Source organism: Colossoma macropomum, unplaced genomic scaffold (genome assembly GCF_904425465.1).
Source record: "Colossoma macropomum unplaced genomic scaffold, Colossoma_macropomum, whole genome shotgun sequence".
Taxonomy (NCBI): domain Eukaryota; kingdom Metazoa; phylum Chordata; class Actinopteri; order Characiformes; family Serrasalmidae; genus Colossoma; species Colossoma macropomum.
The window spans coordinates 7,381,883-7,526,061 of record NW_023494804.1 but is presented as its reverse complement, the minus strand read 5'-3'; the positions used below and the strand labels follow the sequence as shown (position 1 = coordinate 7,526,061).

The window sequence follows — 144,179 nt, the reverse complement described above, 5'->3', positions numbered from 1 at the left end:
GTCCTGTCACGTCACAGATTTCCATGAAGAAAAATTTAGGCAAAAACTCAAATTTAATTTAGGCAACCATGCAAAATTGCAAAGCTGTGCTCCAGTTCATTTTTTTTTGTTTTTCGGAATGAATTTTTAACATTTTGACTTTGAGAACACTGAGTTCTAACCTGGATCTTAAATGTTGAGTCTAACTACTTTCAGAAAGACTGAAACAAGCAGAAATATTAAGTGTGTACAAATGCAAGAGAAAGAATAATTATTAATAATAGTTTCATTTTAAATAAACTGATTTCATGTTAAGTTTGGTAGTTAAGTTAGTGGAGGATGTATTTCGTACAATAAAAATCTGTTTAAATCTGAAATGTAACTTTTAATCATTTTATAATTTAATAGTTATTTTTACAACATGTAGGTTTAATGAAGTATTTCTTCATTTATATCAAACAAAATATTTTCTGCATGTAATACTGGAAGCTGTATCATGAGAAAAATGGCTTTACAACTAAAGGACTGACCCTATATTGTCTTAAAAGAGAAAGAGTAAGTCAATCAGTCAGTGAGTCAATCAGTCAGACCCTCACATTCAGCAGGCTGAAGATTCTCCACAAGGGGGTGCTATTAGCACTCACATAAGTTCTGGTGCTTCATAAGAACAGTGCTTCAAATCAGTAAAATTGTGTCCTTGTTTTTCTGAATAAGAAAAGTTATGTACCAATATAAAAACCCGATGAGCCAAAAAATACTAATGAAACTGACCACATCTTTGAAATTGTGCTTTTTCTTCTAAAACCATAACATGACTGGACAGGCCCTAAGTGAGTTGGCACAGAATGACCCTCATGACTAAAATGCATCTGAAATCTCCAGTCATCTACTGTGAGAACTGATCCACTCAAACTGAAGGCACGAATACCACTGCAGTCCTGAAAACAAATCATATTTGACATGAATCCAGCACAAAAATAAAGCCATACACTTAACATTTACACTAGTAGAAAGTTTACAACAAAGCACAGATGACACTGAAAACAGTGAAAGGCTGTTTGCTGATCTTAGTTCGTTCCCCAAAACACCACCTGGACCCATAACACAAAGACACAAGCTGTGGGGCAGCCATCCGACTACTGCCCCTGCCCTGCCCACCTGGAACAGGCAGTGACAGACACTCCTCAGCTGTGGGGGGAATTCACTTGAGGAGCTGATAATGGCCAGGAAGAAACGGTTGGTCATCTGGAGCAGGTTGCGCTGGTTTTCCTCCAAGACTTCATTGGGCTCCAGTCTAAAGGACCAGCACAAGGAAAAATTAATAGATAAAAAAGGAATAAAAAAAAAATAAATAAAAAAAATAAAATAAAAAAAATTTTTCACCCACTGACACATCCTCACACTTTAAAGGGCAATTTTTCAAAAAATTCTGGTCTTATGTGAAATGGTTTATTGTAGGAAAAATATCTTAGAGGTAATATTTTATATGTTTTTCTTACATATAATGTTGATGGTAAAATAGTGGTAAATATGAAAAATTAGGTTTTCTTTGGGTTCTATTCTGCATACATCTCTCCCCTTTTCTGAGCTTCTAAATGCATTAAACTTTTCAGACATCTGGTTCTTATGAACACCACTGTGAACAATTCTGACTTGGCAATTTCTTCAGAACAGAGCATTTCACATCAAACCACTGAATAACTGTGTTTATATGTACCATTTAATTATGCAGAAAATCCACAACTGAACAGAGTCCAGTAAAATTTCTGTTTGAAAATGACCCGAACCGGCCCATCACCCAAAGTGTAGAACCGTTAACTACATACATTCGTTACCACATACAGACAATAACAGAATTTAGGTCTTGGACAAATGCAATAAAAAAGAAATGTAAAATATTATGATATGATAAATGAGCCGGCTGTCCAAAAGTAAATTTAACATCCTCTTTGAATTCATTGAAGACAAAGAGCTTTTGAACAACATCCCAAACATTTTTAGTCTGGATAAACTTTCCATAATGTGCTAAAATCTGAAGCTGGGAAATACAGGGTAAAATCTGTTCCAAAGCAGGGCTGTGAGAACCAGCACATGAAAACTGAGCCAGAAAGGACATCCAAAACCAAAATGAGCAGCACGGTCTTGTCGGGCTCTGCCAAATATTTTAACAACTTTTTTTTTAAAACTTAGTTCTCAATATTAAAGAACTTTTTCAGACATTTTATTATTTTTAATAGCTCTGTTCATCTAAAATCTCTTCACTTTTTACAGCATCCTATTTGAAACCTACCAAGTTGCATAGGATGAGCACATTATAATCATTTTATACACTAGACTACAACGAAACCAGTCTTAAAACACTCCATACACTTAAAACACTTTCAAACTTTTGAATGGCAGTGTAATTTAGACAGCCTATAAGCAATTTAGATTTAGGCACAAGCATGCTTACTGGCACAAGAATGCTATTAAGATTAACTAGAAATTGTTACAAAATATTAGAAATTCAGTATTGGTATGATGTGAAATGATACTCTGTAGTACTTTAGTAATTTGGTCAGTACCACAAAGGCCTATATAAGAATATTTCTTGCCCTGTGGCATTTAGGCGACCTCTGTAGTGGCGAATTTACAGGCGTGTAATGTAAACGGGGGCACTAGAGATTCTACCTGGTGGGATCAACCTCAAAACTAAGCATCTGCCACTCAGGAGCCGTGATGACACCTCGGAGGAGGGGCTCCAGCAGCTTCTGCAGATAGGTAGCACCATACACCTGGAAGAGACAGAGACAGCGATAGAGTGAAAGACTGGACAAATGGACAGAAAATGACCATGGAAAAATAAATAACCAAGACTTGTGAGAAGTGTAATCACTCAGTCAGGAAAAATGCATTATACCTTAAAGCAAAAGGTCATGATTTTACTGGCCAGGCTGTTTCCTCGGAAGAGAGTTTGCATGGAATCGGCCAGTTCTACCTCCTTAGAGAACATGTTCCACAGCAGCTGGTACAGGAGGTGCCGCGAGTCAAAGAGAGTGACCAGAACCCGCGCCAGCTCGTCCTGAGAGAGGAGATAAACATCAGCACATCTAACGGCTTCAGACGTGAATGTGTGCATCACTCCCAAAGTACAAAATCAGTACAGACCCACTGAGAACAAGGCACTACGTTGGCCAAAGCCATAGCAATGGGCAGCTCGCCCTGGTCCCCCATCATGGTGACGAGCTCAACCAGCCTCTCAAATCGATCAGCCAGTACTGTCTCAGCGAGTGTGTCGAACTCCGTGCCCTGCTGAAGGATCTTGGTCAGCACCTCCATGAAGGTGGCTCGTGTCTGCAGGTCTTTATGGTAACCAAGCCCTGGGACAGAGAATTGCATCTCAGATCTCTGGAAATATTCTGGTGCATCGTAAGCAAGGGCTGGGTGATCGGATATTGTCACTGGAAATCAGCAATGACTGACGAATAACCCAACGTTGACCCCTTACGAGCGATAAACGTCCATGCTGGTAAAGAGAACTGACAGAAAACTAGATATGATTCTAATATTAACTTCAAGCTGCGTAGTATCAGATCATTACCAATGGAGTGCATAAGGCCACTGTCCACGTTGGCATTGAGCAGGTTGGACATGGCCAACACAGTGCAGTGGCGGAGGGAGGCCAGGCGTCTGGACATCCCCCGCTTCCGGCCAGCCACCTGCTGCCCGTCGTCCTCCACCTCACTGCAGTCGTTCAGCAGGTTCATGAACAATGTGAAGTACCTGCATAAAAAAGAGGAGGGTGGTGGAGCTGCCTGATGAAGGATGAGGTTCGAGGAACACTGCTAGGCAGGGATCTGGGGCCGGATTCAGGAAAGCTTTCATAGAAAAAACTTGCAAAGGTTTTTAAGACAAAACGCCAAGACGTTCATAAGAACGTTCTTAAAAGCAATTCTCGAAAAAAACCATAAACGATGCAAGGCACATTTTGAATGTGAATTAACTGTTATTTCCGTTTTTTAATTAAATCCACTCAGAAGAGCAAAATGGGGAAAAAGAAGAAACAGCCAACAGGAACAAAATCCTCATTGAAAATTATGATAATTGTGGGGTGACAAATGAGGACGGGCAGGAGGAGAAGAGACAGTGTCCATGATAAATTTAGATGCTTACCTTATCAACTCTTACAGCCTAAGACAAGTATGAGGGTATCGTAAGGTTAAGAAAACATTTTAGAACATTATATTTTCAAGAATACCACTTGTTCCTAAAATTGTTCTTAAAAAAGTGTTTAGAAAAGAAAATAATTCTTAATAAGTTATTTGAAGAATAACAATTTCTCAAAACTTTTTTTCTTGAAAATGAAGTTAAGAAAAAACATTTAAGAAGATTTTCTTTCTTAAGACACTTTGATGAATCCGGTCCCAGATGCTGTAACTACTGTAGAGTCTTTAATGGCCTTTAAGTATTCGTGAAGCTCAGCTGAATGTGAAAAACATGCCTTGAAGGAATTATAGAAAACATCAATGTAACTAACGATGAAGGAAAAAAGCGAATGGAAAACAACTAATACTAGTGGGTTCACAGACTCAACAGTTACTGGAGAACATTTTGGAGAAACACTGTTAGGAACTCTGACATGGGACACAGCAGCGGATGTTAAAAGAAAGTGTACAGTTGTGAGGGACACAGCAGTTCCAAGTGGTCTTACTTAAGGAAGAGTTGGGACTTGGCCTCCATAAGTTCCACACCATCTCCTTCCTCTGGCTGAAGTGGCAACCCAGCTAGCAAGGACACTACTGCTTCCATACTAGCCTGGTCCAGATCCCTATAAAGCACAAGTTCGTGCTCAAATACATTTTTAGCATCGGGGGATCACGGAGGTCATAAATACAGGAATTAATGCTGCTCAATATTAATTTCACACACTAACACTAAATGTATGTCCCTCAAATGGAACCTGTGATTCTGCTGAAGTACCTGGTCAGACACTTCACATCATCGTCAGCTGCCTGGTTGGAGGTTCCCATCACCCAATCTGTTAGATACTCCACCATTTTATTCCTGAGAGACACAAACATCATGATAACTTCATAGAAGGAGGAGCTGCACACACACGAGATCTTCCAGACAGACTAAAATCCTTCTCACCTGAACTTCATCTCCTGGCAGAAGGACAGATCATCTCGGCGCTCCATCATCACCTCGACCAGCTGGCACAGCTTGGTTTTGATCTGGATGGCGTGAACCATGTTCCCCAAAATACGCACATACCTGCCAACACAACAGCATTCAGAAAGGACAAGGAAATTGACTGTGAATATAATAAAATGTGAATATAATAAAATTTTTATTAAATCAAAAAGGAATGCTAAATATAAGCATTTTCACTGGTGGTCTCTGATACTGGACCCGACTATACTGCAAGGAATATTGCAATATCAAGAAAAAAATATGGTATCTTGTTCACATCTTACAGCCCTACCAGACACACTACAGCACACATGCCTTGTGCACTGTTCATATAGGGTACATACGTAAATGGCAAACATACCTAGTCAAAAATGTACTGGTCGAATTCTTCAGTATAGAGGCTCTTACCTGACCAGGTTGAGCATCATGGTCTCGATGCTGGCCTGGCCAAGATGTTCAGAGCTGCCTTCTGTGTGGTTATCTAACAGGTTCTTCATTATAGCAATAGTCTGCTCCACAAACTGTGTGTTGGTCTCATTGATGGGTACCTACAAAAGATACGCAGCACTTTAAACCCTGAGCCCGACACAGACAAGAGGACGCAACGTCAGAAGCGTCAGCCAGATGAACCAAAGTAGCTCCCAATTCTGGCCCTGGAGTTCCTGGTCAAGCAAATTTTACAGATATTTTTGCTCCAACATGCTGATTTGATCTCAAGAAGAGCTTATTAATGAACTGATGAGATAAATCAGTTCAGAGAAAACCCCAAAATATGCAGGATAAGACCAGAATTGAGAACCGCTGGCCAGGAGTTACATGTGAACTGGTAGTTAAACTTTAAAGCCACTGACCGGGCCCTGGGCGTCGAAGAAGCGGCTGATGCTGTTCTTCAGCTTGTTGAAGAGCATGGGGTAGAGGGCCGGGCTCAGCTCCAAGCCCACAAGGTCCTTGACGTTGTTGCGGATCTGCACGCCCTTCTCGTGGCTGCACACCATGAGCGAGAGCAGCCGGTCCAGAAACTTGCTAAGAGGCGTCTCGGCATTACCTTCGCACGAGCCCATTGAGATCATGGAACCCTTGCGCTCACTTAATGGTCCCATTGGGGGGCTGTAGGTGGCTGGGCCAGGTGTGTTCCTCTGCTGCAAACAGACCCCACCCAGGGCACATAGGAAACCAGTCATGTTGATCCATTCCTGAGAGAGAGGACAAAAAGATTAACCATGTTTTTGGTACAATATTTAAGGATACAACAGCATGTTTACTCTACAGTTTCCATGATATAGAAAATAAATACTACCTGACAATCTTCCAGCTTTGTTTTTGGATGGTTAAGAATTAATTTGGTGGCATGCTCCCATTTCGCATACGTGTCTTCCCAGGCCTATAAATACATTTACAGTTACCATCAATGAAAAGGCATTCTCATAACACTACAAATCCAGATTTTATATTCCGAAACTATTACATGTATATATTTTTATTCTATTTAAACACAAGCCAACACTCTTTTGTTCATAACCACATCCTAGAATATTACTATAGTGTATTACTATATTATATACCGTTGTTAGTAATTGCACAGTCATTCGAGCAGCATTTTTTTCTGACTTCAAATCGGAATATTGTCTGGGATCTGGGAATAACTACTGCAGTACCAACAACTTCACCATAGGTTCTTTACAATGACCTCAGTGTTTTGTTTTGCAAGGCTGACAGGTTTTTGGTTTTGTTTTTTTTTCTTTTGCTCCAATAGTTCTGGCAATGACTACCAGTGTAATAGTTTAATTAATAAGAAACATTTAATATCAGACAACTGTTTAGAGGAGCTTAGTCACTGATGTATTAGAAGCTGTGCAAAAGTCAGAGACATCCATTTACTCAATTTTCAGTCAAATGGCCACTTAGTATAAGTCCTTCATTTTAAAGCATCAAGCAAAAAAAAAATCCAAAAAACACATTTAATACAAAACTACACGTAAGCCACAACAACCAAATGAAATGTCTTTTTTTTCAGTGTCCAATTTTTGCCTTACAGCTTCCACCCTTTTCAGGAGACTCTCTTTCAGTTTTTCTAATAAATCTGCAGCTACACCTCCAAAGTTCAGTCTTAGTAGTCGGTTACATTTCCTGCTTCTCATGATACAAGTAACGCTGAAAACATTCAGTGATGCTGAGGCCTGGACTCTGGGGTGGTCAGTCCACCCACAGCAGCTTCTTTGTTTGATATGCAGATTTTCTTTTGTGTTTCCTTTTTCTTTTCTCTCTAGTTTTTTTGTATTTCCTTTTCTCAGTAAGAGCTTCTTGACAGCTACACATCCTTTCAGACGCATAGAGTTGTCTTCCCACAGGTACTGTACACTTACAAATTGCGCAAACATCCACTTTAACAAGGTAGATTAATGCCAACCAAAATCAAAATCATGAAACGTGCTGCTCTATTAAAGATTTACTAAAAGTAGAGAGGGTGCAATGAAGTGGCAGAACTAAATTAACAGTAAACTGCATAATGATTTTAATCATTGCGTTCCGACATGTTTTTCTGATTGCAACCAGTGGCTTCCCAGTAAAGAAGCGGGACAGTCGGTCCTGACCTCTGTGTTACCAGGTGTGGGTTGCTCTATCCTCCTCAGCAAAGCCATTACCCTCTTCTGTAAGGCTGAGCGACCTACAGGGTACATAGAAAAACAGACAGGGAACAACTGGAGAGGTGAAAAAGGCACATACAGAGAAAGTTGCTGCTGCCCTCTTCTGGATGATGAGGACTTTAACATCCATACGAATTCACAAAGTCGAATTTATCAATAAGCTGGATACCTTAAAGCAAAAGTGAGGCTGGACTTTTGGCTTAGGTGAGCTGCCTAACTGAATAATCTTGCTTTGTGAAACATCCTAAGTAGACTTATTTTCCTATCCAGATGATTTGTTCACAATGAGTAAGACAAATAACAAAAAATAAATACCTGTTGCCATCATGTTGCTGACAGAGGCAAACTCCATGAAGGTATTGTAGTTGGGAAGGATGGTCTGCACGGGTACTTCGTCTACACCGCAGCGGATATCCGCCTCCTCGCACAGATGACGGAAGCAGGACATGGCCACCAGCACAGCCTCCATGTCCGGGCTCCACAGGAACATGTAGAGGCAAACCTCCAGCTTGGTCTGGGCCTGTCTGCAGATGGGGATCGCGCTGCCTGTCGTGGCTCGCTCCTGAAAAGACAAGAATAAGACCCAGCCTTTAACATGTGCGCCCTTAAACTTCAAGTATGAAAAACACTTAAGGATGTAAAAGAAAAGAAAGAACACCAGATGAAGACTGTAGCTCACTTTGTTCCGGAGGAGAAACTTGTTCCTGCAGATGAGGATCTCCCTCAGCCACTTCAGGATCTCTGTGCTGTTGATCAGCTGATGGCCGATGAGCTTCTTGCAGATGAAGAAAAGGACCTGCGAGCTGAAAGCAGAAAATACTATCAATAGTCAGGCATATGAGCATGAGCACAGGGAACGCTCAGAAGTTCAAGAAGCAGTTTAAATGGTTTCTGCATATATTGTAAGTTACGTTCTGGTGCTCATCCAGCAGCAAACAGCAGTTCAAAAATATTTCACCCCAGAGTCAACAAAGTAGGGCTGTCAAATGGGATAAGAAATTCAATTTGAATTTTCCTCTTGTCTGTTTGTCTTTGTAAATGCGTTATTTTTCTGCAACTGCAGTAAATGGCAGAAGTCAAATGTCATATCTCCTAAAGCCACAATGAGGCACGCAGCATAACCTATCAAGCGTCCTCAAAACCACTGTGTTTAATCCAATGATTCTCAGCCTTGGGGTCGCAACTCATAAAACAGTCATCAAAAGGTCTATACATCTCTGAGGATGACTTACCCATAAAATTCACACAGTGATACCTCCTTATCATAAGCTAAAGAGAGAGGACTCTCTGAAAGCGCGAGCACACCGATCGTAGGGAAAGAAAAAGTCGAATGTCTGCAGTAAGTGTGAAGCAGCTTAACCACGCACGTAAACTAGCAGCTCACTTCACTACCTAAATATTAGTTTACTGCCCTACAAAGCGTCCACACCTGTAGCTTTGGCTTTTCAGAAAAAATCTGGACAGATCTTATGGATAACTCACATGACAATCTATTTCCGCCTATTATCGTTATTCAGTGTATAAAGAAAAAAAAAATTATTAAGAATGTCTGAGTTAATAAAAAAAAAATTGTTTATTGTTAGCAACGCAATGTCCTTCCTTCTTATCGACAGTCATGGTTTGCGATTGTATTACTAAGGCTACGTCCACATTACCAGGCTGTAGTGGTACAAATGCAATTTTTGCCTTATTGTGACACAGATCTAATGTTTTCAGAGCAGTGGGAACATGCAAATCATATTATGGTCTATTCAAATCAGATCTGAGCTATTTTCATATGTGGTCCTAGATAAGATACATATCTGATTCAAGGCCATGCGACCTTAATGAGAACACTCAGATCGGAATCCATGTTTTTTTTCTCACTGCACATGCGGCACCATTCAGTTTTAACATAGCAGAAGCGCTGAATCTGATGTTAGTGCCAATAAACACTGCAAATGCAAAGCATCTGACAAAAGTAAAGAGCTGAAGGGCTGTTCAGAGCCAGTTATCGTTAAGGTTTATTCTGCTGATCAGTTTGTTTATTGTTCTTGATGCATGTGGTTCATTCACATGGCGTTATTAATTAGGACGTGCGCCTGCGGGTCGTTTCAGGACACAGATTTGATACATTAATGACAGATATGATTCACGTATATACATGAACTGTATCAGTGCAAAAAATCAAAACTGAGCAATGAGGATTGTAATGCAAACGTAGCCTAACTAAGCTGGGACACACTATGAGCTGCAGCAGAGATGGCTTTCAAAATTCCACATTGACGTGCATTTTTTTACAAATATTCAAATGATATTTTTTAGACAGCCTTCACTGTCAAAAACCACAAATTAAAAAGTTGTGACGCAGAGGTTCTTCATCTGTTTGTAGTGCTGCCGCAGCATATTCTGCTCAGTCCCACCGTACCTGATGTCCCAGAAGGTCTCCATAGGAGTGTCTGGATTCCACAGCTCAGTGGTCTCTGGCTGATGCAGAACTAGTAAAGCCTTCACAAGAGATCATATCTGATTAATTACTGCCACAAACATGCACAAAGAATACCCAGCAGCTTCTACTACTACAATCAAATGCAGCCTCAATGGGCCACAGTTACAAGGAACATACGAACATTCTTCAGACTCTACCTGCAATTATCACAGACAAGTAAATGAGGGTGTAAAACACTGGAGTATCCCTTCAATTAGCATATTTCAATTCTTTCTCTCTTCTCTTAAATTTAGCCACAGCAATGCACAGAATTCTCACCTCCATGGCCTCTTGGGAAATGTCCCCCATGTTGGCGAGAGGAACCAGCTGCACCAGGCCTGTGATGAGTTCTGCTGTGCTGCTCTGGATCTCTTGGCCCTGTTTCCCTGGATTCTGTTCCACACACAGACAGTATGGTCAGTACTAGTGGTGCATGATATCTCTGTGGTCAACATATTATTCACCAATGAAAGGAAAAGTGTTTCATTATTAGTATTATTATTATCGTTCTGATTTACATCCCCACATACAGAAGATCAAAGGTCCTCTTCAGTGAGACTTTTTTCACTAAAAAAATAACTGCAAGTTAATGAGGAAAAACTATTTTGTCATTGATAAAGTCAGTCCAAAACTGAGCTGACTGTAAAGAAAAATAGTTCATATAAAATAAACATAAAATTATTACAGGATGTATCTAAATTCAGCATCCTTGACAACAGACAATGGTTGGCCATCAAAGGTAATGAATTCCATTCATTTTTAAGTAATATTTATGTCAGCAACAACAGATGGTGATGGTGTACTAGCAGGGACTTTTCTTTTTGCTTCTGTTGTGCTGTTGTGTTCTGTGTACTGTGTGAGAGTTGTGTTTACAAGTATTATCAAACCTGTAGTGGAGAAGTTCTTGGGTCTTGTATCCCTTGTTAATACTCAGCATGAATAAAGACTACAAAACTGCTTGTCTAATGTCCTTCACAGAAACTGTAAAGACCTCCCCACGGTTGACATTTCCACTGTTGATCTGCTGCCACTCAAACTGTTAGAATGAGTCTGCGCTACCAGCATAAGAGAGCTAAGACAAAAAAAAGCAGCTTTTAATCACTGTTTCCGATTTTCATTACCATTATTTGAAAAGAGTTTTTGACTCTTGTTTATTTTGTGCAGTGAATATTTTTCTTTCGGCCCAAAACCAGAAATGACCACAACCAAAACATTGTGGTTGCTGAAATTTCGATGCATCACTAGTCTTAACGCCTGTAAATGACCTGATAACAAGTAAACAATGAGACATAAAGCCACAACAGTTTAATGTGTCTCAATGACTGCTTATGATGGGATTTCAAGACGGGACGAACGGTACCGCTCATACTCACTATGGCAGTCTCTTGCTTCTTTGTTGTAAGACCAAAATGTGCTCTCAACTCCTTGTTCATGTACATCTACAGGCTGCTACAAGTGTTAAGATCTTATTGTTGGGGTGTTATGGCAAAAAATCATTTCACAACACTTAAAAGCCATTTTCACGATACTTTTCACATACTATGCTGCACTAAATGCAATTAAACAGGCTTTATTATGTTCTCCATCTAATGAAACATGCTGTTTCTTTGGTCAGTGTTCCTAATGTACAAACAACTTCCATGATATGCTAAAGCGGAAGAGATGAATACGGAAACCACAGAGCTACTCACTCTTGAAATACAAGAAAGTAAAGCTGACAGTTTTTGGAATCAAGCACAGTAGTGTTCATTATCGATTATCATTATAGCTACGTTTGCATTACATGCCTCATTGCTCAAATCCGATTTTTTGCTCAAATCCGATCTCTCTGACAGGATGGTTCACATTCGTTTAGGTAAGTGATTCAAATCTGTCATTAATGTGAACAAACCGGCGTCCTGAAATGACCCTCATGAGCTCATCCTACTCAGTAATGTCACGTGAATGAATCACGATCATCATCAGCACAAACTAACGAGCAGAACGAGCTTCGCTGAGAAGATAGTTAACTCTGATCAGCTCTCAGCTTCATTATTACAGCGAGACGAAGGAGAAAAGGTGACATGTGTTTCATTTCCACTGTTTACAGGCTTTAACTTGTGTTGGTAACGCTGAATGATGGTGCACGTGCAGTGGAAAAAAAGCACATGAATTCTGATCTGAGTGTCACATTAAGGTCACATGGCCATGAATCGGATATGTATCCGGTCTAGGACCACATATGAAAGTGGCTCAGGTACACACAGCCCTGAAAACTTCAGATCACATTAGGGCAAAAAATCAGATTTGTGCCACTTCAACCTGGTAATGTGAACGTAGCCTGTGGGCCCAGAAACACCAGACTGGTTCATAAAATAGCCAATTTCATTCAAAATCTGATCATTTTCTTATCCGTCAGCCTATCCTAAAAACATCTTTAACGTAAAACATACAAAACAAAAACTCACATGTAGCATTAGTTTGGGATCAGCATGGATGAGCTTGACCAAGGCCAGCAGCAAATACTTATGACCCCTTGTGTCCAGGTCCGTTGTTTTCTCTTTGAACTTCAGGCTGGTCATCTTCTCCTTAAACGTCAGACTCTGGCACAAGAAAAGGATACCTGAGTCAGTCACAGCAATCACTTTGGTATTCATTACTATGAGAGATGGCAAAATCTAGAACCAGGAAAACCGAGGGAACAAGTCATGGGACCAGAGGAAAAAGGAGAGCGACACAAAGGCAGATCAAACTGGCAAACAAAGGTTCTCAAAGTCGTTTTGATCTGAGATGAAGGCCCACATTACACGGGTGTCACTGGCACTGTTTCATGAGGGAATGAGAAAACAGGGTCATGAAACAGAGGTCACTGATAACACAGCCTAGATGGGTGATATACTGTGTGACATTCCAAAGATGGAAGGATTCCATCATCTCTGTAGAGGGTTCGGACCCGATGTGGTTGCTTTAGTTTGTTTTCCGCTACAAGTTTATCATGATTTTAACTTAATCTCAAATCTCAGCTCCATAGGAGGAGAAAAGTTTGGGCCTTTGTCTTCATATGAAGTCCACTTTGTTCAGGCATTCATTAGGTTGGTGAAACTCACTAAGTAGAGTCCTCTTTGCTCTGAATTGGAAAGTGATTGCGTACAGCTGAGAATAATGTATGACTGTAACATACCTCCTTCTTAGGCAACTATACCAGAGATTACATCTCAGAGACCCTGTCCACTCATATCTGGATATTTCTAGAACTTTGTGACCTCCTGTGTACAAGAAAATGGCACTTTCGGTCACCGTTTTCGTTCACTGAGTATGCAGAACTTCGTCTGAAATACAGTTGACCCAGTTTGTTATTGTCTGCCCAGTAAATTGGGGTCGATCAGGTTGTTGCGCCTCACCTACTGCACTCAATTTACACAAGTCACTTTCTGCAAAACAGGCACTTTAATCTGTATACATTGTCTGCAGCTTCTGGCAGTGTCTATGGTTTTGCTGCTAAGGACTACTTTTAATTATCAGTAATTTGCACTGATGATACATGGACAGTGGTCAATGCTGCTGTCGACTGTTGCTGTAGCCCCCCCCCAAATCTAGTGTCTGTTTAATGGGTCGTCAATATGCGGCTCATTTACTGCCCTGTTGCGGCTCCACAAGTTCTGCTGATCGTTCAAACACAGTTGTAACAATAAATGGTTGTAAACGCTGGAGCTAATGTATGACTGCTCATTCACCCTTTAATCCTGATGGTTGGTGCGCAGACTGCTGGTCACCATAACGCGGACAACAGTCCTGCCTAGCTAGTAGCTAACAAATCAGCAAAGAGAAAGATTTAAGGCAAACATTGATAATTCGGAGATGAATGGACTTATTTGCAATTTCTAATCATTCTAGCTGGTTTCCTGATGTTTAATCTGCAACGAGAAACTAAGAAGTCGTGAGTCAGCTTCTCGTTTGCCCGCTTCTTGGCAAAATTTCCCGTTCCACCTTAAATGGTGCAACAGTTACATTCTGGCGCCTCAGGCACCATTTAAGGTGGAACGAGAAAATTTAAACAAGAAGCCTGCAAATGAGATGCTGATTTCAGCCTCATAAAAAGCTGAATGTTAAACATTTTACAAAAAAATTCCCTCACTTTTGAGGAAAAGTTTCCTGCTGGAGATGCGAGAAAAGCGACCGCAGCTGAGCTAAAGTCTGTGTTTTCGTTTATATTTATATTTTTCATCCTATACTAGCACATACTAAGACATATTTACAGCCAAGATGGTAAAATGAACATAAAATGTTGTGGCTCCTAAGGTGGTTTGATTTTTATTGAAAGGATAAAATGGCTCTTCTTAACATCTGGGTTCCCGACCCCTAGTCTAGCATCTAGTCCCTCCAGTCCTGTGGTTAATGGTTATAATACTTTATTGTATATTCTGTAGTAAAGTGTATATTATAGTGTTTTACTGTCCTGTATAGTGTAGTGTATAACGTACTGTTTGTACTACTAAATGTTCCACCGTGTCCTAGAGAAAAAATATTAATTCCTCACTCAACACATTTGTCGTGGAAAGGAATGACGAAGGTGACTACGAAGGCTTCACAATCGACCGCGGTCAGATCTTTTACAGTCAGACAGAGCTTAAGTTAAAGGTTTGGCACTTTGGATCATTAACCAAGGTCAAACTTGGAAAAACAGCTAGAAAAAGTGCATGGTATCCATAGCAACACAAACAATCTCACAGCAGTAGGCAGTAGATTTATTTTAGCTTGTTTAAGCTTTTATTTTCTGGCAGAACTCAAACATCGAGTTTTGGGCCAATTCTGGCTTTCCTATCTGAGTGTTAGGCATGCAGACTAGAATAGGGCCACATCCAGGACAGCTTCATACCCTTTTGCCTTTTGTATACATTTGTGGGACAATTCTGGCGTGAATATAGTGGACAACAATGTAGTTGGGCCAGATTGGGGCCAGATTTGGGCCATATCCTTTAGTTCTTCTCACTTTACAGTGTGTGGGTCAGATCTGGGCCGAGGACCCATCCAAATTCTGGGCCAGAACAAACCAAGGATGTGGCCCACAAGTGAGCCAGACAAATTTTGCTAACTGGGTTGCGTGCTCACAGTGTCCTTCTTGAGATGTTAGACATAAAAGTTCTTGAAGGACTATCACCCCTTACAATAGTGGCATTTTAAGCCCTATATTTCATCTATCTTTCCTCAAACATGATGTTTTTCACCCTGTAGCACCAAAATGGCTTTCTGCAGTAGCATTAGTGGTCCATGTGGTTTTCGAAAATATGCATTGTTCACCAAGTCAGTCTGCAGTGAGACATGCCATGTAAGCGGACTCACTTTCTCTCCCGCACTCAAACGCACACTCACTCACGCAAACAGTGGCGAGTTCGGAAGGGCTTCGAGGCAGAGCAGCTGAACACAGAAAAGGCGGAGGACGACAGGGGCTCTCTTTTCTGTGGCAGCCTTGGAGGGGTGAGGAGTGGGCAGGTCAAGGAGTGGGAGTGAGAGGAGTAAAGGGTGGGGCTGGGCACTGGAGAGTGAGGGGTGGAGGAGCCATACTTACTGCAACAGAGGCCCACTGCCATGCAAAACAGTGACTGGCTGGCATCTGGTCAAGTGAGCGACAGCCGCCATTCAACAAAACAAAGGGAGGAGATGAAAAGAAGGCAGGGAGGAAATAAAGAAGATAAAAAAGAAGCAGAGGACAAAGCACCACCAAAGTCGTTAACGTTATCAGAGAGCTGCTGCACCTGCCGTCCTCTACCGCCATGAGATGAAGCGCGCACACTCACAGATGAGCTATGAGATGACAAAGATCTCTCACACCCACAGTACCTTACTGTCTCTCATATTAACACAGATACAGTGAGAGAGTCAGAGAGATGCAGTCAGAGAGTAAAACCAAAAAGTCAGGTTTTCTGGGTTAAAACACAAAAAAGATGTCAACTGAGGCAGTACCAAAACTTTGTGGCGCTGTGTTTTGACGGTCTCAGCTCATCCACAAGGGTGTAAAATTTGCACGTTCTTTTGACCGATAACCAACAATCACGAGTCAGCGATTAATCGTTAACAAGCAAAGCCTAAACTCTACGGACACAACCCATCAAAATGATCATTTTATAATTCCATAAAAATCCAGTTCTGTTTAAACTCAGAAGCTGACAACTATAATATGTTCATGATTGTTAGACCAAAAAAGTTGACGAACTGACTGTAATATACACCGATCAGGCATAACATTAGGGGCTGCTGGAGTTTTTAAAACAGCTCAGTGTCGCTGCTGGACTGAGAATAGTCCACCAACCAAAAATATCCTGTGGGCAGCATCCTGAGACCACTGATGAAGGACTAGAGGATGACCAACACAAACTGTGCAGCAACAGATGAGCTATCGTCTCTGACTTTACATCTACAAGGTGGACTGACAAGGTAGGAGTGTCTAATAGAGTGGACAGTGAGTGGACACAGTGTTTCAAAACTCCAGCAGCACTGCTGTGTCTGATCCGCTCATACCAGCACAACACACACTAATACACCACCACCACGTCAGTGTTACTGCAGTGCTGAGAATGATCCACCACCCAAATAGTACCTGCTCTGTGAGGGTCCATGGGGGTCCTGACCACTGAAGAACAGGGTAAAAGGGGGCTAACAAAGTATCAGAGAAACAGATGGACTACAGTCTGTAACTGTAGAACTACAAAGTGCACCTATATAGTAAGTGGAGCTGATAAAATGGACAATGAGCGTAGAAACAAGGAGGTGGTCATAATGTTATGCCTGATTGGTGTACAATGTTGGGCTGCTGAAGCTTCTATATTCTCAGGTCCTCAAGTTATATTCATCATTCCCAGGCAAACATAAATGCTATGACCAAGGCTTGCTTTGGCTCAGTGTACCTCAGTTCATTCAGTTGAATATATATTATAGAAAAGGTGACCCTGCAAAGCATTTACTGTGGACCACTCGAATAAAGTGCAACCAGAATATCGAAACACTGTCTTTTGTCTGAGTGTGTGTGTGTGTCTCACCGGAGTCATGCGCAGCGGAGTGTGGGTGCCGCAGCCTTGTATGATTCGGCCAAGCGTTTCGGCGAACATAGCGCGCAGCTCGCCAGAATAACAGTACACAGCATCGATCTTAGGCCACCAGTCCAGCGGAGACTGCAGCAGGACAGAGGACTGTTAGCCTGGATTTAACAGCTGCTCAGAGACCATGTGTGTTGGAGGGAAAACTTACATTAGTGATGATTCTGTGCAGGGAGTTCACCAAGACAAAGTGGAAGGTGGGAGGTGAAGATGATGCCAGGCAGACCTGTTGAAAAGCAAAAAAAATCAACAATAAATAAAATAAATAAAAATAAATAAAAAAGGATCATCACCACAGTGACAAAAAGTAAAAGAAAGAGAAGAGTTGAGGTGTCAAAAACCACACAGGTAAGTCTATTTGAGATCCCTAAATTAGAATTTTTTAAACCTCTGCATAATTCAGTTGTTGAAAGATGAACCATGTCATACAGAGTGTTTGGAAATAAAATGGTGCATTGTAGGAAAATGTATCGTCTCAGTGAGTCGCGCTGTCTACAACACAAATATAGTCATGTTACTTCTTACATTATATTTCTTTAAAGGCCATTTTGCTTGTAAACACCCTACATACACCCCTACACCATGAATATATTAAAAAATAATGTGTTTAGGAAACAAAACAAAAAAAGTCTTGTAAATCTACCACAAAACTATATCAGACGTCTGGTTCCAATCACCACCACTGTGAATAATTCTGACTCTCTAAGTTCCTCTAAAACAAAGCATTTCCCTTCAAACCATCCTGAATAACTGTTTTTCATCTAACTGATTTTATTGCACACACATTTTGTTAGCTACATCAGCAAAAAGAGAGGAAAACGAAGGAAAGGACATTTTAGACACTAAGAATGTCTGAATGGCTGATCGGCTACTTTGCTGGTAAAGGACACAGATACGGACGAAGTCTCCTGTCTGTACTTTGCAGTACCACTGGAAATCATGGGGGGCAGTGTAGGCAATTGTAAGAAATTTCCGTCTATATGTCGCAAAGTACTCACTGGCCTCACAGACCACAACCAACTATAACACTGCTTTTTTTTGTTCTGTTCTTATAGAAGGTATTATTACAACCTCCTCCACTGTAACCATGTTTGTTGCAGTTAGAAACATTTTACTCTAGACTGCCCTCTAGTGGATGTATTGCTTAACATCCATGCAAACATAGGACCTATGGAAGTATGTGGGCAGTGATGGTTACACTGTTTAAAATGGATGTATTTATTTTCATATGAAAAGGGTGTATTAATGAGCCTTAAGGGGGAAACCATGCACATTGGTTTATTTGTTAAATTTCTGATTAACCTTTTTAACTCCGCACTGTCATATTCTTTACTTCACAGCTTCATTCAAAAGGTCGGTGTCATATGAGAGCTTTAACTGTCTTCTTTCCGGTCAAATAGATGGGTAATGTAATTTTAACACTTTATAATAAAAGAAGCTGAACTCACAAAATTTTTTTCTACTGACCGTTGACCAAATCTGAGCTATGAACTGGATCTCATTGCGTCTCTTCAGTGATCTGCTCTGTGAAAATTATTTTTATAAACAAGTACCAAGAGCGTCTAAGATTTTTTGCCTTTCAGCAGTAAATTGTAAGCATATTGCAGTATGATTATGATCTTAAAACACATTTTCTGTTAATTAGAGGGAAGCTTTTACAAAAATATATATATATATTTATTTATTTCAGGCAGTTATTGAATAATTTGCCTTACGATTTGGGAATAAATTCAGAGGGAAAAAACGAAATATACCTACAAGCATAAGAGGTTAAAGCTCTACAGCGCTATTTGGAAACCTCAGTTCAGAGATTGTAAAAGTTGTGACAGAATGAAAAACTACAGCGTCTGATGATGTGCTTTCCGTGGATGGCCATGTGAATCGGCAGTGGTTCACAGACCTTAAAGTGCTGGTTGTTGTGCGGGTTGATTCGGAAGCAGGAGACGAAGCAGTCGATCATCAGATCTACGTCCGCGCTCTGGCTGCCTGCACCACGGGAGAACGGCTTAGCTGGGTTAAATAAGAGAGCCTGGAGGAGAACAGACACAAAGTCAAATAAAAAAAAACTGTCATAACCTTATTATCTTTGTAATAATGCTGACATCACATCTGTAAATGAGTGAGTGCAACATGAATTATTTTACAGCTATAATATGTGTTTCACTCATGCCATGTCAGTGTTTGTGCCTACATCACATTCACCTTGTTTCTACAGGGAAGACTGTAGTAGCTGTATTCAACCTGACAGTGTTCTGGGTTGAAATGTTTCAATTATTTGGAAGCATTTTGAACAGTGTGCATGTATTTTTTGTAAGAATGCATAACAAGAGACTGTGGAATGCAAAGAAACAAGCAAACTAGGATCTTCTGGATTCATTTCTATGGGAAAAGTGGGAAAGTCCACAGACCTTAAGGTCCACAACAATGGACTGCACCAGGAGGAAGATGACGGAGTGGTCCTCCCAGTTGATGTAGGTGGAGGCTTTGCACAGTTTGACGCAGGCGATGGCTGCGCTCTCGGTCAGCTGCTTGCTGCCCCCATGGCCTGCCAGAGCTTTCCTCAGGTTCTCCAGAAACAGTTTCTAAACAGACAGAGCAATTATGCATTAATGGTCCAACATCTGGAACATATGAAGATAATAAAAGAAGGTTATTTGCAGAATCTATGACTAAAGCAATGTGTGCACAAAAAGATCAAAATCTGAATTATTTTCTTTTCATATGAGGAAAAAAATATAAAAAAATGACGTTTTATTTTCTTTATGTGAAATTCAGGACATACACAGTGACTGTGCATTAAACGTGCAGAAGTGTGTTCTCTGTAGAGGATAATTTAACTTATTTTTACTTAGTAAATCAACAAAACATGAATTTTGACCAGGAGTGCTCAAACTTGTGGTAGCATTTGTTTACTTATTTGGGTCTTCAAATAAGGCATAAAATTAGTAAATGTTAAACCTCCCATGTTTTATGTTTTTTGAAAAAACCTCATATGTTGTGGAAATGGGTGAGAGATGCTTTGCGTCAGTGGCAAAATGTAAATGTTACATTTAAAATGGAATAAATATGATTGGGTGACCATCAGTCTACTTTTTTTTGAGGGGCGGGAGGCAAACACAGCATATGTGTGGGGGAAACACGCCGTTGGGGGTGTGCTTTACACATACATGGCACCACTTTTATCAGAAAAGTAAAACTGTGTCTTACACACCGGCTGCTATTCTTTTTAAAACCTCTTCTAGCTACACACGGATACACAGCACTTTCTGAGGTTTGTATAAAGAACACAGTATGAACAGACAGAACCACATTGTCGTTGCAGGGTTTAGATGGGGTGTGTGTGTGTACCTTGTTAACCTTGGTCTCCTCCACTGGCTCTCGTGACAGGTCCTGTGTGATGTTGGGACAGAGGATGAGGAGGATGATCTGCAGTGGCCAGACGGCTGCTTTCCTCTTCGCGCTCTCAGCAAAACTGTCCACCAGGTCAAACAGCTTCTCCGCACAGTCTGAGACACAGAAACGTTTGCAAAGATGTGATATAGCAAAATGTACAGATGTACGCAGGAATGTCAGTTATGATTATGAGAAATAATACAGGCCAGTCTCTCACCAGCCATATCTGTCTGGGGTCGCTGGTACAGCATAGTGAACTCATCTGGATAGTTCTCCACCCAGTTCCAGAACGCCTACATACACAAACATCGACAAGGTCACTTTCCAAAAAGCATATTGACTTAAATATATAGATGTTAGTTTTTCAAATGTTTAAACAATGACATGTGATAAACTTTTATATCTTCATGAACAGATATAACATACAACGGTTCCACTTACAAGCTTTGTCAATGTCTGTAACAGTTGGAATCAACTTTTTTGTGCAGTTTGAAGTATCACTGGCCTTTATTTGGCTCTATTACTCGATACAGTAAGTGATGGTGATAGCAAGCTATAAGAGCCTACTTTGAGAAATGATTTATGATGTTTTGTTACTCAGCAATGTGACGAGCATTACTGTAACTAAACTATACCAAACTTGACTAAACTAAACTTGACCATTCTGTTCTGTTCTAAATGTCAGTTTACAACCCCAAAATTAAAGAGTATACTTTTAATATTCAGTGTTTACACATTTTCACAACATATTCACTGATGGATGCAGTGCTACCCTAAAGAGCTGGCTGTTTGTACAACATTAGCCCGTTTTTGTGCTCCTAACTTGGTTCATTACTGTCACACTTTTACTGCGAATGTTAAGGGTTCTGCATCTAACACTGTATTTTGCAAGGATGCACTCATTCTCATTTGTCATTAAAGTCCTGTTAAAACTGACACAGCGTCCTCAGCTTGAATAGCTCTTTCTTTTCTGAATCAGGTTCAAAACACATTCTCATGTACATTATTTGGCCCAAAACAGAAAACTTCAAATCTGTAAATGATTAAAATAACAGAAACTGTTTCAGTTGTTCCAAAAGAGCAGTTTTTGCCACTTGTACAGTGACATACCACTAGAATTATACAAAATGCTCTCCACCCTGTTTGATCATGAGAAGCAAGAAATGTAAACCAACTTCTAAGACTGAACTTTTGAGGTGTGGAAAAATATCCCTGCAGATTTCTTTGAAAAACTGAAAGTGAGTCTCCTGAAAAGAATGAAAGCTGTAATTAAGGTTAGGGTGGACACTAATTTTCTGTTAAATATATTTTCTGCTAAAAAAATTGCTACTTTGCCTGTACATTAAATGAATGAAGGGTGGTATCAGACTTTCATAGTATAGTGTGTAGATATATGATATATATGTGCTTAAACAGAAGTTTTTTGCCATTTCTCTCAAGCAGTTTGCTACTAGCACCATGCAAAATACACTCCTGCAACAGTTTCCACGTGTAATAAATGAAACCTCGACTGTAAAACCACAGAAACATCACTCAGTTTTGCTGGCTTCTGTTTTTAAATGAGTCTCCCTGGTAATTGTACTGGGCCTTCACTGCAGGTAAACTGCTGTGTCAGCCTTACCCGAGATTTCAACTCTGACTTTCGTTCACACTTAACCCCTTATTGTGTAACCACAGTTAACTTCCTGTGTAAAACTGTACGGGTGAAAGTGCTTTAGAAAGACAAGACAATGAAGTTGTCAATGATGCTGATAAAGAAGTTGACTGGGCCTTTAGTTGTCATGTTTACAGCCACCACTGGAGGGCAGCAGAGAGCAGTGATTTCAGCGAGGAGGCAAAACAGGAACATACCTTTTCCAGGCTGTAGATGACACTGAGCTGAGCGGGCTTTTTCAAGGCTTTAAATTTGAACACCGTCTCTGCAAGAAAGGAACATTTTTCATCCCTCATTTATCACATTCATCACACAGATTTTACATTATTTGGAAACACCAGACACCCTTTATAGTGCAAGAGCATTTCATGAATGGACCAAGGGTCCAACGGTGCAAAGCATTTACATTTTTTGGCATAAACTTGTATTACAACTGTTAATGTGACCAAAGTCATTCAGAGTGTTTTGATGTGAGAAGCTCCATTCTGGAGAAACTTGTTCACTACAATTAACCACAATGGTTCACAGTGGTGGTGACAGGAAAGAGAAGTCCAAACAGTTTAATGTCTCTAAAAATCTCTCACAGAAAGTTATAACATGATATATAATGATAACATAATACAATACTTCAGCCTGATACTGGAGACGCTGATTTACGATAGTTTAAGAGAACTTCTGTGTAGGGTGTACTTACATACATACATACATTGGTAGGGGGCAGTCACGGGCTGGAGGTTAGGGGACCAGCCCTGTGACGGGAAGGTCACCGGTTCGATCCCCTGAGCTGATAGCACATGACTGAAGTGCTCTTGAGCAAGGCAACTAACCCCCAACTTCTCCCTGTGCGCCGTGGATAAGGCTGCCCACGGCTCCGGGCAAGTGTGCTCACTGCCCCCTAGTGTGTGTGTTCTCTAGTGTGTATGTGGTGTTTCACTGCACTGACAGGTTAAATGTGGAGGTGAAATTTCACTGTTGTGGGACTAATAAAGGTCACTTATTCTCAAATTTAATCTTTTTAAAAGCGTTCATGACAGAGATGTACACAGAGAGCACTGAAGTGCAAAATAATCCCCAAAGAAAAATATCATAATGTATGGAACACCAAAATATCATGTATGTATGTAACACCAGCATTTTGCCTTCAGCAATAACGCAAATAAAAGCTCAGAAGGCATGTGAAGGTTCACTGGTGGTTTTAGACAGTGAATAAAACGGCCGTATTTGTGTTGTAAACATTGTGACATCTGGTTCCTATCACCACCACTGTAAACAAATCCGAGCTGGTACATTTCTGTACAATGAACCATTTAAAACCTTTATCTTCCAACATTAGCCGTCTCAATACGAATACTGAATCTCACTTCATGAGACGCATGATTACTGATGGAATACAGTTTAGAAGAAATCACAAACCTTGCAGGAGCCGTTTGAGTTTGGAACAGTCCACGTTAATGTACCGGATGAGCTCAATATCGTGAACATCAACAGCGTCCTCTGAGCACACCGTCAACTCCTGTAATCTGAATCAAGGACAAAGTTGTCAATTTCATGTTTCTGCACAAATTAAACTACAAACAACATCAAAATATGAGCCTCATAGTTGAAGCTATGTTTTGGCAAATCCACATAATGAGAAATCCTGATAACATCAGACTTTTGACTTCAATACTGAATGAATACTGAGTAGCACAGTGATTGATACCAAAACTATGATGAAAAGTCAACATCCAGTCTCATTCTAACACATTTTGTACTTTGTTCTTGAGTAAAAACAATATTGTTATGCAAGAAACCTACACAACACTGCTAGAAATGAAAACAAACTTTGTTCTCCGCACCACAATTGCGGTGCAAATGACGTAAATTACCCCACAGGAGGGGTTAATTGCAACAGAAAGAGGGACTAGTTGTAACAGGCACTAAAAAGTCTATAACAAAACTAACAACAAAAATCTATGCAGTAAAAAACTACTATTGAAAACAGGCTCAAACATTGGCAATTATTTTGATGACAAAGCAAAACAGAAAATATCAGCGTGATAAAATTGAAATTCGTAGTTTTGATGAATTTGTGTATATAAACTGACCAACACATGAACTGTTCTGAATGGATGTGGGTGAAATTATTTTAACTGTCGAATGTTTTGTTGTGACAAAATGTTAAACCTAACCCTGCCATGTGAAGGCCAGCACGGCAAGTTTACACTTTAAAATTATGCCGTATTACAGTCACCAAGTGGAAGATAATAATAATACAGGTGTCATTTCTGTGATTTATACACACAACTCAGTAAGTGAAAAACACTTATGAAGAAAGTTGCTTTAATGGTACAAAATCATCAAAAGTGGCTACAATGGGAATACAAAGATAAGCAAAAGCACATTTTTGAAATAGGCCTGAAAATAATTTACAGAAAATAGCTGCAATTTAAACTGTAGGTTTATTGTAATATTGGTCAGAAAAATCACAAGTGTGCATATAGTCCCCAAGTTGTTCAACTCTAGTCTCAACACACACCAGTGCTTAGCTGTGTGTTTTTCCTGTGTATGGTTACTGAGCGACAGAGATGCTTTGACAAGTCTGAAGATGTGTGCAATATTATTAACACTGTCCAATGTGTACACAACAATAACTTACAGTATCGCTTACAAGTTGACTGAACGTGCTGTGAGATGAACTGCAAACTGGAGTCAACTGAATGATTGATTGAGTTGATTAAACTACATAAAAATTCCATGTCACATTTTACCCCGTGTTAGTTTGTGCCCCACACTCCCCTCCATGCAGTTTCCAAAACAAAAAAGATTTCACACAATTATTATTCAATATCAAGTGCAAGACCTAATTCTTTTCAACCTGAATGCTCAGCAACTCAGCAAGGCCAGCAGCTACCGGAAAAAATGTCCTTTACTTACAGCAGTCTGACCTGAAAGCCTACTGGCTGAGTAAGCAAGGCGTGAGAGCTAAAAGCCAGAATGGTGAAGGTATCAAAGAGGGGTTGTGAAGATCGCTCTTTCTAAAGGCAGGGCTCATGTTTTAATCAATAACACCTCATCGTTCTTGATAAGAGCTTCTCCATCACTCAGTCACCCCACACAGGTTAACACCACACCACAGCACACACAGCAAAACAATGGAGTGTGTTGAGAATAGACTTGAACGATTTGGGGGAAATATGCAATTATGTTTTTCTAACCAATATTGTGACTGTGATTTAAATTATTATTATTTTCCATAACTTATAAAAAAAGAAAGAAAAAAAAAGAAGAGTCAAATCGGTGTATGACAGTTAAAAAGAGAATAATACAGGCCTGGGCCTCTTCAAAGTGTCTCTCATGCAAATCATGAAACATTAGAAAATATGTGGGGAAAAAACATGTAAATTTCTGCCTTTGACACATGTTGATCTTTTTAAATCCGTGGGGCTTTTAAGTGGCAGCTCACTGTTTTGTAAAATCACCAATTTTTCAATTTTCCAGGACATGCTACTCTGCAATGTTTTGTTTTGAAATAAAATGTTCATTTTTGAGTCAAACTTGGTAGAATCTAGAAAATTTGTACACAAAAATACCAAAAAACTAATCAAATATTGACTTTACTTCAATCAAAAGTTGCATCATTGTTAATCAACTGATGGCAAATCCTGGAATGCAGAGAGTGACACCTCTGCTTTTCTCATAGGAAGTAACAACCAGTCATCATTTATCATAGTTAAAACACACACTCCGAACTTCAATGTATGTAGGTCAATGTGTAAGAATTTGCTACTGAAGTGTGTAACAGAGTTATGCAGACTGTCTGATGTATACTGCACGCTAACATGATCACAGACGTCAGAATCTTATCCATCCACGCATCCCTGCACTGTTTTTATGAGCGCAGTTGTTGATAAACAAGTGTTTATCTAACTAAATGCTGGTTAGGAACACAAAAGTGACAGCTCAAGACACGGCTAAGGCTAATCGCTGGACTGAAAATCTCATTTTTAAATGTTAATCAGTAGCTTAGTTTGAAGAGAGATATCTTCACGTGTTTTCTAACTGGTACACAACTTTGCTCAAGTCTGTTTTTATTGAGGCACTGTTCTGATCTGCCTGCCCATTGCACAAAACGGTTTGTGGTTGACTGTTTTGCACGTCAAATGGCCCTTTCCTGTTAAAGTAGGAGGTTCTGGCTTATGAGGCTGTATTTCAACATAGTCTCTCACAGCTTAGAGTGGGATTGGTTTCACCTTATGTGGTAACTTCACACTAATAAAGTACTTTGAGCTTGGCACTGAGCAGAAAAACTGCTTAAGAGACCCTTCATTCACTACCAAATTGACCCCAAGTGGGTAGGGCTGAACGAAGAACGTGTGTGTACCTGGTGGAGATGCGGCTGAAGACAGCGTTGAAGTTGTTGCAGCTGAGTGAGAATAGCACCCCGGAGGCAGAATTGCGCAGTTCGGCTGCATATTGGTTCCCTTCCCTGTATGTGTGGATGAAGTGGCAGATCTCTGGCAGCAGCTGTTTAACAAGCATGGTTTCATCCAAACGCATGCAATCTTTCGGTTGCTGGAGACAAGAAAAGATAAATGGGTCAAAGTCAAGTCAGATTAATTCACAGATCACAAGTGAAACCAACAAATCTTGGCTGAGCTGCTGCAAAATAGATGACATGTAAATAACATATCAGTACGGCTAAAATAAATAAATAAATAAAAACAAAGGAGTAAAAGTTAAGGAGACACAACATCTTTGCAACGGCGGTTTGTTCATTTTCTAGGGTCCATTAATCCATTAACCAACACTCCACCATGTCCCCACCCTAGTCTCATTCAGAAAGCTTGGCTACACAGTCTTTAGCTGCGGTCACAAGTTTTTTTTAATCATAGCAAGACAGAGTGCGAGAGAGAGAGCGTGAGAAAGAAAAACGGAGGAAAAGTGAGAGAGAGTGCACAAGACAGAGACAGGAAGAGAAAGAGAGAGTAGGAAAGTGAGAGAGCAGTCAGGCTTCAGTCACAAGGTCCTACTAGTGTGCCATGAATAAAGCTGAGGGCTAAATGGCACCGTAGCATCTGAGCAGCGGCAGAAACAAACACACTGGCCCGTTTTGTTTGCTTTGGGTATTTTTAGAGGCCAAACGAGACTGTAAGGGTATTTAAAACACACGGAAAGAAAAGCCAAAGGAAGGGAAGTGAGCTCGAGGCCAAACCAGAAGGACGAGGGCACATCCAGGCACCGAGATGTTTAGCACAAGCAATAACAATAAACCACACTAGCAGTGGGTGGTACAGTAAAAAAAATTAACATAAGAGTGTAATTACAGTTTCTGAAGTTTCAGTGTGAATCTGATACACAGTGTGTGTGTGTGTGTGTGTATATATACTCTAAACGGACAAAAGTATTGGGACACCTACACATTACACCTACAGGAGCTTTTATAACATCCAATTCTAAATGATTAATATGGAGCTGGTCCCCACTTTGCAGCTATAACAGCTTCCACTCTTCTGGGAATCTTTCTACAAGATGTCGGAGAGAGTCTGTGGGAATTTTGCCTATTTATCCAGAAGAGCATTCGTGAGGTCAGACACTGATGTTGGATGAGAGGTCTGGCTCACAATCTCCGTTCTAGTTCATCCCAAAGGTGTTTGATGGGGTTGAGGTCAGGACTCTGTGAGGGCCAGTCAAGTTCTTCCACACCAAACTCACCCAGTCAGTGCCTTTATGGAGCTGCTTTGTACACTGGGGCTCAGTCATGCTGGAAAAGAAAGGGTATTTCCCCAAACTGTTCCCACAGAGGTGGTAACATAGAAGTATCCAAAATGTCTTGGTGCTGAAGCATTAAGGTTTTCCTTCACTGGAACTGAGGGTTCTAGACCAACCCCTGAAAAACAACCCCATAGCATCATCCCTTCTCCACCAAACTTTACACCTGGCACAATGTAGTCAAGCAGGCAATGTTCTCCTGGCATTCACCAAACCCAGACTCATCCATCAGACTGACAAAAAGAGAAGCGTGATTCGTCACTCCACAGAACGCGTTTCCCTCCATTTGGCATTGTGCATTTTGATCTTAGGCTTGTGTGCAGCTGCTCAGCCATGGAAACCCATGCCATGAAGCTCCTGATGCACAGTTCTTTTGCTGATGTTGCTTCCAGAGACAATTTGGAACTCTTTAATAAGGGATTCAACAGAGGACAGGCGCTGTGTGCTAAAGTCTAAACTTGGCGGCCCCGCTCTGTAAGTTTGCATGATCTACTGCTTCGTGGCTAAGCTGGTGTTGCTCCTAGGTGCTTCCATTTCACAATCATGGCACTTACAGTTGGCTGGGGCAGATCTAGCAGACTTGTGCCAAGTCACTGAGCTCATCAGTAAGACCCTCTACTGCCAGTGTTTGTCTATCGAGACTGCAAGGCTATGTGGTTAATTTGATCCACCTGTTAGGAATGGGTGTGGCTAAAACACCTGACCTCAATAATTAGGAGGAGTGTTCTTATAGAGTATATTTTTTTTCCTATAGCGTATATAAAAACACACACGCGCGCAACTACACCACCCACGTACACAAACAGAGGATGAATGAGCATCCCAAGCTTTAGTTGCACTCCTACGTCCTCTGTGTTCCAGGCTGTGGGATGCTCTGGCCAGGAGTGGCCCTTTGAAGCACAGCTTCAGCACGGGTTTACATGTGCCGCATTCCCAGCTTGAGAAGCCTTGTAAAAAATGTCGTAAATTTGGGCTGCACCAACAGTTCCAGCCCGGGATTAGTAAACAGTATCCAGCCTAATGCTTCTACCTGATGTGGATGAACACGCACGCCATGCCTGAGCCCAAACTGAAGCTTCCCTTCTGTCCCCAACACAACGGGTGAGTCACAAAACGGCAAGAACTTCGGGTCAAATAACAGCCGGCTGGAGATTAGAACAAGTTAGCAAGTCTTGATCTGGATTATCAACTACACAAAATCTAAGTCTTTGAAAATGATAAACATTTTCATTCCATCATGAGGCATCATTCTGAGGGTGCAGTGTAACTGAATAGTTTTCTAACGATCCTGTTATTTGTGACAAAGAACACTGTTATTATCAAAACAAAATATTTGGAAATATCTAGTGGAATGGTATCAGATATCCCACTAATACCAGGTTTTATAGGCACCTGAGTAATTAGGCTCGCTAAAGTTAGTATCTGCACCAGCAGATATTTGAGGATCAGGTATCGGCGCATCCATATTTGACAGACACTCGTATCATTTTTTTAGCAATGCATTTGATTATGGCACATGGATCACAGAACATATTTATGTCCAAACATCAGCAGCCGAACCAGTTTAACTCAAATATTAACCATTAGATCAAAAATCCAGAGATCAAGTAAGGTTTATTTTTATTGGTCTGACTACGAATCACAAATTTACGATTTTTCAAATTTCAACTGTTGAGATGTAAAAGTCATTCACAGTAGTTTTATGCAAATTTCTAGAGAATCTACATTTTCATTGGGTAGTATTTTGCCTCACAATACCCTACATGCATCTCTCCGCCTTGAACAGAGGTAAAAAAAAAACAGTTTCAGGTTAAAACCATAACTCAAAGCTATTGTAAAATTATTCCTTCAGACATCAAGCAGCGTATTCAAAACTTGATTTTTTAAGCTTTTAGAGGTATTAAACTCTTCAGACGGCTGGTTCCCATCACCACCACTGTGATCTATTCTGACTCTTAAGTTTCTCTAGAATGGCAGATTTTACATTAATCCACTTATTATGACGTTTACACTGTAGTTTTAATAATAATAATAATAATTATAATAACAATAATTTAGAAAGTTTGAAACTTGGGTGGAATTACCCTCCATGTGTGTCTATTTTAATACAAAATAGGAGTAGGACAATACAGCGTATACAGAGCATACAGTGATAGGCTCTAAAGGGAAATTAACAGACTGCTAGTATCCCAGCCAAATTTCTGATCAATCAACAAACACCCAGATGTGTAATCTGGTGCATTTTAGCCGCTGTATTGTGAAACTGAATGATACAGAAGAAAAATACACAACATCACTAGAACTAAAACTCCGGTTCGGACTTTAAAAAAGATGTGAAAACAGCTTAAGAGACCAGCAGTTTTAGAGCTAAATTCTCAGAAGTATCATTCGCTGAAAGACTGGCAGCCAGGCGGATATTGAGACAGCACGTCCAGTGCAGCGGTAATGCTCAGGCAGCGGGGGCAGTCCCGCTGGAGCCAAACGGCAAGACCAGGAAGCACCTGCAAAACTCATCTACTTCAGCTGGCAGATGCTGCGCATCTCCAGGCGCCGTGGAGGCTTCGGGACGAGGAGAGGGGGTCGAGAATGAGAGAAGAAATGGGGGAAAAGGCAGCTCACCCCCGCAAGGCACTTCTCCAGTGTGTCCAAGATGATGAGCTGGGAGAGATAGAGGTTCTTCTCTGCGGCCTCCCCAAATATTCTCTGCAACATAGAGAAGAGAGTTAGTTAAAGACCAGAACAGAAAGGCCTGCGCTTATGGGTAAAGTGTCACTCCGGCCAAAACGTTTCTACATCTGTTGTAAACATGCCTATTTGCCTTAAAAGCTGCTGTAGTCTCCAGAGTGAGATGTTCCAGTTTAAAGACAAGGAAAACTCACGTCTTCATGAGTGGACAAACACAAACTTTGTTCAGGATTGATCAATTGCTGAGTTATTTCATCGTTTGATACCAGTTTGTATTGGTTTATAGGGACAGTACTTAGCTTGTACAAATCAGCCAAACTGGTTAGCTAACCTCTCTGTGTCTTCCACTTTCCACTTACGCTCAGTTCCACGGCTACACTGAACAAATATGCGAGCGAGGATAAGCTAAGCTTCCTCATGCTGAGTGTCGTACAGCAGTTACGACTAGAGCCAGACAGACAAACTCAATGAACATAATGATGAACTTCATTAGATGTCATAGTTAATTTCAACTCCTTCATTTTTATTTCTAGGAATTCTCATTTTTATTATACAGCTATAAATAAAAGTTTGAACAATTATGGGGAAGTTACGTTTTGTAAATTTTCTTGAAAAATAGGTTAACACATGCTCTACATGGAATACAATTAAATATGATATTTTCTGCATAATTTAGTGCTTAGTTTTTGTTTATTTGTTGAGTTTTACATATTGTGAAAAAAATATCAAACATAAAATATAAAATGTGTCAACTTGTATGATGCATGTTTTTCCAATACGTTAAATTCAGCAAATGAAAAAAGTGCACTAAAATATGCAGAAAATACCATATTTACTGTATTTAAATTTGTAATAAATAATGCAATAAGTAATAATTCAAATGCACAGAAGTGTGTTCTCTGTAGAGGATGTGTTAACTTCTTTTCACTCAAACACGGCACCTAAACTTTTGCATACGACTGTATACTTTCAATATTACACTTACAACGCCTGGTTAAATTTCAGTGTCCATTTTCTCAAACTCAACTGAAGAGCATCGTAACAATTCCCAACGGTTGTGTGTTGTATTAGCATAATTTCTGTAAACCTGATAAGGCTGAGGGACGCAATACTGCGCTACATGACACAAATAATGTATGTGCACAGGAAAAGAAGAACCAACTCACCATATTGTTCACATTCTTCAGTATGTTTGTGAGGCCGCTGATGACCAGAGAGAACTTGTACTTAGAGATGTTTATTAGACATTCCCTGTTGTGCTCCGTGCTGACTTTGGTGTGGGTGTTCTGTTGTCCAACTTTGACCGGAAGCTGGAAAAAAAAATGGGAAAAAAGCAGGGTCATGATCTAATATGTCCAGGTATTACATGTGTTACCACATCTGATTAAAGGAATATGGCAAAAAAATCAAACTGACACAAGCTTTTTTAGTTCAGCTATGGGGTAACACGTTTAATGTGGATAACAGACTCTAGAAGTCAATAGTCACCCAAATCTTTTCTGTAAATACAGTCCCCTAAAACTTCTCTCCACCAGCTCAAATTGCATCCTGGTTTTCATTAATCACATAAAAATAAACTTCACACTGAGGGCAATCATCTGAAACCACAGGTGTGTGTTAAATGTTCATAAAGCAAAAACAAGTTTAGTTTTAATTTTTATAATTCACATTAAGTCTATACTACGTCCTACACCACATTAAGTCTGCACAACCTTAATAAAGTCCTGAATGCGGCCTGAGAAGTTTCTGGGGATGTGTTTACAGAAATGATTGACTGTTGACTTTTGGTATTTGTTAGGAACATTTGCCCTGGAGCTCCAGCTCCAGCACAACACTAGCAAAATTTGGACATCAATCACGTCTTGGCTGATCAACTACATCTGGATTAAGTGGAAAATTGAGTAAATTAATTTTTTTTTCGCCAAACTACTCCTTTAACATGGCTATTGTAGAACTTTCCGTGTACCTTGAGTACAATGCCTTTCATTTAAACCGTAAAGAAAAATAATTCACCTTATAGTGTTCATAATACAAAAGCAGTAAAAAAATATATGTTTAACTTGCGTCCACGCTTTTTCATGATGCTGCAATCTATGGCTCAGCTGATATATGGGTTGACCGATTATGCGGTCAGTAACCCACCGGCAATTAACAACTTTTCTTAAGTTGCAGCAACACCAGGATTCAAACTTCAAAGTTAAGAAATTTTTTTTTAAAAAATCAATAACTTAAATAAAATGTATGTAACATTCATGTGGAAATTACACATCGTGTCTTTTCTACTGGTTGGGAAGATTTCACGCAACATCATTGTGAAGGTCAAAGAGCCTCCAACACCTCAATATTATTAAATAACACTCGGACTGAAAAAGCTACAGAGCCCATCAAAACCTTAAACGACCCTATCAGTACAAGCAGTGTAATAGCGGAACCACCACTAATCATCCCCAGGCAGGTGCGCTATGCAAGATTTCATAACATTCTTCCAGACAAATCCAAAGGAAGGTACGCAAGAAGCCAGCAGTCACTCAAAAATGGTCGCAGGATGACCTGAAGTCAGTAGGAACAGCAGTTACACAGATAACAAATAAGTAATGAACTGCACCACAATGATCTCTGTTCCTAGACCCCTCGCAAACTCCTCTGCTGGAAAAGAAGCACAGAGATGAGTGTCTGAAGTTCACACACAAGAATTTAGACATATCAGAACTCTTTTAGGACAGTCCACTCTGGTCAGACGAAACAAAAATGGAACTCTTTGGCAAAGACGGACGTTTTAACAACATGACCACCCCAAACATACACTGTTAGACATAAAGGTGCTGTGCAGGTACATTCCTTGTTCATCAAGGTACAAACAATGTAAATGTTCCCTTAAAGGTACAACAGTGGTTTTAAGGTCTGATTGTGTACCTTAAATAAGTTTTTCCAGGTGAAAAGTTCGTATTTGTACCTTTTCATAACCGAATGTTTTAAAACAGAGCAATAAAATAAAAGCCTGGAGACGAGACGGGGTGTGTGGAGTTAATACATCTTAGAAATTACCATTTCAGTGGATTATGGTTCAGTTATGTTCCCTGACTAAAGGTACTGAGATGTACCCTTGAGGGTCCCACCCCAGTGACAGGAGGGGAACTGCCCCAGTGACAGTTTCATATCTTTTTTTCTGAGAGTGTAGAGCCAAAGTAACTCAAGACTGGCTACAACACGTCAATATAAATATTTAACACTTCCTACATTTTATTTAAATTTTAAAATGTGATCTTTGCGGAAAAATTAGGGCTGAACGATCGGGGGAAAATATCTAACTGTGATTTCTCCGATTAATATTGCGACTACGATTTAAACTGCGATTTTTTTCATAAATTGAGATTCAGGCCTGATTTATTTTGGCCAAGAAGACCAGAACATCCACCTTCTCTAGCTTGAGGCTCGACCCCTGAACGTAGTGTCCAAACTGCCAGTAAGTTGTGGTTGTGATGTCACAACAGATGGAGGTTTGGTTGCCTTTGGTCTAACTCATCTACAGGCATTTCACCAACTCATATTTAGGTTCAATTTCCCATCTTAAAACTTAAAACAACAGTTCTGCTAATGCACACACTTAAAAAAGATGGTTCTTCAAGGGTTCTTTAGTAAAGACAATGGTTCTATGTAGAACCATTAACACTCAGCGAGCCATTTGCATGTTTAAATAGCGAAACGGTTCTTTAGATTGATGGAGAATGTGCTGTATATGGTTCAATATAACACTTTTTTTTTTAAATAAAGCTCTCTATAGGACCAAAATGTTCCTCTATTGTTACAGCTTGACATTGTAACAACAGTACAACCCTTTTTGGTGCTATATAGAGCCATAAACAACACATTCTCCAATTGGAAGAACCATTTCACCATGCAAATGGGTCTGAGTATTCATGGTTCAATGTAGAACGACAGTAGATTGTTACTAAAGAACCACCTTTTTGTAAGAACCTTAAAGAACTATATTTTTTAAGAGTGTAGGCTATAATTAAAAAAAAATGGCAGCTCTTGCGATTTGAAAATTGTACCGTCTTAAATTGCGATTACGATATAAAAACAATCTTTTAGTCCTACTAACAATCATACTAACACTGTTTAACTAAAATTAATGGAATATAAAACCTAAATATAAAATACAAACATCAGCTGCTCTAGTTAACCCCTAAAATCTGAATCATATCAGTCACAAAACATTCATATTGGCTGGGCCCTACAAAAGCCTCCGGTATTGGTGGGTCACTTCCTGGGCAAAAACATAGCCGAGCCGTTGAGGCTGAGCAGCTGGCCAAGAGGACAGTCAGGTCCAGCGGAGAGGGCAAAGTCCTGGAGAAGCCTGGAGGGGCCGGCAGGACGCTCTGAAGCCCCGGACCTCATTACACACACGCACACACACACACACACACACACAACACACACACACACAACCAGGAACAAAGAAGTCTTTGGCGCAGTGCCGCACCCCTCCGGCCGCAGACGAACACCTGCAGCAGCCCAAAGACACACATACACACCCACACACAGTCCCAGACTGTGTTAAACTCAGTCATCATGCTTCTTTACCACTATGTATTCAGCTTATAATCAATTAGCCCAGGGGAGGAGTTGAGGACAGTCAACATCTGTTTTAGGCGGGAGTCCCCTTCACTTCCTCCCAGTACTGCCCCCGCTTCAGGGTTCAAGGGCAGCCCCCCAATAGCCTGCCAAGAGCAGCCTGGCTGCCAGAGGAAGATCACCAAAGCCAAAGGAAACATGGCAGAGCGGAGGGGAGTTCATCCGAGGGGAGGTGCACACAGATGTGCATAAATGATCACCTGTGCCAGTCAAGGCTTCGGACACACCTGACTGAACGCATGCAATAGTTTTAAAGACGTTTTAAGACAAATGCTTATGATTAAACCCTTGAAATTGGATTCTAAGACAAATATAGAAGTTGAATATATATATGAACTCATGTCCACTGAAACAATTATTCAACATTATCAACATCGACAAATACAAATATTTCCATTGTCGATTTTCCACTTACAACCCAGAGTGAGTTCATGACTTGGGCCCAATCCTATTTCTTATTTTTGAGAGTCACCTTGCCCATTGGAACTGAGTTACAAGAGGGAGTGGTTGAAATCTTCCCTACAAAATGAGACGACGCACAAATAAAAAAGGACATTTCTTCATTAACAGCTACTAGCGCTGCTCTGTAGGCGACCCTGCCAGTCTGCAGTGACAGCAGAGGAGGGTAAAGTTCAGCTCCTCACTGCTGGGCTTCACTTGCATTTAGGGCATCATATGGCTTCAAAGAGGGGGGACAACTCTTTATTATCGCCCACACCAATTCTTTGATGATATGAAGCTGAAGTCAGATATTCGCCAGCTTCTTGCTCGAATTTTCCTGTTCCACCTTAAATGAGGCGGCAGAATGTAACTGCTGCGCTGTTTAAGGCGGAATGTAAATGGAGGTTAGCTAGCTACCGATATATCAGCATATTACTGGCATTTTTTATGCCTGTTATCAAGAAAAGGACCATAATACAACGAAACGACAGTAAACAGTAAAGATTACAATACAATGGTTGCTGTAATTTGTAACGGAGAAAATACTCACATTTGTGGGTTCTTTGGTCGCTTGTGCAGCATCTTGCCTGTTTTTCTCTAACTTTCTCGTTTGGAGTGTCTCTGAAAAACCTCCATTTAGAGGGCCATGTAGCCCTAACACTTCACTCTACCCCGCTATCTCAACAAGAATCAGGACACCCCACCCCTAGGAGTGAACAAGCAAAATGGAGGGGTAAGGGCTAAGTGGTATGAAATGGGATTGAATGAAATGGGTGAAATGTGATTGGGCCTTAGACTGAAGAGGACAGCAAGAGGACAGTGCTGTACCTATGTGAGTAGATAGAGATGTAGTCACATATAACATACGCAGTTTGTGCTGTAAGTGATTTGTCAGAATGAGCCAACGTTCCCCTTATGAAAATCACTACAGCTGCGTTCACATTACAAGCCCCATTGCATGATTCCGATTGTTTGCTGAGATCCGATCTTTCTTACTTAATGGTTGGTAAGTGACTCAAATCTGTCATTAATGTGAAGGAACCCGTGTCCTGAAACGACCTGCCTGTGCACGTCCTAATGAACTACATTTATCATGAAGAACAAACTAACCAGCAGAACAAGCCTTCGTCACAAAGTTCATTTGCTCTGCGCAGCTCTCAGCTGTTCATTATTAGAGCAAGAATATGATGAAAAAGGGTCAGACGCTTCTGCAGTTTACTGCCACTACCTAAAGGCTAGGCACTGCTGCAACATGGACAACAGCCACATTTACATGCAGCCTAATCATCCGTTAATAAACCGACTAACAGCTCAATCGGAATAGAATATGTACATGTAAACACCTCATTCGGAAGAGTCTGGTCCAATTGAGGCCATTCGGAATACAATTTCGATCCGATTGAACGAGGTGGGTAATCCTGCAAATAATCCATTAAATGGAAGAATAATAACCGTATATACGCCTGTATCTGATTACATTCCCTATCGGACAGTTTAAGTACGTTCTGCACCTGTGCAGAGGAGACGAAGTTTATGCTCTGATCTTTAAAAGACGGCGGTGGGACGGACGTCCAGCTTATGTGTCTCAGAACACGACGTCTTCTTCTCGCCCTTCCTTAATAAGTTCATGTGGAGCACATTTTCCTGAGTCTGACATCATTTTAAAGCTCTGCTAACGGCTGCTTTTCTCACTCTGACTGGACTAATTTTAGATCGGATCACTTGTACTGTGCATGTCAACGGAGATTTTCCACTAGATTGTTGAGTCGAGTGCGTATAAACACCATATTAATCTATAATCAGAATGTATTTAATCAGACTGGCAAAAGTCTTTGCATGTAAACACAGCCACTGTTTAATGGTCCACAAGCAGTGGCATATATTAAAAAAACACTACAAGGCATGAATTCTGGTCTAACCGTTCACTTTAAGGTAACATGGCCATGAATCAAATATGTATCTGTTATAGGAAACTGTGTGAAAGTGGTTTAGATCGGATCTGGGAGAAGAAAGAAAAAGAAAAAAAAATCAGATCTGTTTTACATTAAGGCAAAAAAATCTGATTTCTACCTCCTCAGTCTGGTAATCTGAGTGTAGCCTAAAGCTCAAGTTACATTACTAATGTTAGTCACTGGAATATTCTAAGACGTATCAGTTTCTGTTAGTTAGCAGCTACTTCAAAAAACTACTGAACATTTGGCAGCTCGTCCCGTCACAACGTTACATACAACCTCGTTTCCAAAAAAGTGGGACGCTGTGCAAAATGTAAATAAAAACAGAATGCACTGATATGCAAATCATGTAAACTCTAAATGTAAATGAAAATAGTACAAAGTCAACATATCAAATGTTGAAATTTTGGGGTTTTTTTAAAGTATGTGTCCATTTTGAACCACAAATATCCAAACCCACACATTAAAAACCAAATACCTACCCAACGATCACACATTCGAATGGTCAATTATTCAGGTTCAGTCCTAAAAGGCACAGCCCTGTGTTTATGCATTAGCATCAGCAACGGCATACATGTAAATAACAATATCAGCCTACTATTAGTTCATTCTTCATAGCTTTAACCTTTATTGCTGTTACTGAATGTTATTTCAATAAAATGTTTCAGTATTTCTTTTTACGTGAAAAGAAAGCAAAGTGCCAATTCGTTGTTTGTTTTAATGTAGTATATTTACACCCACTTCATGATGGATATATGAGGGAAAATCCAAAGCTGAAAAACAGGAAAAAAAACAGAATTTATGAAAAAAGAGGGCCATAAATGTGTAAAATGGTAACAATAAAGAAAAACTCTCTGAGTGGGTGCATCCAAACTTTAACTCACACTGTACATGATGACCTCCCTGACCCCAAACAGAGAACGAGAGCGCCTAAACTCTGGGAAGAGAAAATGGAAATGAAAATCTCGGGACCGGAGGATCTAAAGCAGGAACACACGCAAACCCGCTCTCTTTCTCACACACACAGCTTGTTGACATCCATATTCATGCCAGGCCAGCAGACACAGGGGCACTTTGTTTCACAGGGGCAGTTCAAAATTCCCTTTAGGTCACAGACAAGCCCCTCTCCTTGTGAGCACTTTGGCAGAGACCACTGGGGGAACGGAGAGCAGACCAGTCGAGAGTGGATCCCTTCGCCTGGAATGCTCAAAAACACATCAGTGGCTTTGGGGGGTGGGGGGGGGGTTACCTTACACATCCAGCCCAGACACTCGGACTGTGGGGCATCTCCAGTTATTAATGAAGCACTCTTAAAAGAGCAGGGGCTTCCCTCTCGGCTGCGCTTGGTTTTCCAGGTCACAGGATTTGAGGCACAAACATGAAATCTCAATGTGAAAGTGAAAAAGGGGCTTTCTACATACAACACGGCCACAAGCATCCATGCCAAACATCAAAGTGTATCAAATGGTCAAGTGGATTTCAGAAAGCAAATAATAAAAATTAACACTTTTTTTTAACTCTTTACAAATGCTCTGGAAAGCTACTTGGACAGGGTCGGCAACCCAAACGTCAAGAGTCATTTTGACCTTTCAACAAAATCAAACCACCTTGACAACCACAATATTCCAATATTTTACCATCTTGGCTGTAAACATGTCTCAGTATGTGCTCATGTACTAGCATAGGTTAAAAAAAAACGAAAAAAAGAACGAAAATGCACTTTGCTCTGCTGTAACGAGTTCAGCTCCTCATTCACCAGCTTTTTGTTCTAATTTTCCCGTTCCTCCTTAAATGGTGCCTGAGGCGCCAGAATGTAACTGCTTCCCCATTTAAGATGGAACGGGAAAATTTCAACAAGAAGCTGGCGAATGGGAAGCTGAATTCAGCTTTGCAACTTTGTGTTTGACAGTTTCTTGTTGCAGATTAAACATATCAGCAAACCAGCTCTTATAAAAGTTCTTATAAATGTAAATAAGTCTCCAGCCTTTGTCTCCAGATTCTCTATGTTTGTCTTGAATCTTTCTCTTTGTCAGAACGAAACCTTGTATCTCCATTTTTTTGTCGTTTTTTTAGTTTTTGACATAATTTGAGAATGTCTGTTGTTCTTTACATTGTGTGTAAATTTCATGATGAATGGACCAAAAAAGTGGCCCAAAATGATGTGAAAAAGTCTGGTTCCACTGACTTACATTAAAAGTAAAGTATGTTTTTTCTTTCTCCTGTAAAGTTACTATTTGGAGATACAAGGTTTTGATCCACTACATGGATTGGTTTGACTCAGATTAAAATAAAAAAGTTCTCAAACTTAACTTTGTCCATTGCCCATCTTACAGAGAGCTCCAACAAAATAAACCCCAAAATATGGTAAGCTATGGTATGGTACGCTAGGATCTGAGTGACTTCACTACAATAGTCCAGTCATTTGAGTGTGGACCTGTGTACAGCAAAGGCCCTTTTCCTCTTCCCTCCCACTTTACTCTGACAGGATTCACCTCATCAGTGACCATGGCTTCTATGAAAGACAGTCAATGAGAGACGCCAGGAAGAGTGCGAGGAGCATTTTGGAGATACAGTTTCACATTTCAGTACCCTGTGCTGAACATTCACCTTTCCATTTTTACGATACTGTACTGAAATTGTTACACTGCCGTCCTATTGCTACGTACGTGACTACAATACAACCTTCAAAGAACTAAAAACAAAACTGAACCCTTGATGTGACATGAAAGACGGGTCTGCATTATTTTATCCAAAATGATTTACATTTGTTGAATCACATCAATGCCTTGATTTATCAAAACACCAAGAGAACACTCATCATCAGTGTTTCACACAGCCTTTTGGCAAGGAACAATAGATACCTACATACTCCTGTGTTATCACTGAAAGGGCTTGAAAAGTGTGATTTTTCAATCAGAAGAACTGTAATTTGATCTAAACGGCCTTTATGAAGTGGATTAAAATGTTTACTGTATAAAATCAAACAGCTAAAACATCAGTCGTGTTCCTGCCTGTGCAGTAGTTTTGTTAAAAATATCGATACACTGATAAGGGACAGTTTAAAACGGTACAATACTATTTATATCAAATGCGCTTTCCTGCTTGCACTTTCTTTCCCGCTATGTCTCGCTAGCGGTACAGTTTGTCATGCTAAAGTGGAAGCTGCAGTGAGTTCACAGCCTTTGCGACGAGTCCTAGTCGACGAGGACAAGACAGGAACAGGAGTGCTGTGTGGACATTGTACACCAATCAGGAATAACATCATGACCACCTCCTTGTTTCTACGCTCATTGTCCATTTTATCAGCTCCACTTACTATATAGGTGCACTTTGTAGTTCTACAGTTACAGACTGTAGTCCATCTGTTTCTCTGATACTTTGTTAGCCCCCTTTTACCCTGTTCTTCAGTGGTCAGGACCCCCATGGACCCTCACAGAGCAGGTACTATTTGGGTGGTGGATCATTCTCTGCTGCTGGAGTTTGTAAACACTGTGTCCACTCACTGTCCACTCTATTAGACACTCCTACCTTGTCAGTCCACCTTGTAGATGTAAAGTCAGAGACGATAGCTCATCTGCTGCTGCACAGTTTGTGTTGGTCATCCTCTAGTCCTTCATCAGTGGTCACAGGACGCTGTTGGCTGGATATTTTTGGTTGGTGGACTATTCTCAGTCCAGCAGTGACTCTGAGGTGTTTAAAAACTCCAGCAGCACTGCTGTGTCTGATCCACTTGCACCAGCACAACACACACTAACACACCACCACCATCAGTGTTACTTCATAGAGCACAAAACTTACCAACGCTCTGCTGATCAAACTGCAGAGCTCCAAACCTCCTCTGGCATCAACATCAGCACAAAAACTGAGGGGAGCTTCATGGCATGGGTTTCCATGGCAGAACAGCTTTATGCAAGCCTTACATCACCAATGCCAAGTATCTATTCCAGCATGACTGAGCCCCAGTGCACAAAGCTAGGTCCATAAAGGCCTGACTGGGTGAGTTTGGTGTGGAAGAACTTGACTGGCCCTCACAGAGCCCTGACCTCAACCCCATCACACACCATTGGGATGAACTAGAACGGATGTTTGTGCCAGGCCCTCTCGTCCAACATCAGTGTCTGACCTTACAAATGCTCTTCTGGATAAATGGGCAAAAATTCCCACAGACACTCTCCAACATCTTGTGAAAAGCTTCCCAGAAGAGTGGAAGCTGTTATAGCTGCAAAAGCGGGACCAACTCCATATTAATGCCAATGGATTTAGAATGGGATGTTATAAAAGCTCCTATAGGTGCAATGTGTAGGTGTCCCAATACTTTTGTCCATATAGTGTATTTTGTCAGTTTTAGCTAAACAGTGGTTTACTGACTGACATAACTGCCAGTTCTCAATTGACTCAATTCCTAAACCTAAACAGTTATTTTTTTCAATAAAACCATTTTAGATGCTTAAGAAAAACTTGTAGCTGAACAGCGGTTTATTACTCTGGCACATCCCTTCACTGTTAAACTAATTTTGTAAAATAAAATAGTAAAAACAAACCTAAGCATATACTCATAAACCTGTTGTGTGTACATAGAAGCATGCAGCGGGTCCTCTGTTCTCTGGACACAGGCGGTGCTGGATGAAAAACAGAAGCGCTGGAAGGTGCCCATACAAGCTTAAAGGTTAACCAGCTGTTCCATCCATATCCTTTCTAGTGTTCACTCCCTCAATAACAAACTGAAATATCACTAACGTTACCTCAAACCACAACCGAACACACAGTGAAAGATGAGGGACCGCTGATGTATCCCAACTCCGCCATCCAGCTAAACAGCTGCAGCATGTTGTGTACTGTTCGCACAGTACCGGAAAAAAGGTTACGACAAAATGAATACCTTAAGACAGGGGTGCACAACTCCAGTCCTGGAGGTCCAGTGTGCAGCACAGTTTGGTGATTTGCCTGCTTTAACACACCTGATTACACTTACATGTTAATTGGCAAGTTTTTTGTGTGTGTTTGAGTACGGATACCTCCAAACCGTGCTGGACACTGGCCCTCCAGGACCGGAGTCGTGCACCCTGCCTTAAGGGAAATTTGTCTGTCATGCACTACTAGCCACGACCAAAAAAGTCACTACTTATCAGCATGTTATCACCGATATTCCTGCTGTTACCAATAAAACTGCAGGTTGCCAGCGTCAACTGATATGAACGGCCAACCAACATATCGGCTGGGCACTAACCCTTTGTGGCGTGCGCCCGCCTCCGGGCCCCGATGGTGGCTGTGAGAGCCTGCCGAAAGGCGGGGCCCGAACACAGAGCGGCGCGGAACCCCGGCGAGGACGGCGGGGAGAGAGCCGTGAGTGGGTGGGGGACGGAGCGCAAAGCCCGAGCTCCGCCGAGGGACGCGAGTGACGGCGGGAGGAGGAGGACGACGGTGCCGGCCACGAGAGGCACGAGGGCAAGGAGAGAGCAGCCGCCATCGGGCCCGGGGGGCGGGCGCAAGCCACACCCTTACAGAGCACAATGAAACGATGCTTACATGAGCTGCTTACACAATTCTCTGTTCTTAATCCCATAACCACACTACACAGTCAAATTTTGGTCTAGGCTTCCTCCATGACCAAAACAGTAGATCACAAATTTTAAGCAAGAGAAGTCAACACTCTGCAACACATACATGATTTCAATTAAAGAAGTCAAAGCCACAAAAGAAAGATGTGCTATTTATTAACACTACCTGGCCATTAGTTTTCAAACTAGTAAACAATTACAGACATTCAGTTCCATCCCTACTAAGTTTTAACCAATGTTTAAACCACCTTGTTTACATAAACCTTTTAACCGGACTGTAAGCACATCTCTACTGCCCCACACACACCCACACCCACACACACACACCGCACCAGTCCTGGAAACGTGAAGGCAACTAAGAAGTTAGGGTGTCAAACATACACATGCTGGTGTCCGTTGAGTTAAGCCAACTGCACAAAATCCTATTTTGTGATTATCTGCAGCTTAAGACCAGGCTTAGCATTAAGACATGGTTCTAATCTGTCTTACACTTTCATTAAAGTTTAATGAGCCACACCCTGGCAAGGTCTAACGTCTAATACGGTCACACAAAGGTCAATCCAGTCCTCGGCCATCCAGCAACTTTTAAACGCATTCCACAGTCCAGTTCCAATGCTAATGCTAATGAGCCCAATTAAACACTGAGAAAGCTCAAACCGGTGACACAGAAAGACCAGAGATGGAAAGAGAGATGGAAATCATTACTGTTTACAGGTTTATGCAAATATGGTGGTTTAAACATTTGTTAAAAGTTAGTAGGGATGCAAATGAACATGTGTAATTGTTCACTTGTCTGCGAACTAGTATACAGGTAGGGTTAACTCACAGCACACCTTTCTTCTGTTGCTTAGACTTCTTTAAGTAATTTATAATCCAAACAGGCCGACTACGTCCACCAAAAGCTTTCCAAAACTGAAGCAGTGTTCAATCTGAAGGGTTTTTTTAATATAAAACCATGAATTTGGTCCAAGTCAACTAACATTTTAGTTTCACTTTGACATTATTTCATGAAACAGCCATGTCCCTATTATCAAGAAGGACATCCTTCTCCATCCATCTCTCTAGCGGTCGCTCCGTCAATAACAAACTGGACTAACGTTAATGTTACCTCAAACCACAACTGAATACACCGCTGGAATATCCCAACTCCAGCATCCAGCTGTTGATACAATGCATTATCTGTGTGTATTTAAGCATTTCCGTTATAAAGGTTACAACAAAATTAATACCTTAAGACAGGGGTGCACAACTCCGGCCCTGGAGGGACGGTGTCCAGCACAGTTTGGTGATTTGCCTGCTTTAACACACGATTACACTCACCTGTTAATTGCCAGGTTTAGTGGGTGTGTTTGAGTACAGAAACCTGCAAACAGTGCTATTCATTAACACTACCTGGACACTAGTTTTCAAACTAGTAAACCTTTTAACTGTAAGCACTTCCATCTATATTGCCACACACACACACACACATATACACACACACACACACACACACACACACGATGCACCGCTATTTTGTGCACTTTACACATGGTGGCCAAGACCAGACAATGCATGTCCGCTGGTCGCTTTGAAACTTTGGACTGTTTTAAAAGAAAAGATCAAAAGATTAATATCATACACATCTGATGAATTTGCAACACTGTTTATTAGGAGTGCAACAAAACAGTATTGTATCGTTCAGTAGAAGCCTCTAAATTGTACACACAGGTAGGGTTGGGTGATACGGCAAAAATATAACATTTTCAGGACATGATACGTCAAGATATTTATTATTTTGTTGGCACAGACAACAAGAGAACCAGTAGAAAGGTGTTTAAAACAATCTATCAAAAACTGTTTCACCTACTGTGTTACAGTTATAGAGGACAATTTATGCTCTCTTTGTAATGAATCATGCAATCGGTCAATGTTCAGCAAGTACTAACGATATCCACCATACGCTCAGTAGGGCATACTGTGATGTTTAGTGACGTTATCACAACAACGATTGCAATGCATTGAACAGATTGGACCTAGTTTAACACTGATTATACTATGTGAAGTATAATACACCTAAACAAGCCCCCAATCAGTGCAGACCCTCCCTCCTTTGAAAATATTACTTCATTTTTACCTTATAAGTGAAAGAAGGGATGAAAAGCACACTGCGTATTAGTGTGTATTAGCTTGAGGCTAGCACACTATTGTAAAATACTGTTTTTTTTTTAAATGTTGAACTATTTTCTAGCACATTGTTTTTCTGCTGTATAAAAAATGATCACATCAAGACACCAGCGTATCATATAGAGACAAATGATAAATTCTGTTCCATCGTTACAGCGGTCCCCTGTATGTGCGTGTAATTTTAAGAGGGAAATAAAAGAAACAAAGAAAGGAATGGTTAACGGAAGAATCAACTCCACATTTAGCGGATTAGTCAAGACATGTTTGGTGTCCAAAGCTTGCCTACTTAGTCTCGGACCGGAGCTACAAGGCTAATGCAGTCAACAAATATCGGAAAGTCTTCTTTGTTCCACAGACGTCTACTACATTAGTCTTGTGGCTCCCGAACAAAACTAAAGAGGTCAACTTCAGACACCAAACATGTCCTGGATGACCAACTATTTTTGGGTTTGTAAGTTCGGACCATGCCTTCAACATGGCGGTGGTAGTATGAGGAAAGACTGATTGAGTGTGTGTGGGGGGGGTAACTCTAAGAACCTAGGCTGGAGTTCTGGGCGGCTTCTGCCTGTAGCTAAAAGGCCAGACCCCCCTCACAGCTGTAGTAGGATTGACGCAGGACTGAGGAACAGGGAGGAGATGGGGCGGTGGGGATTGCGAACCCTTCATCACGGGAATGAGAGGCGAGGATGTGAATTTATAGGGCCCTAGTTTGGTAGAAAGAGGGGTTTCAGACGTGTTCCTCCCCCCGAACTACATTTAATGGGTGAAATTGTAGAAACGTAACTTTTCAGTGAGCCATTTCTTTACATGTTATAAAGTAACTTTATCAATACCACCCAGCACTAAGTACATTATCACCATTACTGCCATCTATTTTGACAGCAAGCATTTCTATAGTACTCTATCATTATACATTTCCTTCATCTTCACTGCATCCAACAGGCTGCCACTGGTAAACGTCATGTTCAAACATTGACTTCACCGCAGCCCAAGTAACAATATAAGTCACTGAGAAAGTGCAGGGCACAATTAGTTAAAGCAGGGTGCCTGTGACTGCCTGTACAACAGAATGATGTTCACTGCTCAGCCAAGGCATCCTTACAGTAGAATTTAACCAATGCACGGATTTTAATAAGGTGTGTTGTGACAAAACCTTATCTCGAAAACTACTGTAAAGCAACGTCTCAGACAGCAGACACTTTCAGTCAGAAACGTTCTGCGAGGTACCTTTTAGAGGCATTAAGCTCTTCGGACGTCTGGTTCCTATCACCACCACTGTGGACAATTCTTGGTAAGTTTCTCTAGAGAAGAGCAGTTCACATCCAAACACTCTGAATGACTCTGTTTACATCTCAACCATTTCATTACGTAAAAAAATTTGAAAAACCTTTACAAGTGTATAAGCTTTACATATCTCTTACTTAAAAAGACAACAGAAATCAGTGAAAACACATCTAGATGTGTCATCTCCAGTCTCCATAGAAGAACATGAAATATACACACGCAAAACTAAAACCACTCTGATCAGGACAAAAACACAAAGGTTATAAACTTCTAATAACATACTTAAAACAAGGCACTTACATCTGACCAAGAGTGACAAGCATGCTTCCTTATGTACATCAGGCTCATGTACAGCAATTTGTCATTTTCAAGGATGTCTCTGAGACAGGCTTAGGCCAAGTCCTGCAATAGAATCCAAAGCAAGGGTGTTCAAGCCTCGTCCTGGAGGGCTACCACCCTTCAACCTATCTCTAGCAAACCTGATCCAGGTAATGAAGGCCTTCAGGAACATCCAAACGTCAGAGCCAGGTGTGTTGGATTTGACCTCTCCAGGGTGGCACACCTCCAGGACCAGAACTGGGCACCTCTGGTCTACAGTATATGGTGCATTATAGTGAAAAAGCCTTTTAAGAATAAGACAAAGCTGATCATAACATTTAAAGTAAGAAGCAAAAATACTGTGGCAATGTATCAAAGCATGAGACTAAATCAGAAATTGTCAGCTTTTATTTTTGGGCAGTTTTCCATCTAACATGAAACTAAGGAAGTGTGTCATTTGTAGGGGTGTAATGATATGGTTCATAACACTGTTATTAGAGCGCTTTACCATTACAAACTAACAACGTTATAAACAAAAGCTGAGCATCATAGTGTCCAGATCTAAAACTCTAGCCACAGGGTAATGTCAGCCCTAAGTTACCACAAAGGCTGAAGGTTAACATGCTAGTCAGAAGACAACGTCTATGATATGCCGCAATACACTGATGCAATACGATACATTGTGTTGATACACAGAGCTGGGCAACATAACAATATTCATCATTATTATGAAAATTCACATCATAATATGTCACAAAATGTGTTTCTGAGCATATCGTGGGCATTGTCAGTACTTAAAAATCCCTTCCCACCTGCAAGTGAGCATAATTAGTCCTGTTTAGTTGGACGTAGTGGAGCACAGTATAAAATGTTGAGTAAAAGTAATCTGATTATATATCTGTTTTTTTTTTAGAGTATTTTTAAAGCTGTAGCATACGATTTCAATCCAAAACACTTCTTGTCAAATCCGAAGGACACAACACTATTCCAGCCAATCAGCAACAGAGGAAGTTCATGCTCAAGCACAGGACAGGAGGAAAGGGAGGGGCTACGTGCTGAACTCCACGCACTGTCAAGAAGAAAAGATGGCCGAGAAACAGCCAAAGAGGAGGCAATCTGAAGAACCAAGATTAAGAAAGAAGTTCTTAGATCAGGTAAGAGTGTTTCAGCGATGAAGAGAAAGTTTCATAGAGAGTTGAAATATATGAAAAAGGATGAGGATGTCGCTCCTGCTTGACATAACTTATTTTTGCTGTTTCACAGAACCAATAGGTTCTAATTCATCAATAAATTAATTTGGGGGGTGGAGCTTCTTAAGGCTAACTGACGGAAGGGGTGTATTTGTTTTGCTGTTAAGTTCAAATATCAACAGTCGTTCTCCAGAATCATATTCTGTGCCTTTAAAATGTGGCAAAACTTTATCTAAAAAAAAAACTGTTGAAACGTTGTGTATCTAGAGCTGGGCGATATGGCCAAAAACGTTATCACGATAAACAAAATTCATATCATTCGATATCGATACATATCACGATAAATGTCAAATCATGATTTCTTTCACGTTTGAAGGCTGATTTTGCTCCTGGGTGGTTAACTGTGGTTTTAAACTATCACTTATGGTCCGATCATGACAACCACTCGGCAAACAGTGGAACATTTCACAGATCTGTCATGGAAGAGTGGGAGAAAGTTTCTGAGCTGTTTTTATCAGCTTGAAATGCACAGCTGCAATTTTTGTAATAGTCATGATTTGAGAAAGAAAACATTATTTTCAGCTGTCTGGTGACGAGCGCTCGGCTACCCCGTTACAAATGATAAACAAGTGGCCAACAACAGCGCTAAACTCTTTAGTTTCTCAACAACGTCAACTCGGTTCGGTAGGTCACTGCGGTCACTCCTACCACATCCATGTCAGAGCAGATCACAGTATTTAGACACCAGCCAGCGACGACTGGGTTTCTCTATGCTATCGTAATAGTTTAAGGGGTGAACCGCAGTATATCTGACGTTCGCTGTGTAAAAGCATTATCTGCTGTGTGAATCTCTCACACCAGTCACAGAGTCCTCCTTTTAGCTATGTTTAAACTGAAAGCGGTGATTTTGTGTCTTGTTTGATCTACAGTATCATCAGTTCTCCGTGTTGTGCCGGAGCGCTGCTTCAAGTTAGCCAGCATGCATGGAAAGAGGTGAGTTCGCTGTAGGTCAGTACAGTTACACCACTGACCTCGTCACTCACACTCGGTCACAGGAGAACAGATCGCCGGTCGCTCCACTCAAACAGGGACTGTATAACTCCGAGTTTCAGCCGTTGCTAAAGTATATTTGGCAACCCTTTTTTTACTCGTGGCCCCCTCCCTCTCTAATCAAGTCGAAAAATTCGAAAGTGCGCCCTCTCCTGGCGACAGCAGAGTAGTGTCGCTTTCCTTGCAGTAGAAAACGCCACCAGGGCTTTCGCTAAAACGTGGAAGTGTGAGAATGGTGTATTATATCGAACATTTATCGAACCTGTCTTATCGCTCTATCGAGGAAAAGTTATATCGCGATACTTATCGTTATCATTTTATCGCCCAGCCCTATGTGTATCGCAAAAAACTTGAAGTATCATATAATATTTTGACATACTGACCAGATCCATTGTTATATTCCTAGTCATTTGATGTGTTGACACCTAAAATCTTCATTGGATGAGTGTTCATAAGTATTGGGACAAATGAAAGATTTTTTTTTCTCCACTGGCCAGATAACCTAAGATGAAAGTTGAGGACTGTTCAGTAGAATGTCTCTCAGACCTATTCCTACAGGACAGGCCTAAATTTAGATTTAAGTTATCTGGTTAAACAGTGAAATCCTGCTTTGTGAAATACCCCCAGGTGTTCCACGTTCCCTTAGATGTAAATGCATAACATAGCAGTGCATGTGCAGGGTTGGTTGAAGTCACTGGAGTTTGCATTAGGGGGGCTGGTAATGATGGAAAAGCAAGCACTTCTGAACACGAGATTAAAGCAACCACTGCATATTTTTGCTTCACTGTATACTGACCAAGTCCATCATTAAGACTTTCCATCACACTGTGCATCCTACATCTGATCTTTTAGCAGTGGTGTCTCAAACTAAGTACTTAAAAGTGAAACTAACAGTGTGTGAGACCTCAGGAGACAATGAAAGAAACACATTCAAGCAAAAAAAATCTGACTTCATCCAGCAGTAGAGCTGGGCAATATGACAATATTCATAGTTATCATGATAAGTTATAATGCAATGTCTCACAATATGCTTTTCTGAGCATATCATGCATGTATATCATCAGCACCTAAAAACACTGATTACAAAGAGAGCAAAATTAACTAGTCCTATTTAACTGGATTTAGTGCAGCCCAGTGAGTGTGCTCACATGCACACAATAATCTGATCATAATCAGATTTCTGCAGTTATCTGATTATTCAAATGGTCATGTAAACAGCATACTCCAATTTCTTAGATCGGAGTAAGGTCTAGAAATATGACTGAGAAATCTGAAAAAGAGAGCTGTATTTTTAGCTCAGAAATCAGATTTCTCAGTGCACGTGAACTCTTACTCTGATTTCTTTCGGATTTCTCAGTCTGCGCATGTGCAACAGACCATGGTACCAGTAATAAGCGAGCAGCGTTGCCTTGAAACAGCAGTAAAACACTTTTGGAGCGACGCTGAAACCAAATACATGCTTGATGAAATGAAGGATTTAATTCTTCATCTTCTAAACGATGTACGTTCATATTTTCAGGTAAAGTGGCTCAGTGTTTTAAAAAAAAAAGCCACAGAATGAAGTTTGAGTTTTGCATTATATTTACATCACGTCTTCTTCCGTGAGTTTATTGGTTTGCGAAGCAGAAATCCGATTACTGCCTGACTCATGTAAACCCGGAGTCTGCCCATTATCTGATTACTCAACTGTATGTAAACGTGTTGATTGCATTACTGACAAAATCTGATTTTCTGCAGTTATCAGATTATTAAGTGCACGTAAACAGTCTGTGAAATGTCCGTAGTTTTTGATGGTGTTTTTGAACCATGGGCTCACTTTGGCTGTTCTAACTTATCAGAGGTCAAGAAATAAATATCGTGGCATATCGTGAAGTATCGTGATATGACATTTTGCCATATCGCCCAGCTCTATCCAGCAGCCAGCCAGTCTGAGCTCCTCATCTTCCAGCACTTTAGCCGCGATGCTAACCTGCACTTCCACCAGTTTGCAGACACCACAGACCTGAGTCGACGGTCCAAACTCACCGAGCCGGACCACAACCGCTTGCCAACCAGAAGGACAGGCAAATAAAGGTGTGAGGCGACGGGGAAAGGCAGTTCATTAGCGTCAAGTGGCTATTTTGAAGCCACGCATCGAGCTAACCGGTCGTGTGGTACCGTTAACGTTAAGTTATCGATGCCTTAGTCAGCCTGGTTCCTCTCAGCCAGCGGAGGGCAAAATAAAGCTCCTCTCCAGCCTTCTGTCGTGCTGTTAGCACCCAGCAGCCAAGGTTAATAGGAATATGAGGAGGAATACGTGCTGAACTCGTCCTCAGTGTTGGCCAAAGCCAGGCTGAGCGGTGTAAACTCACTCTCCCACCCCGCTGCCTGCCTGCCTGCCTGCCTGCCTGCGATCCAGGCGGTCTCTGCTGCTCTCCGATGCGGGCTGAGCTTCCGATCCTCCCCGGGCATCACCAACCGGCCGGGCTATTAAATCACTGCGTTTAAGACCAAACCCGCCCCTAAGAGCCTTACACATAATCCGACAGCGGCTTTTTGCATGCATTACTGCGGGTTTTAGCCAAAAAGAGTCAATCGCTCTGCCGTAATCGTTAGGCTTCTTACCTGCTCGTCGAATCTGTTAATAACGGCCTGAACCCACTCGGCGGGTTTGTGCGCCGCCATAGCCGCCGAGTTTCACTCTTCTTTCTGCTAATGCCCCCCTTTTTTCTGCCTTTGGACACCCGTTAACGCTCGAAGTCCGTCTCCAGGGCCGTGAGGAGGGGGGCGGGTTGTTATTTGCTCTTTTTTTCATCCGAAACACCACCACGCCGCCATGACACTGGCGGAAGTTTGAATCCTCCTTACCAGTAATGAAGCGGCTGAGAGGGGAGAGACTGCGCACGCGCAGTGTGTGTGTGTGTGTGTGTGTGTGTGTGTGTGTGTGTAAGAGAGAGAGAGACAGAGATTGTCTTACTATCCCTGTGAGGACCAAATGTCCTCACAATGATATGACAACATGACAATCTAGCACAAGTTCCTCACTTGAGAACGCGCTGTTTTCACCACGGTTTGTTTGTGGACAAACTAAAAGAGCAGAAAGACTGAAGCAGAAAGGTTAGGGTTAGGTGGGGTTACTGAGGTTAGGGTTAGGGTTAGGTGAGGCTACTGAGGTTAAGGTTAAGTCTAGGTGTAGGCTATTGAGGTTAGGGTTAGGTGTAGGTTACTCAGGTTAAGGTTACGTTTAGTTGTATGTTACTGAGGGCTTAAATTTAAGTCTAGGTTACTGAGGTTAAGGTTAGTGTTAGTGTTAGGTTTAGGTGTGGGTTGCTGAGGTTAAGGTTATGTTTAGGTGTAGGTTACTGAGACTAAGGGTAGGGTTAGGTGTAGGTTACTGAGACTAAGGTTAGGGTTAGATGTAGGTTACTGAGGTTAAGGTCAGGTATAAGTGTAGGTTACTGAAATGAGGGTTAGGTTGAGTTAAGTTTCAGGTTAGGTTTAGGTGTGAGTTACTGAGGTCACGTTTAGGGTTATGTTCAGGTGTGAGTTACTGAGGTCACGTTTAGGGTTATGTTCAGGTGTGAGTTACTGAGGTCACGTTTAGGGTTATGTTTAGGTGTAGGTTACAAAGGTTAAGGATAGGGTTATGTTGAGGTGTAAGTTACTGAGTTTAGGGTTAGGTTTAGGTTACTGAGGTTAAGCGTAGTGTTTTTAAAGTGCGGGTTTAAGTCTAGAATACTTTCTGAAATAAAATTCCTAATTTTATTTTCTGTTTTCCAGTCAGAGGTTGGCCGTAGATGTGGTTAGTGATCCATTTTCACAAGACAAAATCTCCTTTTCACTGTTTAAGTCTTTCCTCTGAGGTCATTTACCAATCACATGCTCGAAAATGAGTTCAATTCAATAATCTGAAGAATGTCAGAAAGACAACTCAGAGGAAGAAAGGCAGACTTGTTGCTCTGTGTTTGAGACTGTATGAACAGCGGCATGGACAGAGAAACCGGACACTGCATGGTGGTCAAAGAACAGTCAGTACACTGTCCCAGTAGTCTGTCAGACATAGCCTCAATATTGCCTGAGCAAAGTAAAGGACTTAAAGGCATAGATTTTAGACCTTACAGCTTTTAATAGTGTCAGAAACCACATAAGCAAGTCTATTTGAGATTACTTAACACCTCCACACAGTTTGAAGCAAATATGATAATGTAGGCATGCAGTTTGCACGATGCTACTTAGTGGGTTATAAGCTTTCAATACTGGTTAGCTACATCAGCCTCGTAGCTCCAGTTAAAGGGTCCATATTGTGTTCCTTGTGTTCCTTTTGTGTTTTATATATTATGCATTACTGTTTCTAAACATACTGTTCCCTCCACAGTCCACATAATGCATATATGGAAACATACGCTGGAAAAACAGCCCATTTGGATTCACTGTTTTTGTGATGTCACAAAAACGGACACATTTACATATATCCACCCATTCAGCCTACAGCAGTTTAGCTCCACCCATTCGCACTGAAGTTATAAGGAGTGTTTCAGCCTTCGGTGTTGAATGAATGAGGCACAATGCAGGACAGCCAATCAGAACTTAGGTCATTTACATATATCAGTCTTAAAGGGACAGCCAGTTGAATTATAAAGGAAGCTTGTAAAATTGTCATGTAAAAATAAATTATGGCTTTTTTTGATACACAAAATCAAACAAACGGTGGACCTTAAAACAGTGGACCTCAGGAAAAAGAATTAAATAAATAAATAAATAAAAAAGAAAAAATAGAAGCATCGTGTGTTTGGAGGAGACCCAGCTAACAGGTGGAACTAGACGACTAAATTGGGGAGAAAATTGGGGGGAAAATGCCAAAAAAGGAGAAAATTGTGGGACACGGACCCCTTATGTGTGCAGTTAGGAATTAGCCTGCTTTTGCCACCAGCAAGACAGCTGCTGCTGCAGGAGGCCTAGAAAACTCATTCAGCGTGAAATGGTTTGCTTTTTGAAGGTTTAGTAAGCAACATTCTGTATTTATCAATATCAGTAGTTGATATTAAATGTAGCCGCTTTCCATCATATGACAATTACTGGGAATTTGCAAATAAAACAAATCTAACAGCTTTAAAGCAGCATGTACCCAGCAAATCCCAGCTCAATCCTGCCCCCTGGAGGTCATGGCAGTTATAAGCAAAGTGAGGAACTGAACACGTTTCCACTACCAAAATGTGGTTCACACACTCAGTGGCCACTTAGAAACCCCTTCCTTATACTTTCACTCACAGTCCACATTCCTCATATGCCCCCTGTATAGGTACACAGTTACAGACTGGACAGAAACCACAGGACGCTGTTGTTTAGATATTATTTGGGTAATTGACCATAACCATTCTCTGTTTCTGGGGTTTTAATACTGAGGTTAAGGTCTCAGCTAGGTTGAGAGTGGTTAACCACCTAAAAACATCCAGCCATCAGCAGCAGACGTTATAAAGGAGGAGACAGGTCACAAGTTAGAAAAAGAATGGGAAATCTCATAATGGTCAGTGGCGTCTGTTTACGGGGAAAGTTTCGGCCTTCAATAAAAAGAGCCAGTTGGCTTTCTGGTAAAGCAGAAAAAAATCTCAGTTAATGTGTGGAAGACCCCATTACCAAACTAGAAAAGAGCCTTTCCAAAAGAAGAATTGTTAAACCAAACATTTTGTTGAAGCTAGCATCACGTCACCGCGGCAAGTGAGTTAGCAGCCAGTCAACGCTGGAGTAGCCAGCCAACATGGGACCCCCTGAATACCAGGGGGAATTTCACACACTGTGTGGAAGTGTTGGAATAGGTAGGGTGATGACTGCATGGCTGTCAGGAACAGGCTGTAGCCTGACGTTGACACTGCGGGACATTAGCACAATTGGAATTTTAAACTTGTGTTTATTGAAGTATTTAGCCATTTAAAACAAATTACATAAATTACATAAAACACCTTACCCTTTCCCCCTCCCCCCACCTTCCTGCCATCACATAGCTTATAACATTAGTTCAAACTGACGTTACTACACAATGTACATTAGTCCCAGGCTTTACAAATGCAGAATCATAAAGCATACTGTGAAAGAAAAATAAATAAATAAATAAAATAATAATAATAAAATACATAAATAAATAAATAAAAATAACAATAACAACAATAATATTAATAAATAAATAAATGAATATGTATATATCAAATAAAGAACACATTTTTGCTTTGGAATATCAGGGTGCTGATTCAGTATCTACCTCCTCCATAAATTTCAGAAACAATTTCCATATTTTATAAAAAACAAGTTTTCCTCTTATTGTGTAAGTTATCCTTTCCAGAATTAGACAGGAAGACAACTCTTTCAGCCATGCATTCACCGAAGGTGCATATATACTTTTCCAATGCGTACTAATCAGGTGTTTAGCATATAGTAGTCCACCATTTTGCTTTCATGTTTTTTAGACAATAGGGTCTCTGGGTACAAACCTAGAATACACAGCTTTGGACAGATGGGTATTTCTTTGGAGATAATCCTGGAAATAATTGCTATTACTTGCCTCCAAAAGTTCTGTATTGCTATACATTCCCATAAACAACATTTGGAAATTTTATCTACCAAGTTGGCCAACCTACATTTTTCACAGGCCTACCAAAACATTAATTTCTGCCTACATACTGTACACCAACTATAACGTAGGGGTTTCTAATAAAGTGGCGAATGAGTGAACAATGTTTATTTCCCTTAAAGAAAACACGTTTCCTCCCGTACCATAACGCACAATATCAGAGAAGGTCTCTGAGCTTGCTGAGCATTTTCTCTCAAAGCTAGGTGGGGACGGTGGGAGGGGGAGCTGCAACATGACATTGTTGGTGAATATTATTGTTCCCTGTCTGCTGGTGCACGGTAACATAATCAAAAACAGAAAACGTTTTAGAGGCATTATGGGAAAACAATAATGTAGATGTATCAAAATTGACGAATTGCGCGAGTCTCGCAGGTCAGACATGATCTCGTAACGAGATCGTTTAGGGATAACTTTTACACTCTTTTACAATGTTGGTGGGAATGTAGACTTACTATGGTGGGAATAAATTGGGTGCGAAATTTCTAAACCAATCCAATGCTGTGGGAAGGTGGAGCTTAAAGTAGTAGGTGATGATGTGCTTGTCAACACCTTGAATGTAATGTAAGTTAGCACGGCTGAACCCCCCCCCCACAAAAAGTCAGATGAAGCATGTAGACGTGTGTGCAGAGAACATATTACATGCAGTAAAAATAAACATTACCTCTCGCAAAGGAAAAACAGCTCGTACTTTAGCTCTAGAGTATAGCAAATATCTGAGTTAAGCTGGCAGCATTCTTCAAGTGAAGGACACGGCTAAGAATGATATCTAAGTAAGTGGAAACATCTTTAACCCCCTAAAATCTCATTCTTATTACATACTTAGGCTTATTATTTAGTAACTACAGGGACTTTAATGCAAACTAGATGAGCTATTCTTAGGTAACAGAGGTGTGTAATAAAACTTTGGGCCTGCTGGCAGGTCCTGGCCATTTGAGGGGTTAAATCTAGTCAATATATCTAATATTTCTTAGTATCAGTAAACAGCGAAACATACTGAATACTACCAAACAATTGTTCAACCCCTTAAATGGCCAGGGCCCATCGGCAGGCCTAAAGTCTCATTACACACTTCTATAACCTAAGAATAGCTCAACCAGTTTGCATTGAAGTCCCTTCCCTTCCATTGTTACTGAATAATATGCCTTAGTATGTAATAAGCCTGAGATTTTCAGGGGTTAATTCGGTTTTTTGAATGCTTAATTTTAGCACTCTGAAAAAATGAAGGCCAAGGAACAAGAAAATAAACCTCTATTTTAAGTGGAGATGACTTAATACTAGTGGAGTATAAATCCACTGGTACTTACTTGTTATGCTGGTACTTGAAACAAATTGGCTGGGTATGAAACATGTAGGACTAAAGCCATTTTTAATTTAAAACTAGTCCTTAATCTCAGAGCAAACATCTTAAAACAGGAAACTGATTTTACTGAAATCACAACCACGACTGCGAGTGAAATATTCCTCAATGTTTATTGACAAATGAACAGAGAGACAGAGACAGAAAGCGAGAGGGAGGCAAAAAGAAATGACGTTGGACCACTGAAGAACAGAAAAAGGTTATAATGTTCGAACATTAAGAGAGAAAATAACATTTCTAAATGAAATAAAACTACACCGAAAAAATCCCCAGGAAAAAGGAAACTGAAATAAAACTGGATGTCCTGGCCAGGCAAGTCAGATACAGGTCAGAGCCGCTTTATGAGGAGCCTGGCCGCTTCCTATTTCCCCCATTATATCAAAAACAGGACTGCAAAACACCAGAGGGCACCCGTGAGCAAGTCCTCAATGAATGGGAGTGAATAGAGCTAAATGGCTAAAAATGAAAACTCACCTGTATGTTTCCTTTTTTCTACAGCAAATGGGTTTTGGGCAGCAGGACGCTAACATTACTGTTACTGAGTGCTGATTGGTTGGCAAGTGGAGCAGCTCATTGGCTGTTCACGCTCACAGTCGTCATGGACGTACATGAAGCACCGTTTTAAACTCCTATAACTCGAGTTTAAAAGCTCTTAAAAATATAAAAGCAGTGTTAAAATGTTTTATGCTATTCAGTGTTCAGGAAATGATTGTATTACTTTACATTAAAAATGTTTAAGCATTTATAAACTATGATTTCAATGCTCCATATCAACCCATTCATTTTGGACTCGCTCGGGAGCGCCCTCTAGCGTTTGAGCAACTTGGAAGACATTACAGAGCGGTAATTCTCCCCTCTATATGAGTTCTCTGTAGACATGCCCAACAACTATCTAACAGGCTAAAAGATAGCCAACGACCCGAACAGCTCCATCATTAATATCACAGGCTTGAATTAAATTACTGACGGTGTGATTAACTGTAAAACGGCAGTATAAAGGTCTAACAAATGTCACTTGAAATGATTACGCACTTCAAATGTCCGTGTTTCAGTCAGAAGTGAAACCCTGGGTTTGCATGAAACCCAGGCTGAACCCCAAACGGCTCCGTACTCCCTAAATAGTGTGCTGCGTAACATTAAGTTTAAAAATTCTAGCTTCTGCTGTCAAATAGTGCACTGCTTGTTGAGTATGAATGAGGATGAGACCCCAAATGACCACTTGTAGAGATATTTTGCATTGTTGGGGTGCAGGAGTCAGTATTTAAAATCCCTATGTTGTGCACTACGTAGGGAGCAGGCAGCCGTTTGAGATTCAGCCCCAGCGTAAGAAAAGTGGCGTCGTCAGACTGACAGACGACTCACTGTGGTAATTTTAGTGACCAAAAAGTACTTTATAAACAAAAAGTATTTGCATTAAACAGTGCTGTGTCACTTATGTTCACTGTTATACGAAAAAAAATTTTTAAAAAACCATGAAATGTCTGCAGTTTACAGTGACTGACGACCGAATGTTCTTCTCCTCATTCAGGGGTCAATGGTCGCTTAGCAACAATATTGTACTAGCTACATATAGGAACTAGCTACATTTCTTGGCGGAAAACTTGTTTATGTTGATTATTATTACTAACGACTTATATAATTATCTAAAACATAGTGTATTTTAATATAGTTTATGTTGGCCACCGTTTTATAAAAGCAATAAGCCACTTGAGGCAGTGTGTTACTGCGATTTTACATTGAGCTGTAATGAAATAATCTTCAACTCTCATGCTGCTTGCATGGACCACCGAATGTACTGATGAAGTAAGAACCCATTTTTTGTTTAAACTAACAGGCTAAAAGCACTGCATAAACAGCTCCATCTTTAATATCACAGGCTTGAATTGAAGTACTGACGGTTTGATTAACTGTAAAACGGCAGTATAAAGGTCTAAAAAATGTCACTTGAAATGATTACGCACTTCAAATGTTCGTGTATCAGTCAGAAGTAGCGTCAAACCCAGGCTGAGTCCCAAACGGCTTTGTACTCCCTAAATAGTGTGCTAACTAGCTATGAACGTTTAGAAATTCTAGCCTCTACAGCCAAACAGTGCATCATTCATCGAGTATGAATGTGGCTGAGTCCCAAATGACTATTTCTTAGCTGTATGTTGCACCGTTGAGGATCCAGTATTTAAATTCCTACTTAGTGCACTTTGTAGGGAGCAGGGAGCCATTTGAGATTCAGCCCCAGCATGAGAAGAGGTTCGCTGCTGGATTGGTGCTAAATAAGCCTTGTGACCAATTTGGTGACCAAAAAGTACTTATAAAGCAAAAGTTTTTGCACTGAACAGTGATATGTTCATTGTTATACAACAAAAAGTTTTTAAAAACTTATGAAATTACCGTAATATACAGCGATGGGTGACCAAATGCTCTCGATGGTTGCTTGGCAACGATACCTTACTCTAAAGGAACTACATTTCTTAGCGGGATTCTTGTTAATGTCGATTATTATTAATAATTTTCTGAAAGATTGTGTATTAAATCATATTTCATGTTGGCCGCCATTATATAAACGCAATAAGCCACTTGTGGCTGTGCGTTACTGTGATTTTATCACAGAAAGGGAGTTTTAGGCACTCTGCTTCGCGTCGTGCAGTAAATCGTGACTTATTGCTTCAGTAAACACTTAAAGAACCCTTTGCATGATTAGCTAAAGGGTTCTTTTCATTGTGAAAGCGTTCTTCAGATTGATGGAGAATGTGTTTTATATGGTTCTATATAGAACCTTTTTGACAAGGGTTCTATACAGCACTAAAAAGGGTTCTTCTATTGTTACAAGCTTGACATCATAACAATAGAATAACTCTTTTTAGTTGTCAAAAAGGTTCTATATAGAACCATCTACAGCACATTCTCCATCAATCTGAGGAACCCTTTCACCATGCAAAGAAACCATTTAATCATGCAAAGGGTTCTTTGAGTGTTTATGGTTCCATATAAACTAATCGATTATTGATAAAGAGCCAATTTTCACACAAAACATCAGCCCCTGGACGAGCATCAGACCTTACGCTGACACAGAGTTGAGGCTAACGTTGCCTTCAACCTCCAGGATGTCAATCTGCTGAAGCAGGAAATAACGGTGGTTGTAGGTGAACATCTGGATGCCGTTGACCATGATCCTGTAGCACTGAGTGTCACAGACGATGGTCACCTGAAAAGGATGGTCTAATTTTAGTAAAAGCTCACACGAACGTTTCCATGAGACACAGATATAAGGAACTATTCATGCCATGTAATCTGGGTTATCTGGCCTATGAAAATGCACTATGAGCTAATATGTGGACTGCATCATGAGAAGGTTTTGACCTTAGATCTCTGGTACACATCAGGGGACTTCTTATCATTGATGAATAGGATTACGTTTGCAGAACTGACTATATGAATGAGTGGTGTGGGGGAAAGACTCCAATTTTGAATTCCAGTAAACATCAGTGAGGCTCACTATACTATTATATATACCACATACTGTATATAAAATATGCATCATAGTCCAAGAAACGTAGGTTAATCCCCGTGCACTGCCACAGGCCTAAAGGTACAAGATTGTTCAGTGTACTGAACACGCTTTGGGCAGCTTCCAAAAAGCTGTTGAGTTGAATTTGTTCCCTCAATGAACAAAAGTGCAGACAAAATTCAGGCTTCAAAACATGCTGAAAGTCCATTCCTGGTAGAGGAATGCAGGACATGCAGGAAAAATAGTCCTGAAAGAAAACTTACAGATTTACCACTATATGGAAGCCCATTCCTGCCTGGATATAAAGGATAAAAGGATAAAAGAGGATAAAAAATTGCCTATGATTATTTTCCTGCTGTTCCTGGCAGCAGCATATCAAAAATAGTGACTTAGCTGCTTGAAATAATAACTTATTTTCTCAAAATGTTGATTAAATATAATTAAAAAATGATGTATTTTCTGAAAATATTGGCTTAGTATCAGCAATAGTTATTTTCTCATTATTTCAAGAGATTAGGTAAATATTTTGAAAAAATCAATAATTATTTCATGATATTAAGTCATTATTATGAGGAAATAAGTCATTATTTTGAGATATTAAGTCAATATTTCAAGAATTATGTTGAAAATATGCAATATTTTGAAATAATTACTTATTTTCTCAAAATGTTGAGTTAATATCTTAAGAAATCTTAAGTAATTAAGTTAATATCTTAAGAAATCTTAAGTAATTAGAAATAATTACTTTCTTGAAATTTACCTCATTATTTCAAAATATAGAAATATAAATCAATATTTAAAGAAAATAAGGGATTAAGTCAATATTTCAAGCAGTATGTCAAAAAGCCTATCTTGAAATAATTATTTTCTCAAAATTTACCCCATTATTTCAAAATATTACGTCAATTTTCCAAGAATATAAGGGATTAATTTGAGGTACTAAGTCAATATTTTGCAAAAATAGTTTATTACTTTGAGATAGTAAGTCATGTTTTAAAGAAAGTATGTTATTATTTTGAGATTTTAAGTCAACATTTCAAGAAAACAAGTAAATGCTTTGAGATATTAAGTCAATATATTTCAAAAATGTATAATTATTTCAAGATATCAGGTCAATATTTAGAAAAAAAATTATTATTTCAAGATATTCAGTCAGTATAATGAGAAAAAGTCATTATTTTGAGATATAAAGTCAATATCTTCAAGCAGAATGTCAAAATCACTTCATATCTTGAAATAATTATGTTTTTGAAATTTACCTCATTATTTCAAAGTATTAAGTCAATATTTCAGGAAAATGAATTTATTTTGAGATGTTAAGTCAACATTTCAAGAAAATAAGTAAATATTTTATGATATTAAGTCAGTATTTTGACATGCAGCTAGACAGTTTTTTCTCCTCTACTTGGCAGGAATGAGCTTCTATAATGTTACCTTTATTAACAGTACATAAAACCCAGAAGACACACATAGGTGTAGCTGGATTTGTGTTGTAGGCGTTACGACCCCTGGTTCCTATCACCACCACTGTAAAGGAATCAGCAAGTTTCTCTACAATTAACCATTTCACAGTAAAACACTCTGAATTACTTCATACCTGAACCACTGAATTCTACAGAAATTCTGAAACAGTTATGGAGTTTCCCTTTAACTAAACACGCCTTAAGCCAACTGTGTGATGATTCAGGCCTGCAGTTAGCATGATGGTGACTGGAGTGCGTAAGCTGTCAGTACATATTATCTACAGACACAGCACGGTGTGCCTGATGGACAGTGTTTAGTGGAAATTAGTGTCATTTTGATTTTTTGCCGAATTATTTTGTTAAATTGAGCTGAAGTGAACTGAACTGAAGTGAAATGGAAGATAGTTTACTGCGTCTTTCTGAGCTGGAGGGTGGTTTGTGAGTGGAGCCCATTAGCAGACAGTTTGTTTTCAGTACCGAGAAGGGCTGGCCTCTGTAGAAGGGCATGCCCCCCGTCTTCTCCTCAGGACCCCACCTATCCTGCAGCAGGCTGTTGCGCACCACTGCGTTTTCACTGAACCGCGGGTTGAAGTGGAACGCAAGGCCAGAGTTAAAGCGCAGGTTGATGCAGAACCTAAAAAGAAAGGCAGAAACTTCAGCCATTTATCCATATTATTTAGCATAGTTATTATAATTATGATGTGCATTTCAATGGTCAATTTTAAGTCTATACAAAACTTTTCTAAATAGAACCGTGAACACTCGAAGAACCCTTTGCATGATTAAAGGGTCCTTTGCACGGTGAAAGGGTTCTTTGGCTTGATGGAGAATGTGTTCTCTACAGTTCTATATAGAATCTGTTTAAAAATGGTTCTATATAGCACCAAAATGGTTCTTCTATCATCACAAGCTTGACATTGTAAAAATAGGAACCGTTTTTGGTGCTATATAGAACCATTTTTAAAAAAGACTCTATGTAGAACCACCTGCAGCACATTCTCCATCAGTCTGAAGAACCCTTTCACCATGCCAAGGACGCTCTGCATGATGATCAGTGTTCATGGTTCTATATAGAACCATTTTCTTTACTAAAGAACCATTTGAAGAACCATTTTTAAGAGCGTATATAAGCAAAAATGCACAGTACTGTGCAAAAGTCAGAGACCACCCTTTATTTATTGAACCAAAATGGCCATTAAGCACAAGTTATTCATTTTTCAGGGTTAGAAAAAAAAAACCAGGGATATTTTTCCACACCTCCGAAGTTCAGTCTTAGAAGTCGGTTGTATTTTTCTGCTTGTCATGATCCAAATAATCCCAAACTTATTCAGTGATGTTAAGGTCTGGACTCCAGGGAGGTCAGTCAATTGTTCTGAGAACACCAGCAGCTTCTTTGTTTGATGTGTCCGTCTCCTTTTCCCAGTAAGGGCTTCTTGACAGCTGCACATCCTTTCAGACCCATAGCGCTGAGTCGTCTTCTCACAGGCGAAGGATGGACAGAAACACCTGTGGATGTTTTCAGATCTGAAGCAGCTTGATTTTCTCCTCTCTCTCAAAGATGAAAGCTTTAAGTGCTGTTTATCCAATGGGGCCGTTTTGGTGTCTACCAGGTCTTCCAGGTGGTTGTTAGGAGTCTCATTTTCTTTGTAGCATTTAATCATCAACTTTAGTTCTGAAAACACGTGGACTGTCTTATATCTAGTCAGAAATAAATCCTGAAAAATGAATAACTCATATTTTGAACCATAGCTAGTAGCTATTTGCTACTTTGTAAGTCTTTGCATTGCTAATGGAATCTACTGCGAGCACCTGTCTGCATCGTGGTTGATAAAACCCTGGACGATGATCGTTTTTCCAGGGTAAAGTCCACCTTGCATGATTGTTTTGTACGGCATAGCCTGTGAATATGAAAAACAACATGACAGACATTTCCACAAATATGTTTGAATCCTTTCTACATCATTCGACACACAAAGAGTGCATGCATTACTGTATAATGTGCATAAAACAACCTAAAATACTTTCAATCTTGCAAACCAAGAAACGCTTAGCACAGCTGGAACAGCTGTTAGAGCTCTAGCTCTAGTGCACTAAGGGACATGTAGTTCTTACGTAATTTTGTGGAGGGCTGTATGGAGGAGGTGCCTGCAACGAAAGAAAACAGAGGATCTTTTTAAAGAGCCAATCAAAATAACCTACACAACTTTGACAAACGTTCTAATCCCTTAAAGGGTCCATATCCTACATTTTTCTGTATTTTGTCTTTTCCTTTTTCTCCTGACGTCCACCTATAACATTTGTGTGAATTTATGCACCAAAAACAGTCATAATTCATTTTTACTTGACCATCTTCCAACCTTTCTTCATCGCATACAAATAAAACAGGCTGTTTTTGTTACTGTGCCTTTAAGACAGATATGAAAATGAGGTCTGTTCTGATTGGCTGCTCTGTATTGTGCCTCATTCATAAAGCAGTCTGAGCTGAAACACTACTTATATCTTCAGGGTGCATGGGCGGGGCTAAACTGCTCTAGCCTTAGTTAATGAATACATGTAAATGGATTTGTTGTTGTGACATCACGAAAAGAGTGAATTTAAAGTAGCGTGTTTTTGGTAGTTTACACACCAATCAGGCATAACATTATGACCACCTCCTTGTTTCTACTCTCATTGTCCATTTTATCAGCTCCACTTACTACATAGGTGCACTTTGTAGTTCTACAGTTACAGACTGTAGTCCATCTGTTTCTCTGATACTTTGTTAGCCCCCTTTTACCCTGTTCTTCAGTGGTCAGGACCCCCATGGACCCTCACAGAGCAGGTACTATTTGGGTGGTGGATCATTCTCAGCACTGCAGTAACACTGACATGGTGGCGGTGTGTTAGTGTGTGTTGTGCTGGTCTGAGTAGATCAGACACAGCAGTGCTGCTGGAGTTTTTAAACACCTCAGAGTCACTGCTGGACTGAGAATAGTCCACCAACCAAAAATATCCAGCCAACAGCGTCCTGTGGGCAGCGTCCTGTGACCACTGATGAAGGACTAGAGGATGACCAACACAAACTGTGCAGCAGCAGATGAGCTATCGTCTCTGACTTTACATCTACAAGGTAGGCCGACAAGGTAGGAGTGTCTAATAGAGTGGACAGTGAGTGGACACAGTGTTTAAAACTCCAGCAGCACTGCTGTGTCTGATCCACTCATACCAGTGCAACACACACTAACACACCACCACCACATCAGTGTTACTGCAGTGCTGAGAATGATCCACCACCCAAATAGTACCTGCTCTGTGAGGGTCCATGGGGGTCCTGACCACTGAAGAACAGGGTAAAAGGGGGCTAACAAAGTATCAGAGAAACAGATGGACTACAGTCTGTAACTGTAGAACTACAAAGTGCACCTATATAGTAAGTGGAGCTGATAAAATGGACAATAAGCATAGAAACAGGGAGGTGGTCATAATGTTATGCCTGATCGGTGTATATACCTACTGGAAATTTGTTTTTCCATGGTACGGGCCCTTTAAACCCTAAAGGTTCCACACTCTATAACTACAGTACATGACTTGGATAGCAGTTTCATAGTAGTGCAGTTTGATGGGTTAAACCAGGGACACCACAAGCAGCAGAGACATCAAATTAAATGTATGTAAAACTTAATAAAAACTTAACTATAACTAGCTCAAGTGCAATATTTCAAAAAGGTTTGACCCTCATTAAGGGCTGTGTCATGTGAAAGTCAGCGTAGACCCACCTGGGACAGGCCTGCAAAGTGCTGCTTTTGTAGGGCCCGTGGTTTACGACCGGATGCTTTGCTTTGGCCCCTCTGCCCCTGCAAGTGAAGGTCTTTCTTGTCATGATGCCAAACTGGCCATCACATTTAAACGTATTTTTTGTTCATTTTTACCCAAATCTTCTCCTCATTTAGTTGTTGCCAGATCCCACCCGCAAGCTAGGTCTTCCCCTATTCCCTGCTGAAAATATCCATAGAAACCATTAAGTGTTTCTGTTGGTTCCTGATGGTTTTGTCATGTGTTTTGGCTTTTATGATGGGACGATATTGCAGTGTAAAGGATCCTAATGGTTTATAAGTTGAACAATGGCTGATTCTAAATGCATCTGATGGTTTCCTAATGGGATCTAAAGGTCTTCTACAGGAAACTTGTGGTCTCTATTGGAAACCATTAAGCCAATTCCCATTAAGTTTTAGTCTTAATGGCTTCTAATGGTCCTTTTTCAGCAGGGTTGACACACAATGTCACTGCAAAAGTGAAGCACCTGCACATTCGCAGAAAGATGCCGCAAACACTGACTGAGAGGCTCTAGTCCTACCCAGCTGTGGCAGTGAGCAGCCTTAAAGGCAGAGCAGCCTGTCAGTTGATATTCGTGGCACCTTCTTTCAACAGCCATGCTAAGCAGAAGGGGCTAACTACTGCCAGGGAAGTGAGACATGAGGGTGCTGAGGGTCCTGCAGCACCCCCTACTGTCAGGGGTTACTGTTAACTGCAACTGCTAAATGTCATTAAAAATATAGTACTTAAAGATCTTTAAAATGTTTTATATGTTTAAGAGCTTCTGAACTTGAGTTACAGGAGTTTAAAATGGCACCCCATGTATGTTTATGACGTCAGTGAGCACAACCAGCCAATGAGCTGCTCCGCTCGCCCACCAATCAGCACTCAGTAGCAGTAATGCCAGCATTTGCTGTAAGGAAACATACAGGTGAGTTTTCTTTGCTTTTTTAGTGAAATACATTCCTCTACTTTCTGAAATGAAAAGAAAGTTCTGTGCGAGTGATTAGGAAACTGTTTTAACTTTTCATTTTTAGCCGTTTAGTTTCATTCACCCCCGTTCATTGAGGACTCGCTCGTGGGCGCCCTCTGCTGTTTTGCAGTCATGTTTTTGATATAACGGGGGAAATAGGAAGAGGCCGCTCCTCATAAACCGGCTCTGGTGACGCAGCTAACTTAAGCTAACTTTCTGTATTTGCAACTTAGCTAACTTAAGCTAATGTTCCCATGCTGGTCTAAGGTGGTTTAAGCTATGCTGCTTAAAACTTAGAGCACAACTTAAAATCCTTCTCTTGTCACTGCTAACCGCTCATTTCTGTTCGTTAGCTCGCAATTGACCAGGATCACACTAAACTATAGAGGGACAGATAAATAAGACAATTTCTTCCCACTGAGAGAGCAGGGCAAATCATATTTTGGATTTCTGACCCTGGAATTCAAACTAGCAATCTTCTGACAGCAGGCTGCCAGTTTTAAGTACTCATTTTAAAATGTCCTCATCAACTTTGGGGAAACCCCTGCGCTGCCATCTTAACTGCTGTTCCATTACTTTAACTCCCAAAAACATAGTGGCCAATAAGCAATAGCCACAAAATACTTTGAAATACAATTTCAATACAATTACAATTTCATAAGAATAACATTCATTTTTCTAAACTGGGATTCATGTAGCAAACTATCTATTATACATGACTGCTGATACAATTTCATCATTCTGCTAACTTGCTAGTTAGCAAACTAAGGCTACACGGCTAGCAGCAACAAAAATAAAGGCCACGGTTTTAAACCAAGGCTTCTAGCTACACAAAGCAATTATTCACAAAATCTATGTTCATTTTCTTCAGATTTTCCAAAAAAACTAAGTATTACAAAGTTTGCCTGGTTAGCTGGCTAGCTGGTTAGCTCACTGAAGCCAACCTAGCTGAGGGCCAAGTGCATTCTGAGTGAATGTTCCACTCCTCGCTGTTCCCTCCTCCTCTTGTACTGTACTGGCAGTACCGTACTGCACTCCAAACTGAAACTGAATTCAAAACATGAAGTGTGCGATAATCATACAGGCCTACCTGGTATAGAAAGCCAAGTTGTGGGACACAGGAGGTCTGCTGGACACAGGAGGTCTATAGATAGGGAACATCACATTTATAGTACAGTTGTGGTTGGTGTTAACTTCAAGATTAAAGGTAAACGTTCAAGCCATAATCTCAAAACCTCCCACATATTTGCTTGGGCAGTTACTCACAGCTGGGTTCTGGAAAGCAATGGAGTCAATCTCTACACCCCCATCCACTGAGAGCGCATTCACGCGGGAAACAGGGAGACGGTGCAAGTATTCCATGAAATGGGCTCCATTTACGATTATCTGAAACAGTTTCGCAATAAAAAAAGATTCAGTTACATTGAGTGTGTTTACACGACCCAAATTACCTGATTATTCAAATGGTCACGTAAACAGCCTACTCTGATTTCTTAGATCAGAGTAAGGTCTATAAATCCGATTAAGAAATACAATGAGAGCTGGATTTTAGCACAGTAATCAGATTTCTCAGTGCATGTAAACTCTTACTCTGATTTCTTTCGGATATGTGTGTAAACAGGCCGCTGTACCGGAAATAAGTAAGCTGCGTTTAACACAGCACCCGTAAGACGGCAACAAAAAAAATTTGGAGCGATGCTGAAACCAGCTACATTAAATATCCTTCATCTTCTAGATGATGTATGTTCATATTTTCAGGTAAACTGGCGCAGTGTTTAAAAAAAACTGCAGCATTTTGAGTTTTGCGTTAAGTTTACATCATGTCTTCTTCTGTGAGTTTATTGGCTGGTTTCAGAGCAGAAATCTGATTAATGATTACCCGACTCATGTAGACCTGGAGTTTTCCCACTATCTGATTTCTCAAGTGTATGTAAACGTGTTGATCGGATTACACTCACTAATGATAGAGGAGCAATAAACGTGTATTTTACAGAAAATTACACAGAAGCCTCAACAACTAAAAATAATATCAGCTTTATTTACTCTTTCCCTTTATTACAGCTTTCATCCTTTTCAGGAGACTCAGTTTCAGTTTCTCAAAGAAATCTTTTCCACGCCTCCAAAGTTCAGTCGAAGAAGTTGGTTGCATTTTGTGCTTCTAATGATCTGAGTGAACCCAGACTCCTTCAAACATACGCTTGAGTAGAAAATATAATGTGCAAATTCATCTGAATGTCCTGAATATACATAAATGAGTAAATGGAGCTGGTCACTATGCGTTTGTAGAGAAGTAGACGCTGCTTTCTAACCGTGTAGGAGTCACGGTTGACCAGGAAGGTGAGGATGAAGCCGGACCCTCGGGGCAGCGGCATCTGGCGGCTCCGTTCCTCCGTGCCCCAGGATGAATTCTGCAGAGTGTTGCAAACCACGAATCCCGAGTTTCTGCTGTAGCGTGGGTTGAAGTGGAGGGCTATGTCGGCTGACCCCACAGTACCGCATTGAAAATTCACATGAAACCTGTCAATACAATTCAAAAATACCATTGACTTAAATATGACAGACCAGGGGTCAGTTTAACACCTTAAACATCTCCAGGCTTATTTTGCAATATTATCCAGTATGAATCACTTATTAGCTACTTTGAAACTTTTATGTATGATATATTATTATGAAAGTGATTAATAGAAGCTTGACTGGTCCTTAAAAGTTGATCTAAAATAAAAACTGACCTTTCTCTTGTTTGTTTCTCTAGTTTATGCCCCTGGTCATATTAAGCACGTTTCATCTTGTCATAGCATTTAAAAGACAAAATTATTTTTTGTGTCTTATGAGCTTTGATTATCGCTGCTGTCGGAAGAAAACCTCATATCCATTTTTTTGTCAGTTTTCAGTTTTTGACCTAATTTGAAAATGCTTGTTGCTTTTTATATTGTGTGTAAATTTAATGAAGAATGGACAAAAAAAACAGCTATCATATCCCAGGGGGTTGCTTGGTGGTTGCCAGACAGTTGCTATGATACCCCTGATGGTTGCTAGGGAGTTGCTATGTGGTTACAATGGTATCCCGGATGGTTCCTAGGTTGTTGTTAGGGGGTTACTATGGTATCCCAGGTGGTAACTAGTGTTTCCAGGTGGTTGCGATATCCCAGGTGGTTATTAGGGTGTTGATAGGTGGTTACTATGGTATCCCAGGCGTTTGCTAAAGTGTTGCTAGACAGTTGCTTTGATATCCCAGGTGGTTGCTAAGGTGCTGCTAGGCAGTTGCTATGGTATCCCAGGTATTTGCTAAAGTGTTGCTAGACAGTTGCTTTGATATCCCAGGTGGTTGCTAAGGTGTTGCTAGGCAGTTGCTATAGTATCCCAAATAAAAAGCATAATAGCATTAAACAATCACTGTATGGTCAGGACATTTGGTTCTGAACCCTGGCCCTGTAGTACCCTTCCCTGCTCTAACACGCCTAATCCAACAAACAGGCCGATTAAAGATGCAACTGCTGAGATGAGCTGCGTTTCAAAGCCTTGGCCGCAGGTAGTGCGGGGTCCTCGGTAGGACTGTCTTATGAAGACTCCCCCTTAGTAGCCTACTGGTCACACAAATGGAACAGTCCTAATGAGGCTGCGTGATGACATCACCAGAGCGACATGAAACTCGAGAGGGAACTGGTGAGAGAAAATGGAGCCTGTTGCATTGAGTTCGTTGCTTTTTCATTTCTTCACGGAAATGCAGGAGATGTTCTTATGTACTACGATAAACTACATGCATACAAATACTTCTAAATAAAATACGATATATGGATGATATACTATATGTGGACGGATGATCTTATTAATCAGTCATTTTACACTGTATAAGGTGACGAAGACAAATTCAAGTACATGAACAACATTTTAAAACAAGCTCTACTCCAACGGCTCTGTTTTCTGTCATTTTGCGTCGTTCATGCGCAGAGAACTGTGGGTAACAAAGGCCTGGAAGGATACATCTGTCCTCGAAATCACTCAGAACGTAGGCTGCATTTCTAAGCTGTATACGAAGGGTTTCACTTTGGAACGGCCTGCTATGACGTAGCGGCTGAGAAATGCGGCCTACCTCGGCTGCAGCCTAGACTTTGACAGGCAGCTGCGATAAGTTTGTGGCTAGCTAGCTAGCTATGATACTAAGGCTAGGCTACAGCCTCTCCAGTGTGCCATGCAGACACAAAACTGTCAGGCAAGCAGACACACCTCTTTCTCCAGATTCATCAGATGTTGGTCTTCCACCTCATTTGAAGGCCTGGGGCAGCCACAGGGAGGTTTTTTCCAGTCGTATGCAAACGTTTGAACACTCCCAGTCAAATGAATGGTTCTTCTGCCAACTTTAGTGCATGATTTCTATTTTTTTGCTGAGTTTAACATAAAAATAAGTGTGTTCTCTGTAGAGGATGTTTTCACTTAGAAAATAAACAAACCATGCAGGGAACATGAAATATCAGCAGAATATTGGTGAGAGTGGACAATTGAAAGGTCAAATGTTTCTAGAGGCAAAGGGCAAAAAAGTTGACAAACCCACCTTTGTGCACTGTTACCGTGGGGCTCGTATTAATGATGTTAACTTCTGAAAACATTTTATATTTCTTTTTTTATTGTTACGTCAATTATTTTTTCACTGATTTTTATGACAAAGTGCCATCACAGGTCCGCTACACACCACTGGCCCCCCTCACTATAGGTCCAAGGCCCACCAAGGGGTGCTTCGCGGCCCACTTGTGGTCCTCAGCCCAGTGGTTGAACCCGTGCTCTAATGGTTTCAAGTGAGTGGATGGCTAGTAACCGTAAGTTATACATGTTTAGCAACAGCTCAGTGTTCCATAGAAATGGCTTAGCATCACCTTAGCAACCACTCGGGATAAACAGGATATCTAGAGTTGGTTCTGACCTCCCTGGGGCTCTAAGCAAAATTCTGCAAAGGGCCCTGCTGCTGGACGTGTGAGCCATGTAAATCATTTGCAATTGCCGCTAGGGTTGCCACCTTCCCAGGATTTTCCTAGATTGTCCTGGAATTTGGTCGTCTGTCCAAAAAATGAATCCATCCCTGGACATAATGTCCTGAATTTCAAGCGTTTTCACAAGCATTTTCATTTTCTAAGGACGTTTCGACTGCTGCTTTTTATTGTTTATTTATTATTTCTGAGAATTATAATGTGAAAAAACACACTTAAAAAAGATGGTTCTTCAAGGGTTCTTTAGCAAAGAAAATGGTTCTATATAGAACCTTGAACACTCAAAGAACCCTTTGCATGATTAAATGATTCTTTGCACTGTGAAAGCCTTCTTCAGCTTGATGGAGAATGTGCTCTAGATGAAAAGGGTTCTACATAGTGCCAAAAAAGGGTACTTGTTCTGTAACAAACTTGACATTATGATAATAGCAGAACCCTTTTTGGTTCTATATAGAACCATTTTCTTTATTCACTGCATCAACAGTGCATAATATAGCTAAAAATATTCATTTGGAATTCAGCCACATCCATTTTTGACAAATACTGCACTCTTAGGCTGTAGAGGCTAGTATTTCAAAACTTACTCAGCTAGCACACTATTTAGGGAGTACGGAGCCGTTTGAGACTCAGCCTGGGTTTGATGCCAATTCTGACTGAAACTCAGACATTTGAAAAGTGTAAGCCATTCAAGTGACATTCTTTAGATTTTTCTGCCGCAGCTTTACAACGAATCAAATCTTAAGTACTTAAGTACTCAAGCCTGTGATATTAATGATGGAGTTGTTTAGGCTGTTAGCTATCTTATAGCCTGTTAGCCAGCTGACCAGCCTAGTTCTAGTTAAGAAACTAACTTGTCAGCCCCTCAGTTTAAACAAAAAACAGGTTTCTACATCATCAGTACACTCAGTGATCCATGCGAGCAGCATTACAGTCAAAGACATTAACAGCACAAGGGCTTTTTTTGTGATGTGACACAGTAATACACAGTTCAGTTGTTGTGAGGTGGTCATAGGTGTGCATACATCGCGTATTTTACATTGCCTTCAAACATTTGGCTTCTTAGACGTTCTCCTTAAATAGCTCAGCCCAGTGGTGGTAATAAAAACCAGACATGCTCCCCCACAGAAAGTTATTATCTGAAATGGTTATAAATACACTGACTGATGTCTGAGACATTGCTTTGCAGTGGTTTTGGGATAAAGTTTTGTCCTAAAATGCATGTTTTTCATGGGGGGAGGGGGACATGCAGGGTGTTCTAAGGCAAAATAGTCCCCAAAGAAAACATATTTTTCTATATCGACCACTATTTTACTATAATCGACATGAATCAGAGGACATGTGTGATTTCGCTGGTGGTTTTGGAAATAAATAAGTAAATAAAAAGGCTATTTTTGTGTTGTAGACATCGTGACTGCTGGTTCTTATCACCACCACTATCAGCAACTATGAGTCGGTGAGTATCTCCGCACATTAGACTGATCGGAATGATCTTGTTTACACCTCATTGCAGAAAGCACAAGTCTGGAAAAATGCTAATTCATAATATCTCAATATCTGAACGCTGAACATTCCAGACATCTAGCTGGGCAAATTTCCCTTTGTCATAAGGAAGGGATATCATGTTATGGTTTGCATTAAGATTTGCATACTGGCCAAGCCGGTATTGTGCAGCTCACCTCTCCGCTCCTGGGAGGACTCTGCCAGTCAGAGTGATGGTCTTCCCTTCATACAGGCCTCCCTGGATGCAGCCCGTAAAGGGGAGTCTCTAAATAGGGAGAAACAATTCAGAACGAAGTCTTAGCGTGCATGTACAAGCGTGTCCTGCACAAGAACCTTTAGGAATGTGGTCACTGTGGAGAGTCGAGCTGCTCAAGTAAGCTCATATACCACAAACCAAAACAGATCGCATCTTAAATGGAAATGGTGTATTAAAGTGCTCACCGGATGCAGGTAAGGTTGTTGGTAGGCCATCTGGATACAGTGCAGGACGGTCAAGAACAGAGAGCCACTGGTCACAAACCGCTATGGAGCTGGCTTTGTTCAAACACCTCACAGGTGCACTGTAAGTTTCGATTTACCTGGCAAACGCTGGGTGTTTCTGCAAGCCTTGTTATCATATTACAGTTGCTTGTGGAAACACACCTGTGACTCTCTGCAACCAGAGGATTGAGTTAATGATCAACACACACAACATATCCACAGCAACAGCAACGGGTCACACTTTATTTTATGGTCCCCTATAGCTTATCTAGAAATGCTCCAGCGTTTGAGTTGTGGAACCTTTACTGTATGAGGAAATCATGATTTTTTGTATTGATAATGACAATTAATAGAAAATGTAAAAGAAAATGTAAATAAAATTGCATTTTGTTGCCATGTGGCAACAGCATGTGGCAGTGGAACTGCAAACTGCAACCCACGGGAATAAACCAACGCACTAATATAGATGTGTGAATAATTACATTGATAAAATCATCAACTTGGAATGTAGAGAAGTTATGAACATTATTACTGGATCACTGTATGCATTGCAGATTGCGGCTCCAGTGTTGTAGGCTTACGAATTACGGCAACAATCAAGTTTTTTACATTTTTTATAGAACTGATAGCATCTGAGCTGGTTTCATTTATGAAGAAATGAAACCAACTTCCTACAGACCGGTTGCTGTGTACTAATATTGGATTTGACATATAGATGTGAGACCTCACCATTTGTCTAAAAACAGAAACTCACTCTGCAATTTGATGGTGTGTGATCAGAAAAATGTGTACCAGGCTTTAGTTTCCCAAAAGCAAAGAAAAAATTACGTTGTAACACAAAAAGGAAAAGAAAGTCATCAGCTGGGTTTCCATCTGCATATTATTAAGCATATTTTGACATATTGAATAAAAATGACCTGACAAAACATGACAGAAGGCAGCAGGTAGCAGTGGACCGAAGAAGAAATGGAAATGTACCTTTATCTTATCGAAGAAGAACACTTAATAGTGCTTCCACTGGTTAACAGAAGGTGCCTGAGACTGATTTTGAGACATTTTATTATGTCAGTGAGTTGACCTTTGTGCTCTAAGGGTGTGAAATACAGCCATAACATAAAGCATAACAGCATAGAGAAGTTACACAATGTTAAAGATTTATCTGTAATCTCGCTTCAGGTGTTTTTATAAAGGTGAATATAGTCTAATTTGGAAATGTAGTCTAATTTGCATATATTTTTTGAAGTTTAATTCCAACTACTAGATAAAAACCTGGCTATTGTTGCCAAATGGCAACACTATGCAGTAAAGGCTTAAATTAGCAGTACAGTATTTTTCTAAGCTCTATCTGCTGCATCTGTAGCACACGGTCAGTTAGCATGGACAATAATTGCAGCACGTTTCACTTGAAAAACAGCAGAAAATCTATCGACTTCAAATTGATGTATAATTGAAGTCAATGGGCAGATGATGAAGCAGGGTTACAATCAGGCTTTAACCTAACCTGTCCGTGTGGTTTATATACAGAAGCTAAGCTGCAAACATGGTCAGCTTTGAACTGAAGTTATGAAAACCAACATATTTACATATATCTGCCTATTCAGCCTACAGCAGTTTAGCTCCGCCCACTCACACAGGCCTTATAGGGAGTCTTTCCAGAGCCCGTTTATGAGGAGTCTGGCCACTTCTTATTTCCTCTGTTATATCAAAAAACAGGACTGCAGAACACCAGAGGGCGCCTGCGAGCGAGTCCTCAATGAATGGGAGTGAATGGAGCTCACTGACTAAAACAGAAGAGTTAAAATAGTTTCTAATCACTCGCCCAGAACTTTCCTTTAACTTTATAAAGTAGGAGGATGTATTTCACTAAAAAAGCAAAGAAAACTCACCTGTATGTGTCCCTTTTTTCTACTGCAAATGGCTTTTGGGTAGCAGGGCGCTATCATTACTGGTACTGAGAGCTGATTGGTTGGCAAGTGGAGCAGCTCATTGACTTTTCACGCTCTCAGACGTCATGAACGGACAAGAAGCGCAGTTTTAAAGAGTTTAAAAGCTCTTATAAATATATCAGCGGTATTATGTTTTATGCTATTCAGTGTTCAGGAAATCACTGTATCCTTTTACATTAAAAATGTTTAAGCATTTATAAACTATGATTTTGCCCAAATGCTCCATCTTAACCCATTCATTTTGGGCTCGCTCGGGAGCGCCCTCTAGCGTTTGAGAAACCCAGAAGACAATACAGAGTGGTAATTCTCTCTAGGAGTTCTCTGGTCTCTCAGTTCAGACTTCTTTCTGAGTGAGGCACAGGGCAGCCAATCAGAGCAAAGGTTATTTATATACACCAGTCTTAAAGGCATAGTAACAAAAACATCCGGTTTAGTTCTAAGGGAAAAAGAGCGAATTAATTAGGACCGTTTTTGGTACATAAAACCACTTAAATGTCAGGGGTAAAAATAAAATATGTGAAAAATGTAGGGTTAGTGCTGGAGTCTTTTAAAAACAGTCATTCTAATTTTATATGCTTTATTTGAACTTATGATGTGTACAAAAGTCAGATACCACCCTTTATTTATTACATTTCCAGTCAAAACAGCCATCACGCATAAGGAGATATTTCTGAGGGATCAGATATAAGATAATCTAATCGCATAAGGAAGGAGAAAGTCAAAGCAAAATAAGTGGAAAAATCCCAAACTGTTAAAAAATGATTAAAAGATACAGAGAAAATGGGGCTCCTAACAACCACCTGGAAGACCTGGTAGACACCAGAACTGTCCCCATCAGATAAACAGCACTTACAGCTTTCATTTTTGACAGAGAGGAGAAAATCAAGCTCCACTCTTGATTCAGATCTGAAAACATCCACAGTCCATCCTTCTACTGTAAGAAGAGAACTCAGCGCTATGGGTCTGAATGGATGTGTAGCTGTTCAAGAAGCTCTTACTGGGAAAAGGAGACGGACACATCAAACAAAGTAGCTGCTGGTGTTCTCAGAACAATGGACTGACCACCCCAGAGTCCAGATCCTCAACATCACTGAATAAGTTTGGGATTATTTGGATCATGAGAAGCAGAAAATGCAACCAACTTCTAAGACTGAACTTTGGAGATGTGGATTAATGAAAGGTGGCCTCTGACTTTTGTACTGTACACGATGTTCCTTCAAATCTGCTCCATCACATTCAGACCAGTTCCATTACAAATGCAGCCACAGCCACATGACAAGCTCCGTTTTATTGTTTCTCAAGGATGAAAACAGAAAACGTGTATTGTATACAGAATGGTAGCCACATGCAATACAAAAATATGAATTTGTACATGACAGAACATGTATTGACCCATTCTAAAAAATGTACAATTTTGTATGTTTTACAGCGTCTTTGTACATGAAAAAATAGAAAGATATATATACATCTGGAACAGGGGAGCAGTTACTTCTTCAAAAATGTCATGATGTACATTATATATAAAATGTTCATATAAATATTAAAAGAAGAATTATGTTCATTAGCTGTACAATAAATAAATCCGAATTTTTATACATGTATATTTTACACGTCGTCAATATTTCCGGACCACGAATACTCCAGTCGTTCACAGAATTAACCCCTACGTTTTCAAACACGTTACACCCACACGCGCACACGCACGCACATCCACACGTACACGGCAATACACACAAGCACGCACGATACGCACAAACGCACGAGAGGTAATGTTTACGGGACTCGTGATGGGACGCTGCTGTGCCGGGTCGTTCTGTTACCGGTGCAGAAGGATCTACTTGTTTATATCACTTGACGCTACTTGTGAAAGAAAAAAAAACTATTCTGAAATCCGGAACTACTTAAGCTGAGAAGACGACCGTGCTTCTCTTTGGCTCATTGTCACGCTCGGCTCGTGCTAACTCGGAGAGTTATGGTAACTCGAGTGCAGTCCTATAGGAGACACAGACAGCAAATAGCCATTCAAGAGTAGACATAATGGGGGTCACTGAACTGGACACACATTGCATTTATTTCTGTAGCTCTTTAAAGCAATAGTTTGACGGAAAACTTACACAATTTTCTTCTTACCCCAAACGATCGTCTAAGACAAGTTTGGTGTCTTAAGTTTGCTTCTTTAGTTTTGCACTGGAGCTATGAAGCTAATGTAGCTAATAAACAATGGAAGCTAACCAATTAGCCTCGTGCAAACTGCATGCCCAAATTATTGCACACACTGTGTTGAGTTGTTGAATGGGCATTTTCTCATGTTATGCACATCATTGCTGTCCCGAATTCATGATTGTATATTGTTTACATTTGTAATGTTTTCGTGTTTTAATTCATCAATGATTTCTCACTACAATACCCAGCATGCATTGCGCAAATACGTTATGTAATCACTGGGAATCCCTGTGGTGCCACCCAAGCAGCAACGCAACTCTTGCCTTGGTTATCAAACAAGATAGCTTTTTTTTAGCTACTACAAAAAGACCTGAATGTAAAATAAGATCTAGATAGTCAGTTAACTGTATCTTTTCGCTTGTGGTGCTTCTCATCTGACTAATCATATCTGTCATTTGAGTAATCCATTCTCGTCTTGATGAAAACCACAGTTAAAGATTTTCAAATTTTCAATATGATATTTGTTTATGTAGCTCAGGGGTCGGCAACCCAAATGTTATGCAGAGCCATTTTGTCCTTTCAACAAAAATCAAACCACGTTGGGAGCCACAACATTCTATGTTGATTTTAACATCTTGGCTGTAAATATGTCTCATGATGTGCTAATGTGTTAAAAATATTAATGAAAATGAAGCCGCTTTTCTCGCATCTCCAGCAGGAAACTTTTCCGCAAAAGTACAATAGTTTCTTGTAAAATGTCTCTCAATGTTCGACTTTTTATGAGGCTAAAGGCGCCACAGTGTAACTGCGGCATCATTTAAGCAAATTCAAAAAATTTAAGAAAATTCAAACAAGAAGCTGGCGAATGAGAAACTGACTTCAGCTTCGCGACTTTTTAGTGTTTGACAGTTTCTCGTTGCGGATTAAACGGAAACCAGCTGGAGTGATTATAAATCCAAAGTCCATTCATCTCCAAATTATCGATTTTTATCTTAAATCTTTCTCTTTGCCATTTCGTTAGCTATAGCTAGGTGAGACTGTTGTCTGTGTTGCTATGGTGACCAGCAGTCTGCGCACCAACCTTTAGGTTAAAAGTTGGAGAATTAGCAGTTATAAGCTACACTAACTTCTGTGTTTAAAACCATTTATTGTTAAAACTGTGTTGAACGATCTGCAGAGCTTTATTTTACTGCAAAGGAGGATTATTTTATTTTTACCTACAAATCTAGTTCTGCTGTGGAGCCGCAACAGGGCAGTAAAAGAACCGCATGTGGCTCCGGAGCCGCATGTTGCTGACCCCTGACCTAGCATTAAGGCAAGCTATTTAGCTTCATTTAGTGAGAACAATACAAAAAAACGTACAACTCCAAAGCAGCTTTAGTGTTTCAGTTCCATCCTCCTTCAACATGCATCATCAGAAGGCTGTTTTCTTAGTCTTTACACTGGAAAATCCCACTCTATTCACTACTGCAGCACCACTGTAGGATGTAAACATGTTGCGATGGATGGAACCGATGTGGGACGTTTGTCTTTCGGGTCGTATTATCCCTTTAAGTAACCTCAAACAGCCTTGCTGTGGTTTCCAACACTGTGTGAAACTGTTATTTATAAAAAATGGACAGTTTCAAGATGGATGCTACTACTGTCTTTATACAGCGTCCAAACTTTGGTCTTGACTGATTGGGGTAAGTGGACTATTGTGTAACACTGATTTTTCGGCAAACTACTCCTGTTAGACGTTTCAAGGTCGCACAGCATTTTTGTTCCCCACCTCGCTCCATTGCAGAGACACCTCAGGGTTGGAGAGTGGCACTACGCAATAACGTGGAGGGCAGACAGCAACTAATGTCAGTCCGTGCAGAGAGAGAATGTGAATCAGTGAGAGAGAGAGGAGAGCAATAGTACACGTCATTCGAGGAGCCAGAAGCACTGCACCAAGACCACAAAGGAAGAGAAGAAAAGGCAGAAAAGCTCTGAGCGTCCAGCCGCGAGGGGGGTGAGGGGGCAAGGGCGGAGTCCGTCTCGGCCCGAGCGCTTCAGAGGCCTGGCAGACGCTACATCTCAGGAGTCCAGATCCAGCCAAGACACCACAAGCCAGAGAGGAGAGAGCAAGAGGGAGGGAGAGGGAGCTGCCAGGACTGTGGACCACGGAACGGAGACAATGTGGGTCAAAGACCTTTAAGTATACGATCAGTCTATAACATTAATATCTGTTCTTCACATACATTGTTGGTGTGCATTTATTATCCTTTATTTACATTTTTCACACCAAAGATTTCAGTGTTTTGTATGTGTTTTTTCGAATTAGTCATTAAGATGTTCATCTGAAGCTACACTATGTAAAATCTGGGGATTTGGAGACCTCTCTGGTGGAAATGTGTCATTGCACGCAATATGTGCAAGTACATTTTGTAATGTGGGTTGTATGGATGTAGGAAGGATGTATGACATGGTTCGAAAAACTCCCACGAAATCTGACCCGATGCCTCTTTTTCTCCTGACTCAGTGATGCAACTTCTTTCAATTTTAACAAATAAAAAAAACATACATAGTGCAGCTTTAAGCTCATGTAATGAACTTAAAATACAGCTAACAAATAACACAAAGCATTATTTCAAATAATGATCAGGGAAATTAAAACATAAAGCGAATATGTGATTGTTAATTTATTCTTACTGTTTTCTTACTTTTTCAGCTGCCAAGACATCAAAAAACATCACTGCAAAAGAAGTGGCAGCATGTGCAAAGTCTACCCTCTGCATCAATCTACAAAGTCTTGAAGTATTTTTTTAGTTTATGCAAAAATCAAAAAGGTGCAAAAGCAAAAAGAATTGCGGAAATGTTCTGCTGTACCGACTGTTTCACGCTGCTAAACAGTGTTAGGTGTACTAAGATGAAACTGAAGATTACGTGTGTGTGTGTATATATATATATATATATATATTCTATAATACAGTGTTTTCTTTGTGCACTGGTGCAAATACAGGGAGGGAAGGGGTGGACAGGAGGGACACGTCATTCCCCAACTTTTTGAAATGACGTGAGAGTTTTTGTGGTTGTGGGATGGTTGTGGAAAAAAGTGCATAACAAAAAAGCTGCCATATGAATTACTATACAGCTGTCAGTTGCATTTTAAAGCTGTATTTCAGGGCAGAATAGATGTTCTTTCATGCTGTCAGTATTTTAGTGATGCAATAGAAAGAATGCCACTGTAAATAGCAACAAAATGTAATGACTTACTGAGTATGTCTGATATCAACATCACTTGATTTTGTGTTTTAATTCTGACAAATAAAGTATGAGATGTCAGTATAATAAGTACCTATAGGCATACTTTGCTTACCATGTATGCAAGATAGTGCCTCCTAACTTTGACAACCACCCCCCCCCAAATTGTCAGACCAAATTTGCCTAGCTGTAAAGTGGGCTCGTGGCATTCCATTCAATTCCAAAATTCTGGGTCTTGGATACACCTAAAGAAATGGGCTTTCCTTCTTTCTCGATAGCAGAACAGACTACAGTGAGTGACTGCTGTGAAACAAAAGACCCCAACTATCATAAATATGTTCCGTGGTACACAGGCAGCGCAAACTCCGAAAGGAACAATCAGGAGTAACAGAGGCTAAACTCCAGCCCCCCTCTCTCCTCCATGCACTGCTGAAGCAGTCTCCCCTCCGAGAGAGTAAGAAGAGTAAGAAGGTGGAAGATCGGGCTGCAGGTCAGTGGAAGCAGGATCGGTGTCAGGCAGAGTCAGTGCTTTTGCTTTTGCTCTTTAGTCCAGAAGAGTTAAGGATTTTCAGGACGCATGCAAGGCAGACCCAGGCTTTGTTTTGCATTGCTTTTGTGTTTCACACAGACAGCTACAACCTAAAGAAAGGGGAAAAGAAAGGACGGACAAAAGAGAGAAGAAAAGGACGCAGAGGTTAGCTTGTTAATCGACGGAAAAACAGAACAGAATGCAAGTTCATTAGGAGGAAGCACAGGTTAAAATGTTAGTGGAACTTCTGCTCGTAGAAGGAGAAGAAAAGGGGGAAATAGGAAGTGAAATGAGAACCGGATATCAAATACTCTCCAATAAGAGAGAAAAAGCAGCCAATGCATCAATTACATGTTTTAAGCAATTCGATAGTGTCATTTCTGTTCAGTTCACTCAAAATTTTATAAAATGACCACTCATCATCTGCAAGGTTTAAACAAGTCACTTCACAGCAAGGATCTAACGTAATATAAACAACTACATCTGAAAGTTTAGTTTTATAACCTGTTGAAAGGGCTTAGCAAATGTCTGAATTCATAAATACATGACTTTTAAATTACAGTGGCCATAGAGTTGGCTATTGGAGGTCACTGCATCAATCTCCAGTTTTTGCTTCTTCAAAATGTTTAAATGGAGTTGAATTTCCTTATACGGTGAATAGGACTGACCACAGTTCAGGGCTTTGTGTACAGACCTGAAATCATTCCATTGGACAAAACTGTCATATTGTGCAATGCTTCAAATTTGACAGAGATTAGAGATGCACCGAAATTTCAGCCACCAAAAATGGTCAAAGGATGAAAATTCTGACTGAAAAAACACAAAGATTAATTAGGCCTACAACAAAATCATTTTAAAGGCAATGAAAATGAGAAACAGCGATTAAATACACTGTTTCTTTCCTTCGGTGTCCTGTATCAGTCAGTGCTGATGCATTCAAACAGTTTGAGTGGCAGCAGATCAACAGTGAAAATATCAGCTATGTGAAACAGAACATTAAGGACATTGAGAGATATTAGACTAGCAATTTGTTCGCTGTTCGTGCAGAATATAAAGGCGGGAGTGACAACCGAGAACTTCTCCACTACAGGTTTGATACCACTTGAAAAGATGACATCGTACTCAATTCGGAGAACACAGCAAAAAAACAGAAGCAGAAAGTCCCTGCGAGCCTCATCTGTAGCCTCAGTTTTTGAAATGACAAAAATCCACAAATGACGGAGCTGAAGTGCAAGTATAACTAAGAAATTGAATTCATTGCTTTGGATGATGAACTGCTCTCTGTTCATGATCATTTTAACTCTTATCATCAGCTTTTTCCACTTTTTGGGTTCAGTTTTGGCCAAGAATTCCCATTTCGGTGTATCATTGATAGAGATTAACCTGAACATGGCGCTATCGCAGAATACACTACATGACTGTAGTATTTTCTCAGTTTAGGATCTAACAGCCAGTCCAGAGTGTGTTTCTCATACACCAACCATGGACCAAACGGGGACCAAAAAAGGGGAGAATCCAGTTTGGGAGTTTAGCCCAGTTGTGTGACGTTCAACATGCCTCCCAACGCCTTTGTCCTGTCTCTAGGATACATACTCTGCGGACTTCCAGAAGTGTCCAGGGTGGGACAGCCTGCGGTTGAGCTTGGGCAGCTTCTCCAGCATGTCGGCAAGCTGAGTGAACGTGGGCCGATCGCGCGGGTCGTACGACCAGCAGGCCGAAAGGATCTCCTGAGGGCAGAGTTACACAGGGGTCAGTTAGAACTGAACACTAATGCTGACCTACATAAGCATATCTAACGAGTCATAAAGGAACACTAGGTACTTCTGTCCCCTTTAATTACCCCCAATAAAATATGGGTTATTCCACACCAGCTCATCTAGAGGTTAGCAGGTCTTCATGGCTTTCAAGGCATCTAATATTTTCAATAAAAAAACAGGCCCAGCATCAGGGGGTCACTGAATAATAATAATAATAATAATAATAATAATATTAATAATAAGAAGAATATCTTTATTTATAGAGCATGTTTCATACCGGTGGCAGCTCAGAGTGCTTTATAGATAGGTCATAAAGCTTAACAGTAATAGAAGGAACTAGAGTAAGAGTATTAATTTAAAATCTAAAAGAGTATTAATGTAAATAATTTAAAACCATATACGACAATGACACAGATAAAAAGATAAATGGTAAAGAGTTGTAGGATTTTAATTTAATGCTTAGTTAATGAGATATGCTTTCAAATGTTTCTTAAAAGTGAGCACTGAGCTTGACTGTTTAATAAAAGGTGAATTGAGTTCCACAGTTTACAAGCATAATAACTGAAAGAGTCTTTCCGCGTATTTACAGATTTAAGGCCAGTATTTACAGATTTAAGATCATGTGCTGGAACATAAACAAACACTCTGTGAGGTAATCAGGAGCTTTAAGGTCATTTGGGGCAGCCAGTGCAGTTCTTTCCAAATGGCAGTGATATGTTTTTAGGATCTGTGCTGCTGCATTTTGTACGAGCTGTAAAGGACGTATTGTTTTCTTAGGAAGTCCAGTAAAAAGAGCATTACAGTGATCAACTCTGCTTGTGACAAATGCATCCAATTATGACCCACTAAACTCTCTATTTTTTAATGCTTCTGTAGTGGCAGCTGGCAAAAACAAAGTGAAACTAAACTGCTTCTTGGCACATACGCCTTATATAACTGATTAATGATTAACACAGGTTAACGATTAACACAGAAACGCTTGCGTGCATCATTCTGTATTGGCTGCATTTTAGGGATGCGCTGTGTGTCCGTTCGACAGCCACAGCGGTCAAGCCCTGAAAAATACCAACAGTAACCATTCTGTGGTTTAATTCTTGCTTTGTGTTTAGTGGGAATAAATGGCGTTTGGTGAAGTTACTTCACAGTAAGCCTGATGACCATGACTACAGCGTTATTTCAGTGAAGAATAATGTATTTGTGAATAGACTGTGTCAAATATCAGATATCAGTTCGCCTTGACGGAACAGGGAGTAAAACTAATAATAATAAAAAACTATGAGCACTAATTAAAAATCATATAAACCAATGACAGATCAAATTAAAAAGATAAATACCAAAAAGACTGAGGATTAAAGTGATATGTTTTCAAATGTTTCTTGAAATTGTGCACTGAGCTTGACTGTTTAACAGAAGGTGTAATTGATTTCCACAGTTCAGAAGCACAATAACAGAAAGAGTCTCTCCACATTTTCTGTATTTTAAAGAAGGTGTTTGCAGAAGGTCAGTATTTACAGATTTAAGATCATGTGCTGGAACATAAACAGACATTCTGTGAGGTAACTGGGAGCTTTAAGGTCTTTTGGGGCCTTCAAACTAGTAGCAGAACTTATTTGTGAATAGACTGTGTCAAATATCAGATATCAGGTCGTCTTGACAGAACTGCGTGGGCGGGCTAAAACATTTCGGCTGTGGGCGGGAGCGAGACAAATGATTCTGATTTTCTGCAGGAGCAGGCGGGAGGAGTGAGACTGAAAAAACAGTCCCGTGCAGACATGTACCGTACACTTTTAGTCTGTAATTTCTCTCACATCCTCTACAGAGAACACACAGAGAACAATGCAGTTGCTGCTTATTTGCTAAATTTAACATACTGGAAAAACAGAAGCACTTGTGGCCTGAGCTAAGTAAAGGCATATTTTATGTTTTTGTAATGTATGTTTTTGTAATGTATATTGTAAATATGTTAAACCCCAAAAAAGAAATAAATAAACAGAAATTCTACACTAAAATGTCCAGAAAATGCCATTTAGAAATATTATATATATAAGTACTACAGCCTTAGAAAATCAACAAAACATGTATTTGACCGGGTGACTATAACTGTAACTGTACAAGTAAAAGAAAAAAAAGTTTGTAAATATTTGAAGTTCCTCACCGTGACCTCTTTGCCCAAGCTGATCTCTGCTAGCACCTTCTTGATGCCCTCTCCGCTGCCCACTTGCCAGATAGTGGCCTCCACCGGCTGGTTAGTGATGGGCCAGTCTCTTGCTTGTAGCTCGTACCAAATAGTGCTGAAAGCAGAAATACTGGTACATTGGTCACTTCATCGAGCACTAGGCCAAGTTTTGGGTGCGCTTTCTTAAATATCTTTATGTTTGAACTCATTTTAGTCCCTGAGTACTTAATCATGCATTTCAATAAGCGATGTGTCATTTTTACATAACTTTTTGAATGAGCAGGCAATTTAGAACTGCAGAGACTGTGGGGACACAAGCAGCTAATATTAAAATATTAAAAATGCTCAAATTACACAGAAACGAACCGTTACTATTACGGCTGAAGCTTCAGTTTGAGCCAAGGCTAACTTCAGCCAGCGCCCGCATGAAATTTTACTAAATTTTAACAGCCATTCACATGAAAATTTTTCGCGGTACTAAATTAAACACGGACATGAGAAGCTTGTAAAAGTTTGTAACAGACATTAACATATATTTTCACTTGCGTCAGTTTTACAGTAACGTTTCAGTCCTGATGTAGAGCTGCCGCTGTTTTAATATCTGACTGAAACGCATTGGTCAGGCTACTACTCCCAGTCAGTGAGATATCTAGGACTTCCAGAACGTTTTGTCTCACAGAATTGGTCCCACTCATTGGAAATCACACTGTGTTTGGCAGATTCCACTGTCACCCTAATTATATTGCTGGTTATTCTGCTATTTAAGGCCTTCAGTTCAGCTCCTGAAGTCCTAACCAATAGGAGAGCTCGCCTGGCTGTATCTCCCCAGATACCATGGAGAAAAAAACCTGATTGGATAATTTTCCATTGGGCAGGAACTTAACCCTTTTGTTTCCAACTAAAGCTTAACAATAAATGAAGTGTAGTACTACAATTTGTGCACTTTAAATACAACTTGCAGGATGATTACATTAAATAAAAATGAAGTAAAACACAGAGGCCTAGAAGGGTTCCCCACTGCCTAAGACACAGGGCTGCTCGATTATGGCAAAAATCACATACACGATTATTTTGGTCAATATTGAGATCATGATTATTTAACATGATTAGCCACTGACTTTGGATATTTAAATTTATGAATTTATTGTTCTTAAAAAAAAAACGTTTTCAAGTTGTCCTTGAAATTTAAATGTAATTGAAAAACAATTAAAATTACATGTAAAAGAAGATAAATACATAAAACAAATAATATTTAATCCATAAATATATACATTTAAATAAATAATATAAAATGAATTAATAAAAGGCCAAAATAAATAAGATCAACTATGTTGTAGTGTACAAAATAAATTAGATGAGTTTGGGCTTTTAAGCAGGGGTGAAGCGCATCGCTGTAACGGAAAGGTGTGTGCTGGATTCATAACGCAAGACAAATCGAGAGCATCGCTGTGAAATGGAACGCGACACAATAACCATTTTATCTCGATTATCTTGTTTTTTAAGCCAAAAAAAGTTTATGATTGAAAATAAAATTTTATTAATCCTCCAGCTCTACTAAGATAAACCACTAAATCAACCGAAATATCAGGATTGTCGCTTAGGCTAATTTATGCTAGCAAAAAACAAATGTGAAACCTTCCATGTTTCTCTTGTTTATTTACGACAACTTTCTCACCGGGATATCTGAAAGCTGTTTGTTTAAAAAATGTGAATGTTTGAAAAGCAGAAACATCCAGTACAAATGTCTCCCTCACCCAAAGGCATAGACATCAGCAGCGTTAGAAAACGGCAGGCGATCCTCGTTGTTGCCGGGACTCATCTTGCGCACAATCTCCGGGGCCAGGTAGCAAATCCAGCCGTGAGGAAGCCTTAGCTCGTTCTCCCGCCTGGACACACACACGTGCACACCTCAATGACTATTTGCACCAGTCAAAATGACTTCATACATGCTCTCTTATCAGTGAGAACAGTGCTGTGTGAAGCAGCCTTTACCTTCCTTCCTGAACCACTCCAGAGATCCCAAAAAGGCCAAAGTCTGTAATCACCACTTTGTTGGTGTCATGAAAGACATTCTTAGATTTCAGGTCCTTGTGAACGATTCCTTTTGCATGCAAATAACCCATTCCCTGTTAGAGAGGGGGAACCAATCAGAACAATGTTAGCAGAAAGAAATGACAGCTGAGGGCTCATAAACATTCATGGAGCTTATATCACAATAATACAGAGCGTCAAGGTTGTCACTATAAGAGTTACCTTCACAATCTCCTGGGCAATCTGTCTCGTCTTGTTGATGTCCAGTGTGTTCTTTGTGTCTCTCACAACAGAGTACAATGTTCGGCCTTTGCAGAAACTAAGAGATGACAGATGATGTTTATTATATCATATGAAGAGCTCATTCACAAAAAATGATAATGTGCATTCTGCACTCTGAGCCCTAAATACGTTTTGTCACAAAAGCTGTTGTTGTCCATTGTGAATACATAGCAAGTTGACGTTTTATAAACAGAGCAAAGTGAGTCTAACAAAGAACCACTGTGGATTCAGCCACGTGTGTACAATTCATACTGGAAATAATAATATAATATTATAATATTTGTGTGTAAAAGCCAAAATTTCATACGCTGCACTATATAGGGCAAGGTCCGGCAACACGTGTAACGGGAAAATTCAAATAAGAAACTGGCGAATGTTTTACAAGAAACTGTTCTACTTTTGAGGAAAAGTTTCCTGCTGGAGATGTGAGAAAAGCGGCTATAGCTGAGCTGAAGCTTAAAGCAGAGCAAAGTAAGTCTGCGTTTTCGTTTATATTTCTTTCCTACACAAGGACATTAGCACACACTGAGACATATTTAGAGCCCAGATGATAAAAAGCTACTTCAGTAAAATGGACATAAAATGTTGTGGCTCTCGAGGTGGTTTGCCGACCCCGATATAGGGAGAAGTGAGCCATTTGAGATTCAGTCTTAGGATCTTCTATGTATGATTTTAAAGATGTTTCATATTGACCATTAATGGGCTGTTTTTGTTGGCAGTTTCAGTACTTTAGCTACTTGTTTTATGTTAAATATTGTAAAATATTGTACTGTAAAGAAACCTCTATCCATTAAATGGCTTTGTTTAACTCTGAAACATGAAATTGCCAAAAACAAGTAGAATTTTGTAAGTTACCTGTATTTTATTGAGTTATTTTTACTCAATCAAAACAACTCAGCAGCAAACATGATCTATGAAAATTATTAAAATGAAAATATCAGTTTTTGCTAATGAACTCTTTACATATTATTGTGTTTTTCTTTCATTTCTTACTTATTTTGCTACAATCTTATTAACTTTCTCTAAACGTTTATTAGTTCAATGTGCCTCGTTTATTACTATCTGTAAATTGCTTTGAATTACAATTGTATGACGTGCTACAAAGACTGGCTGATTGATTTATATCACACTAGATGCTGATATGAGAGTAAATGAAAGGACTCTTCCCCTCCTTGACCCTCAGACTGACCTGGTGATGATGGCCAGGTGCGGCGGTGCCATGCATGCGCCCATGAACAGCACCACGTTCTCGTGCCTCGTCTGCCTGTAGTTCATCACCTCCTTCTTGAAGAGCTTGAGGTGGTCCTGGTTGTTGCCGTCGATCTCCAGCAGGCGGATGGCCACCTCGCCGTGCCAGCGGCCCCGGTGCACCCGGCCCCAGCGGCCCTTCCCGATCAGCTCGCCCAGGTCCAGCTGCTCGAAGGGGATGTCCCATTCCTGCAGGTACACGCTGGTCTGGCTGGCTTTGCGCGAGATTGGGCCCTTCCAGTGCTGACCGCCGCGTGCGCTCGGCAGGTCATCCAGCTCGTCCCCTTCACACTCGCCCTCGGAGCCGCCGTGCAGCTCCTCCTCCTCTTCCTCCTCACCCTCCTCCTCCTCTTCGCACTCGTCCTCCTCCTCGTCTTCCTCCTCTACGACCGGGTCGTCTTCCTCCTCCGCTTCTGCATCGTCATCCTCCTCTTCCTCCTGAGAGGTGAGGTCAGCCCATTGGTCAGTACATGTCACAGATGTCATGGAACACGTCACAACACATGAAAGTAACTATGTATAATATATATAAGGATCAAGGAAAATATGGCAGGATCGCACTAAAAGTCGGACGAGTTATAACACATGTAGCTGATTACGGTCATATGCAAAAGTTTGGGTTCCCCTGGTCATGACCCATCCTTTACAGAGAACACGTTCCTGGTCATTTTAATGCACAATTGCTGTTTATTTGCTGAATTTAACAAACAAACTTAACCTTAACCACTGGGAAAACTTACTTCTCCATCTTCATGCTCAGCCAGCTCAGCATGCCGCTCTTCTGCTGATGCTTCAATCTCATTACTGAGGGAAACAAAGTGAGAAGTTTAACCAACACAAAAATCCAGGAAACCTTGGTAACATTTATTTATAGACCTTTAAGTTCTAGATATTAATGTGAATTACACAGATTTTTCAAAATCTCGGCATAATTAAATCGTTAAAGTGTTAACAAAATCAGTCAGAGTGGTTTGGTGTGAAACGCTCTGACCTAGAGAAATTTACAGAGTCAGAGTTGCTCACAGTGGTGGTGATAGGAACCAGACGTCTGAAGAGTTTAATGTCTCTAAAAACTCCCTTACAGAAAACTGTTACGTAAAATGGGTATGAATATGCCTAAAGCCTGTTTTATGATAGTTTTGGCCTAAATTGCATTTTTAAAAACCTATTCTTGGTGGAGAGGTACATGTAGAGCCTTGTGAGGCAAAATAGCCTCCAAAGAAAATATATTTTTTAGGATTTAGGGCTACTTTAACATTATCACCAATACATATGAACAGATATGTACCATGTTAGACTCTTATGTCTTCAGGCGTCATTATACAGCCATTGTACCCCATATAACTACCTGATACTCTGCAAAATGTCCAGTTTACTTTCCTGCTAAAACTTGGGTCATTACAGTGAAACGTAGAGCGAGTTTTTTAACTTGCCACCTTGTTACTACAAATAATTATCCAATTATGGGATAATATCTAGAACTTAATATCTAGGACTCGTTAGGTATTTCAGTGTAATTTAGTTTACACCATCATACTGTCCAAAATAATTATACAGTACTTTGGAGTCTGAATCCCACACTACCCTAGTAAAAAAAGCATTACTGAACCTTTAACACATCAAATATGCACAATTAGGCAAATACACACTCAGGCAGTATCTTACACTGTGTCTGGTAGGCCTTCTGGGTGCAGAGTGTTAGAACTGGACACATCTGAGGGGGAGAAAAAGTGATTATATAAAGACACCGAAGCACAAATATTTGCACTGTGCAGCTGCAAAGCATGACAAATAACCGTTTCCTTCTCCAGCATCTGAACATCCTCCTCTGTTCCTGATCAACTCCAAATATTTGCCAGACATGCAATGACACAACTCACCAGCAGGAGGCATCACAAACCCAAGTTACAACATCAGACAAGATCATGCGAGCCCACGACAAAAGGCATGCAAACCACACTCAACTGCCTATATAAAGGAACAGATTGACCAAACATTCTAAAGTGGCTAACAGTGAATGGACAATGAATTGAAAAGAGTCATTTCATGAGATCGGTGCCAAACAGACTGCTAATTTGAGTTTTTCATGTCAAGAAATCAGTTTAATTATGTTTTTTTTTCTCGGTTTCCCACCTCAGCAGGCACTTTTACACCTGTTGTGCAAAATAACAATATAAATTACAGCCTCATCAGATGGAACTTGTGACAGGATGGGACATTTCAGGCTAAACTGCCTGCCCCGCTGACCATTATCAAGCTTAGACCTTCCAGCATCAGTTTCAACAGTAAATTACATGGCTTCTCTGTGAATATTGCAAGAAAATAACAATAAACATCTATTCTTAAATGTGTGTGAACTCTGATGAATTAAAAGGCCCATTTCTTTGTTGGTTTATGTACCAAAAACAGTCATAATTCATTTTTACATGATTTCCCAAACCCTCTTCATCTCTTAGAATCAAACAGGCCACTGAACCTTTAAGAACGATACATGTAAATGACCTGTTATGATGTTTTGGCTGGCTGTCTTGTTTTGTACCTCATTTAGAAAAAACACTCCTTATAATTTCAGAGTGAATGGGCGGAGCTGAACTGATGTAGGCTGAATAGGTGGATATTTGTAAATGAGTTTTGTGTGTCAGAGAAACAGTGAGTTCAGTTTTCATACATGGAGTGAATGGACTGGGGAGTTTTATTACTTCCAATTTACTGGGGAGTGAAATTGGAAGGTTTTTATCTTGGATGAGTAACAGTTAATAGAGGCTGCATCAGGTGAGCTAATGAGACACTAACACTAACCCGTACACTAGATGCTAATGGAGGTTGTCATCTTCTACATGTGGTCATTTCTCGTCAGTGGATGAGCATGATAGTCGGTCAGAGAAAGAGTAGTAGCAGTAGTAGTAGCCTAGTTAGCCTGGCCTTAGCAACACACCCATATTTGTAAGTATGTAGATTCTACTTCACTTCTATAAAACATCAGTGCCTTAACATGAGTGCGTTGCTAAGGCCAGGCTAACTAGGCAACTTCTACTACTGTCTACTACTCTTTCTCTGACCAACTATCACGCTCGTCCACTAACACCAACCGGTACAATGTTAGATGCTGATGAAGAGTTGTCATCTTCTATATGAGGTCATTTCTCGTCAGTGGACAAGTGTGATAGTTACATACTCTCAAATATGAGCAATTTGAAGTAACATTTTATTCTTGACTGTAAATATGTCTCATTGTGTGCTACAGGACTAGTAAGTACTGCTTTAAAAAAAAAGTAGATTTTTTTTGTAAAATGTCTCTCAACGATCGACTTTTTATTTACAAGGCTGAAGTCAGCTGGTCATTCGCCAGCTTCTTGTTCCAATTTTCCAGTTCTACCTTAAAAGGTGCAGCAGTTACATTCTGGCACCACAGGCACCATTTAAGGTGGAACTGGAAGAAGCTGGCGAATGAGCTGACTTCAGTTTTGCAACTTTTTAGTGTTTGACAGTTTCTGGTTGCAGATTAAACTCATTTATGCAAAGAAGTCTGTCCATTCGTCTCTAAATGATCAGTGTTTGTCTTAAGTCTTTCTTTTCCTTGCCATTTTGTTAGTTACTAGTTAGGTGAGACTGTTGTCTGCGTCGCTGTGATGACCAGCAGTCTGGTGCCAACCTTCAGGGTTAAAGGGTGAATTAAGCAGTTATACATCAACTCCAGCTTTTAAGAACATTTATTGTTAAAACTGTGTTGAACGATCAGCAGAGTTTTATTTTACCGCAAGCGAGGATTATTTTATTTTTATCTAACAATCTAATTCTGCTGTGGAGCCGCAACAGGGGAGTAAAAGAGCCGACCCTCTCACTATAGTAACGTAACACAACGTAATGTAACATAGCAAACCATTATGTAACGAAAATCCAAACAGTGATTTCAGTTAACCGAGTACTCGAGTACCTGTGCACATCCTCAATGTTCCTTAATTTTTTTTTTTAAATATCTTCTGCACTTTCAATTCAAAAAATGTACAGACTATGTTAATGATTAACTTTAAATGCAGATATTTAAGCTTGAAAAACACATTACTGTTTAACACAAGGCACTGGGCTCAAATGGCTCTTTTCATGAAATGATTCAATACCATGTAACAAACATCCTCATGTAAATGGCACAATTCTAACTAGTGTCCATTCACTTTCATTCAATGTTAGCAACACTAGCTTTTTTGACTGAACTATTCCTCTTTAAAGAATATATCAAAGCACATGAAGGAGTGACGGCGAGGGTCGAGACCCCAGGGGGGAAAAGTGGTCACAAGGCGTGAAAGTTTCTGGGCTTCTTGAACTCACCAGGGAAGATAAACTGTTGTCTATGCTGAAAGTAGCAGGCAGCTTTAGGGACGAGGAAAAAGGAGGAGAGAAATCAACAGGCAGGAAGATGACAAAGAAGAAAGTCAGGGGTTAAAACTGCAAGACTGAACCAAATGCCCACAGCAACTGTATCAGAAATGTATGTTAGTACGTTACAAGTGGAACAAGAGGGAAATATTTTGAAGTGGTCAGAATTAAGTGTTGGTAATTCAGCAGAAGACATGAGTATTTTTGTAGTGGTGAGTGTGAAGAGTGTGCAAATGAAAATGCAATAAAGCATAAATAACTGGTAAAACTTTGATGCTATAGAAATGTCCGAGTTGCCATACTGTTTGTATAGTGACCCTTAGAAGTCCCAGCGATAAAACCATGTTGTAATTTTATATTAATTATTTCCCATCTCACTGAAACAAACAGAGACATCCTGAACACGCAGGTACTAAACTTTCAGTTCACACCACATTTGTGTCTGGAACTAAAAGAGTAGATACTCTACTATGGTTTATATCTGAATTTACTGTTTGACATTATTTGTGAATGTAATTAATTATATAACTACATAAATATGGAATTATATTCAAATAAGTATGTAATGTAAATTGAGTATTGCGAAACAACAGCCATAACTCTAGACTGGAAGGGTTAAGCAGAGTGACCCTGTCATGTGTTGTTACGAACCATGACCAGACACTCACCTGGAAAGTGGAAGCGGTTGTCGCGGTGACCCTTGGGAGAGGGGTTGGGGGGTGGGGTGGCGCTGGGTGGGTTGCTCTGCTGGAAGGGGGCGGGAGAGGAGGGGGTGGAGGAGGTGGTGGAGGAGGGATTACTGCTGGAGTCCAGCTGATTCAGCACAGGTGGATGATCCTTGGAGAGATAGAAAGAAAGAGGATATAGGAGTTAAGGCTTCTAAGTTTATTGCTGGGCTGGACAATATGGTCAAAAATCTTATCACAATCTATTTTCCATATGATTCGGTATTGATGATTGATAATTAGGTGCATTTTCTAATGCACAGTGCGCAGCCTTATTTTGTACACAAAATGAATTATCAAGACAAAATAATCAGGCCTTTTTCACTCTGCTCAACATCAACTCTGAAATAGCTGGCCAGCTAACTGTCCCACAGAATACTGGTGCTGTGAGTGAACAGCTAGACTTCTTCTCTCTCCCTGTCTAAAGCACTATTCGGATGAGATTACGTTTACATTCGGGGGGTGAGGGGTACAGTAAATTTTACTGGCATGACTTTAGTCCCATTCGAATGTGCCATGTCAGTCATTTTTACAGACTGTGCACTGCTGTGTTGGTAAAGATTCTGGTGCCTTTTATCTTCCATAAAATGAACAATAGAAATAACGTCCGGTTATATTAATCCCGTGCAAATTAACAAGAAAAATGCTATCATATGCTGTAGAAAACGAGTTTCTAAGGTATGGATGTGGACATGCATGCAGTCTAAGAAGCATTTACTTCAGTCCTCTGAGGCTAAAATCAAGGCAATATGCAACTTCACTGTAATGCACAACTCTGAACATGTAAAAAGTCTGATTTTATGTGATAAAGTTGATTGATTGATGTGAATTCCCAAGCTAATGGTGATGCTAATGAAGCACTGCATTCACTTAAGACAGCATGGTAAATGGTAAAGGTAGACGGCATACTGACCAACTGTTTATTAATTGTTTATGTTAAAATTGTAAAATTTTCTGGAGTAAATCGAGTAGCCACTCCCATCTCTGTTGTTTATACTGAGATTTCTTATTCTGTACGAACTGGTCATAAACATCATAGACATCTTTTGGAAAACTGGTATTACCCCATTATAAAGTCCAGAAATGTTCAGAGTGGTGGTGATAGGAACCAGACGTCTGAAGAGTTTAATGCCTCACAGAAAGTTATTACATGAAGTGGATACTAATATGTTGCTGAGAAATTGTTTTTTAAGAAGGTTTTGGACTAAGAAGTATTTTTTCAAATCTATTCATTCGGAGTTACATGCAGGACGCCAAATATCCCTGAAAAAAGCTTATTTTCCCAGACGTACCTGATTTCAGCATTTTCAACATTACATATAAACCCAGAAGACTGTTGTAGGTTCACTGGCTGCTTTGAACAGTAAATAAAGCGGCCATATTTGTATTGTAGACATTGTGAGCCCTGGTTCCTATCACCACCACTGTAAAGAACTTAGCTTTTCTACAGTGAACCAAAAAAGCTTTTCTACAATTTTACATTTTAAATTACCCTGAATGACTTTACATCTCAACAAATGAATTATGCAGGAGAGTTTTAAAGTCTAGTGGAATTCCCCTTTAAGCATGCACTTTCAATATCCAAAAAATATTTGATTTGGATAAATACAGGTGTGGTTTTACCAGACTTACGCCCACATTACAGGATTTTTCAAAAATCCTATTTAATATTGACATACATAATCCGGATAATAATATAATAATACAGAGTCCACTGATTGGAGGAATGATTCCATTCAATTTTTGTCTTCAGTTATCACAGTTTGCAACCTTGTGAAGGCAAGAATCACAAAGTGTTCACCTGCCTTTAGTCATAATACGTCGCTGTAATTTGCTTTTGGAGAAAAGAAGAAAGTAACAGCTGCTGTCTGGGTCCAGTCTGAAGTGATTATTGCTTTAGCCTATCATAAAGGTCACTACCTTCTTGGTTATTGCCTTTGGTAAGGTGCCAAACTGCGGAGCCTCGGCCGGGCGGTCCACGGGGTTGTTGATGTCCGACGGCACAGACTCCGTCCTCCGGATCTTTGTGACTGAGAGAGAGAGAAGAGTGGAGGAATATAAGACCGAACCTTTTCAAGGACTCCCATTTACGTGCTCTGAATAGAGAATGAACAGAGCACTTACTGGGGAGGAATGATATTCTGCAGGAAGGAGCTTCTTTCGTACATTTATTGTGACACTTTAACCTGCGGAGGTGAAAGCAGCCATTAATACACCCACAAGCTGCTCACTTGTTCTGTAACTGAAGTCTTCATTTAGCGTCTACGCACTCCACCTTTAGTAACCCACCTGCAGTGTTTGCACTTCACTCCGAAGATCATGTTCTTCTGACACACTTGACACGTCTGTGATAGCCAGGACTTGGTGGAGAACCTGAAAATGCCACATATAAAGAAACTAATTTTTCAGAAAATTGCACAGAAGCCGCAACAGCTAAGTATAATATCCACACTTTGCATTTATTAGAGGTTCAATTCTTTTCAGGAGACTTTCGTTCAGTTTTTCAAAGAAATCTGCAGGGATATTTTTCCACATCTTCAAAGTTCAGTCTTAGAAGTTGGTTGTATTTTCTGCTTCTCATGATCCAAATAATCCTAAACACATTCAGTGATGTTGAGGCCTGGACACTGTCCATTATTCTGAGAACAGCAACAGCTTCTTGTGTTTGATTTACAAATGTTCTCCTGAAAAATGAATAACCTGTTGTGCCATGCACCCGTCCCCTGGACCCCAGTGACAGCCGGCGAGAGCCAGCAGGAAGGCAGGGCACGAATTCCCAGCAGGGAGGAGGATGTCAGCGTCGGAGAGCGGACGACGACAGCCACGAGCGATGGCGGAACACGAGTCCCGAACTCCTTTTCCGTATTGAGGCCGCTGGACTACACCTTACGTTCGACCCAGACGGCCGAGATGCGGAGCAGGGGGCGGTGACGGGGAGGCGGAGCAACAAGCTCTCTGTCTCTCTTGGCTCAGGTGCTCATGCTGCCCTTAATGACAGCCAGCCAGATCAGCATCTCGGCCGCCTGGGTCGAACTGTGAGGTGTAGTCTAGCGGCCCTGATGTGGAACAGGAGGCGGGGCCAGGGCGGCGGAGTTCGGGACTTGCATCCTGCCTTCGTGCCTCTTGTCATCGTCATCCTCTCTCTGGCGGCTGACGTCCTCCTCCTGCCGTCACTCGCATCCCTCAGCGGTGTTCAGGATTCCTGCCGGCTCTTGCGGCTGTCCTCGGAGCCCGGGGGATGGGTGCATGGCACACTTGTACTTGAAATAAAATAAATAAATAAATAATAAACTGTGGTCTCTGGCACAGCACTGTATATACACTCACCCTCCACTTAATTAGAAACACAGACCTTGTACTTCCACCGACTGGCCACTTTATTAGAACCGTCGTATGTGGCAAGTACCCTCTACCTTATTCATCACTGGTCAGTTTCTGACCACAGGAGCGGCTCTGTGGTCCAAAACTGGCGATTGAGAAAGAGCTAGAGAATAGCTAATACAATTTGTGCATCACCAGATTGGCTACAGTCAAACTGTACATCACCAAGGTGAAGGCGTTTCTAATAAAGTGGACAGTGGGTGCACAAACTATAGTGTTGACAATTTGAATTTGATTTTGTGTGTAAGAGGTGGAGCCACTGTAGAAGGGGGGGGGGTTACCTGTGAGTGACAGCCAGGCCAATGTCCCTCCTCACAGCCTGAGGAGAGCTGCGATGGACTGTGATGTTATCTGCGTGCGGAAGACAGTGTGACAGAGAGAGAGAGAGAGAGAGAGAGAGAGAGAGAGAGAGAGAGAGAGAGAGAGAGAGAGACACACATAATCAAATACTTCTCCCATTCCCAGACACACAAAGCAGGCTTTGAGGGAATATTGCATGACTCTCTGGACAGCCCGAGATAAGAGAAAGTTTCCTCTGAATGGAAACATGAGGTCAGAGAACCTCCCCACATTCTTCTCCACTCTGGTCAAGGCTTCGACACACAGTGATGCAACCACAAAGCTCTGGCGTACGGGAAGAGAAGCTGCGATAACCCCTCCACAGTCAACAAGTGCAAACATTCGGATCTGTTTTCATTCGGAAAGCTTGATCCCCACCAGAGTTAATCATTAACGTTAACAGATTCTCACTTACACATAAGATAAACATTCAGATGAACCTAGGATCTGTGAGAACCGGTAGAGTTTATGAGCAAAGTTAAAGCGGAATTGAAGTCAAATTAGCTAAACTGAATTATAGAGGCACAGTTTCTCAAAGCACAGCGGTGCTAAGATCATGTTAGGCGCTCATCGCCCAGAAAAAAAAACAAAAAAAAAACAAGTATCTCAATTTTTTTCGATTTGTTTTTTTTCTGCATCAGAGCAGCTTCTGTTTATATCGTGTTAAAATATCTTGATAAATGGACCAGTGTAAGTGCTCCAAAACGGCTTGGAACAAAATCTCTTTATATTAACTAACATTAAAGGTATAGAATGTTTTGCCTTCTCTAAAATTAGTATTTTTGGAGAAAATTGTTTTTTACATCTTTGTGCCAATATAGAGCATGAAGTCACTTTAGTGAAGCCTTTTTAATGACAACAAAAGACTCACAGTTCTGTCTAAGCATATGTAATATGCCTCAGCTTTGGGCACAGTGTGGGCAAGTGTGTGACCCCTGATGTAAACAAAAGGCTCAGCTCTGTATAAAATGATCTGCATATAATATATCATATCGAATATAATCTTGTTCTGAGATGTTTCCACTAACAGACTCTCTGCTAACTGTCATGCTGGTTTATGCTGAAAAGGAATGGCTAGACTTCTTCTCCCTCACTGTCCAGCAAGTAAAATGTGTCAGGCTCGGGTCAGACTCAAATTTCACGTTTTAGCTCTCACAGCTGATTAAAACACCTTAAAACTGTTTTAATCTGGCATGCCGGAGTCTCACGATTGTGAGAAAGTGGATGCACAGGAAATAAAACAGCGAAACTGATTCATTAATCTTTTTATATCAGAACTGCAAAGCATGTGAACAGCGTGTTATAGAAAGTTAAAGTTTATCCGGACTAAAAATGTTTCAAATGTTGTTTGAAAGCACTACTTTACTCTGGATTGCTGATTATTTGATCATATTATTATTTTTTTAAACTTATTTAATTTTTTATTTATATTTTACTATGGTGACTATTATATTTGCTAAATGGTAATTGAACCAGCACTAGCGTAAAAAACGTCGGGTTTGATTTGGCCCTTTGATGCTCTGGTAAAAAGCACACATCGCCACCAAAGGACCAACTGTTCAAAGTTCAAGTCCTTGCTAGTTATATCAAGGAACAAAACAGCATAATCATTTTTATAGAACGGATGTTGCTGATTCTAAAGTCTGATTGGCTGAGCCTAGCTCAAAGCCGAATACTCACTGTACACAGATACAACTGCACACATCAATTGAATTCTGTCAATCACTGACTCACTTTGGTCATTAAGAAACTGTGCGGTTCATGTAATCCTTGACCGCAATGCTGCTTGGCAACCAGAGCTTACTGTTAACAAGCTACAGTGCTTGGCTGTGCACTCTCATTATTATTCATTATTACATTCACAGTGTGTCCAGCTGGGACACTGCATCACTGTAACACACAGCCTTTATGACTTATCGCTTTAATCGAAAATACCTCAGAACCTCAGACGTGCATTACCAATAAAAAAAAATATGACTTTGATCAGTTTTATCAGTTTTACTTCTACTGTGAGAGCGTGTGAGACTCACTCCTCAGGCCGCTGTGCTCCTCCAGCAGTGTGGGCGTGCCGGGCAGGGTGTAGGGGGCGGTGGCAGGAGCTGCCCCAGGCGTCCGGGCGGACAGCAGCGGAGAGCGAGACGGTGAATCTTCGCAGCCGTTGCCGTTAATCTGGACGTTCAGAAACAGCTTGTTCTTCTTCCCACACCTAGGGACACACATAGGTCAGTCAGCAGGGTCACCGCAAAACCAGGAACACAAAGCCGGATGAGGGATTTAGACAGTCCGCTGCCAAAAGATGGCCTGGGAATCCAAAAAATCAGCCCCACGCTCAAAGAAAGCTGAGTAATGCCAAACACACAGTAAACCAGAGCAAAAAACGTAACATGACGCTGCTGCCGGGATGAAAACTGTGACCTTTTTAGGAGAAGAACGACAGAAACCTACCGCAGTTACTGTATCAATCACATGCACAATGCCTACATATACTGACTGTGCATCGTGTCTTAAACCAGGGCACCCAAACTTCTACATACAATCCATTCCTTACGCTTTTACACTGTTTCACAAGTCAAGTCAAGACTCAAACCTGCCGATACAGAATGAAAAACGAAACAAGCTATTCAATTAGTTATGTAATTATGCAAGTATTCATGATGTAGTAGAGAAGAATGACAATAATAAGAGAGAGGTCCTCGGGCCTGCCTTTGGCTATAATTCACTTTAAACAGCTTAAAAATCTCTGTAGGTACAGTTAGTGTTGCATCGATACTGATACTGTATCAGTATCAGCGCCGATACCAGGACTTAAACGAGTATCGGTATTGGTGATGGGGATACCGATACCTAAGACTGGCACTACGAAGCAATTTCTGACACGTGTGCTGATGCGTAAACACCACAGATTTATCTGTACACTGTTCAGTTCTGTTTTTAACTGTTTTACACAATAATGATATTTTACATTTACTTAAGTTGTTAAAAATGGTTCTTATTACTAAATATATAGTGCTAAATACTAAATATATACAGTAAATAAACAAAAATAAGTTTCCTTAAGCATCTAATAAATATAATTCAACAAGTAAATGCCTTCTAGCCAAGCTGTGTTTTATTTGTGACACAGAACAAATTTTACCAAACTAAAATATTTTAAAAATGTGATTGAATGAATATCAGGACTTATAGGTGAGTTAGGTTAGACAGAGTTAGTACCGGTATTGGTATACCCTACCCCTAGACGTGAACGCACAAAACGGAGGCGTAAGGGCTAAGTGGTTGGGGCAGGGGTGAAATGGGATTGGGCCTTGCTTTCAGTTTTTCAAAGAAATCTGCAAGGATGTTTTTCCACACCTCCATAGTTCAGTCTTAGAAGTTGGTTGCATTTCCTCACACATTCAGAGATGCTGAGGTCTGGACTGGATTTTGCACAGTACTGTGCATTTAAATATTATTTCAAACTGACAATAGTACCTGTGGCTTTCTAAGGGTTGACAGGAAGAGAGTGAATGGAGAATGGAGTGGGGGTATTGGGGGGGTGTATGGGGTAATCTCAGGACAGGGGATCAAGTCATGGACCAGAGAGCCTGTGAATTTTAGCCTTGACCGGAATGCGGCACACCAGCTAGAAAAAAAGCCAAAGGCTTAGGGCTCAAAAGTGTGACCCTCCATCATCACTCACGCAACACATGAGTGTGTGTGTGTGTGTGTGTGTGTGTGTGGTGACACTGATTTGCACTCTTTTGGACATCAGGCCTTGGAAGTGTATCCTGTTGTGACATTACTCATAATCTCTGAGAAATCTGTAGAGGATTAGCTGGGACCATCCACATAAACACCACAAATACATGATCTCTCTCTCTCTCTCTCTCTCTCTCTCTCTCTCTCTCTCTCTCTCTCTCTCTCTCTCTCTCTCTCTCTCTCTCTCTCTCTCAGAGCGTGATGGTGTGGCGGGTAGGAAGTGTGCCCTATTTCCAGTTGGGTCGTGGGATGCAGCACTAAGCAGAAGGGGAGTCGCTGCCCACACACTTGGCTTTAGGCCTCAAACCAAGGTTACCAGATTGATCCAGATCATTTTTCCTAATGAGAAACAGCAACACAAAGCATTTGAATGGCTCAGAAAGGTGGTCAGGTCAATGGAGATGTCCCATCTAATTTACTCAGAACTCTTCAGAACATACATACCGTAAGTCAGATCACCCGTCATTCCCTACATTTTCAGTCAAAACGGCCATTTAGTACAAGTTGTTAATTTTTCAGAAGATATTTTTGAGGGGAATAAATGTATGATGGGACTAACAACATGACCTGGTAGACCACCAGAACTGTCCCCATCAGATAAACATCACTTAAAGCTTTCATCTTTGACAGAGAGGAGAAAATCAAGCTCCACTCTTGATTCAGATCTGAAAATCCACAGTCCATCCTTCCACTGTGAGAAGACGACTCAGCGCTATGGGTCTGAAAGGATGTGTAGCTGTCAAGAAGCCTCACTGAGAAAAGGAGACGGACACATCAAACAAAAAAGCTGAACAATGGACTGACCACCCCAGAGTCCAGACCTCAACACCGCTGAATGTGTTTGGGATTACCTGGATCCTGAAGTGCAACCAACTTCTAAGACTGAACTTTGGAGGTGTGGAAAAATATCTCTGCAGATTTCTTTGAAAAACTGAATCGAGTCTCCTGAAAAGAATGGAACCTGTAATAAAGGTGAACAGTGGAAACACTAAATACTGAAAAATGCTAAATGTAGTTTGTGAAGCTTCTGTGTAATTTTCTGTTAAATATATGATTTCTGCATTTATTCCTAATGCTGAATAACTATAAATAAAATAACTAACTTGCACTTAACAGCTGCTCTGACTGGAAATTAAATAAATGAGAGTTTGTTCTCAGAATTTTAACATAACTGTACATTTTTTGTTCATTGTTATTGCCATGTTGGCCTTTGCAGTACTGATATCACAGAGGGCTACAATATGCAAATGAGCCTTCTAATTAATCGCAATGTTTTTTAATGTATACTGTCAATGTCCTGACCAATCACAGGAGTGTTTTTGTGGGTATTAAGCCATGATGTAATTTAAAAAGTAAACATATTTGGTCAAATTATTTAACAATGTCACAATACTGACTTACCACTGAGTTTTAATACACTGTAAGGCATATCGCAATATAATATGTAGCAACAGAATTGCAATACTAGTATTTTAACCACACTGTGCAGCCCAAACACATTTACTTGATTAAAATGTACAAACTTTACACATGATTTGCTGTGTAAAACCTGTTTTTTGGTAAGAACTATATTTTGTTCATGCAGAAATTATACACATTTAAATCAAGCAAACACAATGCATCACTTTTATCAGGGCATTAGTTTCATAGTAAACTGAGTAGTTACTGAATAATAAGCCTTAAGTTTAATAACCAAAACATTGGGGTAGAGTTAAACCAGAACAGGAAGTAACCTACTTGCTGGTGGGTGGGTCCTCGATGCGGTTGCCCAGCTGGCTCTCGTGGCTCTTGCTGCGGGTGAGGGTGATGTTGGGCAGCAGGTGGAGGACTTTGCGAGACGGTGGAGGGGGCGTGCATGGCGGTTTTAGGCGGTGCCTCCTCTTGGAGGGCGGGGTGATGGGCGGGGTGGAGGTGTGGCCATGGAGACGAACCGGCCGGGATGAGTAGTAGGGGCTTGGGTCCGTCAGGCTGTCAGCGTAACCATGAGAGATGAGGGCCTCGCCGGGGGGGAGAATGTGGCGTGGGTGGGGACAGGGGGCCAGGGGAGTGGAGGGCGTGGCCGGGGGCCGGGCGAGGGGGGAGGGGCTGTGCGGGCGCACAGGCCCACCCAGCAAGGGAAGCTGATCAACTGGGGTCAGGCCACCGCTGTCCCGCCTGGTGGGCTCTGAGAACCAGCAACCCCCATCCTCTTTAAACTCTCCTGTGGATGAACAAGGTCAGGAACAGTCACTAAAATCTTTAGGTCTCAGTTTCCAAGACCCAGGCTAAGTCTAAGTCTAGCCTAAGCATAGTGAATCATTGGCACTGCAATTTAAGACTGGGCTTAATCATAGTAGCTTTCATAGTAGTTGCTGAATAATTAATAGTAGTTTCCTTAAATAATAAGGATTAAAGACTACATAATAAGCAGTGAACTGAAAATGAGCAGCACCCCATCAAAGCACAAATCTGCAGCTCAGTTAATTCAATTTCATTTAACATGACTAATCATTCAATATGCCTACAGGCAGCTATCAGCAACAAGGGAGCCTTCCATCTAAAACATTTCAGAGTAGGGGCTATGTAACTGTTCACTTTTACTAGTCGACTAGTTGCCAATTACAGTCATATGCAGAAATTTGAAACCCCCAGTCAAATTACAATACTTGCTTTGTTGATTTTCTACATGAAAATAAGTCAACATATTCTCTACAGGGAACAATATAAAATGTGCCATAACTTTTGCAGAAGCCATATTTTACCCCCCCTCCCCAGTATGTTAAATTCAGCAAATAAACAGTGATTCTGCATGCAGTATCCACTGTAAGGGATGTGTACTAACTTTAGAAAATCAACAAATCAAGCATGTCATTTGACCATGGGTGCCAAAACATTTGCATACGATCATATCATAGTACAAGAATGGCCCGTATAAAAAAGCATTTCAAAGCATGCTACTAGCAACCAGTGGTGAAATGCACAATACATAACTTGAAAACGTTACTTTCAGATTTCAAGTTGCTCCAACATGATCAAAGTATCCTTTTTTGTTAGGTATGTCTCCCCATCACACAATGCTACCAAGCTAGGAGGGTGAAAACTAGCCTGAGCTTCCTCCAAGACACATGAAGCGCCACCACACCTTTTTAAACTACCGTTAACTCAATGACAGCTCAACACGCTTGGAGGAGAACACTAACTGTTCAGTAACATCAGACACCAGCATTGGCTAGTATCATGTTGAGTGATGGGAGGAAAAGCAGGGCATCACCAGACGACAGGGCCAACACTTACGCCCAATCCCATTTGACTCCTTGCCTCTACCACATAGCTTTACCCCTCCGTTTTGCGAGTTCACACAAGAGTAGGGTGTCCCGATTTTGGTTGGGATAGAGGGGTAGGGCGAAGTGTTAGGGCTTCGTCACCCTCCAAACAGAGGTTTTTCAGAGGTTCACTCCAAACAGAGTGGTATGAGAAATCAACAGAATCCATGTCATCCATGTTGTACACGCTAGCTAGCATGTCATGTGGCTAGGCTAACTATAACAAAACTTGTCTGCAGTCTATCCTACATGCCACGAAACCAATCCACCGGCGTTCCCAGGCATAGCTTCGTTTTCCAACATTTCATCAATTAGCTGCAGACAACTGCAAAAGGATGCCTATTGGTATTTTGGAAATGTCCGACAAACCCCGTCACGTCTGTTTCAACCACTACCCCTTGTCACTCAGTTCCAAGGGAAGGGTGACACTCGTAAAGGTAAAAATTGGGATTGGGCCTTAGACAGATGCACTACTTGGTAGCTAGTGTTTTGATGACAGACGGTTAGCATAGACTCACTCGAAACACTGGCACTGCAAATATTACAAGTAGCTGTTTTAACTTTAATATAAATCTACTTTGGATGATTAATTATTTTTAAATTTAGCCATTAATTCTGCCCGCTAGTTAGCCCTCCTTCTATCACACACATGCTACCAAACCTGGGAGGGTGAAGGCTAGAACATTCTTCCTCTGAGACATGTGAACCTTACTATCATACCGCTAATGAAACATCACTGGACAGCGCAACACTATTGGAGGGGAACACTAACTGCCAATTTTGTTACCTCAGCTAGTGGACACTGGGGTTGGCTACCATCAAGTGAATGGGGGGAAATTGAGGGCCATTCTAAGTCCAGAGAGAGCGACGACAGTTATGCTCTCTTGGATGCCCAGCCACGGATGGCTGTGGCATCACTGGGGTTTGTACTTGCAATCTCCCCAGATTATCGATAACGATAGCTTCTGAAAATGTGCCTCAGTTTATTTGCAGTCTGTCTATGTCATCTCTCTAACAGTGGTTCGAATATAGCGTGTTATGGTAAAACAGCCTTAACAGTGAATCAAAATTGCGGCTTAATATGGCTGAGAGCATTCCATTAAAATACACCTCGATCGGCTCCAATACAGATCGTTCAGAATGACATCCCTATTGGCTGCTCAGTGCAAACCCTATTTCAAAGCTATCCGATGATGAATGTAAGTACTGTGGCTATTCTGAGCTGTCTGGCAGACCAGACGAGACCTTCTTATTACCGCACCGGATTCAGTGGCACTCTTTAAGCAGGAGAGGGCAGCGCTGAGCCGGGCGCACTCCTCTGCACTGGAGCCCAGCCTCCTCATGGTCTCTCGCACCTGAGCTCCAGGCATCTGCAGCAAGGCATCCAACGACAACTTCACGGGCACCGCCTACGCAAAGACACACAGAGAGAACAGAACAGACAGCAAGCCTGGTGAGAGGATACAGTACACACACACATGGCTCTAACACTGAGTGAACAAATCTGGTACACAAATACACCGATCAGGCATAACATTATGACCACCTCCTTGTTTCTACGCTCATTGTCCATTTTATCAGCTCCACTTACTGTATAGGTGCACTTTGTAGTTCTACAGTTACAGACTGTAGTCCATCTGTTTCTCTGCATACTTTGTTAGCTCACTTTTACCCTTTTCTTCAGTGGTCAGGACCCCCATGGACCCTCACACAGAAGGTACTATTTGGGTGGTGGATCATTCTCAGCACTGCAGTAACACTGACGTGGTTCTGGTGTGTTAGTGTGTGTTGTGCTGGCCTGAGTGGATCAGACACAGCAGTGCTGCTGGAGTTTTTAAACACCTCAGTGTCACTGCTGGACTAAGAATAGTCCACCAACCAAAAATATCCAGCCAACAGCGTCCTGTGACCACTGATGAAGGGCTAGAGGATGACCAACACAAACTGTGCTGACACACATGAGCTGCTGTCTCTGACATCTACAAGGTGGTCCCACAAGGTAACAGAATGGAGCGAGTGGACACAGTGTTTAAAAACTCCAGTCTGATCCACTCGTACCAGCACAACACACCAGCACCACGTCAGTGTTACTGCAGTGCTGAGAATGATCCACCCAAATAGTACCTGCTCTGTGAGGGTCCATAGGGGTCCTGACCACTGAAGAACAGGGTAAAAGGGGGCTAACAAAGTATGCAGAGAAACAGATGGACTACAGTCTGTAACTGTAGAACTACAAAGTGCACCTATATAGTAAGTGGAGCTGATAAAATGGACAATGAGCGTAGAAACAATTAGGTGGTCATAATGTTATGCCTGATCAGTGTATATATATAAAAATGGTGGCAGTCTATTTTTTCACAGTTCATTGTCAGTTACACTGAGGACGTGTTGATAGTCTGATTAAGCTGGTTTTGGCTTCTTTTCCAATGTAACACTGGAACCCTTACAACCTGCGCTTAGCACAGTCTCCTTCATTTAGCTAACTGCGCTCAGGGCCGCAGTGCTGTTTGGTGGGATGGCTTAATGACGTAGCTATTCGTTGCATGGTCTTACATTTACGTCACTTTTGCACCACCTCATCCTGTTTATTTCAAAACCGAAAACACTCAAATAAAAACTTTAGTTTACAATTTAAAGTTTTACAATCAGTGTCAGCTCTGCTAGAAAAAACCAGCACAGACTAGCACCAGTGAAACCAGCATATGTTGAGTTTTAGATGCTGGTGTGCTGGTCGACTAACAGGACCATGCTGGGTGACCAGCTAAACCAGAACCAGACCAACATGCAGTGCATGCTGGTGCTGTTTTTTAGCAGGGAAACAAATAATCTAAAAATTGCTCAATGTTAAACGGTGCTGGTAACCAGGAGAGAACAGCTGGAAAGCATTAGCATAGCTAGCTTGCTAAAAGCGTTGCTCAACAGAGAACAGGTTCTATTCTGGCTAACCAAAGCTACACTGACACAGGTTTAGATGATAATCACTCAAGTCTGAGGGAGCAAAGTCGAGCGACTGGTGGAACAAAAAGACAAAATGATGGTGTTTGGATCTGCAGCCTTCCAGCCAGGTATACGCTAGTTTAGTTAGCAGGCTAAAATGCCACACGCCATCCCTGCTGAAAAAGTAGTGTGTAATGGTATTTTGTGTCTAAGTGTAAGAGATTCTAATGGTTTATCAGGTGCTCTGGAACTGATGTAGGATCAGTACAGGCCAGGTTACAGCTAACTGACGCTAAAACAAGTTTAAAGGATGTACAGACTCATATCTGAGAGCGCACAATCAAGCGCCAGGTGGGATCAACTGTGTTCTGTGGTGTGAGCTGTTAGCCTGTTAGCATACATACAGCAAACAATTCTCTCATCTTCAGTTTTAGAACATTTAGCATACGCTAGCATAAACACAGCAAGTCAATCCCTCATGTTCAGTTTTATAGCATTTAGCAAATTTTCAGTGTCAAAATCTCCAAAATGGTAACTGTACAGAAGAAAAAATGTAAGATTTTATTCCAACCAGTTTTTGATTCGCCATGAAATTTTCACACAATGTAGCGTGGAGATACGTTCGCCATGAAATTTTCACACAATGTAGCGTGTGAGATACGTTCGCCATGAAATTTTCACACAATGTAGCGTGTGAGATAAAACGCACTGAGATAAAACGCACTGTCACTACTCGATTTGAACCGGACACCCGATTTGGACTATGCATGCGCGAATATGAATGTCAACCAACTTGATTTGGACTATGCATGTGTAGGTATTCGTTAAATGATAACGGAAATGACAAACCTTTGTTGCACATGCGTAGTTCAAAAGGGGTTTCCGGTTCAAATCCAGTAGTTATAGGCACCAATGTAAACTGTCGTAGCAGAATATAGACAGGCAAGCCATCCCCACCTACTCACACCCTGATGGCCATTGTTTTCCTTGAGAGTCCTAATCCAAATGAATTTCACCATCTCTCCTGCTCTCATCTCTCCCTCTGCAAATAGCCAGGGCACGTGACCTCTTAGACTAATTAAGCCCAGCAGATGATCCGATTACCTAATTACGGACCTGTATGATTGGATGGAGTGAGAGGCAGTCGCGGTAAAGCTCACCAAGCTTGGGCTCTATTATAACACCGTCTGGCTCCCATTGGAGTTCGTCTGCAGCCACAAAATGCACCTTTAACGTCCTTTACTTTTAACTAAGAGTAAGCTTTTGCTTCAGGAATGAAATGAAAGCTACATTACCCTCCAGATGATCAGGATACTGTGTGCCTGAATTACGTTTCTCAGTAACACTTCTGCTGACTAATTTACTGTCAAAGCCGTTCTCACTGCAGGTTTTTGGCAGAGTTGTCCCTTACAGAGGAAGTAGTACTTAGAGATGGTTGTGATGGTCTGAGAGATGTGTTAATCTTTATTTTGCAAATGGTCAATTCTCTTTAACCATTACAAGTATAGGTGGGCAATATGACAACATTTCACCATCATAATTAATTACGTCACAATATGCTTTTCTGAATATATTGTGGATACTGTCAGTACTTAAAGTACACGGATTACCTACTTTTCTTTAAAAAACAGGTTTATTATTATTATTATGGCGGCACGGTGGCGCAGTGGGTAGCGCTGTCGCCTCACAGCAAGAATGGCCTGGGTTCGATTCCTGGCCGGGCGACCAGTGTGGATCTGTGTGGAGTTTGCCTGTTCTCCCCGTGTCTGTGTGGGTTTCCTCCGGGTACTCCGGTTTCCTCCCACAGTCCAAAAAACATGCAGTCAGGCTGACTGGACATGCTAAATTGCCCCTAGGTGTGTGTGTGTGTGTGAATGTGAATGTGTATGTCTGTCTGTCTGTCTGCCCTGCGATGGACTGGCGACCTGTCCAGGGTGCATCCTGCCTTCTGCCCAATGGCAGCTGGGATAGGCTCCAGCACCCCACTGCGACCCAGAAGGATAAGCGGTTTAGATGATGTATGTATTATTATTATTATTGTAGTAATTGTTACATGTGGTACTACAGGTTTACCTAGTGGCAGTGGTGATAACTGTGATTTGTAAGTAGGGGAGGGCGATATAGCAAAAATATTATATCATGATACTTCAAGACATTTTCACAACACACAATATGCATCACACAATTTAGGTGTGAGTGTGTGTGAATGTACATGTCTGTGTGTCTGCCCTATGATGGACTGGCGACCTGTCCAGCGTGTTTCCTGCCTTCCGCCCAATGACCGCTGGGATAGGCTCAGTTGTGTCGTGTTGAGTTGTACTGATTTTATGGATTTTAACTACACCCATAGGGCCTATGACCAACTGCAGCTCCAAGGCCCACTAGCAGGTTGAAGTGCCCCTTCTCATAGCTCATTGAAATCACTTGACAATACATTATTTATAAGTTATTTATTATCACTTTCATTATGTAATAACTTTTAAATAGTACAGTAAAGCTATTAAATTATAACTCCAGGGTTAAACATTCTTCTTTATGAGGCCTCTGGCGTGCCTTTATCTCTAATTTCAAACAGTTTAAGACAACATCTCTGAAGGATATAGAATTGCACTGCATGTTTCAAAATCTCCCGTAAGGCCTTGATGTTTTCCATTGATGCCACACCTTAGCCCCTGGCTGTAAGATGAACAACCCAAATGCAGCAGAAGCAGAAGGCAGGCGTGCTCTGGGGGAGAGGTGGGGACGACACGGCGCGCAAAAACCACAAAACTTACAACTGCAAGCAGATGGTTAGCTTTAATCATTGACGGTTTGGGTTGGCAGCGCCAAAAGGAGCGAGTATCCAGGTGTTACTGGGTGCGCGAGAGTGTGCGTACATGAAACGTCACAAAGAGCATGTGTGTGATACAACAGCCATGAGTCTGCCAGTCAACACGTCTCTATGACGTGATCACATGACAAGGACTAGACAGGAGGTGCGGCACAAACAGGAGAATGGCCCAGTCTACACTTGCATTTGGCAGTGAACTTACGTTTATTTCAATGGAATTCATCATTTCATGTCACAAACTTCCAGAGTGAACGGACTTTTCATGTGACAAATTCGACCAATAGCTCTAAGAATAGGGCTGTGTTGACCTCTGAAGCGGTGGGGGTTCATACAGCAGCACTGAATATCCAAAATGGATTAGTTGTAGCAGTATTTAGCCACAAACCCTTTAACGCTTCTTCCCCATTGGCTATAAATAAACACATAAAACTGTATGAAGCGCAGTAAGACAGGAGATTGTATTATCATCTTTACTTTTGTGGTTTTACCGTTTGTGGCAGACGACTTAGCCAGCTTGCTAACTGCAATGTAAGCTTGTTGGTTCACCCCACTGCTACCAACCACGCCCGTTATCTACACATTTTACGCTACAGACCAGTGTGCAGTACTGTACTCTCATGTGTCCACTTTTGTGTGGCTACTGTTTAAGGTTAGTGAGCTTGCATGGAGGATTTTTTTTTTTTTTGCGACTTATTACTGGCTCTCATTCCAATGTGCCACAATAAGCCTCAATGTATTCAAACAAGCAAATTCCCAACAGGCTCCCAAAAGCATCCAGGGAATACAGAAGCCCAGTTGAGATAAGAGACAGCTTTCAGACGGGAATCATTATACACTACTGCATACTGCTCATTGGAGTTAACCAGAGATATTATAAAGGAGGAGACTGGTCACTGGTTAATATGTGAATGGGAAAGCTTGTAACATGCAACACGGCGTCTGTTTGTGGAGAAAGTCCTGCCCTTCAGTAAAAAGAGCCAATCCGCTTGATGGTCATGCTGTAAGTAGGAAAAGCCCACCTCACTGTGAAGATCTGCTCAAGCAGAACAACCCAAAAAAGCCAAACGCTACAAACTACTTCACTAAGTGCACCTCTTTGCATCTACACTGTCCGTTTTATCAGCTCCACTTACCATATAGGTGCACTTTGTAGTTCTACAGTTACAGACTGTAGTCCATCTGTTTCTCTGTATACATTTTTTGCCCCCTTTTACCCTGTTCTTCAGTGGTCAGGACCCCCACAGGACCACCACAGAGCAGGTATTTGGGTTGTGGATCATTCTTAGCAAGCAAAGTTTAAAAACTCCAGCAGCACTGCTGTCTGATCCACTCGTACCAGTGCGACACACACTAACACACCACCACCACGTCAGTGTCACTGCAGTGCTAAGAATGATCCACCACCCAAATAATAATAGTACCTGCTCTGTGGTGGTCCTGTGGGGGTCCTGACCACTGAAGAACAGGGTGAAAGGGGGCTAACAAAGTACGCAGAAAAACAGATGGGCTACAATCTGTAATTGTAGAACTACAAAGTGTATTTATTTGGTAAGTGGAGCTGATAAAATGGACAGTGAGGGTAGATACAAGGAGATGCACTCAATGAAGTGGTCAGTCGGTGTATATCTGTTATCTTTGCCATTAGAATTGTATTATTTACATGGAAAATTTCTAGTGGTTGAGCAAAATTGGGCAACTAAGGGCGATTCTTTGGTATGTGGCATGACATGGCCTGGTCTGCTGGGCGACGGTGATATGAGGGCAATGCCACGTTCACAGCATCCTACCTGGCAAATCATTGATTAGAGTTAGCCTTGAACGCTAAGCTAACAAAGCTCTAAAATACTCAGAATAACAGGCCATGTCATAAGTCAAGGGGCCTGACCAATATATCGTTTGACCAATAAAATCAGCTGATACTGACGTAACACCAGTATTGATGAAAACACAACCCATAAAATGCCAATATTAATAAGCATAAATACATAGAACATATCTTTTCAAACTGTTGCTAACACAATAGGCAATTGGCACTAACTGTCAATTCTGTTATGTTGGCCATGGGGAGAGGGAGACCAGTTATATTCTCTTGGACTCTCAGGACTCACACAAGTCCTAATAGTAGATAAAGACAACCAAATCAAACAAATGAGACAAAAATATTAGACTTGGTCATTTATTTATTGAGGAAACCGATCCAATAATACACATCTGTGAGAGGCAAAAGTATGTGAATCTTTGCTTTAAGTATCTGATATGACCCCCTTGTGCAGCAACAAATGCAAATAAACGTTTCCGGTAACTGTTGATTAGTTCTGCACATCGGCTTGGTGGAGTTTGAGCCCATTCCTTCATACAAAACAGCTTCAGCTCTGTTATGTTGGTGGGTTTCCTCCCATGAACTGCTTGCTTCGGGTCCTTCCACAACATTTCTATAGGATTAAGGCCGGGACTTTGACTTGGCCGTTCCAAAACTTTAACTTTATTCTTCTCTAACCATTCTTTGGTAGAACGACTTGTGTGCTTAGGGTCGTTCTCTTGCTTCACGACCCATATTCTCTTGAGTTTCAGCTCACGGTCAGATGTCCTGTCCTTCTCCTTTAGAATTTGCTGGTATAATTCAAAGTTAATTGTTCCATCGAAAATGGCCCAGATGCAGCAAAACAGGCCCAAACCATGATACTTCCACCACTGTGTTTCACAGATGGGGTAAGGTTTTTATGCTGGAGTGCAGCGTTTTCCTTTCTTCAAACATAACACTCCTCATTTAAACCAAAAAGATCTATTTTGGTCTCATCCATCCGCAAAACACTGTTCCAATAGCCTTCTGGCTTGTCCATGTTATCTTTAGCAAACTGCAGACAGGCAGCAATGCTTGCAACCCTGCCATGCACACTGTTGTTGTTCAGAATTCTCCTGATGGTGGACTCATGCACATTATCATTAGCCACTGTGAGACAGGCATTTAGTTGCTTAGAGTTTACCCTGGGTTCCTTTGTGACCTCGCAGACTATTACACACCTTGCTCTTGATGTTATCTTTGTTGGTTGACCACTCCTGGGGACGGTACCAATGGTCTTGAATTTCCTCCACTTGTACACAATCTGTCTGACTGTAGACTGGTGGAGTCCAAACTCTTTAGAGATGGTTTTGAAACCTTTTCCAGCCTGATGAGCATCAACAGCTCTTCTTCTGAGGTCCTCAGAAATCTCCTTTGTTCGTGTCATGATACACTTCCACAAACATGTTGTGAAGATCAGACTGTGACAGATCCCTGCTCTTAAATAACAGGGTGGTCACTCACACCTGACTGCCATCCCATCGACTGAAAACACCTGTCTCTGATTTCACCTTAAAATTGTCTGCTAATCCTAAAGGTTCACATACTTTCGCCACTCACAGATACATAATATTGGATCATTTTCCTCAATCAATAAATGACCAAGTCTAATGTTTTTGTCTCATTTGTTTAATTTGGTTCTCTTTACTATTATTTGGACTTGTGTGAATATCTGATGAGGTTTTTAAATTTGTGCATAAATACAGAAAATTATAAAGGGGTCACAAACTTTCAAGCTCCACTGTAAATAAATATATGTATATATACATATGTATAAACTGAATCCACATAGACAGCCGTCACTGGGCACTTCCAGATTATCTGACATTTTTCATTGTTGGTTTTGAAAGCTTGCTCTTTTAGATTAGTGAAAAAAGTAATAAAAGTAAGTGTTTTTATTTTTATTAGTAAAGTAATCTGTACAATCACAATCACTATCGAATGCTAACGTCACTTAGTCACTAATATCTCTTTGTTTTGCAGTTAATCTTGTTGAAATCCCAAACACGTCCCCTAAATGCTCCATTTGAAGATTCACTCACTCACACATACAAACAGACAGACAAAACTGGATCACTGTCTGTCGACATATAAAAAGCAGTCACTGGAGTGTTATGAAAAATCCCTCTGTCTCACACGTATGAGCAAAAAAGCTTGCTTAGCAGGAGCTTATATATATATACACCGATCAGGCATAACATGCATAACAAACTCCTTGTTTCTACGCTCATTGTCCATTTTATCAGCTCCACTTACTATATAGGTGCACTTTGTAGTTCTACAGTTACAGACTGTAGTCCATCTGTTTCTCTGATACTTTGTTAGCCCCCTTTTACCCTGTTCTTCAGTGGTCAGGACCCCCATGGACCCTCACAGAGCAGGTACTATTTGGGTGGTGGATCATTCTCAGCACTGCAGTAACACTGACGTGGTGGTGGTGTGTTAGTGTGTGTTGTGCTGGTACAAGTGGATCTGTCACAGCAGTGCTGCTGGAGTTTTTAAACACTATGTCCACTCACTGTCCACTCTATTAGACACTCCTACCTTGTCAGTCCACCTTGTAGATGTAAAGTCAGAGAGAGCAGCTCATCTGCTGCTGCACAGTTTGTGTTGGTCATCCTCTAGTCCTTCATCAGTGGTCACAGGACGCTGCCCACAGGATGCTGCTGGCTGGATATTTTTGGTTGGTGGGCTATTCTTAGTCCAGCAGTGACACTGAGGTGTTTAAAAACTCCAGCAGCTCTGCTGTGTCTGATCCACTCATACCCGTGCAACACACACTGCAGTGCTGAGAATGATCCACCACCCAAATAGTACCTGCTCTGTGGTGGTCCTGTGGGTCCTGACCAGGATATATATATTATGTTTTGTTGATTTTCCCATGAAAAGATGTTAACACATCCTTTACAGGTAATAATATGACATTTTTCTGCTAATTTTAGTTAATATTAGTTTAGTTTAGTGCAATTTCTATTTATTTGCTGAGTTTAAGATACTGGAAAAAAATTATATAATAACAACATAATAACATAAAATATAAAAGTGTTTTCTTCATAGAAAGCTTCTTGTTATAGTATGTTTTATGTATACTTAAAAGCTAACTTTGGATACATTTTACATTTACAGTTTTTGTTACTTTAAACTTCTTTTATGTCGAATCTGTAGGACCTTAACACCAGCCACATGATATACTGGTCAGGCCCTCGTCTGATCCTTCTGGAAATTTTGTGATATGTATACGTATTGCGTTTTATTAAACGTCTTCAAGGATCAGTCAAAATCCCCATCGCTATACATACACCTCATCTGATCTGCATGCAGTGTGTGGACTGACCTCTATGAGCTCAGGCCTCAGGTTGATGGTGCGCAGCCAGTCGCCCAGCCGCGGGTAGCTGTTCAGAGCCTGCGGCCTGTCTGTCTCCGGCACTTTCAGCTTACACTGCAGCTGCTTACAGATGTACTTCATCAGCTTCACCTGCAGGGGGAAACAGAGCACAGAGCAGAGGAGGGAGGGGCATGTTAGCCAGCAAGGAAGAGGTGGACGGGCAGGCAGCAGCGGCCTGGACAGCATGATCTGTTTTAATGCTTTACGCTTCCTCAGCTTTATGTTCCTCTAAAACACACTTTTAGACATGACCTATTACTGCCGCATCACGGAGCTGACTTTGAATAAATCAAGAATATAAATCACGTTCGAGATCTTCTTTTATTAGAGTTATCATGATCAGATATATTAATAGTCTAATAATCTACAGATTATTTTGGTGAGTGATCATATAAAATTGACAATAACAAACCATGCAGAGCCTTTCAAGCCTTCAATACTTCACGAGTAAAAGATGAACTAGCCTATTAGCCTTAAACAGTCTATTATCCTACATCTCTCCATCCCTGAGGTCCATGTGACGTTATAGCGATAACACACTCCTCGAGTGTTCTATTGCTTTAATACAACAGTTAAATAAATAAAGTAATAAATTAATAAACTGGGCCGTGAACGCGGCGTTTAATATGTTTTAATGTTCGCAGTTCCTTCACCAAATTATAGTTCCTTAACGAGAAGCTTGCTGCTACGTCAGAGTAACGAGCTCCGCCCACTCGCTGCACAGCCGGCAGTTCGTTCTCCAGCTCCTCACACTAAATTCCCAAACTGTCACCACCACTGAGCAGCTTTTTTGTTTTTTATTGCGGCAGTTTTATGGCTCAGTCTGATTTGGTCCGACTCTGAAGATCAGACTACACGTTTGGCAAATGGTGTTGGGTTCATTTCTGGCTGATTCCAGGTTGTTTAGCTGTTCTTCTGTCACAGCTGCCGACTGAAAAGCTGCTCAGTGGTGATGACAGTTTGGGAATTTAGTGTCGTCTCATCTTCAGAGTCTGACCGAATCGGCTGTCGGTCAAATGTGATCTTAAAAGTGTCCATTTTCTGTTTGTGCACAAAGTAAGAAGTAAAAATGTTCAAATGGCTTGAGCGTCAAACACGTTGCTTAGCAACGAGTGATACAGTGTTTGTGAAAAATCTGTGATGTTATGGCGAAATATCAGCACGGTTAGAACGCCTCTCAACCAATCAGCTTGCGTGGCCGGAACGAACTCTTGTATATTTGTGGTTTTACGTATAAATAACAAAACACTCATAATTCATTTTTACCTGTCCTCATCTCTTAGAATTAAACAGGCTGGTTCTGGCTTTGGTCCTTTAAGACTGATATATGTAAATGACCTCTGTTCTAACTGGCTGTCCTGTATTGTGCATCATTCAACAAGCACTGTCGGCTGAAACACCCCTTATAACTTCAGCCTGAATGGGCGGAGCTAAACTACTGTAGGCTGATATATAAATGTGTCTGTTGTCGTGACATCTTAACAACAATGAACTTAAATCGTGTTGTCTTTGCAGCTTAGTTTTCGTAAATGGACTGCAGGGGGTGGGGAGTGAGCAGTACACTGTGAAACTTTAAAGACCCCCAGTGTTCACAAACATGAATTTTATATGGTTAAAGTCAACCTGAAATCAAAATGGACCTTTTTACCCTGTTAGTTAATGTTTTTTTTATTCTGTCACTTTGTTCTAAAATGTTTTGGTGGTTGTAAAAAAAAAATCACTTATGAGCTATTTCAGCTCATTTACACTGACAAGTATCTGCACTGTTTGCTGCTGTGCTGCGAGGCGTGAGGCCGTGAGGCCGTGAGGCTGCGAGGCAGGTCAGCTAATGATGGAGCAACGTACACAGACACACACACAATCCAGCTATTCCTCACACATGTTAGGTATTTACACTCATACATGGATTTATTTTAATGATAAAATGAATTCTTTTTTAATTCTTTTGCCGTGAAAATATAGGACAAGTGGAAGTAACACAGATGCTATCTATCTATCTATCTATCTATCTCTCTCTCTCTCTATATATATATATATATACATTTTTTATCAAGGCTTCATCACACAATGAATTGTGTTTTGGAAACTACAGAAAATATCAAAATGTTGCATTTAATTTTAGTTAATTAATTGCTTTTGTATTGAATTTTAGATACAATTTTGAAATAGCGAGAGCTGCAATTTTTTTTATTATACCCTAAATTATGAAAAACATTAAGTTTTAAGAGGGGAAATTTAACCTAATAACACAGAGCTTATGAACTGCCTGTAGATAAGTTAGACCAGTCGGACGCAACCAAACCACCATGTGTTGTAACATCACAACCACAACTTACTGGCTTTCTGGCACACAAGATTCAGGGGTCGAGCCTCAAGCCAGAAAAAGTGGATAACCTAGGCTTCCTGGTAAAAAAAAAAATAGCTCTGAACCTTAGTTTATAGAAAATAATCGTAATTTAAAATGCAGTCGCGATATGAGTTAGAAAAATCGCAATTACATCATTTCCCCAGATCGTTTAGCCCTATTACACATGGAAATACATCACGTTCAGAAAAACAGGAGCTCTGATTTCTGATTGACTCTTGGCTTATGATGATTATATAGATTGGTATTTGTGTGTAATGTGTTATTATAGAGCAGAGTTCACATTTTCCACTGAAAAAAAGGGATTTATTCCAAATCTAATCAACTGTAAACCATGGTGTGTAGCCCTGTCCTATAGGAACAGACAGCAGTAGCACTGCTACAGGTTTATTACCCACTGTCTTTGTTAATGGCAGAGGCTAACATTAGCTTAGCGAGCAGGTCAAAAAAATTGCTTTACATTTAAATTCCAGCTTACTGAAGCTTCAGTGACACAACTTTGGGTGATAAAGACTCAAATTTGTCTGTGTGTTGGGAAGTTACCTATCGCTAAACTTGTTCCATTATATTTTCCTTGGTAGCATCAGAAGCTAGCGTTAGCTTAGCAAGCAGACTAAAACAGATTCATACACCAAAACACTGACTCAATATCTGCAAATTTGGAGTATAATGACTCTGATAGAGTCGAGTGAGTGATGTTGGGTGGCCGGAGTGACAAAAAGACAGAATTTAACCTCTTCTGTGGTGTGTTGAGCTATGTTATTAGCCTTCCAGCTAAGGCTAACTAGCTCTAATTTTCTTTCCTTAGCACCGTTCAACATTTAGCAACAGTTGCTCTTAAGGTTTAATATTTACTGGGTGATGATATGAAGATTTTGCTAGATTATTTTCCGATTATTAATGTTGTAGAGGGAGCTTATATGTTTGCTCAGTCTGTTCCAACATAGAAAGACCCTACTAAAGAAAACAATGAATTTTATACTGGTCTAAGATGGTGTATGCTGGTTTATGCTGGTCTAGTGCTGGTCTGGCTGGTCTCCCAGCGTGGCTGACCAGCATACCAGCATCTAAAACACATTTTATTTTTTTATTAATCCTTACATTCCAATACTGAAGTCTAAAGAGGCAAATCATCAAGAAGGTCTGACCCAACAGAAAGTAAAAGGGTGGTCCAGCCTGAAATTCTCAAATTACAGACACCCAAGGTTCTTCACCATGTCTGTAAAAAACTGTCATGCTCACAAAAACGAAAGCAATCTATTGATAGATTGCTTTTGTTTTTGTGGCTGACTTACCCAGAAGCTGTGCTGTGGTGTTTACAATACTTACTGCTACATTTCACACACAACTGACCAGCAATCCTTGTATGATAAATAGTCTGTATATTATCTGTGAAAATATCATAACCCATAATAAGGACAAAGAGAAACAGTGTCCCACTCCAACAGTTGTGGCTAGGATAGAGTGGACTGTGGGCTGTGTAAGAGGGCAGTACAGGTCAGAGCTGGATAGGGCAGCCAGGGGCTATAGGCCAGCATTTAGCCAATCAAAGCTTGACTCTGTGGCATCCAGCAAAATGCTGCTGAGCGCGGCAAAGGCTTTGATGACCCTGGCGCACAACTCAGTCCTGAGGGCACTGCTGTGCGGTCAGACACACCTCTGCAGAGACGGCCTTATGTAATTGGCTTTTATGGCTTATTTTCCATCTCTGACGTGCCACACAAACGGGTACACACAAACACCAGGCGAAAAAAGATAACTATCAGAGCTTTAATGGGCCACGTCTAATGGTACACTGTGTGCACTTGGCATAACAATGCATTTAGGTAGTAGTGGGTGGTGGCCAAAAATTTATATCACGGCATCGTTAAGTGATGCTATTTTCGTAGGTTTACAGTGGCGTATTATTCTGAGTCCCTTATTATCGCTATGCCCCCTCACTTTTAATAAGAACCGAATTTAGCAACTGCATTATGCAAAATAGTAAAAAAACAGAGCTGAACAAGACAGTTGTATGCAAAATTTTGAACACCCCACTCAAATTAAATGAAGGGAAAATAACACACTCTACAAAACAAACTTAAATATACTTTTTCTGCAAATTTTGTGCACAATTAGAGTTTATGAGTTTAACATATTGGAAAACTATAAAGTATAAAATATAAAATGTACCATAACTTTTACAGAGGCCACTTTTTTTTATTTTCACTGAGAAAATCAACAAAACATGTAATTTGAGAGGGGTGCCCATACTTTTGCATACAGTGGCTACTCTGGATCAGCAAAAGCGGTACTAAATGTTGCACCATGTCCAAGTTCCTCAAGTTATTTGTCTCATATGTGCCTCCTGTACACTTGTGCTTATATCTACAGCTGTCAGATTCTGCTGGAGTTCAACAAACACAAGTCTTTAATGCTACCAGTAATAGCTGGTGTTCGGCTTGTTGCAGGGACCAGGCCCAGTGCCTTCTGATGCAGGTGACCGAGGAAGGACGGCTCCTCAAGCAGTGTGAGAGGGATAGTGGCAAGTGGGCATTTGTCCGTGCTAATCTAAGGGCTAATTCAACAGGTACACTGCTTTTCTAAACTATCTGTGATGCTGAAGATACCCTAACCTCAAAACAATGCTGATGAGAAATGGTGCACTGTAGAGAATCACTTTACAGTGGTGGTGATAGGAACCAAATGTCACGATGCCTACAATACAAATACACCCATTTTATTTATTATCCAAAACCAGCAGTGAACCTAAATGTCTTCTATGTTTTTATATGTAATGTTGATGATGGTAAAATAGTCATAAATTTGAAAATAATAAGTTTTCTTTGGGGACTATTTTGCCTTACAATGTCTTGCATTAATGCATTTTAAAAATATATTTTAGGCCAAAACCTTGTCTTAAAAATATCTCTGGCACCAGGAAACATATTTGTACCTATGTTGTGTATTAACTTTCTCAGAGGTAGCTTTTAGAGGCATTGAACTCTTTGGACGTCTGGTTCCCATCACCACCACTGTAAACAACTCTGACTCTTTCTCCAAAATGGTACATTTCCTGTCAAACCACTCTGCATTTCCTATCAAACCACTATGCATACATTTTGAAGATTAAATTATGCAGAAATGTCAAAAACTCAGAATTCCTCTTTAATATACCATCAGGAATATACTAAACACAATACATGTACCACTACTGCAATGGAATTCTCACTGACAGAGAGTTATACAGACAGAAGAAAACATACAAATAACAGTAGGAACATAATGAATAGATTTTGATTAAAAAATGATGGCAATATATTTTTGTCTATGTCATTCAGACCTAATTACTCCCATACCCCACAAAATTAACTACAGCCAAACCCATCATATGACCATATCTAATCTAACCCAGGTCCAAATTCTAGCACAGTATTTCCAATCTGACTAGATTTCTTCTGCCCCCCCCCACGATCTCCTGCTCTTTCTTTTTCCCCTGACTTCCCCTCCAGCGAGCAGGGCCGTCAAATAGATATAAATAGCTGTTATTATATGGAAGGGAACAGCGAGCAGACCTCCTCTTGGGGGGCGTCTGTGCTGCTGGCATGGCAACCGAGTGTCATCGGCACATTGCAGCTACAGTGACGGCAGGGGCACCGTGACATCAGCGCTGTGGAAGACGCCGGGTTCACAGCGAGGCTAACAGACAGGCCTAAAGAGCGCTGGAAAAACGGACATGGTAGGACAACAGCCTAGAGCAGGGGTGGACCAGCAGGCTTTGTTTGCATTCTGCTCTGTGCTACCTTTCTGTAAAGGGCAGTTCAAATGGATGAGACCAAATACGAGGTCAAATACAGTCTCCACCTCAAGACACAGTACTGTGCAAAAGTCAGAGACCACCATTTGTTTATGTACTTTTCAGTCAAAACAGTCATTAAGGACAATTTATTCACTTTTCAGCATCAGGAAAATGTATATTTTATAGAAAACTGCACCAAAACCGCACTCAACAAGTAAATACAAGATGTTTTTGTATGAAGAGTGTCCACTTTTTCTCCTTTATTACAGCTTCCATTCTTTTCAGGGGGCTCACTTTCAGTTTTTCAAAGAAATCTGCAGGGATATTTCCCACACGTCTAAAGTTCAGTCTTAGAAGTTGGTTGTATTTTCTGCTTCTCGTGATCCAAGTAACCTCAACTACAAATCTAAAGCCCTAAGCTCATTAAACTTCACTCCACATCTCAGATGTGCTGTTCTTTCTCGTCTACTTCCTTTTCCCAGTGACGCTCTTGAACAGCTACACATCCTTTCAGACCCATAGTGCTGAGTTGTCCTCTCACAGTGGAAGCATGGCTGTGGATGTTTTCAGATCTGAAGCAGCTTGATTTTCTCCTGTCTCTCAAAGATGAAAGCTGTAAGTGCTGTTTATCTGATGGGGACAGTGTTGGTGTCTACCAGGTCTTCCAGGTGGTTGTTAAGAGTCACATTTTCTCTGTGGCTTTTAATCATTTTCGAATTCCAGTTATGGAAACGCATGTTTTTGACTTATTTTCCTTATGCAAAAGGATTATCTTAGAAATATAATTTCTAAGATAATCAGGTGATATTTCTCCTCAGAAATACCATCTGAAAAATGAATAACTTGTGCTTAATGGCTGTTTTGACTGGATATTAAATAAATGACGGGTGGGTTGTGACTTTTGTACAGTGCTGCAAATGAAATGGCTCCATAGAGGAAAATCTCAGGAACAAACTTTAAAAAATGCATAGTGGACCCAAGAGAAAGTGCCCATTACATATCTTTATGCTAACACTACGACCTGTGGTCTTCTCGATACCCTCGTCCCAATTGTGAGACACATTGATATGTCCTCTAAGGACTGCATGGTTCTTTTTTTTCGCCCCCACTCCCCTGGCAACATATCAGGATCTTTTCGAATAACAAACACGACACGGGAGGGAATGTTCTGCGAGGCAGCTCCCCCGATCCTCCACAAACAAACAGCGCTGGCTAGCAGGGGAGGAATTTTCCAGCTCTGTGGAGAATGCTGACCAGAGCGCTGCAAGAGAGAGGGGAAAAGAGAGAGAGAGAGAGAGAGACATGGCTCATATCATTGGAGCTCCAGGTTGTGGGGTTCCTTCATCTCTCTCTTTCTCCCCCCTCTCTCTTTTTTCTCTTTTCCCTCTCATCTCCTTTCTCTCCCTCTCTCCCTCCCTCTCTCCCCCTCTGTCTCTCCATTTTTAACGAGGACAGGTCATGCAGACACCTCAGCGCCGAGCTGTAGCAGCTGATGACGCAGGGAGGAGCAGAGGGGTGGAGGGGTGAGCAGCCCCCCCAGCCAGTGAGGACGAAGGAGGGAGGGAGAGAGGGGGGGTTTTGGCCTGTTGAGACGGGGCCCTTTCAGAGGCAGCCAGGCCGTCAGCTCATTGACGCACGGACGAGCCCTGTTACCAAGAGGCCGGCGGCCATAAAGCCAGTCATCCTTTTCACACCTCCACCCACCGGCCAGCCCTCCTCCTCATCCTGCCTCGTCTAATCCCAGCATTAATGAGTGCGCCGCAGTCTCGGACGCAGCGCCCAGCGGCATCCAGCCATGCTGGGTCCGTCACTCCATCATACAAACTTCAGGAGAAAAACCCCAACGGAATAAACTACATCCAGAATGTTCTTCCACTAGGCACAGCTGGAGAGGACAGAACGTTTTCTGTCCTCTCCAGCTGTGCCTAAAGGCATGCTTAGGACTACTAAAGGCGTGCTTAGGACACAACAGAGCAGATACATACAGACAGCAGGCAAAGGCAATGAAACAGTGAAGATAATTATCAAAATCAAACATTTTTATTACGCCATTTAGTTCCTCAATTGGGTTTTAGCACTTGCACTTTGAACAGTTGCTAGAGCAAGAGAGAAGTCTAGCCATTCACTTGCAACAGCACAAACTGGCTGAGAGTGAGGAGGAAAACTGTCACTAACTAGGTACGTCTAGAAAATTTGCTACTGCTCCTGTTCTCCTCCTGAAGGTGGTGGGGGTGGTTCCTGATGGGAAACTTGTTTTTTCTGATAAAACAAAGAGCATCTACAGCCAACAAGGTGATCTGCTCACCAACCAATCAGCATTAAATATCAGTAATGCTACTGTAGAAAAATGGAAAGATCTATTTTTTTAAATCAAAGGAAATTCCTGTCTGAAAGACTTTACAGATATAACAATATTTCAATATTTGAATCAACATTTGCACATACCCTCTAGCATTTTGCAGTCGTGTTTTTGGTATAATGGGAGGAACTGGAAGTGGCCAGGCTCCTCTTGGGAAGGCTTTGGGGAGGTTTGGGGAGTTAGCTAGCTAGCTACTTCCATATATATTCTTTTATCTATTATATAAATTATTTTAATAAACATTCTTATGCATAGTACTGTGCAAGTGCTTAAGTGCATTGTTTAAAACATTTATCTTTGCAATAAGTGTAAAAACAGCTTATATCATTAGAAGCAAATAAACAGTAATATACTACACAGTAACAAGAATGTATTATTATCAAAAAAGTAGTCGATATTTTGTGAGCTAGTTTGAAAAACAAAGTTTGATTCCAGATTTCTCTTAAATTCCCCAGCTATCACATAGATTTGTTAAATTCTATTACCAGCATTCTTGATTTATCACAATAAAGGACTGATTGAGCCAAACCAGGTGTTGGATGATTACAAATAATACCTGGCTGCCACAAAGAGGGGTTTGGAAACACAATGACATACATAAAAGTACTACTTACAGTATATATTTATATTGTGATATTAGTTGTTTCTAAATAATAAATGATTACTGATCAGATAAACAGAATTTTGGTGCCTCTTGCACAGTACAGTTTATTTCATATGCTTTACATACACAGATCAGCCATAACATTAAAACGTCCTTGTTTCTACGCTCATTGTCCATTTTATCAGCTCCACTTACTATATAGGTGCACTTTGTAGTTCTACAGTTACAGACTGTAGTCCATCTGTTTCTCTGCATACTTTGTTAGCCCTCTTTTACCCTGTTCTTCAGTGGTCAGGACCCCTACAGGACCACCACAGAGCAGGTACTATTTGGGTGGTGGATCATTCTCAGCACTGCAGTAACACTGACGTGGTGGTGGTGTGTTAGTGTGTGTTGCACTGGTACGAGTGGATCAGACACAGTAGTGTTGCTGAAGATTTTAAACACCTCAGTCCTATTTATAAGTGCTGAGAATAGTCCACCAACTAAAAATACCCCCTCTTTGTTGTCTTCATGTTTCGAAGGAAGCTAAGAGACTAGGTAAGAAAGCTAAAAACAAAACATCGGGAAATGCATTTAATAATAATCTATGGACAAATATATCATGATATGAATTTTGACAGTATCACCCACCCCTAATTAACAAGAGTGGACAGACAAAGGGATGGACAGACAAAGCATTTCCTTGTCTCTTAAAATAGCAGGCCTCAGCTATATCAAGTTACACCAAGAATATCCCTTTGCGTGCACTGAACGTAGCATAGCTCATAGCAGAGAAAAGGACTGAGTGCTTGCTATTATATCCCTCTACCAGTCGGCCGTGGGCTGTGAAGGTGTCCCTGAGAGCAGTCGCTCACCAGCCACCTTTCGAGTGCCTCGAAAAGAGAGTCAAGTGGCCTTTCGCAGCTCATCCGCGCGTACGCTATACCCTTTTGAAAGCACGCGGCCTTGAGCGCACGGGGGCGGCAGCTCGGCAGCTAACAAAAGCGCTGCATGCTAAAGGCAAGCGCTTCGCCGACAGGAGGTGGCAGACGAAGGTCAGAGGTCACGTGTAGGTCCAGTCAGGGGACGGAAAGCACCTCACGACAGGGGCAAAGGGTCGTAAACAATTTACCTCAGCTTCGTGGCTAACGGCTAATCCTAATTACGCAGAGGACATTGATTGCCCCACTCAATAAAGCTCAATTTCCTTTCATTTGAGTCAAGGGAAAGGCATCCCTGTCCGCGCCGGCGGTAAAATGTGTGTCAACGAGCTGAGGAGGGAGATATTTTCCCTTTTTATTCTTTTATGAATAAGAGCTTTTCAGTTTGGTGCGCTAATAATAAGAGCAGCCTTCCGCCACTATGTGCAAAAACCACAAGGCCTCAGCCGCTCATAGTAACCTTGGAGCTTACAAAAAGAGCGACAGCAGATCCAGAACGTGGATCTAAGCGAGTAAATGCTTTGGCTTATGACTGCCAGCGTGTAAAGAGTTTTCATCAAAGAAAAAATCTCCTTACGCAGGCCTGTTCTTCCAGCAGGTGGTCAGAACAGCTAACAGTCGCATGGTGTCTTCATGTTGATCCAAAGTCTTTGGACTCTGCCTGACTTTTTCTAAACACGCTCTCGCCTGAACTTTGCCAAAGTGCAACGACAGGAGTACTGAAGCATTAAGTCAATATGTCAGACAAATACAAATCCTCCCCCACCACCGGTCACGATGCGCAGCGGTTAAACCAGCTCACGGCTCCAAAGAAAGCAGAGCAACGCCCGGTTTTACGTGCTTTTGTTTTTCTCTGTGTTATCTCTGCTAACATTGACTTTAGGGTTTGGCCCGCAGTAGACATTAAGAAGATAAACTGTTTTTTTTACTTTTATTTTGGTAGGGGACCTGATCTAGGCTGCACATATGATTTATGATAAAGCCATGTAAAACAACTTCATCAAATCCAATAAATTACTGTCTTTATGAGGGCAATTCCAAGAATAATGGTTCACAAATAATAAGAATAATATCAAAAATGTCAGGAATGATCCATTCCCAACACATAAGATCATGAAACCCATCACTTGTAATGAAGTGCAGCACTTCGTGATGCAGAGCCTAGTAAGGGTGGGCAATGTGGTGATATGTATCATTATCGTGACAAATTACAATATGCCACAATAAGCTTACTAATAAATACTTAAAGAACACTGACCAACTGCATGTTTTATTACCAAGAGAGCTTAATTAGGACCTGATTTAATGTAGTGCAGTATGTAAAATGTTCTAAAAACAATAAAATCATTATATCCATAGTTTTAGTAGTATTTTATGAAATTAAGCACTACTGGTACATTTTATCTGCTCCAACTTAGCAAAACTTCCAGTGCAAAAGTCGGAGACTGCCTTTCATTTATTAAATTTACAGTCATAACAGCCATTATATGCAAGTTATTCATTTGTGAGGAAATAAACCGAAGCTGAATTACATGGATGGCGTGATGCAATCAACTTCTAAGACTGAACTTTGGAGCAGTGGAAAAATACTCCTGCAGATTTCTTTGAAAAGCTGAAAGCGAGTCTCCTGAAAAGAATGGAAGCTGTAATAAAGGCAAAAAGTGGACACTAAACATTGAAAAAATGATTTCTGCTTTTTTTCCTGCTTCTGAAAAATGACCAACTTGTACGTAACAGCCGTTCTGACTGGAACTGAAATAAATGAAAGGTGGTCTCTGACTTGGACAGTATCATGTATCGTGAAAATTTCTTCAAGTCGCTACAAGGAGATAGATTCTATGAGTTGCACTGACTCAAATGAAAGACACTGTCCACAGTAGTTCAGTAAGGAAGGCCCATTTTGAGACCGTCCCTCAACATGTCTTACTCATCATCAATCCACTTTTCGCTATGTCTCTGTCCAACAACGGAACAGAAGGCTAGAGTGCCAACTTAGCAAGCAGCACATCTAACTGCATGACTTAGCACTGATGCAAACACTTAACCCTTTGCATGTTCAGTAGCTGCTCCATTGTCGTGCCTTTCTTGGCCTCAATTTGTCCTTCATCCTCCATAAACAGTGATGATGTTTATGCAGGATGGAGCTCATCCCTCCTGCACCCACCACAGCCATGAATAGTCCTGACACCCACCTAAAGAGCTCTGCGAAACCTTATTCCGTTCATATCACTATTGATCAACACATGCACAGGGAGAGAGGCCAAAAAAAAAAAGACACCCACGTCATCCAATTCAACAGCTTTCTAAAAATGAGCCTCAGCATCGGCGCGCTGGTGGAGGCATTCTGCTGCGCGGTCAGTCACAGTGTTTAGCTGGGTTTCTCATGAACACGAACAGAGACTCTGCAGGTAGTTAGGGGATCACGCAGCCATCGCAGAGAACAATACACTGGTGCAAGCGTGACGTCAGGTTTCCTAGCAACCACACTCATGGGTCTTCAGTGGCGTTTTTCTTTTCAGAGTGGGATTTTCCCACAGATAGAAAACAGAAAACATCTCCAGCTTATGAGACGACGACCTTATAAGGCACATACAGGAATATTCAACCTTACAGCTTCTTTACTGTATAATAGGGCTTCAATGTACATACAACACACATGGCCTTGTTAAAAGTTAGACTACAGTCTGAAAATGAAGATGGCTTTGAGAAACTTGACTCTTGAGGGTCCCAGAGTGCCCACCATGAAATCCTCTCACCATGCACTGCAGAGGGATGGAAACGTCCACCTGCGTGAAGAGAACAAAAGCTAAAGCTGGCGAGCCGCATCGCTGAGTCCGTCTGTTATGGTAACATCAGCCTGCCCATGCAGATGGAGGTAAACACAGGCACCACGCTGCCATGGCAACGCGTCTGTGACGTCCGCAGACGAGACTGACAGCTAAAGGGCATGACCACACCCAGCTCCTCCGAGCTGCAGGAAGAACACGAGCTCAGACGTCACATCTTTAAGAGCAAAACGTGACTTAGCACCGCACCGAGCATCAGCCCGGCGCCCACGAATAGCACTGGCTCTGACGAGAGAAAAATCCTATTTATAACCCACAAACACAAACCTGCTGCTACCAGGCAAAAGTTTGAACACCACTGACTGGATGAATGTTTTTCATAACCTTTTCAGTCGAAGTTTTATGCTTAATAGGTTGAATTAAAACCACCTGCTTGTTTCTACACTCACTGTCCATTTTATCAGCTCCACTTACTATATAGGTGCACTTTGTAGTTCTACAGTTACAGACTGTAGTCCATCTGTTTCTCTGCATACTTTGTTAGCCCCCTTTTACCCTGTTCTTCAGTGGTCAGGACCACCACAGAGCAGGTACTATTTGGGTGGTGGATCATTCTCATTACTGCAGTGACACTTACGTGGTGGTGGTGTGTTAGTGTGTGTTGTGCTGGTACGAGTGGATCAGACACAGCAGTGCTGCTGGAGTTCACCTCAGTGTCACTGCTGGACTGAGAATAGTCCACCAACCACATAATCCCTGCTCTGTGGTGGGTCCTGACCATTGAAGAACTGGGTGAAAGGGGGCAAACAAAGTTAAAATGCTGTTTTTAAGTGGTCTTAGTTTCATTGGAAAATCAAGTTTCGCACCAGGAGGCAACACATGGACGTCCTTCGAAGTCAGACCGTGTGAAGTCAGTGCTACTTTTAGTATAGCAGAAAATAGACGTTAACAATCTGAGAGAAAGCAAACTAGATAAACTGGAATTGTTAACTCACACTTTCTTTCTGCCTCATTTCAGTTCAAAAACACCAGGCCAACAGGCCAAAACAGACAGCTGCCAACCAGCTCATGAACTACAACATCCATTTCACAACCTCAATGTTCCGTTTATCTCTCGCATAAACCACATGAACCCGCGAGTCGGGTGGACGAGTTCCTCCTCAGAAAAAAACTACCACCTCACTTGCACTTAAAGCAGCATTAACACTTCCCATATAGCAAGCATATATTGGTCCGCTGGCTTGATAAAGTCCACCCTCAGACCACCCAGATAAATGTCCTGGTCTACAATTGCATTAATACACATTTTAAATGCACACAGGCTTTTATTTTGAGGAATCAAATATGACAACTATTACAAACTGAGAGAAAAAAAATGACTCTAGGCCTTATATAAAATTATTTTGTTGAAAATGCTGTTGTGGACACTGTGCTAGATTGGTTACAGCTGTTTAACTGGCTTTATTTGTAATATTGCTGTTAAAATTAGTTACTAATTTACAAAGGGCAATGAAAGAAAGTAAGAAAGAAACAAAGGAATAAGTAAACTGGACTGTAAGTGGAAAATGAGCAATGAAAATTGGTATTTTGTCTATTGCTCTGCTTAACTACCCGCGGGCTGGCCATCAGTGGCCTGCTACCCTGCTATCTGATGGATTTTGATGCAGCAATGCGCTAGCTAGCATAGCTAGGGAAGTAACTTGCCACAACCCCAACCTCAACCGTTTAATTGACTGACATTTATGTGCTCCAGCTCACCAAGACTTCAGCTAGATGGCTAGCTGGCTAACATTCGCCTAGGTTGTGGGAGCTTTATCTGGATACCGCACCTGATAGCATCAATAGCACTTGTGCTAACAAGCTAAAATGTATACAGTACACAGAGGAACAGGTTTGAAAATACTTTTCACTACAGACATCCCTGCTGAATGAATTCCATGCTGGTTTATGCTGGTTTGTGCTAGTCTGGGTTTCGCAACACCAGCACACCAGCAGCTAAAACACAACATTATGCTTCGTTGGTGGCCAGCTATGCTAGTCTTTGCTGTTTTTTCTATCAGGGGGGATAGAAGGATAGACAAAATGTAGAAACGGGCAAATTTAAGCGTTTTAAATTCCCAGAACCCATGTTTACCTCAGTCAAACCAGAAAAACTGGACGTTCAAGCAAGCGGTTTTCGTTTGAGCAATGGAAGCTACCCATCCAGATGAGCTAACACTAAAGCTAGTGCTAAAGTTACCACAGGTGCAATGTAAGTTGCTAAGGAGGACTAGCAAACAAACATGTCTTGGCTGACTGATTACATTTGGGAGGAGAAGAAAGAAGGAGGCCACAGCTGCCGTTGCTAACCCACCCGCTCCTCATAGACCCCCCTGACCAGTGCTGCACATCACAGACGTTTGCAAGCACATATTACATGCATACCATGACATGTGTCACATCATGTATGAACACATGTCCTTCGGTCACTACTTCTGCACTTGAAATTAGAATTCACCCTCCATGTGAGTCCCTGACATGACATGTAGCGAAGGGACAAGGCTCTGATCACCAAGGGGGCAAGTCAGGCATGTGGAATATGGAAGCCCTGGGTTTGCGCCTTTGGTCTTATCCGTCCTTATCGAGTGAAAGCATGTGTTCTGTCCATTAGCATTAGAACGTTGATCAAAATGCTGCACCGTGGCAGGCTGTGGTGGAACGACCAGCCCTGAGGGCCAGCAAAGCAGGCTAACATCAGATTCTTTGTCTGATCATGTATGCAGGTGGTGGTAATGCGCCCGAACAGCATCATATCCTGAAACACTGCTGACTAAGCAAGCTCAGGTGGGAGAATGGGGGAGGGGGTCTTAAAGGGGAACTCACAGTTTAACATAATTAAACGGATGTAAATAAAGTCATTCAGAGTGGTTTGGTGTGAAACGTTTCGTTCTAGAGAAACTTGCCGTTCACCAGGCATCTGAAGAGTTTAATGCATCTGAAAGCGCCCTGAAAGTTGTTATATGAAATGACTTGATATATACTGATGTCTAACACAATGTTTTATGGTAGGTTTGTGATAACGTTTTGGCTCAAAATGTATTTTAATCCATTTATTTTAATCCATTCATGGTGGAGGGATACGTGCAGGGTGTTGTAAGGCAAAACAGTCCCTAAAGAAAAGGTACTTTTTTCAGTTTTACCAATATTTTACAGTGATCGACATTATATATAACTCAAAAGACACGTGTAGGTTCACTGGTGGTTTTGGATGGTAAATTAATGGCTATGTTTGTGTTGTAGACATGGCGACCCCTGGTTCCTATCACCACCACTAGAAAGAAATCTGAGTATGTTTCTCTACAATGAAGCATTTCTCATCAAACCACTCTGTAACACTCTGTTCACATTCAAGGACTGAATTATTGATTTAAAAAATTGGTGGAATGACTTTTTAAGCATGGCTAATAAAATTAGCTTGCATTCCATTTCTGTGTGACTAGAAAACATTGCCATGATTCTCCTCTTAGTCAATCAGTTTGCTTCTTTAGCCCAGCAATGGCGCTAGCAGAGGCTAATGTTGCTAACAAGTATATGCTACACCAGTTAGCGTAGTGCAACCCGCACAGCTAAATCATCTGTTTCAGACTGAATTGTTAAGAAATTTCAAATTAGTGGAGTCTAAGCTTGCATAACCTGTTAGCTACATTAGCATCGTAGCTCCAGACATGCCTTGGCTGACTGGCTGGGGTAATGGGAAACTGAATACACTGAATGCCATGCTAGGTGAAGTCACTGCATGTGGCACTGCAATAGCATTGTGAAATTTTGTCTTTAGTACGCAACCCAGCTCGAGGATGAGCCGGGTCACGCGAAATGCTGGATCTGAAGCCCTAGCCCTACCCTGCCAGGGAGGATGCGGTCAGAAACAATGGCCAGCTGACCTCTTCTCCATCATCAAGGGAACTGGCTGACCCTGGAGTGAGGGCGCGGGCATCACTAAAGTGGCTTCCAGTAATCCTCCTCACGTCTCCTTACGCCTCTTCTGAGCACCTTATGCTCTAAGTCAACTATAAAGATTGGTAACTACACAGCTATAACTTGAGACACACAGTTTTACTGGTTTTACAGGGCTTGTTATTGGCATATTGACATTCTGCATCTTCTCTGGATCTCAAAAAACCAGCCCCGTTAAAGAGTCCAAATTTCTTGACATAAATGCTAAATATTTGAGGATTTATGAACACTGAGCATTGAATATTTCAGCATCAAAATGTTTTTCAACACACAAACGCATTCATAACCACAACGATTCAACACAAGGCCAATACGACTGACCTAATAACCCCAATACAGTACAGAACCAATGATCAGTTGCCTAATATTCTACGATCACTCCATTAACCACTGCGAGAAAAAGCCAGAAAGTGCTCTTCAATAATAGAGGACTCCTCTGTATCCGTCTACAGCGATGCACGTCCAATATAGCAATGCAGTGGAAAAAATAGACCTTCAGTTACAGCTCACCACAGAAGGAAAAAGGGGGGGGGGTGTCGGGGGGATGTTAGTGCTGCAATCACCTGCTCCACTGTCCACCCCCCCAACCCAACGGCCTGTTGGGAGCCCCACCCCCCCGCACAGCTGGTTGGCCGTTCCTCCTCGCCCCGTCCTCTTTCCTCTCTCTCTCTTTGTACGTCATGCGATTTTCTTATTTAACAATCAAGCCTGAAAATGCGTAGGAAGAAAGACGAGCTAAATATAGACGCAGCCACAATAGCACACGCCACGAGCGCACCACAAAAACTCTTCTCCAGCACCAGGAGGAGCGTGGCGGGCGATAAGGGCCCAAATCTGCAAAAGCTGCTGCTGAATCTCTGCCCCCGTCGCTCGTAAAAGAGCGAAGCACCAGTTCACACGGCCGTAACAAGACACAGAGCAAAGTTCTCACCGTATAAACTGGGTCACAAGGCTCATCCATCAAGTTGCACACCGGAGTCGTGTTATTATGAAGGAGGTATTGACCTCTGCTATGAATCTGTTATGGTTAAATGTTCCAATATACACATAGAATATGTTACTTTTTAATACTGGACATTACTTTTTTAAGTATGGATGGTTCTCAGCTGTGTAACCTGGGCACTATATCGGTCAACAGTACTATATTTGTACTTCTTTAGTTACACTTAGAGATGGTTTTCCACACCCAAATTAAGCCTAAAAATGACTAAAATTTCCAATTTTTTCCATCAGCATTGCAGTTCTGTCCAGGATTTGGCCTAATCCCTGTTCAGGAAACCGACCCTTAGTGTTACTCTTCTCATTTATCTCATCTAGAACAATACATACGTTATGCATAACATTTACTTGCACTTCTTTACTCATTTTACTACAGGTTTATTACTTATTCCTTAATCTCAAGACTGATATAAACGACAGTAAGTATCATGAAACTAATATGTAGTTAGAACTGAATCGTGGACCCACATACAGACGCTCACCCTGCATTCACAGTAACAGGCGACAGAGCGACAGGAGACCAGTCATTTCCTATAGCAGTAGGCAACTTGTACCTTTAGCAATGAGCAACAAGCAACACCGCAAAAAATTCATGTTGACAGCTTTATGCAAATGAAGTAAGACACGGTGAATCTACTCCCAACATCGTAGCGCAAAAACAAGGTAAACTCATAACCCATTGCTTGTAAACTTAGTTCTACACACAGCTGTGTGCAAAACTTTGAACACCCGCAGTCAAATGACATGCTTTGTTGCTTTTCAAAGTGGAAGTAAACACATAAACAGAGAACACACTTAAACATGGTATATTACTGCACATTTTAATGCACAATTAAAAGTTATTTGCTGAGTTGAACATAAAAAAAACATAAAATATAAAGTGTGTCATAACTTTTGCACAGGCCACCTTTCATGATTTACTAATTCCCCAATATGTCTAACAGCAATTGTACATTAAAATGTGCATAAGTGTGTTCTCTGTAGAGGATGTGTTCACTTATAAAATCAACAAAACATGTCATTTGACCAGGGACATCCACTCTTTTGCTTACAACTGTACATCACTCTTAAAAAAGATGGTTCTTCAAGGGTTCTTTAGTAAAGTGGTTCTGCATATAATGAATCACAACATGAAAGGGTTCTTCAGATTGATGGAAAATGTGCATGAATGTGCTACAGATGGTTCTACATAGGGCCTTTTTGAAAAGGGTTCTATACAGAACCGTCTACAGCACATTATCCAACAATCGGAATAACTATTTCATGATGCAAAGAACCCTTTAATCATGCAAAGGGTTCTGTAAGTGTTCATGGTTCTACATAGAACCATGTTTCTTTACCAAAGAGCCCTTGAAGAATCATCTTTTTAAAGAGTGTAGATTAGTTATACACTCCTGTCAGAAGCTGGACAGTGTACACACCCATATGTGCCAAAAAGAGACAAACCTGGGGCGACAATAGCGACATGTGCCTGCATGTTGCCTCCTAATGTGAACATAAACTTGCACGTTCACATTAGGAGGCAACATGTTGCTAAGGCTGCCACACACGCTGTTGTAAGATGCACTTCAAAAGCACTGTGTACATCTTCCCTTGACCACTTGAGGCCTGCTCCGTGCAGCGACACACTTCTAGTGTTTGTTGGCAACGTAGTTCCAGTGCTAAGCTAAAGAAGCAAAGCATGTGCTGGCTGATTGTCTACCTCTAAGTATCTGTGTAGTATACAGACAGCATCCTGAAGAAGCATTAGCATTTTTGCTAATTCTGTAAACTGTATAGCTCTTCCTAATATGCAAATGTGGTCTGCACCGATCCTCTGCTGCTACTGTCGGTCTGCAGACTCCATCGGGATTTTAATAGTTTCTATCAGCCTATCCAGAGCAGCGTAACACTCATCGCTCTTACAAATTCAAGACCTTGATGCTAAAAGGGTCCAAATACGTCTGCTTACAGTCATAAGCAGAACGCGCCATGGGAAATACACATACTGGAGTAGCTGGCAGGCCCTGCGTGCACAAGCTTCGCTCCAAAGAGATTCCGAACCTTTTAGGCTTTATAAAAACAGAGGAATGCCTGAGTGGTTATAATTCTACCATCCACAGACGAACAGACAAAGCGGGGTCTTCACACGGAGACACAGACAAGGCAGGTATGAAGAGAGATCTGGAGAGAGAGCGAGAGAACGAGTGCGAAAAAACGCCGAGAAGAACAAGTGCGAGGGTTGGCGCCAGGCCGGGATTAGCGCGTGAAAACTGAAGCACCACCTCGCAGTACTCCAGCCGGAGCACCATTATCCACTCACAAGTACAGCATGCTATGACGCTGCCGTGAAGTGGAATAACAAAAGGCTTTTTGTGAGAATCTAATGCGAGTTCAAGCCTCTCTTGATTGCGCTGAAGTACAGGTGTCAATGAGAGACAGGTGGGTGGGGGGAGGGCATCACGAGTGTGACAACCACTTCAGCTTCTGTTATTCAATGCGGGAATTAACAGGCCGTTTAGGGCCCGTTAACGCTGAATGAGAATCGACGAGCCTCCACTTTGTCCTCCCTAAATGGCCCTCGTATGACCACTTTGGCTGTCCCGACGGGAGCCTATGAGACGTCTAATGCTTTTCCACCTGTCATTTCTGACTGCTGATAGCATTCGAAGCTCTGGCTGAGCTGGTCTTTAGCATGACAAGGCACGATGGGAACTGGACAACACTCACTTGTGTATATGTACATATATATAAGGTGGGTGAACACATGCATAATATATTGATCTCATATTTACTGTCTGTCTCATGCATGTCTAGTGCATGAATCACACATATATGTCTGACACAAACATTGAAATTTCAATTGAAACTGAAAATTAAAATGAAATACACCAGAAATATATGTAACATACCAAAAACCTTATATAACATGAAGCTAACATATATGAGCAATATATGCCATCCATATATGAATAATGCTTTCTACCATATATTGTTAAATTAGTTCATATATGTTGATATATGACTGAAATATGTGAAAACGGCCCATTTCAAATAGGTGTATATGTCACATATATGTCCATATGTGACTAATGTAAGCTGGATAAAAGGGAAATCCATATATGCTAATATATGTCATATATTTGAAATCCATATACTGCCATGTATCAGATTTCCGTATGTATTCATGCTAGTCTAAGCTTCTTTATGCTGGTCTGGTGCAGGTTTAGCTGGTCACCAAGCCTGTCCATGCTGGTTGACCAGCATATCTATATCCAAAACACAACATATGCTGGTTTTGCTGGTGATCAGCATATTAACATTACTGCTGACCAGAATACCAGCATCTAAAATACAACATATCGCTGGCTTTGCTGGTGACCAGCTATGCTAATCTATGTTCGTTTTTAATTTATGTGTAATCAATAATCATAAAAGCTATGAAATGTAAACCAAGAAGTGTAGTTTGTTTGAAGTATGGTATCGTAGCCAAGCTATTTTGGATGCCTGAAGTAGGACAAGAACATAATAATGAAAATATCACAGTACAGCGGTGTTTAATGAAGAAACCTTTGCCTTATATGAAGTTTTTGCTCATGAAATTACCACCACAGCAAAAAGGATTCTTTCCGCTAGCGCATTATTTCCTGTGTTGTGTTAGCATCAAGCTAACAGTGCCATACATCAATTCCCCCAGACCGGGTTTGATATTACTTAAGGCAGCTAAACATAAGACAGACATGAAGAATGTAAGACAGAGTAACGTATTCTTTACTTTTATTTTGCAGTTTTACAGTGAACTCAAACACTGGAGGAGCGGTTTAGCCTGTTACCTTTTGCTTAGCCTGCTATCCTTCAGCCGAATTGTTAAGAAAACAAATTATCAGCCTCTCAGTTTAAACAAAGCCGGGTTCATAATTCATCTGTCAATACAAAGCATAATATCCATCCACAACAGAATGTTTTTAGCATTGTCTTGTGCATTAATACAGAGTTGAATTGTGAGCGAGGCAGTCATGGGTGCACGTATACAGAGTATTTTGCTACAGCTTAGAGCGCAGCTCAGCCAATGGAGAGTTTAGGACCAGAACTACCCATTAATTAATATTAGTGATTAATTAAATCAAATCAAGCTTTACTGTCACACAAACAGCCATACACAATATAAAGTGCAACTGGAAATCAGAATATACATAAAAAAAGATAAGAATATAAAAAAGGGAAAGAGAATATTAAAAATATATAAAAATATGAAAATAAAAATGATATAAAAAACAAAGATATACAATATGACTATGTAAAACATAATAATCTATCTGTAGGGTTATAAATGTAAAAAAAAAGTGCAGACATTTTAGCACAGTAACCCAGCATCACCTAAACCTTCTGCTGCTTTCCAAGTACAGTAGATGTGTCATCAAATATCATTTCGATATGTGTTTCATATCAATACGTTCATTTATCAAAAGGGGTAAAAAGGTGAAGAAACAGTGTTTTTGTCTTTGCTGCCAGTGAAACCAGCCAAAAGGTAGCGATGGACGATCTGGCTATGAAGGAATCGAAATCAGAACACTCTGTTTAGCACCTTGTTCTCGTTCCTCGTCGTCAGAAGGAGCCTGCCAAAAATAAAAAACGCATCCCACATCACACGCTAATGAGCCCTGTACCTGTAAATGAAGGGAGCGATGAGCGATTGTGCTGCAGCCCTGCTGTACTATGACTAATCAAATATGGTGTGATGCAGAGGAAGCCTCGTAGCACTGGAGAGCAGAAGAGGAAAAAGGCCTGACCGGTAAAGCGGCCGCAGAGAGGCTCCAAAAGGAAGCTGACGGGGCAATTCCTCAACAGTCATGACCCCGCTGCTTCCTGACGCTGCAAAGGCCCAAATGGCTCTGGACTACAGGTGGGAGGGGTTGGGGGGATACTTCCTGCTTCAACAGGAAGCAGAACTGAAAGCAGCCGTTTGGCTCATGGTCCTGAAATAGCTTAGCTGGTGGCACAATATTCCAGCTGTTCATTTGATCTTCGGCCTCTAAAAATACCGCAAGAAAACGCTGAGCTAAAACCGTGACAAGGCCGCGGAACGGAGCAAAACAGGGAAAACTCTGTGCATGTTTTGTAGAATCCGGTCTTGCAGGATCATCAGAGCCAATCCTGCGATCTTCAAAAACGAAGGCATCTGTTTGTGAACTGGGATTAAAGCCTTTGTAAAAGGTACCAGCCAGCTGCACGTCGCCCTCATCATACAGGCTACGCATAGATGCAAAGGATGTAATTATTTCTTGCACCAAAAAAGCCACAACTCCAGAACTCCTTCCCTCTAAGACATGACAGCTTAGCCTGTAATCCAGTGAAGCAGCACATTTAGTCTGCTGATTGCTGATTAGAGACTCAGACCAAAGGGACAAAGAGAAATGTGCACGGCGTGATGCTATGACCCAAACACAAAGACAGCTCAGTGATACACATTATAATCTACACAGGCCCAAAGAATATCATACAGGGGGCTACTTCACATCGCATGATTTCCCAGTTAAGCTGAAAACGCCAAAAGTAGGAACCGTCCAGTAAGAATGTCCTTCACCTCTTCTCTTAATATACAGGCCTTTTGGGTAAAGTTGCTCCGAAAGCATCTTTGCACAAATTCCTAGATGGCAGAGCGAGCATAACAATAAACACTCTCTCTGACAGTTAACTCCCTAAAATCCCAGGCTTATTACATATTAAGGCTTATTATTTAGTAACTACAGGGACTACAATGCAAACTGGCTGAGCTATTCTTAGGATATAGAAGTGTGTAATAAAACTTCGGGCCTGCCAGCGGACCCTGGCCATTAAAGGGGTTGAAATGATCTTAATACTAAGGTCCTTTTGGGAAACTGAGCCCTGGCTGAGAAACCTGGTTGCCTTTAACACGCCCCCCCCAAGCATATATATATATATATATCTTAGTATTAAGATCATATACATATAAAAACATAATGTAATGAAGGATACCAAGTCATATGTAATATATGGGCCATTCATCCAAATATAGGCCATGGTACAATAACAAACGGTCATTTTAGTACATCAGCAAAGTGTGTCAAAACATGGTGGGCGGTAAACATTATTCCCTCACCCAGTAGTTAAAGCTATCAGCCAATCCCAGCACAGTAGGCGTTAAAAATAGCAGTCCACAACTCAGTCCATGAGTTCACTAATTATTGATCAGGTAGCCCAACAGTTACCCACTCACCACAAATACACCTCAGCTGTGACCATGTGACCCTAATGTGAAAAAAATTAAAATAGCCTCAAAAGCGATTAACCCCACCACTCCCCAAGCCACACCCCCCTAAAAAAAAGTCGAGCTGGTTGCTAAGACTATGGACCTTTATCTCACTATTTATTGTTTAGTCTATTGTCAGAGATCCACTTTCATTGATTTCATGTAGTAATTCACTTTTACATGACCGATTCCATTTCATCGTTTACTATTATACCCCACCTTTAAGACTGATGTATGTAAATGAGCTCTGCCTTGATTGGCCGCCCTGTATCGCGCCTCATTTAAAAAGCAGTCTGGGCTAAAACACTCCTTATAACTTCAGCATGAGTGGGCGGGGCTAAAGTGGTGTTTTTGTGATGTCACTGTTTTAGTCTAAGTGTCCGTATGTCCAGACCGGGCAGTAATTTGTATTGCTTGAAAGTTTATAATATTACACACGAAACTCTTCAAATAAAAAAGGCAAGGAATTTTTCTTTTCCTGTTAAAGAACCGCAAACACTATCACACACAGCCCGACGCAGAAATATCCCAGGTCTTAAATGAAATTGATTTTAAAAATTGATCTGCCTTAAAGAAAGAAAAAATAGTGCCAGTCATCAGGTACACACACTGCCATGTGAACAAGGTTAGTGTGCTGTGGTGGCTCCTCGTGTATGTATTTATCCTACTTGGTGCCATTATTCACAGTTCGATGCACCCTGTCGTGCAGCACTACACACTCCAAAAACATGGTTCTTCAGTAAAAGCAATGGTTCTATTTAGAACCATGAACCATTTGCATGCTTAATTGGATCTTTGCATGGTGAAAAGGGTCTTCAGATTGATGGAGAACCATTTTCAAAAAGGTTCTATACAGAACAGAACCCGTTTCACCATGCAAAGAACCGTCTAAGCATGGAATGGTTCTATATAGAACTAATGGTTTGCCCTTCATTAAAGAACCCTTGAAGAACCATCGCTTTTTAAGCGGCAGCAGAGAATAACACCATGGCACAACTGCAACGTGTGCAGCACCTCAACACAAATGCAATGTGTGTTCAGCAGAAAATAGGACCACAGCACAAATTGCAGTGCACATGGTGGGCAAAACCCCCCACAACAACAACAGCGGCGGAAAATAGGAAAGAAATTGGAACGAGGCTGAAGCTGGTTTCCTATTCGCCAGCTTGTTGTTCGAATTTTCCCGTTCCACCTTAAATAGTGCAGCATTTACATCCTAGCGCCTCAGGTTCATAATGTAACTGCTGCACCATTTAAGGTGGAACGGGGATATTCGAACAACAAGCTGGCGAGCAGCTCTGAATCAAGCCCAGCAGCCGTGCACCGGGCTGAGGGCAGCATGGGGCAGATAGACAGGGGTAAACAGAGGGGCCTCCTGCACCCTGCTCTGATTTGCCCCCTCCCCCCGCCCCTTTCCCCCCTCTCTCCCCCCTCCCCACCTCTTTACCTCCAGGGTGCGGATCTCGTGCTGGGTGAGGTCGTTGGTGGCGGCGCATTTGGTGCGCAGCCCCTGCAGGCTGGAGATGGAGATCTCGATCATGTTCTGGAGGAGCTGGCACTGGTGCAGCGCGGCCGTGGCGGTGGCGGTGGCCGTGGCCGCGGCGGCGGCGTCCCTGTCCGGCCGCTGCTCATCGCTCTCCACCACCATCGTCCCTCCGCGCTCAGCAGAGCCGCACTGCATCCCTCAGCATCGAGGAAAAAAAAAGAGAAGAACGCACCCGAAACGCGCATGCACGGAGCCGTCACACTCGCACTCGCACTCGCGCGCGCACACATACGCGGTCACATACTCGCACGATACACGCGCGCGCGCACAATACACGTTTCAACACCGGACCCCTTCAAACAAATTAAATTAAAGAACAAAAAAAAAAAAAAATCAAAAATAAAACGAGTAGATAAATAAACGAATAGACAGAGAGTCCAGTGTGACCGTGCTGCTCGCGCGATCCTCTCGATGTCCTGCCCCCCTCTCTCATGCCAGCTCGCGCTTATGGAGGTCTATTTACTTATTTATTTATTTTGTATTTATTTATTTAATTATAAACGCGACTGTCAGCTGGGAGAAACGGCGTAGGGCACGCAATGCACGCTGGGTAATGTAGTCCGTACGTTACAGCGGCTGGAAAACAAACAGCTGCGGACAAAGAAGGAAGGAAGGGCTACATGAAGAAGTGTTGCTTTGCACAATCACGTGTTCTTCCACTGCTCTATAAACTATATATATATATATATATATATATATATATATATGTCTGTGTGTGTGTGTGTGTGTGTTTGCATATGTATGTGTATATGTATATATGTACACATACATGTTTATATACATATGTATAACATATATTTACAGGCCTATTGTGATATGTAACATGTCTACATGGACATGTAACATGTAGGCCTCATTACTGAGGGCACGGGGGGATAAGCTTTGCATCAGGGATGGATTACTGACCATGCAGGTGTCCAAAGGAGCCTCTAACTGCCAGGAACCCAAAGCCCCGAGGTGCCTCAACAAGTGAGGATAAATAAGTGTACACATTCTCTACAGGGAAGAGACTTAAACATGGCATTTTTCTGCAAATTGTAGTGCACAATTTCTATTTATTTGCTGAGTTTACTACACCAGAAACAAAATTAAGCATGAAATATGAAATGTGCCATAACTTTAGGTTTTATTTTGTCCCCTCGGTATGTTAAATTCAGCAATAAGTGTGCAAAAATCAATAATTGTGCATTAAAATATACAGAAGTGTGTTCTCTGTAGAGGATATAGAAACTTATTTTTAAATTAACAAAACATTTCCAACTTTTCCATTTTAGTATTTAAAAAAAAAAAAAGTTAAAGGAAGAAGTCAAACAATCCTGAAACCTGAGGTTGCTGCAGCCCCCTTGGCAGCCCCCCCCCCACCCCGCGTCCCTGAGCTCAACAGACAAACCGATTGTTAAAAAACGCACATTTTCACACTCACGCTTGCTCAAACGCACAACAGGCTGCCATCTCGCTTGGCCTACAATATAGTGTTCTAGTTTTGTACAACTGCGTCTGACAAGGTTTTCACATGAATATATAATCACAACAGAGTGAGAATGAGAGGGAGAGGGAGGTTTGGCGGGGTGGGGTGGTCTTGGGACATGCTGACAACAAATATTTCTCATCTCTCTGAAGGTGTGATGTTCTCCCATATTAAACGTTCCCATCTCAGCGCTGAGTCATTCTCCAAGCATTGCCTCTCACTCCATCTGTTCCTCAGAGAACACTCAGTCTCTGAAAGGCCTCGCAGTCTTTCTACGTGAAGAATCTCAGAGAAATATACTTTCTGGACTCGACCTTTACTGTCGTCTCCTGCTGTCACCACTATTGGCTACCTTATGTCTGCCATGCAGGTCAGTGAATCACCAAGTAAGGCTAGTGGACTCATCATGATGAAGCTCCTCAAACGAGCGGCTGAACGTCTTCCATATTATGGCGACTTGACTTTCCTCCAGACCACTTTCTCAGGGTATGTGTGGAGTCTGGGTGACTGGTTGACACACAAACTAGACTAATACACTCCAAACCAATTAACCCCTTCAACTTTTTGATCTTGAGGCTTATTATTCAGTTATTACTGTGATTTACTCAGTAACCTTTAAAGAAAACTCATACATTCAAGTTATTTATTTAATACAGGGGCTGTTTCTAGCTATAAGTGATATATAGGCTGTTGTATAGGCCCCCTGGTCTTCAGGGGGCTGCACAATTATGCATTTGTTGCACTAGAACACCAAAACCAGACATCTGTAATGTGGAATAAGCTTTTGAGTCATTCTATGGAAATATTTTTGTATCCCTAGTGTTTATGGATATGTATTAC

The 144,179-nt window shown here is 41.0% G+C and overlaps 3 protein-coding genes across 10 annotated transcripts in view; all 3 read right to left on the bottom strand.

Moving 5' to 3' along the window:
• nf1b (neurofibromin 1b) overlaps positions 1-52,265 on the bottom strand; it is a 112,878-nt gene extending 60,613 nt beyond the window's left edge. For 3 of the 5 annotated variants that reach the window (XM_036595261.1, XM_036595262.1, XM_036595265.1), the window contains exons 1-28: positions 52,015-52,265; positions 31,983-32,126; positions 30,751-30,834; positions 26,744-26,934; positions 23,794-23,900; positions 22,578-22,645; positions 20,944-21,019; positions 20,682-20,839; positions 19,742-19,915; positions 19,234-19,362; positions 17,485-17,559; positions 17,277-17,408; positions 12,711-12,845; positions 10,543-10,656; positions 10,204-10,283; positions 8,112-8,599; positions 7,743-7,816; positions 6,449-6,532; positions 6,003-6,344; positions 5,560-5,699; positions 5,110-5,232; positions 4,939-5,022; positions 4,670-4,786; positions 3,560-3,741; positions 3,127-3,338; positions 2,879-3,040; positions 2,650-2,753; positions 1,138-1,273 (exon numbers count right to left, since the gene is read on the bottom strand). In XM_036595261.1, the coding sequence (XP_036451154.1) occupies positions 1,138-1,273; positions 2,650-2,753; positions 2,879-3,040; positions 3,127-3,338; positions 3,560-3,741; positions 4,670-4,786; positions 4,939-5,022; positions 5,110-5,232; positions 5,560-5,699; positions 6,003-6,344; positions 6,449-6,532; positions 7,743-7,816; positions 8,112-8,599; positions 10,204-10,283; positions 10,543-10,656; positions 12,711-12,845; positions 17,277-17,408; positions 17,485-17,559; positions 19,234-19,362; positions 19,742-19,915; positions 20,682-20,839; positions 20,944-21,019; positions 22,578-22,645; positions 23,794-23,900; positions 26,744-26,934; positions 30,751-30,834; positions 31,983-32,126; positions 52,015-52,074 (3,975 nt within the window). In that variant the 5' untranslated portion in view covers positions 52,075-52,265. The remainder of the gene's footprint in view (positions 1-1,137; positions 1,274-2,649; positions 2,754-2,878; positions 3,041-3,126; positions 3,339-3,559; positions 3,742-4,669; positions 4,787-4,938; positions 5,023-5,109; positions 5,233-5,559; positions 5,700-6,002; positions 6,345-6,448; positions 6,533-7,742; positions 7,817-8,111; positions 8,600-10,203; positions 10,284-10,542; positions 10,657-12,710; positions 12,846-17,276; positions 17,409-17,484; positions 17,560-19,233; positions 19,363-19,741; positions 19,916-20,681; positions 20,840-20,943; positions 21,020-22,577; positions 22,646-23,793; positions 23,901-26,743; positions 26,935-30,750; positions 30,835-31,982; positions 32,127-52,014) is intronic. The other 2 variants (XM_036595266.1, XM_036595263.1) reach the window with 1 other exon arrangement.
• Positions 52,266-60,262: 7,997 nt separating this feature from the next.
• Positions 60,263-75,149, bottom strand: LOC118824824 (galectin-9-like). Of its 3 annotated transcripts, none has more exons than XM_036595247.1 (11): positions 75,036-75,149; positions 74,019-74,229; positions 73,754-73,842; positions 69,408-69,615; positions 68,365-68,484; positions 68,189-68,242; positions 66,089-66,166; positions 64,446-64,478; positions 64,143-64,231; positions 62,811-62,967; positions 60,263-60,567 (listed from the first exon to the last, which is right to left on the bottom strand). In XM_036595247.1, the coding sequence occupies exons 2-11, from the start codon at positions 74,046-74,048 to the stop codon at positions 60,421-60,423; spliced, it is 1,005 nt and encodes a 334-aa protein (XP_036451140.1). In that variant the 5' UTR covers positions 74,049-74,229; positions 75,036-75,149; the 3' UTR covers positions 60,263-60,420. The 3 variants fall into 3 exon arrangements, with proteins under 3 accessions (XP_036451140.1, XP_036451142.1, XP_036451143.1); XM_036595249.1 differs by lacking the exon at positions 75,036-75,149 and adding an exon at positions 74,812-75,016; XM_036595250.1 differs by lacking the exon at positions 66,089-66,166.
• Positions 75,150-82,526: 7,377 nt separating this feature from the next.
• On the bottom strand, positions 82,527-142,300 carry ksr1a (kinase suppressor of ras 1a). 2 transcript variants are annotated; one of them, XM_036594361.1, is made up of 19 exons: positions 141,773-142,300; positions 116,218-116,358; positions 106,538-106,685; positions 103,712-104,174; positions 100,267-100,442; positions 98,179-98,248; positions 96,806-96,889; positions 96,641-96,702; positions 96,437-96,546; positions 94,460-94,628; positions 93,744-93,785; positions 91,083-91,131; positions 90,158-90,221; positions 89,359-89,855; positions 88,110-88,206; positions 87,849-87,982; positions 87,611-87,742; positions 85,836-85,971; positions 82,527-83,650 (listed from the first exon to the last, which is right to left on the bottom strand). In XM_036594361.1, the coding sequence occupies exons 1-19, from the start codon at positions 142,004-142,006 to the stop codon at positions 83,504-83,506; spliced, it is 2,955 nt and encodes a 984-aa protein (XP_036450254.1). In that variant the 5' UTR covers positions 142,007-142,300; the 3' UTR covers positions 82,527-83,503. The 2 variants fall into 2 exon arrangements, with proteins under 2 accessions (XP_036450254.1, XP_036450255.1); XM_036594362.1 differs by lacking the exon at positions 93,744-93,785.
• Between the last annotated feature and the right edge of the window lie 1,879 nt (positions 142,301-144,179).

What these genes read in the sequence shown, in the direction of transcription:
- LOC118824824 (XM_036595247.1), bottom strand. Translation starts at nt 74,048, where the DNA reads ATGGCCTACCAACAACCTTACCTGCATCCG. An exon ending in AACTTGGCTTTCTATACCAG is followed by an intron (nt 66,167 to 68,188) that starts GTAGGCCTGTAT and finishes CTTCACTTGCAG; the next exon opens with GGGCAGAGGGGCCAAAGCAA. An exon ending in ACTTTGCAGGCCTGTCCCAG is followed by an intron (nt 64,479 to 66,088) that starts GTGGGTCTACGC and finishes CTTTCGTTGCAG; the next exon opens with GCACCTCCTCCATACAGCCC.
- ksr1a (XM_036594361.1), bottom strand. Translation starts at nt 142,006, where the DNA reads ATGCAGTGCGGCTCTGCTGAGCGCGGAGGGACGATGGTGGTGGAGAGC. An exon ending in GGAGTGGTTCAGGAAGGAAG is followed by an intron (nt 87,743 to 87,848) that starts GTAAAGGCTGCT and finishes GTGTGTGTCCAG; the next exon opens with GCGGGAGAACGAGCTAAGGC. An exon ending in GCTTGGGCAAAGAGGTCACG is followed by an intron (nt 83,651 to 85,835) that starts GTGAGGAACTTC and finishes CTCTGCCCTCAG; the next exon opens with GAGATCCTTTCGGCCTGCTG.